Consider the following 144,179-nt stretch of genomic DNA (forward strand, 5'->3'; position numbering starts at 1 on the left):
AGTTCATTATAATCTCATTTCCTGATCCAGAACCACTTACCTTACTCTTATACTAATGCTGATATCATACATGTACTTAATCAGAGCTACACTTCTCTTTTATGGGAAAAGCAAAGGATGAACTGGTATTATAAGCTGCATTTCAAATGTAAGTGCAGTATGTGATTTATTTCTTTTTTGCCCTATTTTTTTCTCAAACCACAAGATTTTCATAACTACCTAAGTGGAATTTTGTGCTTGAAAACTGGTGGCTCATGCTTTTTTTTTCCATACCCTTCCTCCCACATGCATTATTCTGCGTATATCTGAGAGCAGTTTTTAGCAGTTATCTGGCTTGCTAAAAAAATCTCAGCTCCTAAATCCTTGATGAATGCGTCGCTAAATAGATTGAAAAGGAAAAGACATGCTGATGTGGGTTGCAAATTCATATGGAATTCCTCTAGAGAGGATTTCTCCTACATAGTGAACCCCAATAAAAATACTGCAAAAGAATAAGGTTTTAGGAACAATTTTTCAAGTACAGGCACTTAAAAAAAAGCAGTTTGCTGGTTTATAGCTTTCCCAGATATGGGTTGTTTTTTTTTCCTCAGTAACAAACACACCACTTGCAATCACTACTGTGGATAGCTTTGTGTCTGTTTTTCCCTTGACCATATGTCTGAAAAAGATGCCTGGATTCTGATCTGATTTAATCACTAAAAGCAATGGAGTTGCTAATTGTGTCTGGAATTCAACCTTTTTCTTTCAGAACATCCTTTAGTGGGTGATATAAAAGTCCTTATTTCTGGTGGGGTTTTGTTGTTAGTGTTGTTTTTCTTTTAAATATATCATTGATTATTTCCAGTGTAATGAACTAGGTTTGCTATAATTATTTGATATACTGTTGCTCATGGAGTGGCAATATGTAGCTCTGCCTTGAAAATCACGGCAAAGTACTTCACGTTAAACTTCATGCTGCTTGGTCTAAAGTGTTACCCCTACCCAGTGTACACAGTTTAAAGGTTGCTCCGGTAGCTCTTTGCTGTGTTGGAGTCACTACTGTGTAGGAACAACCACTGGCAGGTTTCCTGGGTTTGATCTTTTCATATGTGGGGCTGCTGGAAATGCTAGCATCTTCACAAGACCTCCAGAGCACTCTGTAGGGTATTTCTCAAGCATACTCTCATTTGGTTGTTTACTTGCATGACATAGCTTCAAACCATCTTTGCCTTCTATACCCTACATAGTCTGAAGACCTTTGATAATGCCTTCCTGCTCTGAGTGTGAGAACAGCCAGATTTATCTGTGTGCTCCAAGTTTTTAGCCCCTTACAGCAGCAGCTGCAATATCCTAACAGTTATACTTTTCTTTTCCCTACAACAAAGCAAGGAAATTTTCAGCTACTATTATTAATCCAAGGAGTAATCCCTACAAAGGCAGCTATGAGATCTGAGGCTAATTGCATAGTCATTTTATCTTGTAGTAGAGCAAATATTTGTTTTTAATGACTTTTTCAAAATTAATTAGTTTCTCTTTGCCTTTCCTATGTTAGAAATTAATTCTTGCAAATAAAAATCATGTCAGGTTTTGCAATATTAAAGCTCCACATGTTTGGGGGTTTTTTGTTTTCTCCCTTTTTTATCATCTGCAGTCAACTGTAAGTGTCGAACCGTGTTGTGAAGTACCCACTCTGCATCTGTATGGCTGTGGTGATCGAGGATCTACCTCTGGGGTGAGAACCTTCTTAGGCACATGTTGCATATTCTTTCTCCTATCCCACAAGCTTAAATTCAGAGACAAACTCCCTAGGATCCTTTCCAGTAGGTTAAAACTTACATTAATATGGGCATTATTTAATCTTTGAATATGTGTACATATACTGAGGCTCAGTTGGTAGCACATAAGACCCATAATGGGAAGGTTGTGAGTTCAAGCCTGCAGTGGGCAGTAGTGTCCTCCCTACTCTAGTCGTGAGGTCTGTGGTAAGAGGTTGGACTTGATGATCTTTGAGGTCCCTTCCAACCTTAGGAATACTGAAATGTAATACGCACACCTAAATGTATGACTCAAAACTGTTGTATGACTTGCTTGTCCAAAGAATGCCTTTCTTACGTATATCCTGCTTGAAAGTTCTCTCGGCTGTGCTTAAATTCATTGCATGTTGAAGGTGTGCAGGTTTGGCAAGATGCAGATTCCTGGCTGCATTATTAATTTTGTTGTAGAATGCACCGAGGTGACAAGCTTCCAGCAACGCAGTCCAAGTCAATTATCTGCATCATTTCAGGTGAAGACATCAGGATTTCAAGCCACTTTTGTCATTTCTCTGTTCCAAGTGGAGCCAGAGCAATCTAATAATCAGAATGTCTGCACAACCTCCCATCTCTCTGGCAACCGGTGTGGCAGTTGCTTTGCTGCATCTAGAGCAGTTTACCTTCTTGGTGATTAGGTCTGGGAAAATTAACCAGTCCTTGTAAACCAAAACCTGCTTTAAACATAGACCTGAATAACCTAAGTTTTGATTCAGTCACACATTTGGCATAAGTCCTGGAGCCCCACATCCCTCTCACCTTCACTTAAAGATTAGACTTCTGCAGAGGGAACTACTTCCTCTGGTAGCATCTCTGAGTGTTGGCTGTATTTCCCTTGAAGATGCCTCCAGGAGGCAAAAGTAATCTGAGGAGCAGACTTTCCAGCTCTGAATCAAGTAAATGAGGAATGAAAGGGTGTCTTGTGTGAAGACCACTTTCTTCAAGTCTTTTCCTACCAGGGCTCTGTGCCTTGGGATATTCTGATAAAAGCTGCTGTATGAAAGAGTGGGATCAACTCAAACCAAACTCTAATAGCCACAATTTGTTTTTGCTTGCATTCATTACTTATTCACAAAAACTTCTTTAGGATCCTAAGTCTTTAGCCAGCAATAAGAATGCCAGTTAAAATCTAACTTCCCGTGTGCATAATGGCACATACACAAGATTGTACTGGTACATTTCACACAAAGAAAAATGCTAACAAAGTGGTGCAGATAATCTAAAACATCCTTCTGATTGCTTAAGAGACAAAGTGTAACATTTGTCAAGGCAATGACACAGGTGGTCTACCTGACATAGCTTTATTAAAGTGATAAGTTTTGGCAGTTTGTTATGTGAAAAATATAGCTGATACTTAAAAAAAAGAAATAATTGAAGAAGGAATTCTTTTTAGAAGTGTATTTCTCTAAAAGGTCAGATAGTAATTTCCTTCATCTCTTCCCCACTCTTCCTTTTCATAGGTTCATGGAATGGATTTGGGTTCAAAGGAACCTTGAAGGTCTCAAAGGAGGGGATATCCATGATCCTCCAGGGAGGATGCAACTTGTTCCACTGTCTCACCACCCTCACTATAAAGAATTTCTTCCTAACAACCAGTCTAAATCTACCCTTCTCAAACTCCAATCCATTGCTTCTTGTCCCATCACATCAAGCCCTTGTAAAATGTTCCTTCCTGTCTTTCTCACAGGCCCTGTTCAGGTACTGGAAGGTCTCTATAATATTTCCCTGTAAACATATTTTCTCCAGGCTTAACAGCCCCAACTCACCGCCTGTCCCCACAGGGGCGGTGCTCCAGTCCTCTGATCATCTTCACAGACCTGCTCTGCACTTGCTCCAGCACTTTGATGCCCTTCTTATGCTGGGGACACCAGAACTGGATGTGATATTCCAGGTGGGGTCTCATGAGAGCAGTGGGTGAGAATCACTTCCCCTTGTTCTGCTGGTCACACTTCTTTTGATGCATCCCAGGATCCTTGGTATATACCATTTTTTAATCCACATGCACCCACTATTTCAGTCTCAACCAACCATTTTCAACATACTTTACTGGATTTGCATCTTACCTGTATCTTTGGAAGATATAGACTGTAACAGATATACTGAGAAAAAAAACCAGTAGTTGTAGACAGACAAAAAATGTCTGAAGGATTCAACTGCTTTTGTAGTCAAATCCTCACATTATCTCCACTTTAAAAGGTATAAAGCATCAAGCTTTATTTCCTAACACACTCTTCAGTTTATCAACTAAATAACAGTTTTATTGCTGGCAAGTCTTACTGAAGAATGAAGATTGAGATTCAGGACCCACAGTCAGCCATTCAATAAATCTGATGAGTTGACATGGGACAATTTTTCATCTAATTTGCACTTTTTAAAATTCATAATATTTTCTTGACTTTATTGCTCTTTGTATTTATCATGGAACTCTGTGATGGGAGAAATGCATTAACACTCCTTCTATAAATTGGATATCCGAGGTGACTAGACAAAAATGCAATATTCATCTATGATAATTAGTGGGTTTCATTCAAATATGATTGTAATTTATGGAGTAATATCCTAGCTAGGTGATTAATTGATCAAAGATGTCTTTCTAGAAGGGCAACATAATCAATATACATCAGCACCAAGGTGCTACAGTGAGTACAATACATTGCAAATTAATGCTCCAGGGTCCCATTTGTCCCAAACATTAGTAATAAATAAATATTAGGCCAAAGTTACAATGTTCCTATAGTAAACCAACCTGAATTAGGAGGATAAATTTGAGCATGACTTTCAGCTGTTCGGTCTGCCAAGAATTCTGCTCACAACTAGTATTTGTTACGCCCTAATGCTTATTTTATTAGCATTATTCCTTTGAAAGATACTGAGATTTCAGTGGCCACAACAGCCCAGTAAGCCTGTTGCTGCAGCTGCTCTCATCATACACAGTCACAGCATTTACACACTGGTGCCTTCTGGCAAGTATCTGAGTGCACCTATCAGCATTTCCTAACACACTTATGTTTATGAGACAAAGCACAAATTCAAGAGCCATTATAAAAAGGGCTTCAAAGGAGTACAGGAAGCTTGATTATCACTTTAGGAAATTATGAACCCTTTAGAATATAGAGGTCACGTGAGAAATTCTTGGAGGCTAGAAAATGCTTTTTAAAGTCTCTTCTTACTACATAATGCTAATCAATTGATTCTTAACAAGCACAGTCTAAAATCCAAGTCAGCTCTGGTAGGTGGCAAAGGTGGTAGGAAAAGATCAGTTTTGCTGGGTTTGGTTTTCTGGTTTGTGCTGGGTTTGGGTCCCCCACCCCGTGTATTTTACTGCACTTCCTCTGCAAATAGGCTAAGATAAGGTAATTGTGTATTGTATTATTAGATTAATTAGATTATTAGCTAAGGTAATTATGCATTGTGCTTATGATATCTCACGTTACATTAAACTCTCATGTCTTTATCTCAGCTCTGAGCTTTGCATGTCACTCTTACCCTCACTTTTTTGTCAAGGGAGCAGGTGGTTTCATCCTTGTGCTAAACCATTGCATCAATGCCATAGGATGATTATTAGCAATGAGGAATATGAAATGTTGGGGGTCGTGCCGTTGGGCACTGGGAACAGTAAGAGAAAACACACAATCTGCTTAAAGCATGGCTGAAACAGGAGACATAATCTCAGGTTTGCAATTTTTCAAGCTAAACCCAGATCAGTCATCTGTTAGCAAATTGCTTCAGACATTGAAATCTTTTTGTTTCTGTCGAATTTGTGTATGCATTTGTAAGGTATGACGAAATGTGTGAAAGAGTAAAAACTTTGCTACAGAAGCAAAGGTAGGGAAGGAAGGACTATCCTTCTTGCAGTGTTTGTTCTTTATGGTGCAAGTCTTCACACAGACACCCCCCCACACCCAAAAAAAAAGGCAGTACCTTTTCTGTAACAATGATCTTGTAAGAACTCTTATTATTGAAGGAGAGTAGCTTCCAGTGATTAAACATAATACAGTTACAAACCTGGTAGTTAAGGTAGGAAAAATATTACTCCCATCTTGAAATACAAATGTCTGCCTGAAAGACATATTGAATAGCTGTCTATGGAAATAAAAACTGTTTCCATAAGCCTAGACGGTTCCACAAGTCTAGTCTGTGTACCTGGGAGAGGGGATTGTCTTTCAGTGCTTGCAGTTAAGGAGAGAAAGCAGAAAAGAACTAATAAAGGGTTAATGATAAGATTATATATAGACATTACCAATGTACAAAAGCATACAGCAAAAAAATGAATATATTTATTCAGACATCAGGCAATTTTAGAGCTCAAGTAATCATTCTTTTTAATAGAATCTCCCTTAAACTAATAGAATCTCCCTTAAACTAATAGAATCTCCCATAAACTATTAGAATCTCCCTTAAATTGGAGCAAAGCTCTATTTCCTGATTTTATGGTACCAATATAATGATTGACATCCTAGCTAACCTCTGCTGGAAATGCAGGGGATTTGTGAGGCACACATTTGTATTTGAGAGTAGAAGGGTTTGAATTAAGCACTTAGTCACATAGTTTTTGGTTAGTGTTAATCATCCCTTTTGTTAGCACTTTTTCTCTTATACCAAATGTAAATATGCATAAGAAAGCAATTAGAATTGGCATCCTGAAAGTCAGAATTTCAATACTCAGTAGTAAAACTATATAACTGCAACAAATATACATTCTCAGCTTCCCAATAATGTGCCACAACATAAATATTCTGAGAATATTCTACTGCTCCATTAAATGCACACTGAAAGGAAAAAGATCACACTTTGTCACATCTACACTCCAGTGTAATGAAACTTGCCACTTCAGGCTATTGTCCAGGAGCACCAAGAAATAGAATCACCCCTTTATAGTGATGATCTATGCTCACATGTTTTGTTTTCTCTGCAAAATCTAATCTTTCTAGAAAATAGATGCCACTTCAGCAATTAAATCTTTAAGACAACAAATCTTTTTCCACTCAGGATGGAAATTGTTGTCATTTGTGGAAGCTGCAAGCGTTTGAAAGCAAAGGCTTCTATTAACGAGACTGGATTGGAATTGTGTGACCATTCGTGATTTGTGAACTTGACAATGATGGGTTTGGAACGAGAAAAAACATAGGAGCAGCTTTCTTTTGATTGTCTTGCAATCAGCAGATAGCCCTCTGTAACTGACTAAAGAACTTGCACTGGTAAGGCACCAACTTGGTGCTAGCATACTTACATTTATTTTCTTAGTTACTACTTTCTTTTGCATTAATGGGAAAGTCATTCAGGGCAAAATCTCGATTCCACTGAAATAGACTGCAACCTTCACTGACCTACTGAAGTCCAAACACAATTTAAATTGGTTGCTTGATGTTTATGAGCAAAATAGAAACAGAATATTGCATCTTTTCTCTTGTGTAGTTTAAACTGTAGGAACTTCGCTGTGCCTGGACTGTATTTGCTACAGACTATGCAAGTGTTTTAAATGCAACTTTTACATTCCTTTTTGCACCTTCTTGATTTGCACACTTTTCAGAGAAAAAAGATGAATTATATATATGTATGTGTGTCTGGAATCATAGAATCAATAAGGTTGGAAAAGACCTCAGAGATCATCGAGTCCAACTTATCACCCAGCACCTCATAGCTAACTAAACCATGGCTTCAAGTGCCACGTCCAATCCCCTCTTGAACACCTCCAGGGATGGGGACTCCACCACCTCCCTGGGCAGCACATTCCAAAGGCCAATTACTCTTTCTGGGAAGAAATTTCTCCTCACCTTGAGCCTAAACTTCCCCTGGCACAGCTTGAGACTGTGTCATCTTGTTCTGGTGCTGCTTGCCTGGGAGAAGAGACCAACTCCCACCTGGCTACAACCACCTTTCAGGGAGTTATAGAGAGCATTACGGTCTCCCCTGAGCCTCCTCTTCTCCAGGCTAAGCAACCCCAGCCTGTAGCACTGCATGGGGTTGCTGTGACCAAAGTGCAGCATCCAGCACTTGGACTTGTTAAATGCCATCCTGTTGGACTCTGACCATCTGTCCAGCCTGTCAAGGTCCCCCTGGAGAACCCTCTAACCCTTGGTCAGAAATGAGGCACCTCTGCTTCTCAGAGCAGAGCAGGCCAGGGCCGCAGCATACCCAAACAAATATGGTATACATTTCATTTACAGCTGTATGTCCCTTGTATCAGCTTTGCCTGTGTCAAGTCGTATTTACCTGCCTCTAAATCCTTTTGTGTCCTTCAGCATTGCTATAAGCAGTAATCACTCCTGTTAGCACACTTCAGTGTTCCTGTATTTCAAGAATCTCTCTTTTTTTCCCTTTTATTTTCCTTTTTTTTAAATTACTATTCCACTTACCCTTATTTAATAATAACATGCATGTATTGCATTTTCCCATGGAATGATGAGGAACCTTTTACTGCCAATTCAAAAGGAGAATTAGATCAAAATTTGTGATTTTTCTGGGATGTGCTCACTGCAATTTCACTCTAAATACTTTCCACAGTCTTTACAGTCTAAATACTTAATAATGTATGAAAACATTTTGGTATTTCATTATGTTTGCAGGTTTGAGGAAGTAAAACATGACCACAGAAACCCTCTGTGGTCTTAATGCATGTCATCTATATATAGTGCACTGAAGAGAACACACTCTCTGTGTTTGAATGTGCTTCTCCAATGAGGTGGCTGTGTTGTTGTTCTACATTTTGTAAAATCACAGGAGGTATGTTCACCAAACCCATTAACAAATCAGGTTTGTGCTCAGACTTCCTGCACACTGTTTTGAAAATTGATCCCTAAGGGCCTAATTAGCTATTATGCACTTTTCCTGCTGAAAAGGAAAAAGGAACTTCTATGCTTAAAATAATGCAGCAGCCAAAATATTCTGAAAGATTGAATTGCTATTATTCAATCTCTCACCTCAGAGCTGAAGAAATCCCACAAGGTTCGATCCCACCATCCAATAGAAGGACCACACAGATTCACCCCACCAGATATATTTGTTATCTGCACACAAAGATGCGTTTTAGCATGTCTTAATCCTGCTAGATGCTGTCCTCTGCACTTATATTGAAATTAAAGCTGAAAAAGGAGAAGCTGGATCCTTCAGAAGAATAAACAGGGGGGGGAGAACAGGGAAGGTGATGATGTCAATGAGCATGAGAAATGTGCATAAAAAGGTGGGATATAATTATAATGACTGTAAAGACTTCATGATGTCAGGAATGGGCATCTTAGCTGCTTTCGTCTCTCAAAAATCACAGCATCACAGTATCACTAAGGTTGGAAGAGACCTCAAAGATCATCGACTCCAACCGGTCACCACAGACCTCATGACTAGACCATGGCACCAAGTGCCACGTCCAATCCCCTCTTGAACACCTCCAGGGATGGTGACTCCACCACCTCCCTGGGCAGCACATTCCAATGATAAATGACTCGCTCGGTGAAGAACTCTACTGACTTGTCCCCAGCATCTAGCAAGGATGTGGCCAGCTCCAGATAAAACATATAAGGACTCGGGATGTTGCTCACTGACAGGTTTCTGAGTGTGGGACTTCTTATATAAAGATTATTCCAAATGTTTGGGATGGGATTTTTCACGATCATTAACACCTGCTTGCTCCCATCCACTCCCAGTCTCACACTGTCCCATTGAACCATGAAGTGACAAGAGGACACAGTCTCAAGCTGCACCAGGGGAAGTTTAAGCTGGAGGTGAGGAGAAAGTTCTTCACTGAGAGATTCATTAGCTATTGGAATGTGCTGCCCAGGGAGGTGGTGGAGTCACCATCCCTGGAGGTGTTCAAGAGGGGATTGGACGTGGCACTTGGTGCCCTGGTCTAGTCATGAGGTCTGTGGTGACAGGTTGGACTTGATGATCTTTGAGGTCTCTTCCAACCTTGGTGATACTGTGATAAAACAGAACAAAATCAGTGATAAAGACATGTTTGCCTTTAGTTTCCTGATAATTAATGTTTCTGCTACATATCACCCGAGCTAAATTTATCCCTTGGTATTTCCACTGATTTCAATACAGTTCAGGCATGATGAACTTCAGTATTCTTCTTTTTCTATAAGGAACTTTATTTTAATGCCAGTACTGCATTATATTATTCCTGTGGGAAGTAGCAAGCAAAGCAGACTGCGATAACATGACCACAGTGTGGAATCACGTGTAGTATCAGCACTGAAAGGGCAAAGGGCAATTTGGTTTGCCTGATGGAAATCTGTGTCACATAAAGCACACCAACCAGCATTTTGCTGGATTATGTATATTTCTCAATTTAATTTCAGACTCTAAGTTCCCATTTTACATTCTCCTAGCTAGTAAGGGTTTTAAATAACTTGCACTTATTGTGTGTTTTGCAATTCTAATGAGATTGAGCAATTATACAGAGATATTTTTTTCCCTCCATTTATTTCTAATTTAATACTTTCCCCAAAGTATGAAATCGAAATAAAATCTTATCAATTCTAAAATAAGGGGAAAGGGTGCAAAATAATATTTATAAGTAGGCCAAAATGGTCAGGACATCTTATCAACCTGCTGTCAGCTTATGAAAAGGAGAGTGAGGGGTGGAAATCTATACTGGTATACAACAGTGAAAAGCTGAATTAATGGCAGTAGTACTTAACAAGACAAACAAAAAAAGAGTTTAAAATTACATTATGTATTAGTGAAGAATGGATCTCACATGATATCCCAGACTTTCAGTATTTGGGGGATGAGAAATGAGCCTTGAGAAGAGAAGGCACAGGGGAGACCTCATAACCATGTCTAAGTACCTAAGGGGTGGCTATCATGAGAAGAGAGACTCCCTTTTTACAGAGAGTAGAGAGAAGGGGTAATGGGTACAAGTTGCTACTGGAGAGATTCAGACTGGATGCCAGAAAAATAATACTCACTATTTGAACTATTAGATATTGGAATAAACTCCCAAGGGAGGTGATGGATTGCCTTGCATTAAACAGTTTCAAGGCTCAGCTTGACAGGGTGCTGGGCCACCTCATTCAAACTATATTCTTATGTGGAAAGGTTGGGCTAGATGATCCTTGAGGTCCCTTCCAACCCAGAATTCTATGAATCTATGAATCTGTGAATCTTAATTGTGGGTGATTTCCAGGGTGCTCCAGTCTCTAGAATAACAGGAGCTGCCTCTAGACTTAGGGTCCTTTAGATGTGCAGAAAGTCAGCCTACCACTTTCCACTCGCTTTACTCAACCGAAGCATCTTCCCTTCACTACGTGCTCCTACCGTTTTCCCACAGATGTTGTTGTCATCACAAATTTACCCTCTACAGGAGCTACCATCTCATGCCAAGCTTACACCTCCTCTGCATTTTTACACAAAGTAGCTGCCAAATTCATTTAACTACACCTCTGGCTATCTTCAGATGAGATGAGGACTGCCAACACCAATTTTCACAGAAGAGAGAGGCAGAGGAAGGTGTCAGCAGCTGCAAGTGGCTGTACTGGTGACAGTTACCCTACTCATTCTCTCACTCCTGAAACAAAGAGAATAACTGTTTGACATAACATATTAACAGAATTGAGAGGTCTGACACATCAACCCAGCTTTAAAATAACTTTATAGCTGCAATGGGACAGGTAGTGTATGGGCAGTTAGCAAAGGGCAGGCACAGACTTTGGCATAGAGTTCTCAAAGTTTGAAAGAAGAAAAAGATGTCTCATTCCATATGATGTATGTGAAAATCACCACTGTAAAGGGCTTTGCTTGGAATCAGGTATGTCTGTGTTGGATGCTAGTGGCAAGGTTTTATTGTCAGGAGAACTTCAAGGGTGGCTTCTTGTGAGAAAAGGCCAGGGGCTGTCCTCTGCTGAACATAGCTGGCTCTGCAACAGACCCACTGCAGACACAGCTGAGCAGATCAGCCAAGCTGGTGGCACCTCTGGCAAAGTGTATGTAGGAAAGGGCAAACTATTTTCTGTTGTCTGAGGAGTGGTGGGGGGGGAAGTTTAAAAGTTTGAGAAACAACCCTTTAAGAACCACGGTGAGAAGGAGGGGAAGGACATGCTGCTGAGTGGAGCAGATATCCACACGGCAGCATGCTGAGGGCCCCATAGCGAAGGAGGAGGGTGCTCTCTGAAGGACCTATGCCCCATGAATAGCCCACACTGGAGCAGGGGAAACAAGAGGAGAAAGAAGCAGCAGAGGGTAGCCCTTAGGGACTGGCCACAGCCCCCATTCCCCAGTCATCTTACTGTGAAGTAGCAGGTAGAGGAACTGAGAAGACAAGAGTGAAGTTGAACCTGAGAAATAGGTTTGAGGGGAAATTATTTTATGGGGTTGTGTTGTCTTTGTTTCTTGCCATACAGATCTGCATTAACTATCAGTAAATTACATTTATTTTCCCCAGGGAGATCAGTTTTACTTGTAACTAGCAAATGATCTCCCTGAGTTTAATTCAAGCCACAAACTTTTTCAGCCTATTTTCTCCCCCACCTTCTTCTGAGGAGGAGCAGTGAGAGAGCAGCTGCATGGGCATCTGGCAGTCAGTCAAGGTCAGCCTGCCACTGTGTGGTTAAATTATGAAGAATTAAAGAAAAGGAAGAGGGCAGTAAGAAATCACTGATTGAAATTGCTGCATCTGGAATATAAAAGCTAATAATTGATAAATGTTCATGGGCAGCTATTATGCTTTGCTTTAAGTAGAATTTAATTTTAGAAATGTGTAAGCTTTCACAGAAGCTTGAGCATGAATGTGACAGACAAAGCACACTTTTTTAATGAAGCCTCAGATATCAGGCCAAAATTCTTGGACAGCTAGAACACATTATTTGGGGGGGGGGGGAAAGCTGTACAAACGAATCACAGAACTGCTGGGTTTGATAATGGTTTATAGTTGCTTTGTTTCGCAGTATTTTTGTTTGGCTGGCTTTTGGTCTTGGTTTTGGTCTGTTTGATTGGGGGGGGGGGTGTCTGGTTTGGGTTGGGTTTGGCTTGTGTTTTTTTAATTTAACCAGCTATGGAGTAATTGTAGCTTAAAATATCTTTTGGGACCATATTTGGAGTAGCACGAGTAACTTGGGATAAAAGAGGAGGAGCTGTCTTTCAGTTCTGTCTGCCATGACTAAAGAGTATTTCCTTAGATTTACATGATAACAACATTACTATACTATTATTTACAGTACATCAAAATCCTATACTACCGCCTGGTTAGGCCACATCTGGAATACGGTGTCCAGTTCTGGGCCCCTCAGTTCAGGAAGGAGGTTGACTTGCTGGGGTGTGTCCAGAGAAGGGCAACGAAGTTGGTGAGGGGTTTGGAACACAGCCCTGTGAGGAGAGGATGAGGGAGCTGGGGTTGCTTAGCCTGGAGAAGAGGAGGATCAGGGCAGACCTTCTTGCTCTCTACAACTACCTGAAGGGAGGTTGTAGGCTGGTGGATGTTGGCCTCTTCTCCCAGGCAGCCAGCACCAGAACAAGAGGACACAGTCTCAAGCTGTGCCAGGGGAGGTTTAGGCTGGAGGTTAGGAAGAAGTTCTACACAGAGAGAGTGATTGCCCATTGGAATGGGCTGCCTGGGGAGGTGGTGGAGTCGCCATCATTGGAGGTGTTCAGAAAGAGACTTGATGGGGTGCTTGGTTGCATGGTTTAGTTGTTTAGGTGGGTTGGATTGGTTGATGGGTTGGACATGATGATCTTGAAGGTCTCTTCCAACCTGGTCTGGTCTATTCTATTCTATTCTATTCTATTCTATTCTATTCTATTCTATTCTATTCTATTCTATAGCTTTAGATAGCAACCCCATCTCATCTCTGCAGCAATCTGGATAAATGAATGATTAACCTGCCCCTAATGATTAAATAAAATGAGTTTAGGAATGAAAATGAAGCACTAAGGTAGTTTTCAAAACCAAAATCCATCTGTTTGCAATAGATCGCAGCAGTGCCAAGGATCTAGATGTAAAATATCCAGCAGGCTGCAGCTGAGGTAAGTCTATTCTCTTCTCTAATGTTTCCCACCAGTTGAACTGCCTTTGAAAAATTCTTATAGACAGGACATAAACCAGAAAAGTTGTCTTTTCTTATTTGGGTTTTCAGGATGTACAAAACAGATTTGCAACTTACTTTCCAATCATGTAATTCATTCTGCCTCCAGGAGAAAAGCGCCTCTAAAAAAGGTTGAGTCACTGTTTCTAGCTTTGGGAGAGATATCCATTGATTGGGGCCATTGGTCTAGCCTAGGGGAGTATTGGGGTTCATTGGAGATGGTTAAATTTTGTCATATGTTTAGCTAGAAATGTCACAGTGTTCAGTGTAGATTACACATTGTCTGAAGACCTAGGGTGCTGTGATGTAAGGTGAACTCAGTGGAATGGAATGGAATGGAAATTGGAATGGAATGGAAATTGGAATGGAATGGAATGGAATGGAATTAGGATAGGATAGGATAGGATAGGATAGGATAGGATAGGATAGGATAGGATAGGACAGGATAGGATTAAACAGGTTGGAAAAGACCTTCAAGAGCATCAAGTCCAACCTATCACCTAACACCATCTAATCAACTAAGCCAGGATACTTCATGAATATATATTTCCTTACTCCATGTCTCCTAGTCATGAGGACTCATCATTGCAAATTTTATGTCATCCAGAAGCTAAATTATAGAGGAAAGAATACATTTGAACAAATTCAATTTACATCTAGAAGAAAAAATAAATCTGTATTCAAATGATGCACTTCTACAGACACACAGCATCTCCAAGGACTTGGAAACTGATTCAGGTACTTGTTCAACAATGAGCATAATTGTTAGCTTTCACAGTTTCCCTTTGCATTTTGAAACAAACCACTTGACAAAAAAAAAAAAACACCAAAACCCAAACCAACAAAAACCCCCACCAAAAAAAAAAACCCAAACAACATCTGACCAAACAACCAACCAACAACAAAACCAAACCAAAACAAAACAAAACAAAACACCTGGCCAAGCAAAGCTGTGAACACCTTGGCCTGCTCAGCATTTTTTTGTCCTCCCTAAAGTGAGGTTGCAACATGAGCTCTTGGAAGATGACACCACTTTCTATTATCTTTTTACTGATGCAAGAAATATGCCAAACACTGCATCCCAGCGTTGTGATCCAAAGTGAGACAAGGTCTTTCATACATGACATTTGGCTCCCTGCCTCTTTGCCTACGCTTACTGAATAGCAGATAGACCTCAATGCCAAAAGTATGTCTAAGGCACTAGATCAAGCAACACCCACTTTAAAGTTATGCATTGGTTAGCACATGCCCTCCAAAGATGAAGCTGAAGAAGCCTCCCATGGAGCAGAGGAGGCATATCATTTGTAGTTCTAGACCTGAGCATTAATCACAACAAGGTCAGAGTCACGAGTAAACTCTATACATTCAAATGATTCAAAGCTATCAAACTGAGCTTGTAACACCACATTTTTACTATGGCTGTCCACACTTTCCCTCATATAGTTTGTCACACTTGCAGGCTTGTCATGTCTTTGACTACAAGTCCTTGCTAGCAGTATTAGGTTTTCCCCATGTGATTGTACAGCGTTTTCCACCAGGAATTTTCAATGCTGACTCTGCAGGTGGGTCACCATCTGTAAATTTGGTTTGTATGGCACACTAGGATGCAGGAAATGAGACTAAAAGCAGCAGCCATTCTCACCAAAGGTAATTTGAAAGCTCACAAAAGAATTCCAAGTGAAATTTTCCTCTTAAAAATGAATTTTCAATAGCACTTTTTTTTCCTCACTAAATATTCACTCAATTCAGGTGGAAAGAGAAGATTCTTTTTTTTCCTACAAGGTCCATTAAAATAGCAATCACTGACCAAAACCAAACACAGGAGGAATTGTTTGGCTAGCTGCACTAACCCCCCCTTACGTTTTAACATGCACAAACAGAGAATGTTCCTCATACACCTGAGAATGACACAGAAAGAGAGTGTCAAATGAACAGTGGATGTGGTTTGGTAAGGCAGATAAAGAAAATCTCACAAACAGCACTTTTTCTTGGTTTTTTTTATTGTGAGGAACAACTGCAGGAAATTCAAACATGCAAGAGAAATGGAAGCAGCTCTCCGTGGGCAAGGAGCACAGGGGTGGAAATGGACAGTTCTTGGACTGAGTGCCAGGCTGAGGTGGGCAGGGCAGTTCCCAGGGACAGGGACACCCGAGGGAGAGTGGGGACACCCAGTGGGAGCCCACAGTTCTCCCTGTTGAGGCTGACAGGATATGGGTATGGGCAAGAGCAGCCACAGGTGACATAAAACAATCCCAGGACGTTCAACAAGAGCAAGTGCAGTGTTCTGCACCTGGGCCTGAACAATCCTCACTGTCAATACAGATTGGGGGATGAAGTGATAGAAAGCAGCCCTGTGGGAAAGGATTTGGGGGTGCTGATGGATGAGAAGCTGGACATGAGCAGACAGTGCGTGCTTGCAGCCCAGAAGGCAAATCACATCCTGGGCTGCATCAAAAGATGCATTGCCCGCAGATCCAGAGAGGTGATTCTGCCACTTTGCTCTGGTAAGACTTCACCTGGAGTACTGCATCCAGGTCTGGAGCCCCTTCTGGATTCTGTATGCCATCTCTAAGCTTATGGAGGAAAATAAGGTTATGAAGAGTAGTCAACAATCTTCAAATATATTAGTTATAAAAGGCAAAATATGGAAACTGTGAGCCCACTGCTGAATGAGAAGGCAGCCCTGGTCACTGGAGATGCAGAGAAGGCATAGTTGCTGAATACCTTCTTTGCCTTAGTCTTAACTCCTAAGACCAGTCCCAGGATGAAGGAGAGAAAGCCTGGAGGAGGAAAGATTCTCCACTGGTCAGTGAAGACTTGGTTAAAAATCAGTTACACAAATTGAATATTCACAAGTCCATAGGCCTTGACAAGATGCACCCAAGAGCGTTGAGACAACTGGCTACAGATTGTAGCTCAAAGATAATCAATTTGAAGCATTCTGTGAGCACTAAAACTTAAAAAAAAATATATACTTGCTAGTGTCTTTTTCCTGTACATGTGAAAATAGAAACTTGGGGGGGGATCATTAAATTTCCTATTGATGTCTACTCTTAAAGGGAAATATAACCATCAGGGAGTGGAAGGAGGATGAGTAATCCTGGCACCTCTTCTATATTTCATCTCCCTGCATCCTTCTCTGTTTGCCTACCTGTTGCATAAATGTAAGAATTTACTGTTTTCAAAGGTATATACCAAGAGTGTAGGCATATCTATGTGTGTCTGTATCTCACAGTATATATAAACTGTTGAGTTATGTGAGCAGCATAGTCAAAAGGCCATAGTCTTCTGTGGTGCCCCTGAGTACAACTTAGCATTGCCTCAGAAATCTGAATCCTCAGATGGCCAATCCCAGAAACACCAGGCATTATTGTATTGATTTAGGACAAGATTATTTCATTTTTTCTAAATATTTCCATGAAAAACAGGTGGCCTAGGAATGGTGCCTGCAGGAACTAGATAGAGATCTTAGGATCCCTCCTCTCGTCCTTGTTGGAGGCTGTAGCCTGCACATACACACACACACAAGCTCACATACCCTCCATGGGGCTGTCAGCTCTCACCCATGAAGCGTTCTCCCTTCATAGAGCAACCCACTTGTCTTCCTCCCCAGCACTGAATTCTTGGTGATGTGGAGCCCACCAGACCCAGATGAGAGGAGAAGGATGGTTCTGGGCACAGGGAGGGAAAACAAATGGCAATGTAAAAGATGCTCTTCTGTTTGGGATAGAAGATAAGTGACTGCTAGGAACTAGAAGAAGACGGGGGCAAAGACTACCACATCAGCAACAGCAGTAAGAGGCCCAAACTGCAACTGTGCAGCCAGGCCCTTTTTATCCAAATACCACAAAGTTATGCAGAGCCTTCTCTTTGGTATGTTGTAGGTTTTCCTTTGGAGCCTACTGACCGTTACATCAATTTATGTATTCACAGAATGAGGATGTTATTGCATTTAGCCTTTCCTACTAGTGAAAAAGACAAGTGGTCTGCTGGAAAGGCTGCTCTGCCCTCCTTCCTAGGAAGGGATACAGCTGGTATCTCCAAAAATACTTGTGGGAGACACAGATGACCTATGAGCACCTTTCAAGGAAGAGCTTCTGAGAAAGGAACACAAAATCATACCCCATTGTTCAGGCTCTCTTCTCTGCAGTAGATATCGATTTCAGATGTGATAAAAAGTATAGTGACATAGATAATGAAAAGTTGCTTTCTGGCAAAAAGAAAGAAGGTAGCAATTCGTACCGCACGAGGCTGTGCACTGGCTTTGAATACTAATACGAACTGCTCATAAATGGCCTTCAGATGCCATCATTAAACATTTCAGAGGACAATGCTTGGAAAAGCAAGTAATATTAAAAAGAGAATTAATATGTCTACATATTAGTGGTTATCATTTTCCAGACTTCAGCGGCATGTAAATGTTAATTATCTCAGAATGGTTTTATTTGTGCTTCAGTATTTTGCAGTTTATTTCTTCTGATCTCCTAAAAACACAAACAAACAAACAAACAAAAAAGCTAATGAACTGAAATCAGCACTTGAACCAAAGGAGCAATTCCTTCTCCCTCTGTCCATTGCCAATTTATTGACAACTTACATTTTACTTTTGCTACTTTATTTTATGCTAGATTACTTCCAGTGCATGACACAGCCTTCAAACGTTTCTGCTGCCGCACAGAAATGAAGAAGGGACGTGTATTGCTGTTCAAATGGAAGTGACACATTGACAGCACATGGCACTCCAGCCTTACAATTAAATATTAGCTTGAGAGAACAATATCTGTGTAACATATATTCACTGAGCTTAATTGACATCATCTTCAACCCACCAAAAATATATATATATATATTACTCTAAAAAGAGCTGAGTTAGAATGGCACCAGGATAAGAACTCTTTAGTCTTGAAAGAAGCAATAAGAAACAGCATGACAGATACATTGCTTTAGCTTAAATGCCCCCAGCTTCCTTAATCCATATCAAGAAGATTTCTTTCTGGAGCCTTCAATAGTCAGAATCATGGAGTAAATCATCCAGTTTCTGTAGCCAGCCTTAAGCCTGCACTGTCAAGCTTTATCCACTGAAAAACAAGTTCTTGACTTACAGGGTTTTTTTGTTGGTGGGTTGGTTGGGGTTCCCCACACACACACTTTTTAAGTTGAGAAGCACATATAATGGTTTCACAATAACAAGTCTGCAGTTTAATACACATCAATATCAGTTTTAACAAGGCACACACATATGTCTGCTTGTGAAATTGTGTCCTATAAATCGATTACAGATTCAGAGTGCTTTGTTTTAGGATAATAATCATAACTGCTAAACCTACAAGGACAAGAATTGTTCTATTAAAATAAATGCACTCTGCTCTAAATGCCAGTGTCACAACAGCAAGGTCTGCATAAAGCACAAAACTGCTGACAAGAAGGGTTAAGTAACCAAAACACATCAATGCAAAGCCTCAACATAATTGTTTAAATGTCAGCTGAATTCCATAGGACTACCTTTCTAAATCTTAACACTAAATATGATTAATAGGAAAAAAAAAAAGTTAAATATCAATCTCTAGCCCCAGCATAATATTTTAAAAGGCTGCTTTTAGAGATAATTAACTAAGGATCCATTTGAGAAAGGTTATAAGGCTCAAATAGTGCAGTCAACATTTTGAATGTTATTAATCCTAAGATTTCAAGCCATTTAAACATTTAGATCTTATTTGAATACCTCCTTTTACATGTGATTTGCCATATTAACAAGGTCATTTGACAACAACGTTACAGAATTGATGCAAATTGCATGTTGATGGCAAATAAAATTCTACTTCCAGCTATGTGATTAAGGCAGAAAAAAAACCTAATAGAAAACAAGCCTCTCAAAGCAGAGTAAAAGCCAAAGCCCAATATTCTCAAGTTGTTCCTGAGTCGTGCAACAGTGTCTCAGAATCCTGCACAGGTATTTGCTAATAGCTGAGCCTGTGCACAGGTCTGGATGTGTATGTACCTAGCCATGAGAGGATGTTAAAAGCATCACCAGCTTACCACAGCAATTAGCTGCAAATCACACCTGTGCAATCTCAATTTAGTCCTCATGATACCCTCTTTAACAGTATGGTCACCAGTAATAAAATCTAACTAGTCCTCTACCTTCTGATTCCATGCATGGCTTGGATGGAGGTAGTTCAGGAAAAGCTTTTACATTTCATGCATCTATTTATGTATGATTTTTTTTAATGTGCAGTTCCATGTGTTATTAGTGGCACACTCTTCAAACACTGTTCTAAAAACAGAAACATAATTCACACATTTCCACTCTGTAATGGCTTCCAATTTATTTTCCCAGCCTTTCACCCCTTAAAATGATGGGAATGTATTTGGTATTACAGACATGCTTAAAAGGGGTTACTCAATCACAGGGAGTCTAATGTTAAAAGTATCAATTGATTTTGCATGTCAAGTTTGAGATGTGGCTGGAAACTGATTTTTCAGCATTCCTAGCATTAGATAACAATTTTCATGTTTAAAGTATTGCTTTATTGACTATTATTTCAGCTCTGATTTGTAAACACTTCTGTACAGAAGAACACCAGAGAAATTAAGAACTTTGTAAGCAAGAGAGAAAAGTTAGTTTGGAGTGATTTGATAGCATAAAACAACATTCCATGTCATAGGCAGGAATAAACTCCCATTTCCCAAAGCAAGGTCCAGCTTCATTCATAGTGAATGAATGAATTGCAGTATTTAACTCTCTGCAATCTCATACCTCTTTCAAAACTCTCCAGGGGCAGCGCATAACATGTCCCAGGATGAGTAATGGCTTCCTTGTGCTGATTAACCCACAGAATGATTCCACCCTGGATCCCACCCTGGCTAGGATGGGACCCTGAGAGAAAAGCTGGACGTGATCATTGATTTCTGTCTGCGTTCTCACAAGGCACAAGTAGCAAGTCAAGAATCTGATCTTCCAAAACAACTCAGATGGCTTGCAGCCTTGCCCTTGCCAACTCAGACACAAACACATTTCTTGCTCCTCTCACAAACACTGCAGCCTCTCCCCTTCTCCAGTGTTACAAGTAGAAAATACATCCTAGACCTGAAAAGACTAGCAAGTATTAGAGAGTTCAGATGACTGGACAAGTTGTGCAAAATAAAGTGTTTTTAAAGACATGACACATTTTATTTGTTATGTCTGAGGGAAAGAAACAGCATTCAGAGAAAAAGAAAAAAGAAGAAGAAGAGTGTGTAGAAGAGAATAAAAAGAATGAGGGCATGAGGGCAGGTTTACTGGTACTAGCACTGGAGAATAAAAGGGGAAATGGTTCCACTTATCATACAGTAACATTAGCAAGACTCAAGAAAGCAAATAGAATCATAGAATGGTCTGGGTTGGAAGGGTCCTCCAAAGGTCCCGCAAATAGCTGCCCCTTAAAACAGCTAGAATCTGAAAGTAAAGAAAATCATACCACAGAATCACGGAATGTTAGGGGTTGGAAGGGACCTCAAAATATCATCTAGTCCAACCCCCCTGCCAGAGCAAGGTCACCTATACCAGACCACACACAGCAACTCATCCAGGCAGGCGTGAGTATCTCCAGAGATAGAGACTCCACAACCTGTTCCAGTGTTCTGTCAGCCTCACAGTGAAAAGTTTTTCCCTTGTGTTTACATGGAGCTTCCTGTGCCTCAACTTCCACCCATTGCCCCTCGTCCTGTCATTCGACATCACCAAGAGGAGCCTGACTCCACCCTCTTGGCACTCACCCTTTGCATATTTATAAACATCAATGAGGTCAGCCGGTGGGGTTTGAATCGGAGCTCTGACACCATGCACACAGCCCAGCCAACGGTGATGAATGGTGGTTAAAGAGAAATGAATGTGCATATGTAAGCTCATAGGCAATTTCTTCAAACGAAACAAAAAGCTCTCCTATGATCTTGTATTTTTTCAGATCACAGGAAAAACAAGTGTAGAATTGTTGAACCGTGAACATTTCCTTTCATTAATCAACCAGAGAAACATTCTGTATTCTTACAACTGCTTAGTCAGAGCTTCTAATCAGGCAGTGACTTTACTGCAAACAAACTCTGGAGTCCTCTCTATTTTTTTGGGTGTTTTTGTTTGGTTGGTTTTTTTTTTTAAATTGAATTGCAGGGAGCTAGTGGGGAAAAAAGAGTTCTAAGGCAGAATGAAAATGTTCTCATTTTTAGGTTCAGCTACTTTTCAGGTCAAATCTCTCCAATTCTTTTTCTTCCTTTGGTTGCCTGCCATGCAAGTGTAAAGAAGTATCAAGCTAAGACCAAAAGGTTGGCAGTCACCCAAATGCAAAGCCCATCTGCTTTTCAAGTACATCATCACAACAAGATGTCTGATCCCTGTTCTGTTCACATGCAAAAGGGTGAACCCAAGGCATTCCACAAAGAACTCAGATGCACCGACTCATCTGATAGACAGAAACATAGGTTGCTGTCTTAATTCTTTTTATATATATTCTAGGAGGCAGGGAAACTAAGAGTTGAAAATGAGAAAAGTGTCCAAGAGAAAAGTGGGCAGGAAAGAAAGAAGGATGGTGTATGCAAATATCAGCATCATACTTTTAAATGTCTTTAGGAGCTAGATTTCAACAAAGCCCAAGCTTTTTTTGGAGTATGATGTGGCATTATACTGACTGTTGCTTTCACTTGAGTCTACAAAGTTAAAACTTTGCTTTACTTCTTAGCAGTGGTAGATCTTTTGGAATTGTGTGATAGTTTTGCCTACAAAACAATAGAAATGTCACTCTTTTTTTCCTCCATTTTCACAATTTTTTATTGGTAGAATAGAATAGAATAGAATAGAATAGAATAGAATAGAATAGAATAGAACAGAACAGAACAGAGTAGAGTAGAGTAGAGTAGAGTAGAATAGAATAGAATAGAATAGAATAGAATAGAATAGAATAGAATAGAATAGAATAGAATAGAATAGAATAGAATAGAAAGAATAGAATAGACCAGGTTGCAAAAGACCTTTGAGATCATCAAGTCCAACCACTCACCCAACACCATCTAATCAACTAAACCATGGCACTAAGCGCCTCATCCAGGCTCTTCCTAAACACCTCCAGTGATGGTGACTCCACCACCTCCCTGGGCAGCACTTTCCAATGGGCAATCAGCCTTGAACCTGCAGTGCATTGCATCATCAAGGAGTAACCCTGATGAAATAAAGTATATCTGCTTTCAAGTAACTGGATTCTCTTGCTTTTTTCTTGTGGGAATGCAAAAAGGTAATTGATAATGGAATGTTTAGAAGGCCTTCATATCTGTGAGGCCCTGGAGGTGATAAGAAACATTGGACCTCTGAACCCTGTGAGAAAAGGATGGGAGTGAAAAATAACAGTTTTGCATCTTTGAAATGGATGGGAAGGCAACTGGAGAGAAGGGCACCTGTTAAAATAAAGATAAACCAGTGGGCTTAGCAAGGCAGGCTGTGGGAAAGCGGAGCTGTAACATTCATGTACGCCTCAATAAATAGACACCGGCCCCACAGCTCAGGGCCAGTGGTCACCTCCTCACAACTGGTCTATCAGTTGTTATTTCTGCTCTCTGTGTTGAGACTGGTGGATCTGGGCTCAACATAGCACTTGATGTGCTTACAAAAACCCAAAGGTGGTGCTGTGTGTGTGGTCACAGCCAGTTTTTCCTATGACCTCCTATGAGACAATGGAGGGGTAAAGCAGCCCCTGTGCCACCCTTTCTTCTATCCACTTCTTGAAAGGGAAAGAGCACAGATAAAGATGGTGGAGGCTTCAGGATGGGTGGACAGGCTGCATATGACCAGCAAACATCTAAGTAGCCAGCTGGTGAATTTAAAACTAGCCTGCAGCTTCCCTAACTTTCCAGGGCAAGCTGCTCATCACGTGCAGTAGTTTCAGGGGTGGTTGGTTTTTCTTTTCTCTTCCAAACATAAGATGGGTTCAGGATGCTTTCTGAGGACACAAAGGCACAGCATTAAACACAACTACTATAAAGCTTCCTTAAGTTCTTGGATTTGCCTCTGTGGTGAGAGCATGCAGAGCTCAAGCCTGTGTTTTTCCAGCTTACATGGTAATCCATTTACAGCTTTTCGAGTGATAGCATGGTTGCATGACCGGTTGGCAGGCAAAGTCGCAGCTACAATATGGGGATGACTCCCACCTCCCCACCCTGGGACATGTTGTAGTATCCACTGTTAGAGACTCAGAGAAAAGTTTTCAAGAAAAGCTGTAATGTGTACCTCATGAGGGCAGCTTTGCACATCAGCTACCTGCAGCTGTGTGATCCCAGCAGGTCCAGGATCAACCTGGAGAAGCCTGGAGGAGGCTCAGGGGTGACCTTATTGCTCTCTAAAACTACCAGAAGGGAGGTTGTAGCCAGGTAGGGGTTGGTCTCTTCTCCCAGACAACCAGCACCAGAACAAGAGGACACAGTCTCAAGCTGCACCAGGGGAGGTTTAGGCTGGATGTTAGGAAGAAGTCCTTCCTAGAAAGAGTGATTTGCCATTGGAATGTGCTGCCCAGAGAGGTGGTGGAGTCATCATCCCTGGAGGTGTTCAAGAGGGCATTGGACGTGGCACTTGGTGCCATGGTCTAGTCATGAGGTCTGTGGTGACAGGTTGGACTTGATGATCTTTGAGGTCTTTTCCAACCTTGGTGATGCTGTGATATCACTCAATGCACTCAGGAACCCCCACACTTCCTGTGTAGTACAATGTTTCCAGAAGTCACATTGTGCTGATTTATGTATAAATACCGAGTGGTTAGTCCCCTGACCAAGGGAATATGCAGACTAGAAAACTATACCCAGTACCACCAAAGAGAGATTTTCCAAGACACTCAATTTACATTCCTTGACTCATCAAGGAGCTATGAAGCAAAAAAGGCCTCTGCCTGCACCCACTTTGGGATCTCCATGTCTTACAAGTCTTAACTCCCTTTCTCTGCTGGGAAGCAGAATGGTGCCTGAAAGGCCAAAAGACTCTTTGGTGTCTATGATGTTTTTTCTTCTTCCCCAAATCCCCAATTACTATTTCCCTTTAGGGATACAGCCTTAGTTTCATTCAGCATGTGAGAGAATGACTTAAGAGGGAAATAAATATCTGTTACTACTATTTAAATCTGGAAAAGGGAGAGAGAGAAATCTGCTATCCTACTGCAGGTTCTCTATCTCTGGGCACTTTGCCAATGTGCAGGACTACACTTCTATATGACATAGTCTTGTGTTTCAAACAGATTAGTAGCCAGAATCAAAGCATCTGGTGTTGGCTGTGCAGAACCACTCTTCATAATCAGTTTAATAATTTATACTAGCACATATTTCATGTGTCTTAGCTTGCTAATCCACCATTATAGTCTGTGATGTTACTGATCTGTGTTCTCCATTCATCCATTCACTGACTGAAGGACATCAATTTATTGGTTAGTGTCCACAGCCTTTGCCTGATGTAGATGGAGGAATGCAGACTGTCCCTGTGACATAATAAATCCATAGGGATTAGTGATGATGTATATCATTTCCATGCTTGTGAGAGCACTGACACCGTGGTATTACTCATTGATAATGATCCATCTTTCCAGCATCTGCACTTCATTTGTGTGGAATGTTTATCTGTATCAGCTTTTCTCCTTATCTAAAACAACTGGTTTTTTGTTTTTTGGTTTTTTTTTTTCCAGTTTTCTTCTTTTATTTTCAAAGTTGCAAACATCCTGGAGACTGATGAACAGACCTACCTTTGGCCAGGAGCTTCAGCATATTGACCAACATTCCTTTGGCACCACGTCTGCCTGTAGCACAGCTTTCATTTTACACTTGCTGCGCGATGAGTCTCCCTCTGCATATGTGACCATGTGGAGTTTGATGATAGCACTTTACCAATTATTGCTCACAGCTGCAGATCTTTCCCAATGGCATTTTCTTGATGCACAGCATTTTATGCTCTTTTGCAGGGCATGCCTCACAGTGGTCGTGTTGCAAACCTGTTATTGGAAGAACTACCTGTCATGACACCCCAATTTTGGCTAATATTTCTTCAGATCTTTGCCAGTTGCATGGCTTCTTTTATATGTAGCAATGGGGCTATATCCTAAAGGTCAAGAAGAGGTATGAGAAAGCCAGGAAGTGATCTGTAAGCAATGCTTAGCTGATGAAATGGAATTGCCAGTGCTGCCTGTACAACGAAGCAGCACTGAAAAGGACAGAAGAGACTCAGCTTTTTCAGAGTATACCAGCCTGCTATTTTTGGAGGCTTCTGCAAGGATTCTCCAAAGCCACTAGATGAAGTGTAAGGGGGAATGTCAGGAGCTGGTCATGACCTATTTCTGCCAAAGAATTAAAAATATTTAAGGACCTTGAGAGCAGATCTTCAGAGCTTGTGAAGAGGAAGCAGTCCTTGACCCTTCTCTTAGTCCTTCTTTGATCCTGTTCACTGCAGACAGCTCTTCATCTCACATCTGGACGGCACAGAGATCTTGACTCCCTGCTTCTGAGCAGATTTATGTTAGCTCTTTTCAGGCATTGTGTTGGAGTATAACTGGAGGTTTAACACAAGGGACATATGTTATTCCTGGCTTTATAGCCTACCTGTCAACAGGGAAGTCAAAGCTGTAACCTGATATCTGGTTTTCTAATAGTCAGATATCCTCATATATTTACATCTTCAAACACCACGTTATCTCCCACCAGAGGAACACTAATTCTGTCAAAACCAGTGTGGCAGTTTTAGGCTTTGAGGTCTGTTCCAACCAGATCTATTCTGTGTGATTCTGTGATAAGCAGGGGTCTCAGTCCTGTCTTTCTAACAAATGAGAACATTTTTGTACTGGCTGTATTTTAATAATCACTTAGATAGGTTTTTGCAGCCCATTCAAGGCACATGGCAATTCTCATTCTTCAGTATCTAAGTATATCTGAGAGGCATATTTTATAGTATCAAAGGAGGTAATGAGATTCTATGAGTTCTTCTTGAAGTATATTAGACAGGCTCAAAATACATATAACCTACAGTGGAATCAAAAATTTCTGTCCCATTTTGATTCAATTTTGGTGCTTTTTTGTTTCATTTTGATAGTAATTTTGTTTCAGCTGAAGCTATTGTTTTTGAATCTACTACAGGAGGAGGTACAAAAGCTCTAAGAGATCTGGGGTAGAAAGAAAGTAGCAACATTGGTGCTTCAGCCTCTTGATATTGAATGGCTGAGTAGTCTGTTTAAAGGGCATATTGTAAATCCTGTCTGCTTGCAAGCTCTTTTAACCACCAATCATAAATCTGCTCTGGGTCTGGAGCAATGGAAGGACACACTAAAAATCCAGCAATTTGGGGAAGGATGCATAAGCGAGTGTTTACAAACAGTCATGGCCAATATTTTGTGAAACAGATCACTTCATCTTCCCTTTCCGTAACCCACCTCCACAGATGGAAACAATACTTCTGTAAACAAGCCACCAGCTGAGAAATGAGATACTGCTGGAGGAAGTGCTTCTCCTTTTCTCTGTCTTCTCTGGTGTTTGTAGCTTTGGGATCTCAAAAGCAAGACTGAAAATGGTTGAATATCTGTTTTCTGAAACAAAGACTCTTTGCTAGTAATTTTTTTTAAGATACAGACTAGAAAAGATAAAGGAAGGAACACAGCAGCAGCCTGGTGGTAGGCTGCTTTTTCCTCCTAATATTACAATTCCTGTTAACATCTAAACATCTAAATCTTTAGAGGTTGCAGTCTGCAGCTGTAGCTGCACCAGGGGAGGTTCAGACTGGATAAAAGGGGGGTTGTAGACAGGCAGATGTTGGCCTCTTCTCCCAGGCAGCCAGTACCAGAACAAGAGGACACAGTCTCAGGTTGTGCCAGGGGAGGTTTAGGCTGGAGGTGAGGAAGAAGTTCTATACAGAGAGAGTGATTGTCCATTGGAATGGGCTGCCTGGGGAGGTGGAGGAGTCACCATCACTGGAGGTGTTCAGCAGGAGTCTTGATAGGGTGCTTGGTGCCATGGTTTAGTTGATTAGATGGTGTTGGATGATGAGTTGGATGCAATGATCTTGAAGGTCTCTTCCAACCTGGTCTGGTCTATTCTATTCTATTCCCAACAAAGCACTCTGCTGACAGACTGCCTTTGAGGTTGCTTCTTGCCACAGCATGCTTGACAGTATATCACACTGACTCAATCATTTACTTATCATTGTGAAAACTGGACCTTAAAATCTTAATTGAGAAATCTTAACTGAGTTAAAGAAGAAAAAAAAGAGGCTCACTACTGTATACTTATTTAAGAGGGAAGCAAATATTGACCAATTCCCGTACGCTATCAAGATTATTTTGTTTAACACAGTTACTTACAAATGGCTGTTGGCCCATAAATTGCCAGAATATTAAACCAAATGGATGGAAGGATTCTGAGGACACCATTAAAATAATACATTTAGCATTTAAGGCCTATAAAGAAAGATTCCTTTGTTCCTTTCTGGTTTAGAAAGTATTCTATTCTATGCAATGAATTTCTACTCTTAACCTGTGTGCAACCAATGTATAATGTCTATACAAAAAGAGATTTGTACACTGCACAACTCTGTGTGAAAGGGTTTGTTCTTTCTGAGCTGTGGGAAGGTGACAGTAACGCTCTGGGCTCTGTGTCACTGGGCAATAATTTAAAATGTGAAATAGTGTCACTTTCACTGCAGAGCTTGTAAGAATTCACAGAACACAGGGGTTTTACTTCTGGATTTTTATGCCCATTTAACTAGAAAATTACTGAACCCTTATTAGTGCAGAAAGACAACATTTTAGGGAATCATTCTCAGGCTTGGAGGACAACAATCTTGCAACTGAAAAAAAGTTATTCAAACTTATCTACCAAAATGAAATGATTGCAATGCCCCAGTCTTGTAAACTGGTGGGCATATATTTAATGATAGATTTGCATCAGTTTGCTGGTCTGGATTTGTTCCAGAGAATAGTTCAATCATCCATTATTTGTTACAGGAAATTTACTAGTGTAGAATGAAAGGGTATTAAGCAGTGACATTTATTCCTCTGGAGGTCTGGGAACCATCTTAAAAGACCCTTACTACTGACATTATCAGTGGATTAATTGCTTCTACTGGCTCTTGGAAAATTATGTAAGACTGCCTCCCTGAATCACAGAAAGTAAGGGTTAGAATGGACTTCTGGAGGTCATCTAGTCCAAATTCCCTGCCAGAGCAGGTTCACCTAGATCAGTTTTCACAGGCTATCTCCAGAGAGGGGGATTCCACAAACTCTCTGTTCAGCCTGTTCCAGTGCTCTTAAAGAAGTTTTTCTATCCTGCTCAGATGGAACCTCCTGTGTTCTAGTTTATGCTCAGCTGTCCACCAGGACTCCCAGGTCCTTCTGAAATCTGTAATGAAAGTAGTGCTGAATCTCCACCACTGCAAAATGTATTTCACCAGTTTACCTCAAGTGATAGATTATTCCTCACTGAAGAGGGAGGTTTTTCAGGTGATACATATGCAGGCAAGCATGTATATATTCCAGAGAAGGGCAACAAAGCTGGGGAGGGGTTTGAAGCACAGCCCTGTGAGGAGAGGCTGAGGGAGCTGGGGTTGCTTAACTTGGAGAAGAGGAGGCTCAGGGGAGACCTTCTTGCTGTCTACAACTACCTGAGGGGAGGTCGTAGCCAGGTGGGGGTTGGTCTCTTCTCCCAGGCAGCCAGCACCAGAACAAGGGGACACAGTCTCAAGCTGTGCCAGGGGAGGTTTAGGCTGGATGTTAGGAAGAAGCTCTTCATAGAAAGAGAGATTGGCCATTGGAATGGGCTTCCCAGGGAGGTGGTGGAGTCTCCAGGAGGAGACTGGATGAAGCACTGGGTGACATGATTTAGTTGATGAGATGGTTGTTGGGTGATAGGTTAGACTTGATGATCTCAAAGGTCTTTTCCAACCTGGTCTATTCTATTAAATTCTGGATTCTATGAGATATCATGCATATTTATAAATATTCTGCTGTATTTCAACAGTTACAAAAAGAATCTGAATACTTCTGAAGTGAAATATCTCGTACATAGCTATCGAAATTCAAGGAGATTATTTCTACTAGGAGCACAACAATATATACTTCTAAAAATGTGATAGTTCATTCCATTAACATGCCAGAACTAGGTGAATCATCATGTGGCTGTTGAACAAACCCAGATATTGGTAGGTCACATATACTTCCAAACCTCCATCTTTCAAAATGGGGGCAGGGGGAATAATTGGGATGCAGTGAGATTGAAGTATGTTAGGTACAGAGTAATTTTATTGTGCACATACTCACTTCTGGAAGCAATTGAACAAGGACACGTATTCATCACTGTTCCATCTCAGGCTCCAGAAGCATGGCAATGCTAGCTAACATGCTAATAAAGCAAAACTGTTTTTTAAATGCATGCAAGCAAATCCTTTAGAAATACTTCTAATTTCAAATAGGAATAAAAATGAGCACCGAGGAAAGTAGAGGCAACAAAGTTTGATATCCATAGGCACAGACAAATTGAAGATTGTAAAAAATGGAATGACCAAAGGCACCTTCTAAACCAGAAATCATAAACCTGCAGGCTTGATTCATAAATATCTAGCTTATTTTTAATCATGCAATTTAGCAGTTTAGCTTAAGTTTGGCACTCATTTATGAAAAAACCTGAATCGAGGCCTCTCTAAGGATAATATATAGGAATAGAAAGAAATTTTCATTAGCCAGATAGGTTTTCCTGACAGGAAGCAAAGCAAGGACTGAAATAGCACAGTAAGAAGATTGCAGAAGAAATAACATGGAATTTAGAAATTATGCTAGGAACAAGTTCAGTGGAAAAAAATAAACAGCAGCCTTATGCTAGCTTGGAGTTATCCTCCAATAAAATGTTTGGTTGAATTGCTCTCCTGAAGTGGAAAGCAGTAAAAAAAAAGTGTAAGAGAAAAATCAATAGCAGATAGTACAGGAGCAATAATAAATTGAAAATAGGACTGACTCTTACGTTAAGAAAGCTCTACAGAGCTGTGGAAGAATAAAGAAGCTTTAGTTTTGATAAGGATAAAGCTTTTTAAGAAAAAGTGATGGCTGAGAAAATGCAGGGAAGGTCTCCCCTGCCTCCCCATTCCTCTAAAATCCAAACAAACAAAATAAATCCTGCTGAAGTGTCCTATTTAATGAGCGATGTTTACACAGCAGAAAGGAGAGCATGGCTCATATCTCACATATGGCAGACTCCCCAGCGTGTTCTTCTGCATTGTGTTCTTGTGCAAGCTGCGCCAGGGGAGGTTTAGGCTTGAGGTGAGAAGAAAGTTCTACACAGAGAGAGTTGTTCATCATTGGAATGTGCTGCCCAGGGAGGTGGTGGAGTCACCATCCCTGGAGGTGTTCAAGAAGGGATTGGATGTGGCACTTGGTGCCATGGTCTAGTCATGAGGTCTGTGGTGACAGCTTGGACTTGATGATCTTTGAGGTCTCTTCCAACCTTAGTGATACTGTGATGCTGTGATTTCCTGTTCATCCTCTACATGCAGAAGTCCATTTGGAAACAATTGCACCTGGAAAGTTTTCTGGTTGTAGCATAACTTGGCAAAAATATGAATGGCTTCAGAGACTGCAGATGGCAAAATAAAATAATTGAAAAAAAATCCTCAAATAAGTAAAAAATAGTCTGTGAAGAGGATTCTCCAGTTAAAGCTTTGGGCTCGCCCAGCCACTCACTCACCTTCCCCTCCAGTGGAATGAGGAGGAGAATTGGGAGGGTAAAGGTGAGAAAACTCCTGGGTTGAGATAAAGACAGTTTAATAGGTAAGGCAAAAGCTGCACATGCAAACAAAGCAAAACGAGGAGTTTATTCACCACTTCCCACTGCCAGGCAGGTATGTAGCCACTCACAGGAAAGCAGAGAATCAGAGTAACAATGACTTTGGAAGACAAACTCCATCACTACAAATGCCCCTCCTTTCTTTTCCAATTCCCCCAGCTTTATATGCTAAGCATGACATCATTGAATCAGCCACCAAAAGCAGCCTGTGTAGGGAACAGGGTGACAAGCAGGAACAGGGGAGTGTTTGCCCCCTTATACTCAGTGCTGGTGAGGCCACACCTCAAGTACTGAGTTCAGTTTTGGGGGCCTTGCTACGAGAAAGATACCAGGGTGCTGGAGCAAGCCCAGAGAAGGTCAGTGAAGAACAAATCTTATGAGGGGCAGCTGAGGGAGGGCAAGATGTTTAGACTGGAGAAAAGAAGGCTGAGAACAGATCTTACTGCTTTCTACAACAACTTGAAGGAAAGTTGTAGTGAGGTGGGTACTGGTTTCTTCTGTCTGGTCACAAGTGATAGGACTAGAGGAAATAGTCTCAAGTTGCACCAAGGTAGATTTAGATTGGATATTAGAAGAAAATTCTTCACTGAAAGGGTTATCAAACACTGGAATTGGCTCCCAGGGGAGGTGGTTGTATCACCATCCCTGGAGGTGCTCAAAAGACTCAGAAACGTGGCACTGAGGGCAATGGTTTAGCACCACACTTGGTAGAGTGAGATAATAGCTTGACTTGGTGATCTTGAAGGTCTTTTCTAGCAGAAATTATTTTATGATTGCATGTGGTGTGGAATATTCCTTTGGTCATTTGGGGTCAGTTGTTCCATCTGTGTTTCCTCATAATTTCTTGTGCACCCCTAGCCCACTTGCTAGCTGGGGCAAGGTGAGGAGGAGAGAAGTCCCTGACACTGTGCAAGAGCTGCTCAGCAGTAACTGAAATATACCTGTGTTATCAACACTGTCTTCAGCAAACATATGGAACATAGGACTCTACCACCTACTGTGATGAAACTGGTCTCTACCCAAGTCAAAACCAGTACAAGGATACATTGGAAATGGAAGTCTTCCTTCAAATTCCATTTCTTTAGTTTTCCTGCTGTGTCATAAAACATCTTGGCAAAAACTCTCTGAAGTATTTGATAAGTGGCAAGATATAAATGATGAATCACTGGTGACCAGGAGAATATGAAAGATATCTCCAGTATTACACAAATATTTGTTTTAAATCATTTATTTGAATTATCCCTGTGGAAAAAAACCACACTCTCCTGACTGAAAACCATACCCAGAGACACACAAACCTTCACACCTAAGAGGAACAGGTGGGCTGAATACCTGACTATAGAAGTGACCATCTGAATGTGAACAAATGGGAGTGAAAAATACACTACTACACAAAAAAAAAAAAGAGCCACATGTATTGATAAGGACTAATAAACATATAGTATAGATAGAGATATAGAGAACTGGATGAGGTTACTAGCAATTTTTTTTCACCATGTTGATAAAGCTTATCTATATTTTGAAGGCTGTTCTTAGCTGAATTTTGGGTGTGTGGGTAAAAGAAACAAGAAAACTTGAGAAGAGATAATGAAAATTGGTGTAGCAGAATAAATTAATAGTATGTCACTGCCAAAGAGCTCTCTCCAGAAAGACTCCTGGGAAGAGTCTACAGGTTTTAACAAGAAGCAAGACAGAAGCTCTAAGTACCATTTCAAAGTGAAAGGGCAGCCTTTATGAAGTTCTCCTTTTTATCCTCCTATTTCATGTTACAGAAGACACGTTTTTCCTCTGCTAAACTTTGTGGAACACTGATAGATTAAAACATTGCAGCAGAAAGCTTTGTGCGAAGAACATTGAATTTGTTTCTCTGCACTTAGCTTTTAAGCTTGCCCTTTTGCTTGGCTGAGGAACTGCCCCTGAAAGCTGATCATATCAACACCAGCACTAGTGTTCAGCATAAGCTGCGTGGGCAGCTGCTGAGACATACTCCCTCCCCTGACCGGGAAGGATGGCAATGCTTGCAATTTTAAGACCCTTTGGGTTCGATGCTGACTAAGGGAGGTTGTAGACAGGTGGATGTTGCTCTCTTCTCCCAGGCAGCCAGCACCAGAACAAGAGGACACAGTCTCAGGCTGCACCAGGGGAGGTTTAGGCTGGAGGTTAGGAAGAAGTTCTATACAGAGAGAGTGATTGGCCATTGGAATGTGCTGCCTGGGGAGGTGGTGGAGTCACCATCATTGGAGGTGTTCAGGAGGAGACTTGACGGGGTGCTTGGTGCCATGGTTTAGTTTTTTAGGTGGGTTGGATTGGTTGATGGGTTGGACGCGATGATCTTGAAGGTCTCTTCCAACCTGCTCTATTCTATTCTATTCTATTCTATTCTATTCTATTCTATTCTATTCTATTCTATTCTATTCTATTCTATTCTATTCTATTCTATTCTGCCACATGTGCATTTCAACAGTGGCCACAGGACAGATCCCCAGAATTCTCCTTTCCAACAGGTCAGGGGAATGAGGGAATAAATCATTTGGTTCAGTAACATCCGGATGTAGATAAATCTGTCAAGGAACAGGAAAGAGGACAGTGGCACTAGGTGCACAGAAGCTGCTGAGAACTAGGAAGATAGTCTTCACAAAGAAATAAGACCTGTATGGATCCCCTTGAAAGCCTTACATGCATGGCACCCACTTTTGCTTAACCCACACCCCCTACCCCTCCCCCTTCCCCCAGTGTAACTGCCTGACTCTTTTTAAATCATGGCGTTCTTTATACCCAAGTAGGAGCTGTGACTCTGTCAGAGAATTTGGCCCTACACTGTTTTATATCACCAAAAAAAAATGTCCTAATCTGTGGCAAGTAAACTCTGGCCCACGTGAAATACATGAGCAAAGATTATTCTCCACCTAAGTTTCAATTATATTATGAATTACTATTTAATGTTAGTATGTATCCTGATCATATGTATTTGTTGTAAGAAATGCATTTACAGCCAACTGTCAAATGATTGGATGTTTATATCTATAGGCAAATTTTTAAAAGTTTTTGGGTTGGGTTGGTTTGGTTTATTTTAAAGAACAAAATAATGAGCAGGTTACACTGCCACCAGCCTCATGTCTGTGAGAGGAGAATCTCAACCTGTCTGCAGCAGCAAAAGGGTATATATTTTGAGGAATTATGGAAGGCATGTTGTCATGTCAGCCCTCTTCATGAAGTGAAAGGTCATTGATCACACTGTGGAAGAAAACTGACAATTTCTATTTAAGACTGACTGACAGCACATGCTATGTTGGACATCATGTCTGGCGTGAAAAGACCAGTGGAAAAAGAACCAAACAAAACAAACCACAAACAAACAGATTTAGTACTATGATTTTAGAGCCAAACCCAAAGTCATGGCCAGGTTTTGCATATTAATAACCCTCAACACCTTTGTTATTAATAATACTTAATAATAATACTTTCTCAGACTGTGGACACAGCTGGTTTCTGCTACACAGTTTAACCCTGAAGCTTTTGCTGTCAATGTTGAGAGGCAAGGAGAAAATCTGAGGCTGTTAAAATACTTTACATAGGACAATAGGAATAGAACCACATCATGTTCTTTGTCTCATCTTTCTGTGGGGTTTGGTTGGAGGGATTTGATTTCACCTGTTAAATCTTATAAGAGTTTCTGTCTCAAGCCCAATGGTCCTGATTCTCTTTTGGTGCACAGTAAGTTACATGACAATCAGCCACTGGTGTGAGACAGTTGTAAGAAGAATCCAATCTTTATCCTGCAGCTGTCCATGACACTTAGATAAAATGTAGTCCCTAACTCTCTTTGTACCTGTGGAGCAGTCTCACATGCCCAGTACTTTGTTACCATGCTTGAGAAGTGTTGTGGAGCTCCATCAGGCTTGCTCAAATAGTGCATAAGAGTCCTTAAGAAGAACTCAATTACTATTCAAGTGGAAGAACAGGTAATTGGCAGCACTCATCAGTTTTGGAATAAATGATATTAGGTGCTAGATCTGAAAAGCAAACCTTTAGGTTATAAAACAGAAAGGAGATTAATTTAATGAAAGACACTCACCAAGTTTTCAGTACTCCTTGGTATTCACTAGGTTAGATATAATGAAAGAAAAACTTTTTATTGCATTTCAGCTAGAAGCAAAAGGGGATGTACATGCACAGTTTCCAGTGTTGTTAGCTAGACTGCTTTCAAACTGAAAAAGGAATCATGGTTAGAGGTTTCTCCAGTCATTATTGCACCCAAAAGGTTTCATCCCTATGGAACTCCTGTCAAGCTGTGACTCAGAAGCATCATTAATATGAAGGTTTATGAGTGTGGATGGGGGGAAACTAAAAATACCATTCATCAATAGTTTTTTTTTTCTACATTAAATAAAGACATTGTTACAAGCACACATGAAGGAAATAATTCTTGGGCACTGTCATGAACGTCGTTTTGGTGGCAATTTTTTCATAAGCATAGTTAAAACATTTCAAAGCTCTTTCAACATTTTGCTGTCAGAAGAAGCAATGACAAATAAGGATTCCTAAAGTGTTTGAAAGTGAGAGACAAAGTCATGAGAGAAATCTTGTTTCTATTTCCCTAAATACATGGTCACTAAAACAGAAGGATTATATTGCATGATTATGGTTTCTTGTAAGTGTATTAAAACTGAAACACTCCAAAAAATGGAATGAAATACATGAAGTAACCTGAAGTTCACATCCTGAAATACAGAAATAAAAATACTTCAGGGGAGTAACTCAGCCAAGGTTTATGCACAACAGTGATGATCAGAAGAAAGTCACAGGTAATTTTTGTGCATATAAGCTTCTGAATAAAGACAAGAAGAATGTTGATTCAGTCAATGCACAGCTGCACTGACCCATAATCAGGTGTAGTTGTACCCATACTTTCATTCAGAACAAGAGGACACAGTCTCAAGCTGTGCCAGGGGAGGTTCAGACTGGATGTTAGGAAGAAGTTCTTCATAGAAAGAGAGATTGGCCATTGGAATGGGCTGCCTGGGGAGGTGGTGGAGTCACCATCACTGGAGGTGTTTAGGAGGAGACTTGATGGGGTGCTTGGTGCCATGGGTTAGTTGATTAGGTGGTGTTGGATGATGGGTTGGATTGGTTGATCTTGAAGGTCTCTTCCAACCTGGTCTATTCTATTCTCTTCTATTCTATGCTATGCTATGCTATGCTATGCTATTCTACTCTACTCTATTCTAATGCAGCTGCTGAGGAAATGAACTATTTTTTAATGAGTTCATAGACATAATGTAGCCATGTTGCCCAAACTATACACTGTACTTATATATACAATATAGTCTATGTTTATATAATTTACTGACATACATGGGTGACTATATATTAAAATAATGATGCTGATAGCTAAACAAAATATTAACTTAAGCACATTATGAGCAAATAAGGAGCAGCAACACGTATGGCCAAATGTTCAAAATGTTTTGGGGAAAAAAAACCCACCACAAGCAAAACAAACGACCAAACAAAGCAAACAACAACAAACCAAACAAAACCCCACAAACAAACAAACAAAACCAGCCTACACAATCCCCAACCAGAAACTGTGTGAATTTAAAGGATTTTACTTGGAAATTTGAACTCTTTTTACCCTGTGCTGAAGTTCTTACACTCTGTGTGGTATAGTGAGATGATCATTGCCTGTACTGAGTATTGGATGTGGCCTTGAAGTGTCGCATGCCTAGCATGAGGGAAAGAGAGGTTCCAGCTCCTGCACTGCTGAATGTTCATATTCTATATTCAATAATAATTGTACAAGACATATAAATAGTCTTTGGCATTGAGACTCTTCCCTTGCAGATGAGTATTCTCGTCCTCAGGCAAAAGCCATGCTTGATTTTCTTGTCAGTGTGTGATTTGACCTCATGGTTCCCCTAGATCCTGAGTTTAAGAGGCTACTGCTTTGGCCACTTTTCAGTTAATTTCTCATTTAAATGGGGTATTGTCACAAAGGAACATGTGCATGAATTTACACATACACTTTTCCAATACCCTGTGGATAGTACAGTGCTTTGGGCATTGAAAGGTGTGGATCAAATTACCAGCGATTCCAATAAAGAAAAAGAAGGCACATCTGAGACAATTTATTCCTGTGAGTGAACTGAAGAGCAAATCAGAGTGTTTGCACTCATTATGTACTTCTTGCAGGTAATATTTTTTTCCATGGGAGGCAGTGAATTTGGTGAATTGCAAGAAACATAATCCCCTGGATTAGCACCTGGAGGTAAAACTGAAGTCAAAATTCATCACTCTGATTACAAGCTATTTCTCTGTAAATATCTACAGAGAAACAAGTTAAAACTTCTTGTTTACCTTCTTCAGAATAGAGGCTTCTGAATAGCATGTCAACTTCAGCAGCCAGGGTCAATAACATTGCTGTAATGCTCAATAATGATCTCTCCAATCTTTTTTATGATGTTTTTAGTAATTATTCATCAGTGTCACTCCATATCCATTACATTTGTCACAAAAAGGATTTGCTGACTGTAGAAAGACACACAAAGTATCCTTGTGCACAATTAATCAGTGCAATTCCTAAGAGATTCTGGGAAAAAAGAGTATATTCCCCCTTCATGTTCAGTTTGTTTTCATCTATTTTCAGACCTTCCCTCCTGAACATCCGATGTTAGAGCTGCTGTGTTAGCTGATACCAGATTTGCCTGCTTCTTTTATTTCATTTAATCTGTCCCTAATCTCTGCTCCCAGCTGTAAAGTGTTCCATGGCTATTTGAAAGGAAGAAATCTGAAAGAGAGATGGAGGAGGTTAATTGCAACAGCATACTTAATATTGTTGTCAGGGAAGTAAATGGCGGTTGTGTCATTTCATGTAATAGTGGCAGGATTACACTAATTATAATTTTCTAATCTCCCTATTATAGAAGTAAAACAGAGGCTCCATTAAGACATATTGCTGATAGGAATCATAAAATACAGCTTTAAATCTTCAAAACACGAAACAAGTAAAGTGGTGAAATGGCATGCAAAATCTCTGCTCTTCCAGAGCTATTATAATAATTCTCAATAGATAAAATCACTCTTTTATATATTTTCATCTCATAAAATCACACTATACCTTAAACCTCTTCCTAAAATGTGCTGAGTGTGATGTCCAGATGGATTTCTTTTCCTTTTCTAATGCAAAAATTTTAGCTTAATAAGGGAAGAAGGAGCTCAGTGAAAATTTAGCGCATGAAAACTGCAACTGTGGGGATAAACAGACCACTAGAAAATGTAGGCTTCTAACCCATTACCTTTCATTATACTTTAAAAAACAAAACCAAACAAACAAAGCCCCAAACTAAACAAAACTAAACACAAACAAAAAACACACACAAAAAAAAACCACCCCCCAGAAAACCACAAAACTGTTCCCCGCCATTTTATCCCATGATTACACATAAATAACTACATAAATGTTTGTTTTATCATGGCATTTGAAGAATCCAAAACCTCATTTAGATCAGGTAAGCCTAAAGCTGGGGTCTTCATCAAGGCAATCTTCAGTTCTTTAAATGCCCATGGAGTAGAGATTGCTCCCCTAAGTGCATGTATAAGAGTTTCATGATGAGACCAGTTTGAGATCTGTAGTCTACACCACCTAATCATCCCCAAAAAGCCCCTGAGTTCTTTAGGAGAGATGGACTCAGGATTCTGACAAATGGTCTCTCTCCAGTCCTGTAGCAGTCTTCTTTCTCCCTGTGATAATTCAAACCTTAAGTATATCACATTTGTGCTTTATCTTTGGATATCCTATATCCTGACTCACCCAGAAAGCTCAAGAGACTCACAGTTTGTGAGCACTGGCTCCTTTCTTCTGTTGCAGTAAGGATATCATCCGTGTATTGGACTAAAACCCCTTGGGTATTCTCCAATCTTGTCTTCTACCTCCTTTGCCAGCTGGTTACTGAAAAGGCCAAGGATGTCCAAGTGAGCTGGGTCTTTTGTCCCATGTTACAGTTCTCCCATTCAAAGGCAAATATTGATTGGCTTTCTGGGCTAACAGGTATGCAGGAGACAGCATGCTAATGCTAAGAATCACTTTTGACTGTCGAAAGGATATAAGGGTTTGCTACTACAAGGTGGATATCCTCTGTTACCTTATTTATAGCCCTTAAATAGCACCATTTATAGCCCTTTATAGCACCATTTATAGCCCTTTATAGCACCATTCTATAACTTCCACTAGGTTTTTGAACAGGAAATATTTGGGTATTGAAATGAGATTCACACATATTTAAGGAATTTTTCTATCAGTTCTTTCAATCCTTCCTTAGGTTTAGGCTGGATGTTAGGAAGAAGTTCTATACAGAGAGAGTGATTGCCCATTGGAATGGGCTGCCTGGGGAGGTGGTGGAGTCACCATCATTGGAGGTGTTCAGGAGGAGACTTGATGGGGTGCTTGGTGCCATGGGTTAGTTGTTTAGGTGGGTTGGATTGGTTGATGGGTTGGACATGATGATCTTGAAGGTCTCTTCCAACCTGGTTTATTATTCTATTCTATTCTATTCTATTCTATTCTATTCTATTCTATTCTATTCTATTCTATTCTATTCTATTCTATTCTATCCTATCCTATCCTATCCTATCCTATCCTATCCTATCCTATCCTATCCTATCCTATCCTATCCTATCCTATTATCTGGCCTGGAAATAGGATATTGCTTGAGTCTTACCAGCTTGGCTCCAGGCCTCAGGCTAACTGTTGCTGGATGGACTTTGCTTGATTTTCCTAGGATCTAAGTTGCCCATACTTGAGGGCTTCCTTCTGCCTCCATCTCTGGAGGCATGCCAGTCTGTATTCTCTCCTGTAGCACAAAAAGTCTAGCCTCAGCCAATTTTACTGCAGGTATTTCAAGTGATACTTTCTCTTCTTTAAATGATATTTTTTCATCTAATTTACTGAGCATATCTCACCCCAACAAATTTATTGGGCACTCTGGCACATATGAAAATTGATGTGTTACTCACTGCGTGCCCAGTTGTAGCTTGAGGGGTTCCAGAAAGAATTTGCTTTCCAAGTAGCACCAACAACTTAAGTTTTACTAATTCTCTCCTGCATTTGTGAAATACCAAATATGTAGCCCCTCTATCAATCAAGAAAGGTACATTTTCATTCCTCAGTTTTAATGCAACCAGGCCAAGAGACAATTTGAGCTCTAAATCCACAAATCCTTTCTTTTTTAAAGATTTTATTTTAATGTAGTGAAAAGCAGCAGTGGCTGCAATGGAACCATATGCTAAATTAGACAAGAAAATAAATGCATAGCTTTATGACTGTGCCTGAAATTCACCAAATGCTTTGCATTTACTTTTTAATATGCAAGATGCTAAGCCTATGCCCTACACATCCATGCAGCAATATTTAAAGATGATATTTTCACATATTTTTAGTTACACTTTGGCACAAAGCAGTAAGATAACACTGGCAATGTATTACCCACCCAAGCCAGCAAAAGGTGGTGTTGAACCAGCGCTGGCTTGTTTGGGTGGTTTTTGTTCTTTTCTTTGTGTTTACTTTACAGAATGAATTCAGTTGGAGAATACTGGGTTGTGATGAAACTTTAATGATTAAAGGGGCCCTTGGAAATCAAATGCCAACAATTTGTCCCTGTAAAATTCTGAATCCTACAATAAGTACTCCTGGAAAGCTGCAACTCCTTAGCAACCCTTTAGTCATAGAGAATCATAGAATCAAAAAGGTTGGAAAAGACCTCAAGGATGATCAAGTCCAACCTGGCACCCAAGACCTCATGGCTACTAAACCATGGCTCCAAGAGCCATACAACCCTAATAAATCCCAAAATGTTATCCATGGCAGCTATTATCAGGTCAGTCCTGTGAGTATCACTTCTGAGGTGTTTTAATTTGAACATCTGACAATATTTGTATGTTTAATTCTTAAACACATTAATTGTTTGCCTTTTTTTTCCTCATGAGGTTACCTAAGACCTCATGACTACTAAACCATGGCACCAAGTGCCACGTCCAATCCCCTCTTGAACACCTCCATACTTAATACTCCAAGAATGCAAAATCAAGAGGAATCTTCCTCTGCATTGCCAAAATGTGCAATTCTCAGTACTTAAAATCTAACAAATGTTTTTATTGTTAATTTCACAGAAGAAACAGAGCCTACAAGAACATGGGCAGGAAGAACATCATCAGCACTGCTTTCAGGTCAGTGCCTAGCAGAAGCAGATTGCTGTGTGATAGAGGTTATCTTTCAGAATTAAGAGTTAGGTTTCAGGGAAAGCTGAACATGTAGATAAGAGGGGAAACTGGCAAGGCAGCTGTGTAGGATTGCTGTTACTGGAACCCATCCATTCTTTCAATCCATTCCCTAAAGAAGTTGCTTAACAATAACCTCATAAAATGTAAATTGATGTCTTCCTTTGATTGTTGCCCAACAATCAAAGTAAATATTTCTCCCATAGAGGATTTTACCAAAAACCCTTCCATGCTGACGTCTTATTTATTGTAGACTTCTTCCATGAGATTTTTATCAAAGGACCTGGGACAAGTAAAAGAAAGAACTTGAAAAACAAACAGCATCATATTGTGGTCTCCTGTTTGAGACCAGGAAACAAAGTTACAATTCTTGTGCTAAGTCACAGATAAAAGATCCTGGACAAAGATACTTGATGTCTCTGGTAATATCCACATCATGGCAACCTCAGCTGTTCTTTTTTTACCCCAACACTCCAATGATTTTCCTTAGCTGGAAAAGTGAAGCTGCAATTAATTTGTTTGTTTCTTTGGTTTTGTTTGTTTGGGGTTTTTTTAAGGCAGAGATAAGTTTAATAGAATCTGAGAAGGGCTAATCTCAGGCATGGAGAGCTTCAAGAAACATAAAATCATAGAATCAATAAGGTTGGAACAGACCTCAAAGATCATCAAGTCCAACCTGGCACCCAAGACCTCATGACTACTAAACCATGGCTCCAAGAGCCATACAACCCCAATAAATCTCAAAATATTATCCATGGCAGCTATTAACAGGTCACTCCTGTGAGTATCACTTCTGAGATGCTTTAATTTGAACATCTGATGATATTTGTATCTTTAATTCTTTAACACATTGTTTGCTTTTGGAGTTTTTTTTCTCTTTTAAAGGCTAATGTAAATAGAAAAGTTCCTTTTAATTGTTTCCTGTAATCCCTTCTCTCTACCTGTGATTATGTAGCCAGCTCTCAATCTAAAGTGTATAGGTCTTGAAAGGCAAATGCATAGTTCTTGAAAGGCACATGTATAGGTCTTGCAAGGCAACTACTTTCTCTGTTGTTGATGATATTTGTAACTGGCACATGGAAATTAATATAAAGCATTACTTTCTTCGGATTGTGCACACTGCTACAGTTATAACATTACCTTTGTACCTCTTGGCTGTCCAAATGCAAAATATTTTTGATTTGTACATATTAGAAAAGTTCTGTTCCTTGTATTTGTCTTATCTTAATAGAAGAAGTTAAAGTCCTGCATCCCCACAGCAATGTGCTAATTTCTTCCTTGTATACATTTCATTATGGCTCTAATATTTGTCATGACAGCTTTATTGAGCCAACTGTCCCTAGTTTGTAAACATCTGCAAGCTATTCGGGGATTTGGAAAAGCAGGCCATTTGTGTATGGTCTTTGTAACATTTCATGACACCATTTAGCTACAAGAAGGCTCTCAATGTGAATAAAGAAAATCATGACTGGTCAGAAACCCACAGCCCCAAATGACAGCTCCTGAAAATGTTTACAAGATAAATCAGAATTTGGCGTAAGAAGAGCTCATTGCTTTGGTGAGTCTATAAACATTTCTTTTGGGTTTTATGCCATGTCAGGTTAGACTTTTCCTCTAATTGCAAGAAGTAAACTTTATTTCAATTGAAAAAGAATCCAGACTTGACACACAATGCATTATTTGTAATCACTTTGATTTGAAATAATGATTAGTTTGGCTAAGCTAAAGCAGTACATTGCTCACCTTGCATAAATATTGTAATGGTCACTGTAATCCTTCCCAGACTTCCATGCCCATCTCCAGGCAACCAGTACCAGAACAAGAGGACACAGTCTCAGGCTGTGCCAAGGGAGGTTTAGGCTGGAGATTAGGAGGAAGTTTTACACAGAGAGAGTGATTGCCCATTGGAATGGGCTGCCTGGGGAGGTGGTGGAGTCACCATCACTGGAGATGTTCAGGAGGAGACTTGATGGGGTGCTTGGTGCCATGGCTTAGTTGATTAGGTGGTGTTGGATGATAGGTTGGACGTGATGATCTTGAAGGTCTCTTCCAGCCTGGTCTGGTCTGGTCTGGTCTGGTCTGATCTATTCTATTCTATTCTATTCTATTCTATTCTATTCTATTCTATTCTATTCTATTCTATTCTATTCTATTCTATTCTATTCTAATTTTGGAAATGTTAAATGCATCTCCAAAATCATGAGGGAGATCAACACTGTTTTCTGAAAGATCTGCATCTATCTTTTCAAGGCAAAAGAATTCACAAGCAAGTAAGAGGATCATCAGACTCATAAAAATACAACCCCTACCAAATGTGAGTCATATAGCATCTTAACATTTAAATATGTCATTCAATGCTTTTCTGGAGTACAAGGCCATATTTTCAAATCCATTATTGGAGATGAAAATAAATGCCTTACATAACTTCTCTGACTAACCAAGGAATCTTCTTTCTCTAAGACCCACTTAAAGGAAATACTCCATCTCTGCCAGAAGCCCACAGAATTTTGCATGAATTATGCAATGTGATGAGAAGCTAAATTGTTTCTTAGTTATAACTAGGATTTTTTCACAATATGAATGTTTGTGTAAGGAGGTGCAGAAATGTCTTTCTACCTGATGCTATCCTCTAGAGGTGCAGAAATGTCTTTCTACCTGATGCTATCTTCTAAGTAGCATATAAAGAAAAAAGCAAAACAAAAGAAAGCAAAAACCCCAACCAAACAAAATAAAACCAAAAAAAAGAAGCCAACCTGAACTCCTGAACTCCTTCAGGCTTGCTAATATATGTGCTACAATTAGGGATTTTCCTTCACCATGTTTTCTTTTCAGTGTGTGACACTGAATAATACTTAGCAGTATTTAAGAGCCCAGGCATTGTGGAAACTGTGTGAAGAAGCTAATACACACAGCTAGCGAAAAGGGTAAGGCTGTGATGTTTTAAACTGTCATTAGAGAAGAAAAATTCTTATCTTAGAGGCATGCCTGCCTTACTGCAAATATTTTTTCCAGACTATTTCATCCCTTTTAACTAAGAAATGCTGCAGATCTTGTCACATCTGCATGGCCAGTGGAATCTGCCCCTAATAACAATATTGAACTTGCACTACATAGACCTGGTACCGAGAACAATACAAACATTTATTTTGATACTGCAAACTCAGTAGGATTTGCCATGGACAGTACTGGCTGAAGGATTAATCCATCCCCTTAAGACAGATGGAACCAGCTTAAATCAGTTAATGTCTTCCAGACCAGATGGAGCCCCTCTAGCATTTCCAGTTCCCATAAGAGAATTGCTGGTTTGGGTCATGGTATTCAGGTAGTACTGTGAGAAACCTCCAAGACAGTCACCCTGGCTGGTACAGCATGTATCTTGCTCTTCCTCAGGACCACCAGTTTTACCAGCGCTACAGAATGGAAACCCAAAAGCCCTTGTTTTGCTCTGTTCAAGTTCCAGTGAAAGCCTGATATGAGGATAGAAGATGTTTTTAATTCTATTTTTTTAACTCAGGGTATGACTTCACGTGTCTTCATTGAAGTATGTCAATTCATAATTATGTTATACCTCCCTAAAAGGCTATCTCTACACCCCCATCTTCATCTGTCCTTTGGAATTCTCTTTCATTAGTGATTGAATGATCTCCCAATTAAAAAAGTAAATAAATTGAAACTTATTTGAAATCCCCTATGAAATGCTATATAAACATCAGTGATGATTCAATTCTAGCCTTATGAACAGTGTTCCTTAAAACAAAACAAAGGAACCCCTGAACTTGTGAGGGTGGCTAATATCAGATGTTAACAGCTCTGCCAAGATGTGCAGGCATAGTAGTGACAGAAATTAGAAAGCAGATACCCTCCCTCAAGCCAATTCAGGATTACATGGTTGATGAAAGTACAGCAAGTTCTAATTTCTAGAGGGAATAATTACTTGTAGTTGCAATAATTTAAGGAATAATGTACCCCAACTGTACTTAAGAAGGCTATAATTCCATCAAAGGCTTCCAGGGACATCATAAACCATGAGGGTGAAACTTGAGTGGTTTCCTCATGTCACCAGAAGGCTGAGATGGAATTACAGTCATAATTTATATTCATTTTGAAGGAGCCTTATTTAATATTGCACATTGATCGCGATTAATACCTTTGGAACTGCCAAAAACCATTAGGTGTGTCCATGGCCTTTTGAAGCCACCAAAAGTCAATTATGCCACTGACCAGTGATTCTCAGAAATTCTCTTGTTTTAAGAGCTAGGCCTTGGCCAGCACAAGCTTGTGTAACTGTGCTAAAGCTAACATCCTTTTTGCCTTTCTCCTTCACACTGAGTGAAAACAGAAAATATTTGCTCTAGGTGAGTGCATAGCTCCTTATTTAGAGAAGTTAATTTCAAATTAAGGGGAAAATTAATTGGCAGCATTTGGCTAACTTAATCATTGAACATCACTGAATGAATATGGTTTTAATGAAGGTATTTTGCAGTTAAATGACAATGATTTGTCCACATCACATGTGAGTTGACTGTACAGGGAGAAGCTTTATTAAAAGGAGGGAATTATTTCTTCTTTTTAAAAGAAGGTTTATATGGAACAGAGCAGAAAGCCCATGGACAAAGGAGCTTTGGCATGAGAAAGAGGGGAAATCTAGTTCTTATTTAAGTTGTGGATCAAAGTTGCTAAAGGTAAAAGAATGCTAAAATAATCTTCTGGTTACAAAACAAGTTTTCTTGTCCTTTCTCACACTACAGAGTAGGATTGAGTTATGGATATAAGATCATAATTCATTATTTCACCAGATGGGTGGTCCACCTAACCCAACACTCCCTCCCTTAAAAGGGGGAAAACAAATGAGTATAAAGAACTGTCAGGGGGCCTGGCCAGTTTCCATGGATGTTCAAAGGTACATGCCTCTTTTTTTAACATATAATAATCATTTATGGGCATAGTATTTAATTTTCTAATCACTGTTTGGGCTTCATGCTGTCTGTCTTCACAGACTCCTAGGGCAGGATGTCCCAGTGTGATTGCTTAGGGGACTACCAATGAAAAATGTGTTTTAATGTGATCCACTGGTGGTTTCTGATTGTCCCTACTTAACTAAACTTAAGCATTTGACATTACTAGGGTGATTTATACCACACCACCTAGCCTCAGGCTTTCTCTCCTGAAGGTGCTCCATAAATCCAGGGTGGATGCTTGCCAGCCCCTTTCAATTTCTTAGATATAGGGAACCTGCTACAGTGGGAGATGCCTGTGTTTACATAACAGCATTGAGCCACAACGTTTGTATGTGTTAGAGAACCTGCAGTAAAATGCATTTCCTTGAGGATGACATTGTGTCAATTTCTGAAATTCCTAGTGCTGAGCAGCTGGTTTGATTTATACTTGTGAATAGAAAATGCACTGGCAGTGTAATCTCAACTCTTCTTTATGACAATGTATTCTAAGCACAGGATTTATATTTGTAATCTGTTAAGATCAGATAGAGACAGAAATAAATCACATACAATTTGTAGTGAAAGTCTTTTGGCCACTTTCTAAGATGAAGGTGATACAAATTGGTCTTTAAAGCTAAAAGCATGACAACATAATACTCATTTATATGACACCTTCAAGAAAGAAAATCATAGAGTCTACACTCAAAACTGAGAAAAAAAGTAGCATCAAAATGTAATGAAAAAGAAATGCAGTGTTGTCTGTTTCAAGCATGGCTTTTGGAGGGAGATTTTCTCAAGCCTAGGACCTGATTCAAAAGGCTACCTGTCCTTGCACGAACCAGCAAAAATCCAACTAGACAACAAGTTCCACATAGGTGAGGATATTCCTTGCCATGTACTGCTTTGGATTCTGAGGGCCTATAAACCTTCAAAGGATGCTCAAACAAAAGCAGGAAAAATGCAGTCAGGGTACTTAAAACAGCTCTAGCTGAGAAAGTCCAGGAGTTGTCAGTGTGCTTTTGAGGCTGATTAAATAATTCCCAGGTTTAAGAATATAGGAGGGTTTTGTTCACACAGTCTTCCCCGGGCATTTGATCTTGCACTGTTAAGTGTCAGTATTTATCACATTGGACTAAGGAAGATATCAGCTAAAAGGAAACAGAAAACAAATAATAGGATGTTGTTGCACGTTTTCATTTCTTTCTTAACTTATTTTCTGATGTTGGGTGTCGTAGTTTTTGTCTGCAAAGCTTGATATAATTTGAGTGATGAATCTCAAAATGGAAGCAACTCAAATAACCAAAGAGTTCTGATTTTTTTTTTTTTCCTTAGAACAGTTTTCAAATACTTCCATGCATTCTGCAAGAACACTGTGATGAGGCTCAATACATATTTCTGGTTCATCTGTGAACCAACTGGTAGATGGTAGGCTCAACATGAGCCTGCAGTGTGCCCAGGCAGCCAAGAGGGCCAATGGCATCCTGGCCTGCATCAGGAACAGTGTGGCCAGCAGGAGCAGGGAGGTCATTCTGCCCCTGTACACTGCACTGGTTAGGCTGCACCTCGAGTACTGTGTCCAGTTCTGGGCCCCTCAGTTTAGGAAGGAGGTTGACTTGCTGGAACGAGTCCAGAGAAGAGCAACAAAGTTGGTGAGGGGTTTGGAACACAAGCCCTGTGAGGAAAGACTGAGGGAGCTGGGGCTGCTCAGCCTGGAGAAGAGGAGACTCAGGGGTGACCTTATCACTCTCTACAACTACCTGAAGGGAGGTTGTAGACAGGCAGATGATGGTCTCTTCTCCCAGGCACCCAGTACCAGAACAAGAGGACACAGTCTCAGGCTGCGGCAGGGGAGGTTCAGGTTGGATGTTAGGAAGAAGTTCTATACAGAAAGAGTGATTGCGCTATGGAAAGGGTTGCCCGGGGAGGTGGTGGAGTCGCCGTCATTGAAGGTGTTCAGAAGGAGACTTGACGGGGTGCTTGGTGCCATGGGTTAGCTGTTTGGGTGGGTTGGATTGGTTGATGGGTTGGACACCATGATCTTGAAGGTCTCTTCCAACCTGGTTTGGTTTATTCTAATTCTAATAAAGGTTTATTCTAAGTGATACTGTGATACTGTGATGACTTGATATTTTTAAGCATCATTTATTGTGGATTAACAGACAATATCCTCATGTGAGTATAGGTAACGGTTTCCCCCCTAACTGCAGTGGGAAGTGTGAATGTTTTGATGTTGCCTGAAAGTCAGTAGAAAGAAAACAATGTTTTTAAGTGAGAGCACTTTGGATTTTTTTTTAATTATTATTTTTTTTTCCTACCTTCAACTGAGAACATAAGTCTCATATAATTTGACTCAGATTCAATGTCTGGACAGATCTGTCCGTAAAGAAAGCAAATTTGTACACTTTCCATGTTAAGATTTATAACAGCATCTTATTGACAGCCTCATTGGGTATTAGGAAATAAACTTTATGTATGGTTTTCTTCAGTGACACCCCTTAAAGAAGGAAGTTTGGTTTAGCTCCTGAAGTATGTTTTTCAGTTGGCTTCATGACAGTAATAGTTCTGATACTTGGAGTTTGGTTCAGCACACGCATTGAGTTAGTATCTTTATTGTATTATACAGCCTCAGCTTTTAGGGTACAAGAAAAGCAAAGGTGGACATAGAAGTGACACATATGAAAGAAGAGAAAACCAGAATATGTCTTTTCCTGCACTCTGTTCAGCCCTGCATTAATTCTGCATCCCTCCACTTTATTTGTTGTTCATGTTTTTGTCAGCAAAAACAACTTCTAGCTTCTATCATTGCCCTACAGTGTGGGGTACACAGAAGGAACGCAAGTGCACTGGTGCTAGCCATGAAAGGAAGTAAAAGTGAAAGGCAAGTGACAGATGATCCCTCTGCCAATGTCCAGACTGAGAGGAAATGTAGCATTTCCCAGCAACAGAAAAAAAAATAAACTATTTATATATTTTTTACAAACCTTCCCAACACAGTTTTCAGTAAGCCTGATCTCCCTCTCAGATTCATTGTTAAGAGCACAGAATATTTGCTCAGCTGTGGAAGTCTGGAATAAAAGCTTTGTAGGTTCAGTGAAATGGCATTTTCCAATTAAACTGTGTTTTGCTGGAAGTTCCCCAGGCCCTACCAACCACTGTGGTTAGGCACGCTACACAAACCAGAGATTTGCATCATTTTTGCATGGCATATTTTTGAATACATGAGACTGGGGGGAACAAAGCTTTGCAAGGTGAACATTACAAAATGCCCAGTACTTGTTCTTTCTCCCACAGGTTTTCCTGCAGGCAAGGATAATAGGGACATTAGTTATTAACTTGGCACTGGCGCTCTCTCTATTTATTGCTTTTAAACAGGTTAATCATAACACATTCATTTGCTAGCGAAATAGAAGCTAACGAGTTAACTTCAACACCTACACTTCAATAAATCCTCTTGAACTTACAAATGTCCTTTAAATCACTTTCAGTAACTGCCTCTTGGAAATAGAAATGCAAAGCAAGTAAATAATGTTTTTAATGATGTTTTTTAGGTGGGATTTCATTTTCTGTGTTATGATTGTAAATAAGATTAAACATAGAAATTGTTTCATTAAGTTATTCATGCAGTATGAAAAGAAAAGAAAATATACTCCTGGGATTAAGAATAGAATTATCAGAACTGTTTTTCATACACTTTATAGGCTGACACATGCAAAAACATCAGTATTGGACAGCTCAATCTACTTTTAGCCTAAGTAAAGGCCAAAAGTAAAGAAAGCAAGCATTGCATTTTCATTGCCTCTCACTTTCTTTTGGGACAGATGTTCACACAATTACAAAGATATCTTATGGACACAGTTCTATCAATGGCACATAGTGGTGGTAGGCAAGAACCTTTTTAGCCAGAAATACAGAAAACATTGTCACAGCTGTGCTGCTCAAGACTCAGATTCAAAATGTTAGGCCTCATCTATATGGCCAAACCTCCTTTGTGCACGGCCTTAAGCAGCAGCAAAACAAAGCATTGCGTGGCTCAGTCTTTCACAGTTTCATGCTTGTAGATGTTTTAATGTGAAGATGTAACTCCTTTGACAGGAAAAAGCATGCTCTTATATTCAGTATAATATTTAGTTCTACGTATTTGGTTTCATGTATTTTCAAAGATTTTTCTTTTCCCTTTAATCTGGCAAACTCCATGAAATTGTCATTCATACACCATAAATACTCTGTTTCTGTGAAACTAATACCCTGTACTGGATTATTCGATTGTATTAAAAAGAAATACCCTGACATGGAACATTCTTGCACCAGAACAAGAGGACACAGTCCCAAGCTGCTCCAGGGGAAGTTTAGGCTGGAGGTGAGGAGAAAGTTCTTCCCAGATAGAGAGATTGGCCATTGGAATGTGCTGCCTAGGGATGTGGTGGAGTCACCATCCCTGGAGGTGTTCAAAAAGGAATTGGATGTGGCACTTGAAGCCATGGTTTAGTAGTCCTGAGGTGTTGGGTGACAGGTTGGGCTTGATGATCCCTGAGGTATTTTCCAACCTTATTGATTCTACAATTCTATGATAAAACAGCTTGCATCGTATGTTACCATTGATTTTCAGACATACTTCTTCACTGATTTTAGTGGGAAGTTCTCATTAAGCATCTCTGGCATGAAATGGCCACTCAGGTAAGATATTTTAAGGGGAAAAAAAAATAACCACAGTTAGTAAAAATGGTCAAAATATCGTTAAGAACTTTGATCAAGATTAATTGCAATAACAGTTATCTATCCTGCACCAGACAAACATCTTGGCATGAAAAAAAAAATACAACAAAGCAACTCTTCAGGAGCTAAAAGTAGAGAGAGTAAACCATATGAACTGGCATTACTTTCTGCAGAACCACAAAATAAAAGCTTCAGAGCATGGTGTTTCTCACTGTGGAAGCTGTCATGGATGCAGCTAAATCTACTGACAAGAATTCAATATCATGCTGCCATCATGCCAGCTTCAAAATATAATTGCTGGCTGGAGCAAAGTATCATAGGGCTTGAAGTTCAGACTGTAACATGAGAGGCTCCCTGCTCTGGTTGCTGCTCCCAGTTTTGCATTTTAGGGTATTAGTCTTTTCCGCTGGGCTGGTTGAGGGCTTGGGGGCTGCAGGGGTCATTTTATGTCTGGCTTCTGTTGCTGCTTCTGCTTTTGCTTCTGCTTTTGCTTCTGCTTTTGCTTCTGCTTTTTAGGCTCAGAGGAGACCTTATTGCTGTCTGCAATCACCTGAAGGGAGGTTTAGGCTGGATATTAGGAAGAAGTTCTTCACAGAAAGAGAGATTGGCTATTGGGATGTGCTGCCCAGGGAGGTGGTGGAGTCACCATCACTGGAGGTGTTTAGGAAGAGAATTGATGGGGTGCTTGGAGCCATGGTTTAGTTGATTAGATGGTGTTGGGTGATAGGTTGGACTCAATGATCTCAAACGTTTTTTCCAACCTGGTTAATGCTATGCTATGCTATGCTATGCTATGCTATGCTATGCTATGCTATGCTATGCTATGCTATGCTGTGCTATGCTATGCTATTCTATCTGCTGTGCTTTTTCTGTGAAATAGATTAATGAAAATTTTTGTGTGTGTGGAGGGAAATTATTTTCCCTATGGTAGCATAAAAAGCAAATCTGAATTCTTGAATTTGAAACATATTCAGAGGGTGTAAAATGCACACAGCCCTAAGTATATCTGCATTTCACAGCTTTTAAGAGAAAAAGAAATACAGACAGATGACTCAAGATAATATTGGAGGACTTTTTAATACCCATTATTGGATGCTCATTCCCTAAAGATTTATGTGCATAATGCTATATATGCTGAAGGGAGGCTTTTGAATTCTGAGGTCAAGAAACACACTGCTCTTTTAGGAAGAAAACCATGATATCCAGCCTTCAGAGTCTGGATGTGAATGCCCCTTATCTTGTAGTACCAAGCACTATTTTCACTGTCATATTTTCTGAGCAGTCTATAATACTTAAGGAACATATTTACTCCAATACAGTAAGTTATTGTCCGTCCCCATTAACAAGGAAGACTGACTTAGGTCATACAAGAAATTTGTGAAAGAGGCTGGAGTCGAATTTGCAAAGTTTTCCCACTTCTCCTGCCATGGGTGGAAACACTGAGCTGTGGGGTTTTTTCTTCCCATTAATAATTACAATATTTATATATTCCTTGATCAGGCTGGCAGTTCTGGCTGTAGGGTTTTATGAGCTCCTTCACTCTCTCAGAAGAGCTTGCAAATGCTTCTTTTCTTACTCAGTCAAGCAAAATTGGTAGAGAAATCATGTCAGCTCTGGCTGCCTATGCTCCAGCCTGCATTTGATACTAAAATCTTTTCTCTTGATCCCTCACTTTTGCTACTAAGTGCTTTGCTTTTGCAGCAAGCTTGTTCTAGCCCTGCTATCCATTTGTCATGTTGAGATCTGAGGTTGGTATTCAGCCTTCATATGCTGGAATCCACTCCTGCGAAAAAGCTGGCTTCATTGTTTCTCTTCTGTCCTGCTGAGTTCATTTCTTTAATGATCCGGCCATTGTTCGCCTTCATTTCTACCGCTGCAAACTGAACTGGAGTCACACTGCTGGCTGAGGAGAGAAAGTTGGGCCTGCTGCTTCTCAATGGAATTGGCTAAGGATGGCAACTCTGTTAGGCAAACAGGTTTCTCTGCCTGAAAGATTATTCTTTAGTCCTTGCTTTTATATTGTCTTCACTTTTATCCTGAGTGCATTCATCCCAGCTTTCCCACCTCACAGAGACACCATTTTCATGGGAATTGTTAACAAAATCATGAAACATTGCTCTTCCAGCTAATCTGCTGGCTTTGATGCTGTCTTTAAAACTGCCTTTTTAGAACACTCAAAAACCTGTCTGAAATCCCAAGATTTTATTTTATTTCCAGTATTTTTAATAGACTTTAAAATGCAATAAAGAGCATCAAGTCTTAATACCCACCTGACCTCCTATGGGACAATGATACACATCACAAAGGAATAGCAACTACCTCGTTCTTCAAGATTAGCAGCAAGAGCAGAACCACTGGAAAGATTTAGAAAGATGTGAAGAAATACAAAAGATGACCTGGGTAATGTCCCAGGAAACCAAGTTTGGGATTTTTTCAAAGCTTTTTTGGCAAGTGTTTTGTGCTTGTTTCAGCTTCTACTTTCTTTTTTCTGTCATGCCATCAAAGCAAGTGAGCTCCACAATATCTTCTTTCCTCCCTTGGTCTGTCTCTGATGTTCTCCTTGTAGGGTCAGCTTAAAGAACTCAGAGCTTCCCCCAAAGACAAAGTTTTATCAATTCTTCTAGGCTTGCTGACCCAGAAAAATTCTAGAAGAGTAAGCAACATGAACAAAGCAGGCATTTAGAGCACAGAAAGTAGTATAGATCCCAAGACAGAAAGGCAATCAAGCACCAAGGTATTACTAAGTAATAAGGAACTGTTTGAAAAATAAAAGGAAAAAAAAATGTCCCAAAGCAGTTAAGGCCTTCAGATAAATCAAGGAGTGTAGTCTGGGAAGTCTTTGGAAAGATTTCTTCCCGGCATTCCCCACCCCACGCTATTCTTTAATGCAGCAAATTAAATGCATCAATAAAATACACATGCATCTTTCATGAAAATATCTGTCCTTCAGTAAGGTTTATCTTCTTGAGCTGCAGCTACAGTATTAAAAATCTCTTTCTAAAACCCCTAATTTCTGCTTCAGTGATTAAAAATCATACTGGGATCTTCAATTTTCCTTTTAGCATATACAGATAGTTTCTGTCCATTTGACTTCAAGTTACCTTTGATTTTGTTTAAACATGCCACAGAACCCAGTCATTTCCTGCAGATTCAGTTACAGAACATACAATAATTCATCATCTTAAGCAGGCTACTCGTTCTAGTGTTAGAGAATGCTTTTGATATGTCAGTGTTTGTGCAACCACAGTAGACCTGGCTTAACACTCATTTAAATGAAAGACTGCTATTGAATCCATGAATTTTAGGGCATAAACCAGTCAGCCTTCACTGACTCACTGAAGTGCTGCAGTCAGATATATGATTCATATTTCCGTTCAATACTTTGGACTTGAATGTGGTTATTCAAGGAGTTAGTAATCACAGGGACAGTATTTTGTAATCTCTGAATGTTATAAGAGTGCAGATATATCAACCCAGTGCTGTTCTTTATGAACAAAATGATGTTTTAGCAGTGAATTTCAGCTGCAAAACAGAAATGCAAGAAGAAATAACCAAAGAAATAACCAAACAGATAACACAAAAGCTGTGTTAACATCTCAGCTCAAAAGTGGAAGCTGCAAGTATAAGTATTTACAGTCACTGATATTAGGAAAACAAGGCAGACAGAGAAGGTGTTTGCAATCTGACACCATAAAAAGTTAATGTGACTTACATAGAGGAGAAATCTACAGCTTAGGGGCTTTATGATATTGATATCATTGACATTACCATTAGGCTGCACTGGAATCACTAGTTAAGATTTGTATAAAGCAGCAGCAGATTTGGTAAATGTGGGTGTAGATTATCTGGAATAATGTATAAAAATAGAGTTAAGTAGGGCAAAAAAACCCCACACAAAACACCAGGCTGAGAATCTCAGTTGCCTAAAAACCTCACTAATTTCAAGAAAGAACAACTGGGTAGCTTATCTAGCTGTCAGGGAAGAAAAACAGGACCCTACATGCTAATCCAACCCTGACTGATTCTGTGATTCTATTAGGATCTCAGGTAGTGATAGGACTGGGGAGAATGGAATGAAGCTGGAGGTGGGGAGATTCAGGCTGGATGTGAGGAGGAAGTTCTTCCCCATGAGAGTGGTGAAGCCCTGGAATGGGTTGTCCAGGGAGGTGGTTGGGGCCCCATCCCTGGAGGTGTTTAAGCCCAGGCTGGACAAGGCTCTGGCCAGGCTGATCTAGTGTGGGGTGTCCCTGCCCATGGCAGGGGGGCTGGAACTAGATGATCCTTGTGGTCCCTTCCAACCCTGACTGATTCTACGATTCTAATTACTGATTTTTTTTCCCCCCATTAATCTTATTTCATGCATTCATTCAATAAATTTTGCAAACAGTGAAACTTCCAATGTAAAAATAACTATTTTCTGCATTTAATTAAGGGCAACATATTTTAGCATGTGGTTCCTTTCTTTCAGCATGAATCAGTGCTTATCAAGCACTATCAACAACCATGATAGTCACAAAGTAGTTACTTTAAAAGATGTCTTTCAAGAGTTTTTTGTTGTTAAACTGTATTCTACTGCTGGAGCAGTGGAGTCACAAGAAGCATGTGATAACAACTGCCTTGGGAATTGCCCGTGAAGGTCCTTCCGCTTCTGCCTGCCTTTATAGAATTTCAGTGGAGACCCCTTGGCTTTGTAGTGAGAGAAGAAAGCTGTTACAGCAGCAGATAAGAAGGCCTTCCAAGTTTCCAGACCAGATTTCATTCCTTCCTCAGCAGACAGCTAATGTGAAGAATGATTGCCATCTATAAAGCCTTTAATCTGCCCCACCAAGGTGGGGATCAATGAAAATGTTCTGGGTACCCTTCACACTGTATCATCCGTGGTCAAACCACCTGTTTTCACCAGATAAAACCACACTTCAGTGTATTCCTGAAAGACTGTGACAGAAACACCTTGTACATCCAGGATGCTAGGAACTGCTATTTTAGGCTTATATAAAGTGAAACTTTAACCTGATATTGTTTTTCTCAGAGGAAGGAAATGATGAACTAAGAAATCTAGGCCTGCCACACGTCAAAAGATGATCCCAAAGGAGAGAAATATTTGTAGAAGACGACTCAGTTTCTTAGATGCATACAAGTAGCCTTGCTAGAGGATAATTTCATACCTCTGGGAAAAACACTGAGCAGCAAATTCCTGTCACAATTAGCAGTAGATTTTCTGTGAATTGCCAGGTATCCCCAGACAAAACTATGATTGCTTGAGTTGCAACAAAGGGAACTACACTTGAGTGCACCATTGTTCCTTTGAGAAGGAAAAGCACTCTTTCATTCTAAGGCACTTGGAAATGTTGCTGACAATTTTTCAACCCCACCTTGACCTTTCTGGGCTGTGTGACAGGGCATTTCCACATAAACCTTGCTTCAAGGCTACTAAGGGCTGACTTGGACTCTTGTGTCACTGACACACAGTTTTAAAGAGAACATTACCAAAGACCAAACCTATGCCTAGTGAGATGTGAGTGAGTCTCTAAGCCCCGTGTTCCTAATCACCCAGACAGCTTCTGTTGGAAACATGTCCTCAAGATCCTTACAGACTTTGTGCCCAAACTCCCATCTACAGTAGGAACAGGAAGGAGAATGAAGGGTTGGTGTGTTCCCAGATCTCGATTCAAGAAGGACTCAGGGAATAATTAGGGTGTGGGTAGTTTATTGTCCAGAGAAGGGCAACAAGGTTGGTGAGAGGCCTTGAGCACAAGCTCTATGAGGAGAGGCTGAGGGAGCTGGGATTGTTTAGCCTGGAGAAGAGGAGGCTCAGGGGGGACCTCATTGCCCTCTACAACTACCTCAAAGGTGGTTGTAGCCAGGAAGGGGTTGGTCTCTTCTCTCAGGCAACCAGCACCAGAACAAGAGGACACAGTCTCAAGCTGCGCCAGGGGAAGTTTAGGCTTGAGGTGAGGAGAAAGTTCTTCACTGAGAGAGCCATTAGTCATTGGGATGTGCTGCCCAGGGAGGTGGTGGAGTCCCCATCCCTGGAGGTGTTCAAGAGGGGATTGGATGTGGCACTTGGTACCGTGGTCTAGTCATGAGGTCTGTGGTGACAGGTTGGACTCGATGATCCTCAAGGTCTCTTCCAACCTTAGTGATACTGTGAGACTGTGATACTGTGATCTGGACCTGAAGGCTTAGAAACGTAAGAGTGGTCTGTTTAGGTATAGTCCCACAGTCTGGAGATTAGTGACCCAAGCTTAGTAGATTATTTACTTGATTTTTAAAAATAGGACAAAATTATGATGGTTTTATTGTCTAATATTTTAATGGACTTGTCCAAGTTTCAGCTAGGTTAGGGTTATGATTTTTGTTTCCTTCACAAGAAGGTGTGAGGGAACATAGCCAGGAGGGCCAGCCAAACCAGTACTGATGGCATGCCCACTATATTAGGGAGGAACCTGCCAAGGCAAATAGGAGGGAGTGGAGCTTTGAGTTCAGGCTGTGACATGGAGATGATTCCTCATTTTGTTTTGCTCTCTTCTTCCACTTCTGGGCACTCTCTCACTCTCCTTTACTTTTTCCATCAGGACAGTGGGGACAGGCATGCCACAGAACCTCTTTGTGTTGTTCTGTTAAATTATCTTTGCCTCAACCCATGGAGTTTTGTTTTTCCTTTTGCTGCCGTTCTCCTGAGGGGGCAGTGGTGAGAGCAGCTGAGTGGAGCTCTGCTGCCCTCTGAATCTAATTCGCAGCAGGACTGTAAATGGCCTGTCTGTAAATTCTACATGCTCACTCTAACCTTTTTTCTTTAGATTTATTTATTCCATGGAGAATTTGTGAAATCTGTTATCACTACTAAGATACTATAACTGAAATATTCCAGTTACCTTCTTTGGCTGCACATTTTCCTGCAAAAAATATGCTGTTTGACTAAAATAAGATAGAAAAATATAGACATATATTATATATACATTACACATATCAAAGGTTGTAATTTCTTGTTGTTGTTGTTCGGGAATTGAAGAGCACAGAGAGGTGATAACTAACCACAGTTACCAACACATAAAAGTCAAAAGATTAGCCTCCCTAGGCCTGAGAGTCTGGTAGTACCCTGTTAATTCTCCCTAAAATATTCAGATACATGGCACTGTCCCAGATTAATTGCAACTTCATGTATTCCACAGGATCTCCCTGCCAGACGCTGTGCCCCTCCACTACAAGTCAGGATGCACAGTGCTTAAAGAGGCCAGCTAGGTGAAAGAATTTTGGTAGCTCTCTGATGAGGTCTGCACTTGACTTCCTGAAACTCAGGTCAACATGGAGTGCTTTCACCAGCAGCTCCTAACTGCAAGTGCAGGAAAAATTCAAAGGGAGAACTTCCTTAACAGTAGCTCCTAACCCTTGAACTTGGTGCACTGATGACCTGCCGTAGCCCTAAAGGCCAGCAGAGTTGTCTCTGCCATGCTCGGACAGCAAGAGTCTGAAGCTCCTAATCATCACAGGGAGCCACACACCCTTGTACTGAAGAGAGGGATCAGAGGAACTTTGTGTCAAGGAGACAGTGACAAGCAGACAGCTTTCTCATGTCATTCAGTGATGTTTTGTTACTTTCAAGTAAGGAGAAGTTCTATGAGGTAAAAGTAATCTCGGACTAAAATGGCTGAAAAGCTTTGACATGAGTAGCTATCCAGTAGTTTGGCTTTGTGGAGAGTGAGAGAAGAGGACAGAAATAATATTGATAGGGAAATTAATAATGTCATGAGTTTTACAGAAGGTCTTGGTCTGTAATGATAACATGCACTGTGGCATGCACTACCTGCTGCAAGTCATGGTTAAGAGGAGGTACTGTTTAGCATTTATATAGTATTATAGCTTCAAAGAACTATGTAAAGATAAATTAACTAATGCTCAGTATTTAAGATCTCTATTTAGACAAGCAGATTCCTCTTAGGAAGTGCTGTGTAACAGATGATTACATCTACTTACCAAACAGGACAAGCAACAGCAGCACCACCGGCTTTGTGAATTAAGCACCATTATCCCTCTTCTGCTGAAATGTCACTGTCAGAAAGTTTCTGTGGGGCATGTCCACGACAGAGCTGAAAATAAATGTCGGGATTGGCCTATCTTTTGAGTCACATTTTCTGTGTTCTAAGTAAACCTAAGGGACAATAGGGTTTACTGACGTGGGAGAGACAAACGCCTTTAAGTTAAAAAGTTCCCAGCCATGATATTTCTGTTCTTACAACATTTCTATCACAATAGTGTACTTCAGTGGTATCTGAAACTTATGCCATAAGTAATTTTGGGATACTGGAGAAGATATGTGAAAAGCATTCATCACCATTTGGTCATATTCTGACCGCTGTCAAAGAACAGATCAGTTTCACACCGGCTATTAATTCATACATTTGGTGCTTGGTAAAAGCTCTTTCCATATTGTGGTAAAAGCTCTTTCCTTATTGTCCACCTTCTCAGCTTTTCAAATACAACTAACACATGTGGCTGCAATGAAGTCTGACATGATGCAGAGATGTCCATCAGAGTCTGCAGAGATTCTGTAACAACATTGATCCCACTTAGGAGTTAATTCAGAGGCCTGATGATCATTTGAAATGTCAACATCATTAAATATTTCATTTCTCAAATAGGAATGAAGAGGCTGAGTCACACATTTGCATAATTTACATAACAGCTATCTAATTTTGGTGATTGAATTGATGGCACCTGGGATGTCTAAGCTTTGGAGTTTTTTCTCTCTAGTCTACAAAGAGACAGGCTCAGAGAACTTTTCAGATCCTTTCAGTGTATTGAAGCTCCACTACAGGTGTTCAAACCCAAAAGTCTGAGGGAACGTTAGCACGTTGGTGTGGTTATTCACACCATTTGCTTTAAGTACGATGGAAGCTGATGCAGACAGAGCACAGAAAGCTTTTTCTCACGTTATTGTTCTCACCTGACTCCTGCTAGGAAGATAAATGGCAATGTTGTCAGTCAAGAATGTTTTAAGATTTTCTCTCTCAGGTGGGACTAAATGATATTACAACATTGCATCAATTATTTTATTACGACCTAGCTTTTAAGAAGAGCAAATTGGATTTCAAAACCGAGTCTGATTCCACAGAAGCAAACTGTTATTAACAGTGCAGATTGGTGGCTTCCTGTTTTGCTTTATTGAATCAGTAATTTGCAGGAAATTGTCCCATTTCTATACCAGAAATAGTCAAGGAATAAAGCAAAGATGACTCTGCACGGCGTAGTAACTTAGTTAACTCCACTTTGCCAGGTCCTTTAAAATGCTAAGTCTTACAAGATTGCATGATCAATGTGTTTCTGGTGTTGGTAGTTGGGGGTGGGGGGGCTTTTTCTTTAGGAAGCAGTTGTTGCATTTTATTTGTGTGTGAGGATTATGATATATATAGTTGTGCTATCAGGCAGTAAATTGCTTTTCTATAATAGCTGTAAAAAAATTAAAGCTAAATGGCCTAGGATAAAATCTCCCCTCATGGGAAATTCAGCTGCCATGGGACTAGATGGGAGGTCTTCTCATGAATTAATAGATGGCTTAAATAGTAGGATTAAGTGATCAGCTTCAACAAAATAGAGGTTTAACAGTGGAGTCCCTCAGGGAGCCTCACTGGAGTATCTACTGCTCAGCATAAATGATCTAGAAAAGGAAGTGAATAATGAGGTGACTAAGTGTTCTGACGATACAAAAGTCTTCAAAATAATGATGAAAACTAATTGCTAAGAGTTGCAGCAGATTTCAGTGTAACAATCCATTGAAAGACAAGGGGCAAATTAACATTACTGTTGAGAAATATACATAGGGGATAAAGAAACAGAAATACACAATAATGGTCACTAAACAAGCTGCTATAATTAACAAGAGATATTTGTCACTGTCTGTAGTCCTGGTAAACCATTGCATATTCACTACACCCAATACTCAGGGACAGTCAAAGGCTAACTAGAATGATTTTAATAAAACCCAAACCAAACCAAACAACCCAAACCCAACCAACTAAACAACAACAAAGCAAACATAAAAACCACAGCTAAGGAAAAGAGAGGAAAGGAGCCAAGGATCATGGCATCATGTATAGTCATGTCACAGTCACATCCGGAATCATCAATTCATGCTAGTCTCTGCAACTGAAAGACTGCTAAAAATGCAGGATAAAAGACAAACAAAGGTGTGTGGGGTTTTCCCCCAAGCTAACCAGCCCCTGACACACTGGGTACTTAAAGTGAACTCTTAGATAATTGAATTTGTTAGTAGAAAACAAAGAAGCATTATTTATGGGTCTGGTTTGAGGGGGGAAGCAAATTTCCAAGGTTATTTCCCCTTATTTTTTTTTTCATAACAAACTTAAGAACCATGACCTTAGCAGATGCAAGGCTTAAAGCAAAAGTACATACTTTTGCAGCACAACATAATCTTTCAGAGTTTGTGTTGTAGAGTTCACTGCCATGCAAGACTTTGGAGCTGGAATGGGTTTGAAGGAAGATTAGCCTGTGTCATGGAAAAGAGACCTTTATGGGCTGCTCTTACATTGCTATCATTACAGCCTCTAACTCACATGCAGGGTAGGAACCTGGAGAGGTGCCACTCTGTCCCATCTCACGTGTCAGAAGCAGAAAGCTTGGCTAGATGAAAGTTTCAGTCAAAGTGGTTTTATGCTCTTGGGAGGCTTATTTCTTGTTATTGCACTCCTGCTTCTCATCTGTGAAATGGGGCTAAAAATGCATATGACCCTTACTTTGGAAGCATGCTAGGATTTGAGATTTTCTCTAATGTCCTCCAAAATGCTTAAGGTACACAGGTTGCAGTCTCTAGTTTTGATTGCAAAAATACTCTGACATTTGCTTATGATTAAATTATTTAAAATGTCTTCTTAATAGTGTGGAGACAGTTTCATCTCGTTATTTACCTAGTGCTATCCAGTTCTAGTGACTTCTAAGGAGAAATGACACTGAGTGGAAATTGTATGGGCATATCCATTCTTCAATCAATCATTTGTATTTATTGAAGGGAGGGGGCTGCTGTTAGTGCTCTCTTTGGGGCCAGCCTCTGCCTCCATATACAGAAATCTATAAAATCACAATTCACCCTCATTTTAATATAAATAAATGGCCAGCTTCCTGCTGTTATGAGGATAATTTAACTCAAGTGTTTTTCAGAGTCCTCTTTCCTTGTCCTTTGCAGGGATGTAATGGTCCTGATCACAGTCTCAAAGACAATCCTTGCTGCTGGAGCAACTGTAGCATTTTCCACTGCCTCTTTGTGCAGCGATTGCTCAACGACTTAGTCTGTCTTGAGTGCTCTTTTCTGACTTGCCTGCTAATGAAGGAGGTGGAGAAAGATGCCATAGTGTCTATTACTTTGCATGCAAGAACCACTTTCAAGTGAGTGGTGCCTTGACCTGTGAAAGTAAGATGTCCATACACCCTGTAGAAGGTGATTGCTGCAATCTTGCTCATATGTATTCATCTCTGTTAAACATTCTGCTTATTCTGGAATTTACTCTCTAGGTAGCTTGAAGGCCATTGCACAAGGAGTTTCCCTAATGTATCATAATTACACAAACACCTGTGCTGAGAATCCCTGTTCTGAGCCGCTCAGAAAAAAAATCAGGGGTTCAACAATGGTCAGAACCCCTCAGATGCAACCAAGCTCCCTATCAAGTCTCCTCCTGAACACTCCCAGTGATGGTGATTCCACCACCTCTCTGGGCAGCCCATTCCAATGGCCAATCTCCCTTTCTGTGAAGATCTTCTTCCTAACATCTGGTCTAAACCTCCCCTGGTGTAGCTTGAGACTGTGTCCTCTAGATGTCCTTTTAGATGGGCAGCACCTCTCTTCCTACCATCTTTCTAAATCTTATGAAGATTTTCAACAGCTTTACAAACAAGTGCATTCCCAGTTTTTCTCACATCAATATTGTCTGGTATCAGCATCAGAGATAATTCAAACACTTTTAAAGTCATTAATCCAGAAGATCATTTTCTCTTTACCCCAGTTTGCAGCATCTTTTTTTTGGTTTGTTTCCCCAATGTGGTTCAAACTGCCTGAAAATCTAAGTCTACTGAAGAGTTTATACACAGTGATTATTTAAATCTTTCAATTCAGCATCAATGCCTTATTTTTTTCAGAGCATTGCTAGTTCTAACAGTCAGAATCTTCAAAATTCTGAAGATCTTAAAGCAATTCAAGTCCAGTGTATAGAGATATAGCTACCGACCTCAACTTTCCTATAAATGTCACCAAACATAAGCTATATTTCTCCATTCAATCATGTGGGAAGGTATGTATAACTACAGGATAAGTATTAGGAATGGTCAAAGAAGTCAGATCATCCTGCCCTGATTTTCTTCCCCCCAGCTGTGGCCACAAGTGGATTCTTCCACAATAAAAGGCCAAAAACTGAGTGATATTTTTCCATGATGCTGTTACAACTCTCAACACCTAAAAGGATTCCTAATGCTGAGGTGGTCCCTCAGTACTTAGCAATGTCAGCTTTTTTTTTCTCCCCCATATTTGTCCAGTATTGTGGTGGGTTGAAAATTACCTCCCAACTAATTTGGAAAAAAATGCCCCCAAAATAAAATTGCCAGACCAGCTCAGTGGGGAAGCAAATGAAGCTATATGTACAGGCACACTACAATCTAGAAGTATGACATACAATCAATGTGTACAAAATCTACAATATTTACATGTAATTATAACTTATAAACAGCACAAGAACTCCCCTGGACAAAACCAGGGGGGTAACAACAGCTTTCTGCCCTTCTGGGACCCTCAGTTTAGGAAGGAGGGTGACTTGCTGGAGCGTGTCCAAGCAACGAAGTTGGTGAGGGGTTTGGAACACAAGCCCTATGAGGAGGGGCTGAGGGAGCTGGGGCTGCTCAGCCTGGAGAAGAGAAGACTCAGGGGTGACCTTATTGCTCTCTACAACTACCTGAAGGGAGGTTGTAGACAGGTGGATGTTGGTCTCTTCTCCCAGGCAGCCAGCACCAGAACAAGAGGACACAGTCTCAGGCTGCGCCAGGGGAGGTTTAGGTTGGATGTTAGGAAGAAGTTCTATACAGAGAGAGTGATTGCCCATTGGAATGGGCTGCCCGGGGAGGTGGTGGAGTTACCATCATTGAAGGTGTTCAGTAGGAAACTTGAAGGGGTGCTTGGTGCCATGGGTTAGTTGTTTAGGTGGGTTGGATTGGTTGATGGGTTGGATGCAATGATCTTGAAGGTCTCTTCCAACCTGGTCTGGTCTGGTCTGGTCTATTCTATTCTATTCTATTCTATTCTATTCTATTCTATTCTATTCTATTCTATTCTATTCTATTCTATTCTATTCCCCCCCCCCCAGATGAGAGAAAAGGAAAGAGGGAAAAAAAACAGAGAGTCTCTTGTTGGTACTTAGCCAAAACAAGAATGCAGCCAAGGTCAGCAACAGCCAAGCAAAAGCACCAGCTAGTATCTGCTAGAGCAAAGGAGCCAAAAGGGGACTTAGTTTATACAACTAACTTTATGTTAGTAGTCAGACCAAAGGGATTATTTAGACCTTATCATTATTCTCCCTTTTACATCCATCAGTAATTTCATTACATTCCATCACTTTCTACTCAATCTGTGAACAGTTTTCCTAGGCATCAGCCTCAAACTGCCACAAGCCTTTGGAAAATGGTGTGCAGTTACACAAACTAGAGGTCTGGTTCACTTTGCTCTGGCTTAGTTTTTAAAATGTTTAGTAAACAATCAGCCTGCCATGAGACATGGGGATAGAGAATTACAAAACCCCAAGCTGTTAAAACATGAGCCTGACAAGGGATTAGCTCCTTAAAAGATTGCCTAAGGGTTGCAGAGGATTTTAACGGTTGGGAATTATAAGAATGATGGAGTGGTTGCAGCTCAGCTACAATCTACTTTGCCCCAGGATGTGACTTGCACAGAACAGTAGTCAGGGAATCACAGAATGATAGGGTTTGGAAGGGACTTCTGGAGATCACCTAGTCCAACCGCCCCACCAAAGCAGGTTCACCCAGAGCAGGTTGCACAGGACAGCATCCAGGCAGTCTTCCAGGTTCTAGAGGAAGAGACTCCACCACATCTCTGGGCAGCCTGTTCCAGTGCTCCTCAATGAATTTCTGTTCCTCATCTTTAGACAGAATTTTCTGTGTTCCAATTTGTGTCCATTAACTCTTGTCCTGATACTGGGCACCACTGAAAATAGGACTGGTGCCATCCTCCTGACGTTCTCAAAACCACGTCTTGCAAACTCAGAATGTTATCATCAGAGCTACTTCAAAGATGTATGCTGACATTTTTTGAGTAAAAACATTGATAAAGGGTGTCTAAGGTATTAAATTTATCCTCAGCACCTCATATTTCCCACTTCTTCTGGTTTTATTTGCACATATAACTCATATCTCATTTCTGCCTCTGTGCATATACAGAAAGTCTGAGATAACATCAATCACAGTGGTATCCAACAAGAAGTCTAAGCAATACTCAAGGCTGGAATTTGGTTTACATTTATTTTTGAATAAGCAAATGTGCAACCCAAAGGGGCTATACTTTCAAACGTGGATTTACAAAGCACAAAATTACTATGCACTAAAAATGCTATGGCATTGACCTACAAATTGCATCCTTTAAACATCAGTACAGCAGTTACTAAATTGATCTGACACACAACATGTTTGAAATGTGGGGGTTTAGCAGTTTTAGATTCTTGTTAGCTAGTTAGTAGTATTTATGTCTTATCTCTGATGCAAAATAAGATATTCTAGATGATCACTGTGAAGTTTCCTCTTGGTTGTGCATTCTCAGAGCACCCTGTGAGATTAAATTTTGAAACACACAGACAATACTCTACGTTCATGACTGCACACATATGTATTGACAGTCGTGAATGCACACATATGCATTCACATTCATGAATGCACACATTTGCATTCACGTTCATGAATGCACACATATGCATTCACATGGGTGCTTGGAATTGTTGATTCGTTTGAGATAAAATCAGGTTTTGCAATTATTCCTGTATTCATGTTTCACTAAATGTTGACTTGCTGGAGTGTGTCCAGAGAAGGGCAACAAAGTTGGGGAGGGGTTTGGAACACAAGCCCTATGAGGAGAGGCTGAGGGAGCTGGGGCTGCTTAGCCTGCAGAAGAGGAGACTCAGGGGTGACCTTATTGCTCTCTACAACTACCTGAAGGGAGGTTGTAGACAGATGGATGTTGGTCTCTTCTCCCAGGCAGCCAGCACCAGAACAAGAGGACACAGTCTCAGGCTGCACCAGGGGAGTTTTAGGCTGGAGGTTAGGAAGAAGTTCTATACAGAGAGAGTGATTGCCCATTGGAATGGGCTGCCCAGGGAGGTGGTGGAGTCCCCATCATTGGAGGTGTTCAGGAGGAGACTTGATGGGGTGCTTGGTGCCATAGTTTAGTTGTTTAGGTGGGTTGGATTGGTTGATGGGTTGGACACGATGATCTTGAAGGTCTCTTCCAACCTGGTCTGGTCTATTCTATTCTATTCTATTCTAGAATGCACACATATGCATTGAGGTTCATGAATGCACACATATGCATTGAGGTTCATGAATGCACACATATGCATTGAGGTTCATGAATGCACACATATGCATTGAGGTTCATGAATGCACACATATGCATTGAGGTTCATGAATGCACACATATGCATTGAGGTTCATGAATGCACACATATGCATTCACATGGGTGCTTGGAACTGTTGATTCGCTTGAGATAAAACCAGGTTTTGGAATTATTCCTATATTCATGTCTCACTAAATGTTCAAATAAGTTTTCCTTCATTACTATATAGTCCATGTTATTATTTTTTTAAAGGCAATTAAAAAAATGAATTCAGTTGCTTAAAGAGGTTAGAATCCTCCTTTATTTAATTTCTCGGTTCATGTATTGTTGTAGCTACTATGTTGGTAAAAGGGTTGGGATTAAATACAACTCCATGGACAGCTTGCTACACATAGCTCTCTCTTGATTTTATTTTCTGCTGTTATCCTCTTCCTGAAAGGCTTATACTTTAAATAGTTTAAATACTTGTGAAGCTTACTTACCAAGATGTTAATTTCCAATACTCTCAGATCTCTGAGCAGTCCATCACAACACCAAACTGGCCACCTCTCTCAGCCATAGTACATAGCCTTCCTTGGCTATCTTACACCAGCATGCAATCTAAAGTGTTTGAATAAAATCTTAAACTGATTACAGCTGGCAGAAATCAATGGGAAATTCAGAGTGCCTCATCTTCGCTGTGCATGTAACTCAGGATATTTTATTCTTCTTGGGCACCAATATACTAGGAAAAGTTTCCAAGAAGCATTTAAATTAATGGATATAATTTGATTCCTTATTCAAATTTGTGTTCAATTTAAATTTCCATCACGGGGAAAATACAGTTTTCTTCTGAGAGAATTCTAACTCAGATGCTCCAGTTCCAGTTTCACATTACTTTGTAATAAGATATCTACATCTGGGAACTGCCATTTGCATTAGTATGTCTTTTTTTTTCCTGTATGTTCCAAAACTCTTTGAACATAATTCTCCTTACAGATTTGTTCTTCCTCTCAGGTTGCTGCTACATGGCTCTCAAAGCAGGTAACTGTTAAAGGCTGAAGAATTGGTTGAAAGACTTTATGAAAAGTAATTAAAACAGAATCATCTGTAGCATCCAGGAGTGGAAATATGCTTCAGTTTGGTAACTCTTGAAGTGAGATACTTTCAATAGCATTAAGTAACTTTCTCTGTTTATTTGACCTGCACTATGGCATGATGTTATGTCAATACCAAGAGTATACGCTCACAAGAGGAGATATTTCCTTACAATAGCAAAACTGGGTTTGCTTTTTGGGGTTTGGGGGAGTATTATTATTACTTTGGGATTGTTTGGTTTTGGTTTAAACAGTGGCATGGCATCAATCTGAAATAAAAAAGACCTGCTGAATTTTTAACAGCTTACTTGTTATGGGTTTAAATGGAATGCAATTGTTGAGACAGACTTCTCCTGTCATTGGGATTGTCCACAAGCTAATTCTCATGTGATCTGTAATTAGATTATGAAGGATCCTGGTTTTTCGTGTGCTCACATCAGGATTTTCTGACTAAGAATCCTTCACTTTTTCCCTGATATCTCTCTAGGTTTCTAGGGACAGCCAGTCAGTTTAAGAAGGACATTGAGACACTTGAACGTGCCCAGAGAAGGGCAGTGAGGCTGGAGAGGGATTTGGAGGCCAAGCCCTATGAGGAGAGGCTGAGGAGCTGGGATTGTTTAAGCCTGGAGAAGAGAAGGCTCAGGGGAGAGCTTATTGCTGTCTACAACTACCTGAAGGGAGGTTGTAGCCAGAAGGGAGCTGCTCTCTTCTCTCAAGCAACCAGCACCAGAACAAGAGGACACAGTCTCAAGTTGTGCCAGGGGAAATTTAGGCTCGAGGTGAGGAGAAAGTTCTTCACAGAGAGAGTTGTTGGCCATTGGGATGTGCTGCCCAGGGAGGTGGTGGAGTCACCATCCCTGGAGGTGTTCAGGAAGGGATTGGACGTGCCACTTGGTGCCATGGTTTAGTCATGAGGTCTGTGGTGACAGGTTGGACTTGATGATCTTCCAACCTTGGTGGTTCTGTGATACTCAGAATTAAATAATTGGATCTTATAAAAAACATTATGCCACAATAATAAGACATAACCACCTCATATCTCAAAAGGCCTTCATGTCTTCTTTCATGGTCTGATCTGAAACTAGAGTAAGTTGAGCAGTTTAAATTTGATATAAACATCCTTGCTGAACCACTGTTAAAACATTACTAACTCTCATTCGAGGTTTCCAAGCATACTCTGATTTTAAAACATGTTCTCTGCCTCGCTATTTCAGGTTGCAAAACTCTTACTCCATTTCTCTGAGCAATATTTAGGCAAGTAGAATGAAAGCTGGAAGTAGTCACTCTCTCATAAGATGCGTTTGAGGTGGTTGAAGGACTGGGACTGATCACATGTATGACTAGCTACAAACAAAACAAAACAAAGCAAAACCAAACCCACAAAATAACCCAGAACCCAAATACAATCAAACCATTTAGTCTAACCAATATTTTAGCTAACTAATCACTTTTAGCACTTTAACATAAGTCAGACTTTCTGCTGAGTCGTTGCAGTTTAAACCAGCAGTATTAAACAGTACTCTAACAACCTGGAAAATGGAGGCTGCCTTTTCAATGACTTTTGATTGTTCAACATTTATGACCTATGTAAACAGAAAAAAAACAACCAAAAAATTTAGAGGATTTTTATATTTATGAAACAGCTACATCCATTTTGTAAATTAAGTTGGTTTTAGCAGTTAAAGCATTGGCTTTGTTGCTTTTCCACATCTTTGCGTTGGAGTGAAAAATTGTTAGACTCAATTATATAAAGCAACTCGACTCATCCTTCCTTGTGACTGTAAGCACAATAAACAGCCATGATCCCCCTCCATTAACACATTAATATTACTTGCTGTTTCTATATATCACTACACCAAAAAAAAAATGGGTTCTTTTATGTTGTTTTGCTAGTGTAATGTTTATTCCTTATTTCTTGAGTTATAGTCTACGTGTAGTCTGGCAGTATATTGTATTTCACCTAGGCAGTAAAGGCACTTTATTAAAAGCATATATAAACTTTATTTCTTTTGTTGGTTATGGCTTTGGAAGCAGTTTCAATAAAACTTAGAATGTGAATTTGAGCTGTGTATGCACAGTCCTTCCATTACTGGCATTTCTATTTCAACCGTGTCACTCATACATCTTAGTGCAGGAAACAAATAGGGTGAGACAATGCTAAGGTTAAAAAACAAAACTAAACCAAACAAAAACCACAACCAAAAGTCAAAACTTAAGAAAACTGAAGTCAATTAAAACAAGTGTATTTTCTATTAAGCAGCCTCAAATGGACATGGTTTCTTTCAGATATTTTTGTTTGTTTGTTTATTTTAGCAATAATTGGAATGGAATGGAATGGAATGGAATGGAATGGAATAGAATAGAATAGAATAGAATAGAATAGAATAGAATAGAATAGAATAGAATAGAATAGAATAGAATAGAATAGAAGTAGGATAGGATAGGATAGGATAGGATAGGATAGGATAGGATAGGATAGGATAGGATAGGATAGGATAGGATAGGATAGGATAGGATAGGATAGGATAGGATAGGATACAATAGAATAGAATACAATAGAATAGAATACAATAGAATAGAATACAATAGACCAGACCAGACCAGACCAGACCAGGTTGGAAGAGACCTTCAAGATCGTCACATCCAACCCATCAACCAATCCAACCCACCTAAACAACTAAACCATGGCAAACAGCAACTATTGAACAATAGGAAGCTAACACACAGAAAGTATTTAGGTGTAGTTTAATGAAGACTTAAACTATTGAAACTGCCAAAGAAAACTCTCAAAACTGTTTATAGTCAATGCTTCTAAAATCCTTCTGCTGAAGTTCATAAGGAATCACAAAATTAAGAGGTAAACTGTCAGATGCATCAAAGATGCTCCAAGCAGTGCTGTAATGTCAGATTGCATTTTCAAACTAAGTCTGTTTAGCACTTCAAATTTCGATCTGTTAGAGCTACATAATTTCATAGAAGTAAAATCCAGGAGAAATTTTCAGTTGGCAATTTGATTCACACCACAGTATTCACTTGCAGTGAAAAATATTGACCCATCTACCCCTCGATTTAAGAAGGATATTGAGACATTTGAACATGTCCAGAGAAGGGCAACAAAGCTGGTGAGGGGTTTGGAGCACAAGCCCTATGAGGAGAGGCTGAGGGAGCTGGGGTTGCTTACCCTGGAGAAGAGGAGGCTCAGGGGAGACCTTATTGCTCTCCTCACCAGGGGAGGTTTAGGCTGGAGGTGAGGAGACAGTTCTTCACCGAAAGAGTGATTGGCCATTGGAATGTGCTGCCCAGAGAGGTGGTGGAGTCACTGTCCCTAGAGGTGTTCAAACAAGCATTGAATGTGGCACTTGAAGCCATGGTCTACTTAGTCATGAGATATTTGGTAATAGGTTGGACTTAACCTTTGAGGCCTTTTCCAACCTTATTGATTCTATGATTTTAGCTCCTTTAATGCTTTTGCTGATTCAGGGATCAGCTTCACACAATCAGTCACGATTAAGATTTTCCAAGATGCTGAGGGAATTCAGTCACATTTAGTTCCCTTTCACTGAGAAGGTGGATATCTGAAGTCCCTTCTATAACATTCTTTTCTTCTTTTATACAAAAGTGTATATATATTTGTATATTCACCTTCATCTTCTATACAGAATCAAAGAACACATCCTGTTGGAAGAGAACTCAAAGATCATCCAGTCCAAACTCTGACCCAGAACTGAAGGGTCAACACTAAACCCTGTCCCTAAGCTCCAGATCCACACACTGCTTAAACACCTGGAGGGATGGTGACTCCACCACTGCCCTGGGCAGACCATTCCCATGTTTGATAACCCTTTCTCTGAAGAAATATTTCCTAATACCCAGCCTGAACCTCCCTTGGTGCAGCTTGTTACTCTTTCCTCTAGTCCTGTCACATGGCACCAAGGACAAGAGGCTAGCCCCCTCCTCAATCCAACCTCCCTTCAAGTAGCTGTACAGAGCAATAGATCGCCCCTCAGCCTCCTCTTTTCCAGATTGAACCAGATGTTCAGACCATGTGCTCCAGGCCCTTCACAAGCCTCATTAGCCATCTCTGGAGATACTCCAGCACTTCAATGTCCTTTTTGTAATGTGGGGCCCAGAACAGAGCACAATACTCAAGGTGTGGCCTCGTCAGTGCTGAGGGCATAATCACCTGCTATGTTTCTAATACAATTTTTTTGGTTGTTTTGGTTTGGTTTGGTTTTTGTTTTGCTTTGTTTTGTTATTTTAAGATGTAAAGGATTACTTACTATGTACTAAAATATTCCTGAAATAAAACATTCCTGAATAGTTGGGCTATTTTTCAATGAAATGTTTCAATAGTATGCACAGAGAGCAACCAGAAATGGTTATTGTATTAGTGAAGCAAGGTTCAGCTTCTGGCTATTGAAGCGAAACAAAATGGAACTCTTTCTAATAAAGACACAAACAGGAGTTTTAGTGCTAGGTGTGGAGCTAGGAGGCCTCAGGTGCTGCAACATTACAATTGCACTTTTAAATTACCGCTTTGCAAACGACTTTGAAGAGATGATCATCATAATAAAGTGGAGTCTGACTACCATGTGGATAAGGGGTAACAAATTCAATAAGAACACAGTGAGGTTTAGTTTACACGATTATTTTATTTGCAGTACTATCAGCAATTGCTCAAACACTGCAGTTTCCAAAAGGGCTGCTAACAGTAAGGACAGTTAGCTATGCTGTGGTGAGCAAAGATTGCATTTGACTCTTCAACTCAAAAAGCAATTCCTCTAATGAATTAGCCTAAATGCAGAACAATGAAACTGGATGAAATTAAGAGAATAAATAGGGAATTAATGAGACTTGCAATCTGTGGTGGCAAAATAACAAATTGCTTATAAAAATAACCACTTTTACATGTAAATGGCATATACTCCGTGTACACGTGATATGCACAACACATTTCTGTGCAGTTATAATGTTGCAATGTGATATAAACTGGGCTAAAAGTATTTTGATTATTCTTGTTCATCATTAGGATAAAATAAGGCAGTTTTGTAAAGAAAATTTGCAGAGAATCCTATCCTAGATTAACTTCAAATGTAGGATATGCATCAAAAATGTAGGCAATATGAGTGTCTCCAGTTCTCATTTTCCATGTTTTTATTACTGAGTCACAAGTGGGCGTGTTAGTCAGGATATTAAGCTACTTTGCAGGCACAGTTTTGAAATACCTGGAAATACAATCACTGCTGATATGTAGACACTTGGAGAACTGTACCAGCTCATTTCTTGAGACTACCTATGCAGTTCAGTTTCAGTTTCCAAGTCTTACTGCTTGTATAATAATTACTGCTTGTAATAATCAGTTCAAAGCCTCCTACGACCAACTTGTGTTAGGTTCCTGGCTTAAGCCTCTGACATACATTGTAACTTCCCTGTACATAGTTAAACTACAGCGTCTTGTCGAGTCGCCATCTGGTGGACAAGCATCAGAATTGCATCTTTGGGTTCACATTGTGCATATGAGACCCGTCATGGGATAATTTCACAATTGTGCACTAGAATCTGTACATATAATAGTGATTAATCAATTATTAACGTTTTTAATATTAATAAAAAGCGTTTTCATAATTCATTAATTAATAACCTATTCATCACAGGGGGCTGTGGGATTTTTGCAGGGTTTTGTTGTTTGTTTGTAAAGATTACCATTAACAAATTTGTAGGGGAAATTTATTTGACCTGGAATAAATGTGAAGAGATAGCACTTCTGTGAACAAATCTTTTAGCTGACTCAAAACCATATCTTATTATTTGCCTTCAAATATATATGTTCAGTTAAACAGAAAATAGAAAGTGTGTGATAATGTGTCCTTTGGTATCATTCGAAAACACTATACTGGACTGTGGTAGATTAAGATAATAAAAGGCAAACAAACAAAAAGAAAAGAAGCATAACAGTGTTTTACATAATTGTGATCTTATTTCCTCTCTGGGACAATTGTCCTTCTCCTTATCTCTGTCCTTCCCAAAAAGGCATACTGTGAAAAAGATCATGCTACTATAATTTTATTCCAAGTATACTTTTTCTGTAAGCACTTTTATGTGATTAGCCTAAGGGATGTTTTCACATACGCCACGAAAGGCAAATCCTACAAGGACAGTAACAAAAACACTGCTAATTTTTGAGGATTTTATTTCTTTTATCTTGAAAGTCGAATCTCTTGCCTAAATACCGGTCACATATCCAGGACTTCGATTCATGCAGATCCTTATACCATTCTGCAAAGCACCACAACATTCATTTGAAAAAAACCCAGCAATGCTGTCATGCTAAGTGATAGCAGTGCATCATGTCATTTGCATCACCCAGTTACTTATAAGGACTAGAAAGAAAATAGAATATTATCAGAAGTCTGGGGAGGTCTGCACACTCAACATGCAGGTACATATTTCATTACCTCATGCTACAGCAACCATGATTTCACCTATGTAACTCTGTTTCTCAGTTTTTTCTTCCTTAGACAAAAATATATTTCTTCTACTGTTTTGTTTTGTTTTGTTTGGGTGTTTTGGTTCTGGTTTTGGTTTTGTTGTTGTTGGTTTGTTTGGGGTGATTTTTTGTTGCTTTGGGTTTTTTAAGTTGCTATTACAGACAGGTCCAAGCAGGTTCAAACAAGACAAGTCTTAAGCAAGGCAAGGCTTAAGCAAGACAAGGTGACTAGGAATCAGCCTGTATATAAATCTTGCCCAAGATTCAATTGGGCCAATAGGGCAACTGAAGCCAGCACATAGTTACCCAAGGAGAAGGGGTTCTGCCAGGCTGTGGCCATAAAAGGCAGAGGCATAGGCCTGGGCAGGCAGGAGCTCTGGCTGGTGCACTTGCCCTTACCCCAGATACAGGGTTGTGTACCAGACATGTATGGTCCTGTCCCCTTTGCTCCTTTTCCCTTGTTACCCTGAGTTTCTGCAGGAAGGAGGGGAGAGAGAGGGAATATGTCTAGACATATCAGGGTCTGTCTGGGTTTTGTGTTGGGGCTGGCTTGGCCCTACCATGACAATCTCCTGCCTGCTTGGCTCATTAAGATGCCATTAGCACATTGGAATACCAGAAATAGACCATCCTGGGTTAACACAGTCTACTCCCACAACTCCCCTTCACACAAAAACAGGAGGGAAAGTGACACCAAAAAAACCCCTCTGGGCTGAGATAAAGAGCTTAATGAGATGACACAATGTATAATTACTTTAGCTTATTTAGCAGAAAAGCACAGCAAAACATGCAGCAGCAGCAGAAGCCAGTGATGAAATGATCCCACATCCCCCAACCCACAACCAACCCAGAGCAGAACCCCAAACCAGGAAACCAAAAGCAGCAACCAGAAGCCTCCGGTGTCATAATCTGAACTTCAAGCCCCATGACACTTTGCTCCGGCTAACACTTTCATTTTGATGCTGGCATGATGCCAGCATGGTAATGAACAAATTCAATTCAACCTGTGTCAGTGGGAAGGGAAATTACAGCAGCCACACTGGCAGATTTTTGTTTGTTGGGCTGTCTGCATGAAATCTCTAAAACTCCTAACCTACTGAAGCCATTCCCTATCTCTTGCCATGCACTCCAAGTGAGCAAAGTTGCCTTCTAAAATTCTGCTATCATAGCCATACCCTGAACTTGGAAATTGTATGAATAAAACATTCATTAAAAAATGAGCTTCCTATATGCAACATTCAATTTTACAGCAGTCTCGCTGTAAGATTGGAGCTGACACATTTTCCTGACTCAGATTCCCAGCCTTGTTAATGCTCTACCTCTTGTAAACAATTATAGAAACAATGCTATGAACAGAGAGAGTATTGATAAGGTAGACTTAATGTTCACATTGCACTTTCATTAGCAACTGTCTTCAGAAGGTATCCCTTTTTATTAAAACTAGCATAAAAAACAGCACAAAACGTGAAGACCATTTTTTAAGTCAAGCTATCAAACTACTGATAGTTCCTATAATGAATTCTCATCTAAATCCATGCTGACATTTTTAAATAAAATCCCACAATTTTGCATTAAAAAATACAATAAATCCCCCACTGTGTTATTGATTAATATAAGTATCAACAAGCAATAGCTTTAGGGGTGAAAAAAAAGCCACAACCGTTTCAGTCGAGCTCCTGTCAGTATTTGACTTATCAGTAATTCTTGTGGTAGAGGGAGGGAAAAAAATTGATAGACATTCTGGCTAACCATGAAACAATTTGATCTAATGTAGAAGTGCTTGGGTACAACTGAAGAACAATTCCATTCATCCTGCTAATAGAAACCGACTAGATTTTCATCCATATCTGTGGTAAGGGCATGAAATAGATGAAAAAGTCTTAGAGAAGGTCATAGTCATGAACAAAGAACGAAGCAGCACCACTCTTTTCCGAGGACAGAGGATTCCTGTAATAATGAAAAACTGGCAGCTGGACTTGTGCTACGAGAGACAAAAGGTTCTGTATGGGTAGGAAATAAAAGTGGAGACTAAAGGCCTGAAGTAAAAAGACGTTTGCTGCATACTGATTTACCAGACATAGATCACTTCCATTGTTAACTCGAGGCTGTCACCTACCTGCAAAACACACAATACTTACCTAAGTGAGAATGTTTATTAGAGAATCCATTAATTCAGAAGCACTAGACAAATAGGGAACCAGTCTGCAGCTGCTGAGGTATGCCAGAGAAGTATTTATACCTTTCTCATATGAAATAAAATGCTGTCTAGATAGTTTCTGCTGCTGTCTGGATAATTTATTTCAACCATTTCAAAAAAACTTTGACTGCAATTTTGTAGTGGCTGATTCCTCTGGAGAAAAAGTGAGGTATCCTACTGGTCAGTAAGAAAAAATAGTGACAGAACAGAATCTAAACTAACACCCAAAACATCCAGAGTGAGCTTTGATTACAGGGGTCAGTGGAAAAGGAAGAGATAACAGCAAAGTGGAATAATACAGAATTGCTCAATAGAAAAGATTTGTTAATAGAATATACTTATTTTGTTGAACTGAAGCTAATGAGGGTTTATCTGCAAGAAGCAAACAAGAAGCAGGAAAAGTGGATAAAGAGAATACAGAAGCCTGGATGAAGAAAAAAAACAACAAAAGTTGTGAAAAGAAAGAAATATCTTGGCCTTTTCTCCTTATTTCTTGACAATAGTTTTATAGTATCAGTTTTCTTCTTTTGTTGCATATTTTCCCCTCAAATACAAACCCCTTTACTAAAGGAGTATAATATTTCAACACTAAGATAATTAATAACCACGGTGAAGGGTGAGAGAGGGTCAGTGCTCTAGGCTTGGGCTATATTTTTCTTGAGAGATAATAAAAAGAACCTAAAAAAAAACAAACCAATCCTTGATTCAGCAAAGCCTACAGGCAGGTATTTATTAAATTCCACTGAAAGACAAGAAAATTCTTCCATATTTATTTCTAATTGGTGCATAATTTGTGTCTCCTAACCCACGCTCCAGGAAGTTCAGGATGGAGTCTGAGCTCTTAGGAGATGTAGACACTTCAAAAGTACCTCTGATGGGCTTGAGATTTCTAGTTTCATAATGATGTCTGTAAAAAAATTAGAGAAAACTTAGAAGTGCAGTTATCAGGAAAAGAAGGGAGTTTCATCTGACCTGTACAGCCTGAGCACAAATACCAACTTGGCCTCTGTTTATAATGTATAACCATCCATTATTTAAATCATGACATTTTAATACCGTGCTTCCAAAGCACACGTCAGAGCAGATCTCCAGGGGTCCCTTACAAATCCTACTGTTCTATGAATACTCTTGAGTCTTTGTTACCTTCAGCATCTCCTGGAGCAGTGTTACACTCTTTGACCTTTATCTGATAGATGGAAAAAAAAAAGGTATATGGAGGATAACAAAATAAGGGAAGGAAAAGAAAAGGTACATCTGGCTGGATGCCAGGTGCCTACTAAAGCCATGTTGTCACTCCCTTCCTCAACTGGACAGGGAACAGAACAAATAACTAAAGGCTCACGAGCCAAGGTAAGGACAGGGAGATCACTCAGCAATCACCATCACAGGCAAAACAGATTCGGCTTGGGAAAATGAGTTTGGCTTATTACCAAGCAAATCAGAGTAGCATAATGAGAAACAAACCAAACCATAAAACATCATCCCCTCTCATCCCTCTCTTCCAGGCTCAGCTTTACTCACCATTTTCTCTCTCTTCTGCCACCATCCCAAACAATGACTCTGCAACCCTTTCCTCCTGATGAGGAACTCCTCACACTCTTCTTCCACTCTAGCATGGTGTTCCTCCCACAGGACTTAACCCTCCATTAACTTCTCCAACTCAAGTCCTGCCCACAGGTTCTCTCTTCACAAACTGTTCCAGAGTGCGTCCCTTCCACAGGGTATAGCCTTTCAGGAACAGACAGCTTCAGTGTGGATCCTCCACAGGGTCACAAATCCTTCCAGCAAACCTGGAAGGAGCAGTGTGGGCTCCTCTTCACAAGCCCACATGTCCTGTCAGGAGCCTGCTCATTTCCCACAGTGCCACAGCCTCCTTAAGGTGTCCACCTGCTCCAGCATGGAGTCTTACACACTTTGATGGTGAATATCTACTAGGCCATTAGCCTCCACAGGTTACAGATGGACAGACTGCCTTACTGTCATCTTCAACATAAGCTGCAGGGGAATCTCTGCTATGGTCCATGAAGCACCTTCTTCCCCCTCCACTTCATTGACTTTGAGGTCTGCAGAGTTGTTGCTCTCTTGTATTCTCACTCCCCTCTCTGGCTACAATTACTCTTGCACAGCAACTTTTCCACCCTTCTTAAGTATTTTATTCACAGAGGCACTACTGTCATCACCCATGTGCTCAGCCTTGGCCATCAGCAAGTCCACCTTGAAGCAGCGGATCGTGACTCAAGTTCCTAGCAGCTTTCCACAAAAGCTAGCCCTGCAGCCCCACCCACTACTAAAAGCTTGCCATTCCAACTCATCTGCCTGCTAAAGGACAGGGGACAATAGCTAATGAGAATATATTCATTTAAGTTGTGTTGTATTTAATGCTCAGCAACACTTTACAGCTTAAACTACATAGAATCATAGTGTCAGTCAGGGTTGGAAGAGACCACAAGGATCTAGTTCCAACCCCCCTGCCATGGACAGGGACACCTCACACTATGTGGTGTGTGTACATATATATATATATATACACACACACACACTTGTGTGTTAATTTATATGGGACCTGAGCACAACATAAATGATAGAGAATAAGAGGCAGATATTGCACTGGGTCTGGCTGAAATGGAGTCAATTTTCCTCACAGCAGCCTTCATACTGCTGTACTTTGTCTTGATGGCTGGGAAGGTGGAATTTACAGTCTCAAGCTGCACAGGGGAGGTTTAGGCTGGATGTTAGGAAGAAGTTCTTCATAGAAAGAGAGATTGGCCACTGGAATGTGCTGCCCGGGAGGTGGTGGAGTCACCATCCCTGGAAGTGTTTAAGAAGAGTCTGGATGGGGCGCTTGGTGCCATGGTGCCACAGTACAGTGAGCATACTGCAAGCTCAGTCATTTGACAAAAATGACCCTATTAAGTACTTGGAATAAATCACTTCAGAAGAAAATCCACACCTACACACTGCAAGTGTTCTTAAAAATGATGACAGTATCCAACAACTGGTAGAGAAGATTGATGGCAATTTTAAATTACCAATCGAATTCTCTATTCTAAGTACGCATAGAATATGATGTCTCACACAAGCTGCCTGATAACTGTTAGGGAATGATAATTTGATTACCTTTTAATAGTGCTAATATTGATTCTTACCATTTTGTTTCACTTGGAATGAGTCTGATCTGCAATAATAAAATCTATTTCTCATAGAGATTGAACTGAAGACAATGCTCTTTTGAATAGCCATGTAGAGCACCTATGGCTGTGCCAAGGGAGGTTTAGGCTGGATGGTAGGAAGAAGCTCTTCACAGAAAGGGAGATTGGCCATTGGAATGTGCTGCCCAGGAAGGTGGTGGAGTCACCATCACTGGAGGAGTTTAGGAAGAGACTGGATGGGGAGCTTGGTGCATTGGTTTAGTTGATTAAATAGTGTTGGATGATAGATTGGACTCAAAGATCTCAAAGGTCTTTTCCAATCTGGTATTGTATTCTATTCTATTCTATTCTGCCTATAAACTGATATAGGCAACCTAATGGGGGGACTCAAATGCATGTCAAAAGTAGCAATCAGGAGAACAAGTACCAGCTGCTGTCAGGAAACCACTAATCCTCAACTAGTCTCTATTAAACATGCCAGGTCAAGGTTTAGATCTGGCAATTGGAAAAAATGGCATTCAATATTAACAAAGTTTTCAATAAGTAAAAGACTTACAGAGTTTAGTAACATATGAAAGTTCATGAAAATTAGTATTGGGACATAGCTGACAGATTGAATTTCATTTACAGAACATATGTCATACCCTTACCAATGAATATAATCTCCAAATGTGGAAAATGGGGGCATGAATATCATGCATAAATAGTGATGATCCCCCACCCCCCACCCCCCTTCCAATTTATAAATACATAAATAGTTCTGCTTCAAAAGAAACTGCATGGAAAGAGTCAGGTGAGCTGAGAGAACAAAAAAGTATTAAACATTAAGGAAACATCTGTGGTACATATATAAAAACCAGAAAATGTGCAGTTAAATAATGAACTCAGAAACAAACCCAAGCTCAATATTATTTGACAAGTTATCTGTCCAAGAACACTAGGAATGAGTTTGACACAGACATGGGAAAAGCAACTGGCAACCCAAAATCTTGTCCAGAACTGGAGCAAGCAAACCTCTCTGACATTATGATGTGCATTAATTTGCTATACTAAAGCATCTGTAACATGGGACTTTCCTTATACTCATAAAATTTGGGATAAATCCATTAAATGTCATAAGCTAAAATGCATAACTTCAGCACAGTAAATCCCTGGGTGGAAGCTTTAACAAGGAAATAACTTCTTTCATGATGTGAGAGTTTGCTCACTGGTCTTTACTTTTCCACACATTTCAGACTGTACTCCTTGTTGAAAAGGGAGTAAAAAGAAACAATCTCTCTGAGAGTATAAACTCATTTTTAAGGCAGACAGACTAGTCTAAGTCTTTCACTTAACAAAGAAAACATCAATTATCAATAGCAATGTTTGTAACTAGATTTTGTGAAGTATGACATGACTGGCTCATATCATGCACCTGATGTTTTCATTACCAGTTATAACTCTCCCTATGTTTAATAGTGTCAGGCATTAACAAGGATACTAGCTCTAAACAAGTGATATCCCTGCCCAAAGAACATATTTAATGTCTTAGCTAAATACTATCATTTAAGACAAAAAGGATAAATGAACATTTTAGCCAAGTGTCTCAGTCTAGAAAGAGAGAGAGAGGGAGACTCAGTTATGTTTAAAACATTCCCCTGTTGTAAAATTGAAGGCACAAATGAGGTCAAATATCAAGTGAGGTTATTTATTAGCAGAATAAAGTGGATGGAACAGAAGAAGGGACAGAGAGAGAGAGGAAAAATAGAGAAAGGGAGAAAGAGGAAGAAAGGATTATTTGGATGGAGGAGGTCTGAGGAAGCATGTGGCCCCTTTGGCTTGTCATCCTTGTTGGTTTTCTCCTGTCCTTCCTGGAGGAGGGGAGGGAGTGATCCCAAAGTTTAAGTCCAAGTCCTTCTCTGAGCAGCCTCCAACATGTGGTGTCTTCAGTAAACAAGTCCTTTCTCTTCTCCATGAATTCATCTTTTCTTCTTACAGCAGGCGAAACTTAGGGCACAGAGAAAGGGTGCCATGTGTTAGTTGTTTAGGTGGGTTGGATTGGTTGATGGGCTGGACGCGATGATCTTGAAGGTCTCTTCCAACCTGCTTTGGTTTATTCTAAAAATAGCCTAATAAAAGGAAATGACAACTTTTTTCCTGGTCTGCTGGTTCCAGGCTGCATGGCAATGTCTTTTTCTCTCTGTCTTTTTCTCTCTCTCTGTTTCTATCTGTCTGAGCTGCTAGGGCTCAGTGTCGTATTCAGTCAATTGCAGATCCCTCTGGCCCACACTCCAGTCACATTAATGTATATGCAACTGCCAGGAGTGGTGTCAGTAGACAGAGCAGACACATCAGGCAGGTCGTTCACAGCAATCTGATCTTTTTGTTGGACATTCCACAGGGTCTTTTGACCATCACCTCCCTGGGCAGCTGCCATCTGGGCGAGGAGCAAAGGTGGTTTTATCTTTGTTGATTCACATCAAGAGAGACAAGAGTTAGTCACTTACACCAAATTCTTCCATAAGTTTAACAAATTCAACATAGACCAAGAAAAAAAACTCCAAGTTCCTCAAATGCTAAATGCCAGTGGGAAAAAATTCTTATGTGAGAGAATTACTTCATAGCCTGGCAGTACATTAAGGATGAACCCAGAATAAAGTATGTTTGCCTTGATTCATGAGTGCATAAACAAAGTAACCAAAGTAAACATAGTAATCACTAAGCTGTAAGCTAGTCCTGTAACTATATATATATATTCTTACTTTGTTTATTACCACACCATGTATCAACTAGGCCTAGTACCCTGTATTTTTAAGCAGAGAAAATGTTCTCTCTTGTGATCCATACAAGTTTTACAATGCTAGTATCCCCTCAAATTAATTCTTAAAATTTGAAGGCAATGCAACAAAGAAAATGAAAATATTATTACTGAGCCTCTCTGCAATATAAAATGTTTCCAAAGGTGCTTTTAAACTTTAATCTATGATATGTGTCTCAGTGTTTCAACAAATAGAGAAACTGTGAAAGCAAAATTGCCACATTCATGAATTCATTTGACATTGCTATCAAGTAATGGTCTTGAAACTCTTGTCTTAAACTCTTTGGTTAAAAAAATCTGTGATCTGAAAGTTTTGTCCCTGTAAGTCAACAAACTATGATTTAGGGGGATACAATGAATTAAATAACCCCCTCCCTGTTTTCCTTTTTTAAGAGCAATTAATGTAGACTCAAGCCTTCACATTGTTTCACTCTTTGCAAACATCAGTGTGTTTATGCTGAGTCTGCAGGTGTGTTTCAAACTGAAATATCACAGATAAAAATAGAGAGCATTAGGCAGCTTTTAGCATTAGAGCCTCTTCTCTGCTGAATACATGTTATTCTCTGCACTTACATTCTTTCAGAGTTTTATAGAACTTCACACATTTTCCAAACGCTTTGGTAGATTCCCTTGGGGGGGGGGGATCACAATACTTACTTTCATGTGAAAAAAGAGATCAAGAGGGAGAAAAACTCCATTTTTCACACTGTATTTCTGAATGATGCTTATTAAACACTTGAAAAAATAAAGGGAAGAAAAGACAAAAGAAATTGAAAGTAAAATCCAGTGAAGCTCTAATGTTTAAAGGCTGCAAATCAGCTCCAGAAATCCATTGATTCTATGCAGAACCCATCATGTGCCTTTCCACATCCCCTGGACTGACTTAAGAGTTAGCCAACAGCTCAATATTTCCTCCTACCAGTTCAGATTCTTAAGCTGTAAAAATTTTCAGCTTCCTTGAAGTCATTAGATTAGTCACATTTAACACCCATGTATTAGTCTTCCATTAAAACAGTTGCAATAGCTGACATATAGAAGCTGTCACTCGGGCTGTAAGGGAAAATGGGCCATAGGTCACTAATTCCTCTGAGTTTGTCCAGTGTTAATACATTGAACAAACTTGTACTAACTAATAAACAAAACATATACTGTATGAGCATAGGTCATCTCTTTTACTTTGAGCATTAGAACTTCTTCAGCTTGAGTCTCAAGGCAATGAAGACAAGAGCAAGTAGAGTCTGAGAAGTTGCAGTTCTTGCACCATGTTGTGTGTTTTTCAACCATTTTTAAAGGCACTACTTGTTTCCACAGTTCACTCTGTACTCCAAATATCTCACCTCTTCCACTGCTCTGCTGTTTCTAGGTATATGTTGCTGATTAAGAGATCAGCACTGCTGGACCTCAGGGAAGACATCTACCTCCTCAGTTCCAGTTTCACCACAAGTCGAATAAGAAATTACAGGGAGCCTGTGACAATCCTTAGCTTTTCAAAACCATTATTTTTCAAGTTCCTTATGGACTCATCAGTGTAAAATAGAAGACTAACAATCTGAAGTCAAAATTTTGCTACAGTATGTTAATTAGAATAGTTGGGCTACCAAGGACAGCCTATAGTTACCAACCTATGAGTGTCATGGTGTTAAGTCCCTGATTAAGGGAAGCAAGCATTCTAACATTACTAACACATACAGCTGTTAGAAATTGGAAAGTAGGTAGATGTAGCAAATTGTCATCACTGTTCTGTAACGTTCTGGGCATGTCCAAGATGTACAGTAACATTAGAACAGGATAGAATTCACCAGTTTGGAAGAGACTTTTGAGATCATTGAGTCCAACCAATCATCCAACACTATCTAATCAACTAAACCATGGCACTGAGCACCCCCTCCAGTCTCTAAATTAAAGTAGGTTTGTTTTGCTTTGTTTTCTTCTTGCAAATCTGTGAAAAATGACAGTAGCTCCTAAAAACTTTAATTACAAGACAAATATCTTCCATAATAAATAACCATATGTTGTCCCAGAGATACACAAACTAGATTTAAAACCTACTTGTATAAAAGGTGAATTTCACAGATGAAGAAGTATTTTGATTATGGCAATGTAACATGTAAACTAATTGTGCTCAGAATTCAAAGCCAGAGCTTCATTTCAGAGTTACAGTAAAAAAAAGCCCACAACTATAAACTTGGATGTAAAACTTGAGTGTCAGAGATGGCCTTTGTGTGTCCATTATCCTTTCCTGACAATACAAACAAAATCACAATACATTTGTGTTGATTTTTGTCTACCCTGCTTCTGGAGAGTAAATGTACAGTTAAGAAAAGAAGAAGAGTTCAGTGGAAGCACTGCTGAAGGGAATCAAGCTGAAGAGAGGACTAACTACCTTTCTTAAAAAGGGTTCTGGTTTTGCATTTTAAAGCTGCATTCCAAAGGGCCTAACTTCATTCCTTCTGGAGTGGTATTGACAGAGCTTACTGAAAATGGTATCTTCTATTTAAAAGCTGACCTATAACACTGAAGATGAGCAATATTTCCTTAAAGGAGCTAGAATAATGTTGAAAACCAAAGATATGAGCAGTCTTTGGTTTAGGTTCCTTACCTCAAAGTGCATTTTATTTATTACAAGAAATAGGTTTTGGTCAATCACATTTTAGGAGATGAAGAAAGCAATTTGCTGGTGACACAGCATTCTGCTGATTTCTTCCCTGATAGTTTGTATGTAAAGTATCTCAACTGCTGTTGCTCATGTGACAAGTTAGATCAAATGCTAGGCAGAATTTAGGCTAATTGTGTTATGGCTGACATAGAACTGAACTGGTTGTCTTCCTTTGAGGGGGTGGGAGTGTGTCATGATTTACTGCAAGATATCCCCAGGCATTGCTCATGTATACCCATTAAAAATAAAGCTTCTGCTCACATTCATGCTTTATTGTCAAACTACAGTGAAGCACTGAAGTCCCCATGCAGAAGAGACTAGAGAAATGCAAATGTGCAAATCTATCTGCATTTATACATTCATATGAAGGATGATTAGATGTATATTCTTCAAACACAACACACTTTGCTGTTCATTAAAACATTTTCACTTCCCAAAAATATGTATTCTGAAAAGCCTTTGGTATATTTATTTTTCTATTGTTAGACCTTTCATCATCAAAAAAACCCAAATCCCCACAGCCTCAAAGCATAGGGGTAGATTTATTGTACTAATCAGTGTTTCAAAATGGACACAGGCTTAATTAGCAAATACCTTTCCTTTTAAGTCCTTGTTCCTGTATAGATACAGCCTCTGGGTCTTCCAGTGGAAATGCTGAGTACCTCACCTCCTTGTCAGTGCATTTTGTACTGCACTGCAGTATAACAACATTCACACCACCAGGAGGCACAGCATTCTAAGGCACTACAATTTTTCTTTGTTTTAGAACCTTTCTCCTAAATGTTTTACACATGGTAGTATTTGTGAAGGATGTTGGTCTGCAGGATGAGATCCATTTCATTTACTGAACTAGAAGTTCTCAATTATGGCAGCACTGTCCCCTTCAACTCACTACTGTACCTCAGGCCAGGTGTATGACAGGAATGGGTTATTTTGTGCTTGATCAGAAGCACCCACTTGCCTGATAGGAGAAGGTGAAGCAACGAAAAACAAGCACCTGCAAGTTCTTTGTTTTATAAACTAAGAAGTGCTAGGAACATGTTGATTAGTTCACCAACTGCAAGTACTCTCTAAACAGCTCAAATGCCCTCCAACTGCCTTGTAGAGGACAAATGGACCTGAAGAAAGATGAAGAGGATAAAGGCAGCTGCTGGGCAGGGGGTGCCACGACTCCTGAGTGGGGCGCACACACAAGCAATAGGGCATGTAGGTTATGTAACATGATTGTTTACTGTGGAGGAACTTTCACCCCAAAGCCCAGCCTCCTGGGACATCTTGGCCTTACATCACACGATGCTGACCCCAGTTAAGCCAGATACTGCCAATAGCAGTGAGCACCACTTCTCCAGTCCTACCAACAAGACCTGGTCTTGCACAGACATCTGCCTGGCTGGGAGACAGCTCCACCACTTAGCTATCTCTGGTACTGCTGTGTTCCTCATTGCATGGCTAGGGTGAGTTAGTTTGACTTTACTCTCTGCTTGTGCCTTACATGGTTTTATCTAGCCTCTTTAAAATGAAACAAAGCCATGCCTGATGGCACCTGTGGTATGTGCATTGATTCCTGATCCAAAGAACCCACTAAAACAAGGTGGCCTGAAGAATCACTTTTATTTCCAATATCCACTCAGCTATTTTTCACAATGTTGACATTTCCAGTCCTGTTCCTAAGTCCTTTGTGCTGTTGAAAAAAAGAGATACATCAATATTGCCTAGAACTAAGTCTACTCCATTGTGAATGATAAGCTTATGATTTCTCAGAGGTCGCAGTTGCTATTTTTCAATTAGTCATACCTGAAACAACCTCAGTATGGACAACATACAACACAGTGTATGGACACTGCACATGCACAATGGTGAAAGATCACTTGTCTTAAAGACTTTCCACAAAGCAGACAAGCAACATGAAGACACACACATCATGAACGCGGGCTTGAAATAAAAGCCAGTGAAGATATCACTGAGCCACCACAGTGCAAAACACTCATGCCATGGCACTTCACTTCTTACAAATACTAACACTGTGGCTACAACACAAGCAGCACCCAAGGACTGTCTACATGCATCAGGTAAACATGCCAAAGGTCACAAAATGGAATTACACAGCATGTACTAGGAGAGCCAATACCTAAACTCAACTCCAGGTTTAGTTCATTAGTGGAATATATTTATTGTCAATCTTCTCTTTAGAAACAGCAGTTTTATTATCACATTCCCCTGCTATTTTAGCCAGCAGAGACACTGGCATGTCTGTGAGACAGCTCAGCATTCCAGGATTACATGAGTTCATCTGTCATTAGTTTCACCAAACTCAACCATCTGGACTGAATTTGCTTATGTTAGTGTCAACTTCAGGCTGTGGAGTTTTAGAAGATTAAAAACAGTGTGGCAGTTTTTCAGAAAAGAAATCAAGACCTCTCCCTTGTGCTAAATAATTCACTGTCTTGCTCATTTCCCTGTAAAGTTGGGGAAAGTTAAAGCATTTCCATACTGGAGAGACAGATCCTATATGCATACTATTGCACAGTGTGAAGCAAGAGGAAGGAAGACTGTATTGGAGTGAGTCCATCCACTTAAGCATTTTACCAGAGCAAGTGAGTATTTGATACATATCACCCACATACTGTGTCTGTGAAGAGGTCTAGAAGTAAACTCAATTCCTTTCAGACAAAAACAAATAGGAAGATGTGCTCCACAAGTATGCTCCAAATGTTAATAGACATTCAGTCTATGATCCTGATTAGTGTTGGTTTGAAACAAAACTCTTGAAATCTATACTATAGTCATCAAGTGCAAGTCCCCAACAGATGTGCCATCAGTCCAAGTGATGCTTGCAATCAAGAGTGTCATGGGACTTGAAGTTCAGATTGTAACAAGAGGGACAGCCAAGTGGAAGTGGCACAATTCACCACCAGTCTCTGGGCTCTGCCCTCCAGCTGACCCAGCTCAGAGTGCTGCTGTCCAAGCCCTGGGCTGACAGCTCGGTCAGGAGTTCATTACGAGGGAGTGTCAAAGACCAGGTAGACTACATCCACAGCCTGCCCCACACCCACCAGGCAGGTTACCTAGTCATAAAAAGATCAGGTTGGTCAGGCAGGACCTGTCCCTCCTAAAACCATGTTGGCTATGTCTGATTCCTTGACCATCCTGCAGGTGCTGTGTTGATTGCACTCAAGATGATCTGCTCCATAATCTTGCCTGGCACTGAGGTCTGACAGGCCTGGAGTTTCCAGGTTCCTCCATCTGGCCCTGTGGATGGGTATCATATTGGCCAGCTTCCAGTCACCAGTGAGCCAGGACTGGTGGTAAGTGATGAATCAGCTTGATCTCTATGGAAGGAATCAAGAAATGGATGGATAAATAAAAACCTCTCAATGGGGAAAAACACACATCTGTCAGAAAAATTGACAAGAGTTTTGGCACATTCATTCTTTATGAGTAGAAAACTGCTTTTACCACCCAAAAATGTGAAGAGGAGGAGGAAAACCCCTTACAAGCCTGATTCTTAGGAAGTGGTTTTCAAAAGTATGCAGTGACAAGACTTCAAAAAGTGAGATAATTATTTAGCAACAAAAATAGATCAGTTTAAGAAAAAATTAGCATAAAATTTGAAATTCAGAAAAATTGAAAGTGTTGTTTATTAGTTGAACAGAAAAGGAAGAAAAAAAATAGAATCTAATTGCTAATTCTTCCCAGAAACCTTGCTACAATCACACAAATAGTATTACAGATAAAACTGCACTCCCTCTGCTCAGAAGGAAAAGATCATCTTTTTCATCATGTGATTTATTATGTACTAGTAAGGCAGAGTCATCCAAATTAATGATTGGATAACTGTTCTGAACACCTACCAATTTCAAATCAAGAATCATTCAAGCTCTTCACATTTCAAAGGCCTGCACATCTAAAAGAACAGCTGCAAGTTATCATCTCTGAGTTTGTTAGGAATTGAAGCTCTGGATTAACCTGAATGATTTGCAGGCAGGTGTGAAAACAGTTAACCTCAAAGACAAAGGGGACCTCCTAATCCTACAGAATATCACATCTCAGCTTCCTCCCTTATCCTTGCCTTTTCATTTATTCCTCTTATGTTTACCACAGACTGATAACTCATTTTTGCATCTGAGAGGAGGAGAATTGTCTATATGACATTTCAGTACACATTTGTATACATGCATATATTTTGCATGCATTACAGAAAGTATCTAATATATGGTATCCTGTATTACATATATGTATAATACATATATACATATCAGGTATTTTAATATATTAAAACTGTTGGTTTGGGGGAAACCAGAAGTAAACATGCTGTTATAATTTGTTAAGACATTCACAGGGGAGATTTTATCACTCTTTTGGTCAAAATTTGAGAGTGCATCATAGTTCACAGGGTCATGTAAATTCTCTTAAAAGACCAATTACTATATTTAGTAAATATAATAAACAAGTAAATTGCATCCTGGAGTGCAAAGAAGCACAGCCAGCAGGTTGAGAGAGGTGATTCTGCCACTCTGCTCTAGTGAGACCTCACTTTGACTGCACCCAGCTCTGGAGCTTCCAGCATAAGACATGGACCTGCTGGAGGAGAGCCACAAAGACAGTTAGAGGGCTGGAGCACCTCTTTTGAAGACAGGCTGAAAGAATTGAGACTGTTCAGTCAAGAGAAGACTTTGGGGAGAGTTTGTAGCTACATTCCAAAGGGGACATACCACTATTTTTCCCTTTTAATAATGCCCCTAATACACCTGCTCTACTCAGTTAATTTCCCTTCTACTTTTGATTTCTTGGTCTGCCTGTACTGTACTTGTAGAAATAGAGCTACAACCTCAAGCAAAGTTTTGATTGAAAGACTTCCAAATAAACTGAGATGACTTTAACCACACAGGAAGAAACCATCAATATTATTCACCATTTGAGATTATTTGTCAGTTGCCACTGGAGTCCCATATACAGAATACTAGAAGTAAAATTATTTCTTCATTGTATGATAGTAAGTTCCTGAAAGATATTACTCCTGCTGCTGCTGCTAATGGGGTGAAGAGGAAAGGAAATGAGAAATAGCTGCTGCTGTAGGCATTGCAGTTGTAGGCACTATTGCTTTCTCCTCCATACGGCATCTGTAGCTTATATTCCAAATCATCCTTCTCAGAACAGCTGCTGTTTTTGTCCTGGGTTTTGATCTATTTAACAACATTTGTCTAAGTTTTGTCATTTTTACTATGCTCCTATTGCACCTAATTCCAGTTGGCCTACTTCTCCTTCCACTTAGAAGTCAGATAGGCTTATTCTTTCCTTTGTAATGTTTCCTTTGAGAAACTTAATGAATTGTGTCCCTTTCAAATCTTTTCAGATGTCTTGGACATTTCTCTTGCAACATTTGACCTTGAATATTTTTCTAACAGACAAAACCAGACTTTTGCATGTTACAAAGATGAGTATAACAAGCTCACATTTGATTGCCTGGTTTAACCATTCTTTGAAAGAGTCAACAAAAAAGAGAAGATGGTCTTCTCACATAGCCTAAACTGTTAAAGAAAAGCAATGTGTCAAAGCCACAGTGAAAGAGACCAGAGAAGGCAGATGATGTCTGATCAAAACCAAAGCTAAGCACAGCACAGGCCTCCAGTAAATTCTTTCATCAGTAAAAGAAGTTGAGTAAATCACACATTTAAATGGCTACCCCTAACTGTCTTAGCAAACATGTTAAGCTTTTTGTATACAGCATGGTAAAGGAGACTTCTGTGCATTTTCCTGATTGTTGCTCTTCCCCTGATTCAGGCTGCCACTGGGTGACAATGAAGGCACTAACCCACTGCTGCATAGCAATGAGATTCCAGCAATCAGACCAGGGAATCTCAAATCTTCTCTGCAGTCCTTTATTGATGCATTGTAGAATCCCCAGCCCTACAGAGTCTGAGTCCCACTTGCAGAAGTAGTCCCAGAAGCCCTTAACAGATGAAGCAGCTAACAGAAGTCCCAAGCATATCCCTCACGGCATCCCTGCACCGAAGCCCTTGCCAGAAGAGGCTGGTTAACACAAACAGAAGTCACTAGCAACCCTAACTGAAGATCCCTAACCAAAAGTGACTCTTCCTCAGAGTGGCTGTTTTTATCATACTCTGTTATCAGTCTCTTAACCAGTAAAATCCAGCCATTTATATAAGCTAAAATCTTTTCCCAATAAGAGGTGCCAGCACGTCAAGGAGGTGGCTTTTGCAGCATGTTCCCATCTAAGGGTGCCAACGTGAGGATGTTGCTCTTGACACATGGAATGCTGTTGATTTGCTGTATGCACAGTGCTAAAGAATTGGTCACCTAAGGAATCATGCACCCTGCAGCATGTATCCAGCAACTGCCCTCAGAACAGTGCTGCAACAGCTGATGTTTATGAAGACATTCTGTCACACTTGAGAGACATCTTCAGGAATACCATGAACTTACTTGTTTGGAGGCTTGGCAGGAAAGCCATGAAAACTCATATCATTCAGCTGCTGGAGGACAAAAGGTATTTTTGCAGAACTGAGAAACAAGTTCATAGGAAGACAAGAATCAATCTTGAAGGTAGAATCAAAACACAGTATCTGACATGTTAAATAGCAGGAGGTAATGGAAAGATGTGAAGGTTCTTGCAACTAACACAATCAAAATGACAAGGCAGGAACATGATTCTTACCACAGAAGGAAGGTGAACAGAGAGAGTACTCTTCACACCATCAAGAATGATTGCTAAACACAGATCATTTACACATATACTTCTATCGTGCAAGCAGTAGTTGTTAGCTGAAAGTTAATTTTTCTAAGAGTGCATGTAAACTGGCAGTTTGAAGCCAATGGCAAAAAACACCACCACCAGAAAATAAATCCTAGCTTCTGTGCTTGGCTTCATTCCACTTGCATAACAGACACAGCCCTCTGCCTGTCACCGCACACGCCTCCGCACACTCAGGCTTTAATACAAGTACATTAAATTCTCAGAGCTGATGCGCTGTAAAGTTATCTTTTGTTACTCACAGATCTACCCACTCCAAGTTTCTGCCTTCTTAGGTGGCATGGAAAAATAAGTCCTTCTTTCAGCAATTAGGATCATGAAGTCCTCAGTTTTTATTGGCTGCTATTTTCCCCTCCTGCTCTAAAAAAAGGATTAGTTTTTTTATCCTGAGTTTGGTTTAGGTTTATGCATGAGTTTGCACATAGCCACATACACTGAGCTAAAAAAGTTAATTCTCTAGTTGTCATTTCCTAATTGAAGTATAGCAAGCCTCTCTAGAATTTTAACATCAGGGGAAATATCAGATCTTAAATATGTGTATATAAAGAGACAAAAATAGAGGCCAAGAGCTCTCTCATTCTATTACCTTACTCAGGACTTCTTTCATTGGGGTTTTGGGTTTCTTTTTGCCCCCCCTTATAACAAATCTTAAAATTTCTAACATCCATTAAAAATTTTTGATGAGACTGAGAGGTCTGTTGCACACTCAGATTGCCAAGAAGTATAAAGTGTTTATTGGTAAGGTGGATAACCCTTCTTCAATCCCGACTCACTGGGAGCAATGCTTAACCTACATGAAATACTAGCACTGAAGAAACATCTGTATGTATGTGTGTATAGAGATCTACCTACTTTGACCTGGACAGCAAGTTCTCCATGGAACAGCAATGTGCCCTTGGGGCCAAGGGAGCCAACTGTATCCTGGGGTGCATCAAGAAAAATATGTCCAGCAGGTCTAGGGAGGTTCTACTACCTCTCTACTCTGCCCTGGTGAGACCACACCAGGAATACTGCATCCAGCTTTGGACCCCCCAGTTTAAGAGACAGGGACATGCTGGAGAGAATCCACTGGAGAGCCATGAGGATGATTAGGGCACTTGAGCATCTCCCCTGTGAAGAGAGACTGATCTTTTCAGTGGTGCAAAATTAAGAAGAGAAACAATAGGTTCAAGCTTGAACATAGAAGATTTCACCTCAACATGAGGTGAAACTTCTTTACAGTGACAAAGCACTGGAACAGGCTGCACAGAGAGGAGTGCCCACAACAACACAATGCTGGTTCAACCAAGGGAAAGCATTCCTTCCTCCAGGCTCTGTTATCTCCCAAGTCAGGGACTCCTGAGGGGTGGCATGAGCAGTAAAGACTGAAGAATTTTTTTCCCTCCCTTTCCTCTGTCATTTTATTGCTTAAATCTTTACGTTTTCTCTGAAGTGAGGCATCTACAAAGCAAGGCTTGTCAGTCATCTGCTGATTAGCACACTCTACAGCAAGAGATTTTAAGTGGGCAACCTTATGGGAAAAGAATGGAACAACATCCAGGCATCCTACTGGTACTAAGGATGACAGAAGTGTTGGAAATAAATATCACATACCTTTCTAGCCATGTTTTTCAACAAACATGACAGCTGCCACGCTGGTCTGTGAGAGCTGTGCCTTTGTCATGGTATGTTTTGCATGCTCTGAGTACACCTACAGGATTCAATCCCTCAGAGGAATCTCATGCAGGAAATGCAATATTGTTCATTCTCACGATGCCTGAGTGTGAGACAGCAGTCTGTTCCAGCTGGGCATTTGATTCCCCAGGCTCAGATATATCTGAGATAGTATCTTCATGTCTCATGGGGGAAAAACAAAACACAGTAGGAGCTTGTGCCACCTTACAAGTTAAACCCTAGAACACTTACCTTTGACTTCCAAGTATATCAATCCAGGGCAGAAAAGTGCACTGGTAAGTTAAATGAAGAAAGTAAGCATACAAATGAATGCAGTTAATGGCTGTGTGACAGAAGGTAAGTGACAGCTTGCTTGGAAGGCAAAAAGAACTGTCAAGCTGCATAGGGAATGTTTGTTGGAAGCACTGCTCTGTGCTGACACCTCCAGGACAACACCGAAGAGGTTGGGGATGGCAGAAGCAAGTCAGGGGACTGTAATCTTCTCTGGGAGTGCATAGGAAGGTATGGCTGCATCATCGGGGAGGTCGAGAAGAAATCAAGCAGCACATAAAGGAGACTTATGTTTTACTTGTCTTCATTTGATCCCCTTTGCTTCCTGTTTCATGGTAGCCTAACTGTGCAGTGCCACCTTCCTATCATGGCTGTTATTGTGCAGTAACATTTCCTGATGGAGAAGTGTTATCTCCAGGTCTTTTTGAGACTCCAGAGATTCCAGTTTTAGTGATATAACACAAAGTTATTTACAGTCTCTTCTTCACCCAGCTTATACGTGCCCTGTAAACAGAAACCAGACTGCTTGTGCAGCTTTGGAAATTGGAACAAAAGGCTCTTCCTCCTAACTCATGACTTCTTTTCATCTTGTCTTTTAAAATACAACTATTTCAAGAAAAAATATGACTCAGACTCAGCTTTTCCCCAGAGCTTAACAATCCACATGAAGAGATAGAAATAGAGGGTTTACGATTTGACTAAATAAAATAGATGCTGGAGCAGAGAGCAGGTCAGAGTTAAAACCTCGGGGTTTATTGTGAGTGCTACACTAAGAATGCATCGTTAGGATCTAGGACACCATGAAACTTTAGAAAGCTTATTCTAGAGTCAAGCATTAATTTTAAAAAAGGTAAAAAAAACCATTCCCTTGCCAATGGCCAATTCACTGCAGGGGTTTCTAAACAATAACACCCCCATCTGCTCCTGCACATTCCTGCCCTAGGCATTCATATACATATATTGCCACTTCCACTGAAGATGAAAAGAAATCATTCCCTAGGCTGTACATTGTTCTGTTTCCTCATTGGTCAGCTGGAAGGTGGTTTAGCAGCTCCCAGATCACCAGCATGAACCTTTTGCCCATTTTGCTTGTACTGAGCATAGGGAGTTTGAATCTCTCAGTTGGTAACACAAAATCACAGCTCAACAAGGTAGTATTCCTAGAAAACCTTGCTTTCTGTATGTCATATTTGCAGGAAGTGTTACTACCTAAGTTAATGTGATGCAAGAGAATAGTGAAGCTTTCATGGGGTTGGGCATTGTGTACAGACTAGATGGGTTCTTTGAAGAACAGGTATTACAAACTGCAATGTAATCATAGTTTTCAATCAAAATACACACTCAGAGAAACTTATCATTTGGCTGGGAATATTTCAAGCGGAGGAAACAAAGTCCCACAGTTGTCTATTCACAAACAGTATTTCACACCAGAGAGTGAATGCCTTTTGCTAAAGTTGACCTGAATAATGATATTCCAAATGCTTGGGGTTTTTTCCTTAAGCTTCAGCCACAGGGGCCAAATAAGTAGGAAATAACAAGTCATTATTTCTCTGTAAATCATGCATTTTTAACACATTAGTTCAATAGCCTTCTTCATTATGCATGAAGTGAAATATCACTTCATATATTTTGGTACTCTCACATTATGGTTTATTGCTGACACATTTGTACTGTACCACAATGAAAATTAATAAATGCAACAATAAAATCATGCATCATCACCTGTGTGCTCACAATTTTTACAGTAGATTTACTGCCTAGATCTCACATGGAGGAGTTTCTCCAAAATATTCAGCCCTTACATAGATGTACTACTATTATTGGTGTTAATATTATTGGCATATATATTAGACATTAATCACATACTATGCATTATACACTATACTATCCATTAATTATGTAGAATCATAGAAATGTTTCATTTGGTAAAGACCTTTGAGCTCACTGAATCCAGGGACCTTGTTGACCAGTCTCCAGGCTAAACCACAGCTTTCCCCTGGATGTCTCAGGTAGAAGTTCTGCTGCCTCCCCTCTTTGCTTCTCCAGCAACTGAGAGCTCTAATTTCATGATCACTGTGTCCAAGATGTCCCCCAGTCATTGCATCACCTTCTCTGTTCACCAACACCAGTCCATCAAGGCACAGTCCCTTGTTGGTTCTGTCATCAGCTGTGTCAGGAGGTTATCTTCCACACACCCTAGGAACCTGTGGGACTGATCCTTCTCTACTGTGTTATCCTTCCATCAGACATGAGGGAATTTGAAGACCTCCACCAGAACAAGGGCCAGCAATCATGATACTTCTCTCAGATGCCTAAAGAATATTTTACCTGTTGTTCCATCCTGACTGGGAAGTCTACCACAGAGTCCCACCACAATACCTGCCTTGTTCTTACGATTCTTACCCATAGACACTGAACCTTCTCATCGCCATCATTAACCTCAATACCATCAAATCACTTCCTGACATGAAGGGCACCCTCTCACTTCTTCCTTGCCTATCCTTGCTGAAGAGTTTCTAACCACTGATTGCAGCACTCCAGTTGTGAGACATCCCACCATCTTTCTATAATGGCCACTCCATCACAGTTTTCCTGATGCACAATGGCTTTGTGTCCCATGCTATGTGCATTAAGTTCACATCAGCTGCTCTGATGGTTCTATCACATTTTTGCAGGGAGAAATTATAATTTCTACCTGACTGTTCTCAGGTGTTCCCATGGTTACTAACCCATCAATAAGCCTTGTGTATTTGCTGCTGCATAGGTCTCCATTCCACAGCTCCACTGACATGCCAGACTGAAAGACCTCACTAGCACACCATCCTTCAAACATTGCTGTGCTGCCTGAAGGCTTGTTTCTAGCAAGCCTGGTTTTGTGTCCTACCCCCTTCAAACAAAGCTTAAAGATCTTTCAATGAGACCTGCTAGCTCCTGGGCTAGGATCCTTTTCCCTGTTTGAGGAAACTGTTGCCAGCAGGCCTGGCATCCTACAAATCAACACATGATTAAAGAACTCAAAGTCCTGTTGGTAACACCAGGCTCAGAGATAGACATTGATCTGCTGGCTCTCATTTATTCATCACTTCCCACTACTTCAGGGATAGAGGAGAACATTACTTGTGCTCCTGATCTCTTAATCAGTTGTTCCAAGGCCCTGCAGTCTCTCTTCACCACCCTTGGACTTCTCATTAATACTTCATTGCTGGCTCCCTGAAGGATCAGCAGTGGATAGTAATCTGAGGTCCGTATTAGCAGAGGAAGCCTTCTCCTCACATCACTAACACAGGTCCCCATGAGGCAGCAGACTTCCTTTGGTATCAGGGCTTCCACTCCCTTCAGAAATGAGTCACTATGACAATGACCCCTCTTATTCTTTACTGAAGACATTTTGGTGGACATAGACTGACTAAACCTTGGCAATGCCTCCAAGCTGGGGGAAGCGCCATCCTTACCATTCACCTCCCCTTGCAGAGCATCATAGCTGCTTTGCACTGGCAGGTAGGGAGGTGGGGTAGTGACTGGGAAGACTGGCCTGCAGTGCTACTGTGCCAGGCAGGAGCTTGCCATTGCCTGCTCTCCTCTAAGTCACCACATTCAGCCATGCAAAGAGAGGAGAAGGAGTTCTCTATATCACAAATTCCATTTGGCTGTTGGCTTTCTTTCAGGGAGGGCAGGGTGTGACTCCAAGATTCCCTGATGGTCCTCAACCTACTCACCGCCTCTCAGAGCTCCATCATTAAGCAGATTACATTATCCATTGCATATAATAGGTATATGCTTCTCTGCTCTTTATATAGAGACAGAAATGTCTTCTCTTTTAATATGGTAATTAAAACCACTTTAATGACTGTGGGAGGAGATGGATACAAAATGCATACATTAACAGGGAAAAGTATATTTTTGGCAGTTTAACTTTGTCTTACAATGCTAACTTAGCAGATTCAGCTTAGTATACCTCTTAGAAAAGTCTTAACTGCAGTGCATTTACACAATGCATGTCATCTACTTGGAGACTAATAAAGTCAGAAGTTGGAGTTGTCTTTACACTGGAATGCCATGAGATTTCTCCTTTCCATATCCTGTCATTCATATGCATTGTTTTAATTCAGAGACATTAACATTTACACCTTCTGTCATCCAAAAGGGTAATTCTCTATATTATTTTCAAAATGGCTTTGTTAAATGCCTGCTCTGCTTTTATTGTGTTTGAACTGTCCTGGGACATAAACCATAAAAAAATAGCCATGTTATGTGCTCATTATGTTTGGATAGAATGGAAATGCACATCTCAATTGAAACAGTGCTGGTGTTGTAAAGGTCCTCCTTCTTACATGAGATCTGCCCTGTTGTCCAGTGAATTAGTGTCTCCAAATGAAGAAAGGGAAGTCATGAGCTCTCATATCCCCTTTTAGCTAGGCTTCAAAGATTTTATGCCTAGTATACTACATAGAAGCAGCCACCATTGAAGTGTAAGCAGTATTTCTTACAACTACAATGGCATATTTTGGTGTTAACTGGAGAAACTACATGGCACATATTTAACTTTTGCCTAATTAAACAGAAATTCAATTCCTAGGATATCAGAAAAACATCAAAACTTACTGGATAGGATAAATATAAAGACTATAACCTCTTTAGCAGCATAATCTAGTATAGTAGATGCATTACCAATACACATCACAGAATCACCTCAAAGACCATCAAGTCCAACCTGTCACCACAGACCTCATGATTAAACCATGGCAGCAACTGCTATGTCCCATCCCCTCTTGAGCACTTCCAGGGATGGTGACTCCAGCACCTCCCTGGGCAGCACATTCCAATGACAAATGATTCTCAGTGAAGAACTTTCTCCTCACCTCCAGCCTAAACTTCCCCTGGTGCAGCTTGACTGAGCTGATAAAATTAGATTGGTTGTAAACTTAATATCCTTAGATTCATGATCAATGATTTTGATCACCTAAAATATTTTCTCTTACCTCTAAAGTTTACCCAGGAATCATTTTAACTACCACCATGAATAAGCCTTATTCAGAATTTAAACATCAAGCTATTACAAATTTATTCACATTCCTATCAAGTTTTTAAGTGATTGCAATCAATTCTGTATCTAAGATGGCTACTGAGGAGGAGAATACACCCTCATCTTCTAGAAGGGTTATTTCATTAGCTACAAACATTAAGCTAGTTCTAGCAGCTTTTGTGGCATACTTTCTTTCAACCTGGGAAGTTTCCATCATTATAAATGGAAATAAATTCCCCTTGGGTACTACAGTGTATTTGCTTCTGTGTGAATGTGTTCACAAAGGAAAGACATTTGCTAGCCTCAATTTCTCTGTAATGTTATATAATGTTTTGCATGCCATGTTTTGAAATACACACCTAAGTGACTGATCACAGCAGTTATTAATATTTGAAAAGCAATTTTAGGTTGAAATAATGAATAGTATAAGCACCACTAAAAGCCTTGTAGCAAAAGCAAGGGGAAAAGGGAGATTATCTTTTGCAAAACTATAATTTCCCCACCACCACCACCACTTATTCAGTAATTCTATTTCAAGTAAGAATATTCCTGAAAATTCAGTCAAGTTTTGCTAGAGATACTTCAGAGAAAAACAGTATTTGGGCAATATATTGTGGTGGTTTAAGGCTATGCCTTTAAAATTTACTTACAGATTTAGAGCAGAAAAGTAGAAAAATATAACCAAGTAACTACTGGGTGTGGAAAGGAAAACAAGAGTTTATTCTAAAATTCAACAGATAAATATCTAGAATTAGAGGAGCTGTACCATAGCAATTATCTCTTCTGATCCTGGCTGTTTGCTTCACTTGGGAGAGAGTCTTCTTGTTGGCTGGCCTTGGCTAAGTCTAACCCACTAGTTTTTTTTCCTCTCCACTCCTCTTCTCTCTTGACCAGAGGGGTGGGGGCAGTGGAACAGCTTCCCTGCTCTCTGACCAGGGGGCATTTTGTGTTGCTTGCTAATTGTAAATATCTACAATATTGCAAATCCTGTTTATTTTGTACATATTCATTGCATTCCATTGTAGGGCATAGATTGTGCTTGTAAATACAGTTCCATTTGCTTCTGAGTTGGTCTGGCAGACTTAATGCTTGGGGGGAAACGTCAACACAACACATATGTTTACCAAGAGGAATAGACTTAAAAGACACAGGTGTGGTGCTAACAGGCATGATTTAGCCCCAGATTTGGTAGAGTTAGATGACAGCTGGACTTGATCATAAAGGCCTTTTCCAACCAAAATGATTCTATTGCAGAATCAGGGGGTTTCACCATATGTCTCAAATAAAATAACAATTATATTACAGAGAATATCTTACATTGAGAATATCTGATGTTGAAGGCAAAGCATCCTTCTATTCAACACTAAAGTAATCTTTTATATTTGAAAGATCTTTCGATATTGCAAATTCATGTTTTCTCTTAATGGTGAAAAAAATTATGAGCATCCAGAGATTGCATAAACCTTTCAAGATGTACACTTTGAGACACTTTCTGTCAACTTACAGACTAGTAATAAGATCTTAGTATTAGTACTATGCAAACATTAAAACATTTTATATTCAGATATTTAGGATGGTAGCCACATTACAATTGGTTCTGAGTATGATGAAACCATTTGAGTATGAAGTGTTTATCTTAATTATGGAGTTAATTAGATATTTAGAAACATGTAATTAGTTCAGTGCCAAAGCAGAAAGAAGACAATGAGCTAAAAATTGTTAAGGGGGGTGGGGGGGAAAAGAAAACAAAAAAGTGAACAGAAAAGAAAAAGGCTTCCTGAAAGGCTATGTAAAGTTTCCTACTTCCTTGACAAATTAAGTTTAAAAAGACAGCTTTCAGGTAAGGTAAACTTTTCAAGTTTATAAGTCTTTGGATTCCAACACAAATTAAGGGGTTGCCTCAGTAACTGTGCTTAACAAGGTAATAAATCAAACTGTAAATATTAAAGATAGTTTTTACAGTTGCATCCCCAAAAGGAAAGGAAATGCTAATGGTTTGCCATTCACAAGCTAAGTATGCTTGTAATACCATTTCACAGAGGTACTGAGCCTTTGAAAGCAGTACAGCTGCTCATATGTGACCACTATTCAGGAGCACTGATTGTTTACACCATATTACAAACAAGATAACATGTTTTGGAGGGTAAAACAGCTCACGACATTATCAGTGCCACTGAGGAGGGGCAAAAGGGTGTTTAGGTGCTCTCAGACAACAACTTCACTAGGTTAATGTTTTCACTGACTCAATTTTGCTGTTGTTTTTTTGTTTGTTTGTTTTCTTTGCACATCTCCTGCTCCACCACCACCATTCCTGCACCAGTCCCAGAGCCAAGACCTAGACCCTCAACCAGCCAAGATACCACACAGAGGAACTCAGCATCAGGAAGGAGGCCCAGCCAGCACCCAGGGATGATGTTGGAGCAGGCATCAACCCTATTCCTAACAACCGGGGGGCCACCAGGCCCCCCGGCCTTTGTCACCACCACCATCACCCAGTGCACACCAGGGGTACTCACCAGCAATGAGAGGAGGATCCTCAGCCCAGATGGGCTCACCTTAGGGCTTCTGCCCTTCCTGGTGGGGATTAAATAGGGGAGAGGGTGGGGAGGGCCAAGTGGCCACACATGGGGTGGGAGGAGATTCCAACAGAGCCCAGGTGCTCTGGGTTTGAGGGGAAAAAAGGGGAAAATGAGGTGGGTGGGGTGGAAAAGGGGCAGACTGTGAAAGCAGTGTGGGTGAGAATGAATGGGTATGAAAATAATATTCCAATATGAATTATTGACCTGATGTAGTTGAAGATGTCCCTGCTCACTGCTGGGGCATTGGACTGGATGCCCTTTAAAGGTCTCTTCCAACCCAAACCATTCTATGATTCTATGATCTTTCACTAGAACAGGCTGTTCTGTCCAGTTTGACCCTAAGTATTTCCAGGGAGGGGGCATCTCCCACCCCCTTGGGCAACCTGGGCCAGTCTTTGGTACTCTCATTGTAAAATTTCTCCTTAAATCCAGTGTAAATCTTCCTTTAGTTTGAAACCATCACACCTTTTCCTGTTGATACAGGCCTTGCTAAAAAGAGTGTCCACATCTTTCCTGTAGGCCCCCATAAGTACTCTCCAGGGCTTTACTGGGGCAGAAGGACCCCAACAGACAGTGAGGACCAGTGGGGTTTCTTGGCACCAGGACTGCTGTTGACAGATGGAATTCATCTGTCCCATAAGGGATATGTGCAAGATTCCTTGCACATGAGCTGGCTGGGCTCATGGCTCATTGGCAAGGGGGACAGGGATGCAGCTGGCCTTGCCATAGAGGACTCCGGGTGTAGTAGCCCAGTGCTTGTGGAGCAGTGTGTTGGCATCTTAGATAACCAGAAGGTCAACCCCACCTCAAGGTTGAAAACTATGTACCAACTCCCTCCTTGAAGTGTTTATACACCAATGCATGCAGCATGGGCAGTAAACAGGAGGAGCTGGAGGCCATTGTGCTCCGGGGAAACTATGATACAGCAGACATTACAGAAACCTGGTGGGATGACTCCCACAACTGGAGTGCTGCAATTGATGGGTACCAACTTTTCAGAAGGGATAGGCAAGGAAGAAGAGGTGGTGGAGTGACCCTCTATGCTAGGGAAAATATGAAACTATGCAAATTAATGAAGGTGATGATAGGGTTGAGTCCTTATGGGTAAGAATCAGGAGTAAGGCCAGCAAGAATGATACTGTGTTGGGAATCTGTCATAGACCACCCAATATGAAATGCTGTTATGATTAAGAATCTAAGTCAATAGTTGGGTCTTAAAATAGAGTCAAATTACAGAGCTTTACATTCTGCTGGCAAAAAAAGACATCAGTTAATCTCAGTAAACAAAAAGAAATAGTTGAAATTAATTGTATTTTAAGGTGATTTTTTAGTCAATAATTGCTTCTTGCCAAGCATGCACATTTAATGACTTCTGCTAATTAACTGGTCTAAATACTTCATTTGGTTGTAGGGGACTTGCTCACCAGCCCACCTATACACTGTGTTGTTCATTATAAACTCAAGAGAATACTCCAACCATCAATGTTCTTTTGCCCATGAATAATTAGCACTAAATTGTCTAAGGCATAAGAAGACAAGATACATTATTTTGGATAATAATATTCATTCCATTTAATTTATTTACAAAGCAGACACTTGACCCAACATATTACTGCCCTTAAAGATGATGCATCCGTGTTGATAAAGAACCATGTAGCTAAGCGGAGAAACCAGCATTTATTCCTTGTGTTCCCTATTGCTCTCCTTTTTACTTTTGTTGGGAGTAATTGCAGCTGTTTTGCTTGTCTTCAGTTAGATTGTTCCCTAATAAAATCAAATACAGAGTGCTATCCTTTGTGTGACTAAAGGGCACTACTGTTAAAATTCTGCCCTTCTGGTTCTTTAGGACCGTGGATGTTGGCAATGGTAGAGCAAATCCTTTAATAGAAACCTCTCTGTATTGGATTTGACAAAATATCCATTACCTCTTTGCACCATATTATTCAGTGCTCTTGTATTCTGCAGCACACAACATGAATACTGCAATATATAGTTCTGATTTCAAAAAGGGATCCTTCAAACAAGTTCAGTGAATTTCATGTAACTTGCAGGAGGTCGTACTGCTACAGGAGGAAGCTAATGTGTTGGCAACTGCTTTCGACAGCATATAGGGAAGAGTTTTATGCTAATCTTTTTTTCCTATGTGTTCCAATTTCCACATTATCTTCATCTTCAATTTCCACAAAGGTCAGAATTTACTCACTCTCCTGCAGAGTATGCATAACCAAAACAATTATATAGGAACTATCAGAATTTTCCCAGCAAAATGCACCAACATGCCTGAGATTCTGCCATATAATCACCTAAAGAACTCCCCTGCAGAATGTGTAAGAAAATTAATGCTTGGCTTGCATTAACAGAATCACAGAATGTATCTGGTTGGAAGAGGGCTTGAAGATAATCCAGTCCAACCTTTGACCCAGAACTGAAGGGTCAACACTAAACCATGTGCCTAAGCTCCAGGTCCACACACAGCTTGGACACTTTCAGGGATGGGAACTCCACCACTGCCCCGGGCAGCCCATTCCAATGTTTGTTAACCCTTTCAGTGAAGAAATATTTCTTAATATCTACCCTAAACCTGCCCTGGAACAGCTTGTAACCATTTCCTGTTTCTTGTCACCAAGGACAAGAGGCTGGCCCTTTCCTCATTCCAACCTCCCTTCAGGTAGTTTGAGAGACTAATAAGGTCTCCCCTCAGCCTCCTCTTCTTCATACTGAACAATCCCTGCTCCCTCAAATGCTCCTCACAGTTCATGCTCCAGCACCTCAATATCTTTCCTATAGTGAGGGTCCCAGAACTGAACACGATACTCCAGGTGTGACCTCACTGGTGCTGAATACAAGAGCTTTGCAGTTTGCATTTATGTTTACATAAGGGAAAGCATTTTGCTTGATTTTATAGTTTTGTTTAGGTGATTCCCCTGTGTCAAACACCTCATTCACTTTGACATGGTCAGATAGACAATTAGTGATCCAGATCAAGGATACAGTTTGCTACCCAATTTATCAGCCAGCTGCCACTGAAAGAAAATGTGTTATCCAAAAACCCACAGAAAGACATTTTGCAAAGAAGTCATGAATCATTTTCTCCTGCTTTACTATCTTGACAGCAGACTCTTGGGCCTGATGCTGATGGAGCACAGGAAGGGGAACAATTGCTTGACCAGAGGTGAGGAGTTAAGAACAGGAGCACTCCTTCTGTCAGCTGCTTGCCACTAGCTTAGCTCTGACATCAAACAGCACCATAATTTATTCCAAATAATGAAGTATTTTGCCTTTCAGATTGATTTTCTCTCAACACCATCTGGAAAAATAGTTTATTTTATGCAAAACAGGTATTAAATGCTACCAAATTTAAGCATACTTGTACTGTTACAATCACCATGAAATGGAATAAGCCCCTATACAGGATGGAAGGGAGTGGGGATTTAAATTCCTGAATGTATGTGAACAGAAAATATCTTGCATTCAAACATCTGAAGCTCTTTCAAATGTGCCAAAGTTAAATCTTTTTTTTTCACTCAGTTGATAAATTCTTTTAAAATAAAGAGTGGGGATTTGTTTGTTTGTTGGTTTGTTTGTTTAAATGCAGGCAGTTCTGAAGTATTTACTGCAACACAAGTCTTTCTGCTATCAGCTGACTCTTGATATTGACTACTGTTTCAGCACTGCCTTGCTGCAATTATGGATAACAGCTGTGTAAGGATTGTTTAGACTGCAGGCACTGGACTAGACAAGTCCATTGGTTTGATATGTTACCCAAGAAGAGAAAGACAAAAGAATTCCTTACCAAAATTACCCACTATTGCACAAAACATCTCTTTAACATTGCAACCTCATTTGTTGCCTTTGATTGCAGACTCATTTGCCTCCTATTTCCTCCTCCAGTTATAGTCTGTATCAGAGAAATGAAATAAAAGTCAGGAAAAAGAGTTGAAAATGTAAATGATAGGAAGGAATAGCTAGAATTTTGTGTTAAACTACTAGAGGCTCAGAAAAATGTATATGCTTTTGAAATTGTTGATATTTCCTGGTGAAATTATCATTTGGCTTCCTCTGGATTTTTCCTTATTCATTGAGCTGACAACTGACTGCTCATGCAGTCCAACTCATACACTTTGTGTAACATTCACATCCAAAGGACTTCAGGTTCATCTTCCTTTGATACCAAAACTGAGTTAGGAGATACTGTTGAGCTTTGGAGACTCCAATATGTTTTTCTAAATAGTTTAATCACAGAACTTGCATCTTTTACATACCTCCAGGGATGATGACTTTACCACTTCCCTGGGCAGCATGTTCTAGTGCTTTATAAGCCATTCTGTGAAGAAATTTTCCCTAATATCCACCCTGAATCTCCCCTGGTACAACCCGAGCCTGGCTCCTCTCTTCACTCAACACATGTGAAAAGAGACTGACTCCCACCTTGTTTCAACCTCCTTTGAGGTAGTTGTAGGGGGTGATGAGGTTTCCCCTTGGACCCCTCTTCTGAAGGCAATCCCAGTTCCCTCAGCCATTTCCCACAAGACTTGTGTTCAAGGCCCTTCACCAGCTTAGCTGCTCTTCTTCGGGCATGCTCCAGCAATTCAATGGAATTCTGGCAGCGAGGAGCCCCGAACTGAACACGGTATGGCCCCACCAGTGCGTGCCAAGTAGAGGGGAATGGTCACATCCCTAGACCTGTTGGCCACACTATTCCTTAAGCTAGCCAGGATGCCATTGGCTTTCTTGGCCACCTTAGCACATTGCTGGCTCATGTTCAGCTGGCTATCAATCAACACCTCCAGGTGCTTCTCCACCAGGCAGCTTTCCAGCCACGCTTCCTCAAGCCTGTAATGTCACACTGGGTGGTTGTGGCCCAAGCGCAGCACTTGATGTTTACCTTGTTGAATCTCAGTACTGCTAGCATCAGCCCATCTATCCAGTCTGTCTTGATTTCTCTGCAGACCCTCCTTGTCCTCCAGCAGACAGACACACCCACCCACTTAGGTGTTGTCTGCAAACTTACTGAAGGTGCACTCATTCCACGCATCCAAATCACTGATAAAGAACAGGCAAATTTCTTTGAACATTCTCTGTTATGTCCTTGTTAAATTTATTTCCTTTATTTGCATGTGTTTGTACACTAAGGTAGGACAAATATTCTGTATTCACAACTATTCACACTACAATAGAAATCTAAAAGGAAATAGTGCAGAAATCATTGAAGAATGATGCTTTCTAATTTTCATCAGAAGTCTGTGTCTCATTCCATTGCAAACAAAGTATTGTACAGGCAACATAACTGAACAACACTGTTTAAAAAAAGACAAAGACATTATCCAGTGCAACAATCTGAATTGCAAATATGTTTAAAGAAATCCACAATTTTGATTACCTGTAATTTGCAAATTAGACGAAACGTGGAAGTTGCAAACCAGAAAACCTCTCTAAATTGCTGGCTCTGACTGTAATTTGACATCCAAAACAGATTAAAAATGGATGGCTTTGCAATGAAATATCGTAATACCATATTGTGTTTACTTCACAGTCTCTTTTTCTGCTATTTTTGTCCTTCTATACACATGCAGTGGGCCATAGAGTGTAGCATCATCATCAGGATGACAGATAAGGTGATTAAGAGGAACCTGTGCATTTAGTAACACAAAGCATGGAAATGTCAGGAATTGCACACATAAATTGTTAACTCTAATTAGACATACATAGAGAAAACTGCTGCATACAAGCACAAAGTTCAGACTGTAAGAGATGCTTGTTAGCAGTATGTGAGAATTATTAGCAAATCCTGTATTAGCCTTTTTCTGTCACCATTTTGCAGGAATGGAACTGTTCTTACTGTGATGCACCCACTTGCACAATCATAACCACCAATGCTGTGCAGTCAGTCCAACCTCATTTAAATCAAACATGATATAGTAGGGTTTGCAAAACAGAACTCTCGTGTCTAACAAATGTATTTCAAGGACACATTTAGTTCTTGCTTTTAGAAAGGCCCCATGCAACATCATGCTATTTTTAGGATATTTTCAAACACTAGTACCAAGTTTGTTGATTTTCATGTTCCATGTAGCAGATAATAAAGGATGTATCTCAAAAGAGACTTGCCTCTCTAGTACTTGAGCTGTTATCTGTCATAACAAGGTTGAAATACAAGTCTGGGGAAGATGTAGATGACACACTTTTCTCCTTCAGTATTGCATAAAAGACACTCAAGGTTCATACACACCCATCTGTGGTTGATTCCAGACCAGATGCCATGATTCTTCTTGAGTATACTGGTGTACATTGTCTTACATGCAATTACTCTGTTCATTACATGAAGTGAATGGAAGCAGCAGTAGTGACTAGATCAAATTTCAGTACAACCACAGAAATCCACAATGCATTTGCACTTCCATTATATACTCTAGAGACATAGCCACATCTGAGAATGGAATTAAACTGGAAAGAAAAAGAAAAGAAGTGGCCTTAAGCCTCAGTTATGTTTTTATAATAACTGTTAGGGGAAATTATTTTCCATCATGTCCATTGGAGAAGTGCATGAAAGAGCAATAGACATTTCTAAAATCTTACAGATTATAGCTTTCTATGGCTATTATTTTGGACTGGCATCCTGGCCTGCATCGGCAACAGTGTGGCCAGCAGGAGCAGGAAGGTCCTTGTGCCCTGTACTCAGCACTGTTTCGGCCACACCTTGAGTCCTGTGTCCAGTTCTGGGCCCCTCAGTTTAGGAAAGATGTTGAGTTGCTGGAAGGTGTCCAGAGAAGGGCTGAAGGGAGGTTGTAGCCAGGTGGGGGTTGGTCTTTTCTCCCAGGCCTACAGGAAAGATGGGGACACACTTTTTAGCAAGGCCTGTATCAACAGGACAAGGTGTGATGGTTTTAAACTAAAGGAAGATTTACACTGGATTTAAGGAGAAATTTTTACAATGAGAGTACCAAAGACTGTCCCAGGTTGCCCAAGGAGGTGGGAGATGTCCCCTCCCTGGAAATACTTAGGGTCAAATTGGACAGAACAGCCTGTTCTAGTGAATGATCATAGAATCATAGAATGGTTTGGATTGGAAAAGACCTTTAAAGGTCATCCAGTCCAACCCCCCAGCAGTGAGCAGGGGCATCTTCAACTACATCAGGTCAATACTTCACATTGGAATATTATTTTCATACCCATTCATTCTCACCCACACTGCTTTCACAGTCTGCCCCTTTTCCACCCCACTCACCTCATTTTCCCCTTTTTTCCCCTCAAACCCAGAGCACCTGGGCTCTGTTGGAATCTCCTCCCACCCCATGTGCGGCCACTTGGCCCTCCCCACCCACTCCCCTATTTAATCCCCGCCAGGAAGGGCAGAAGCCCTAAGGTGAGCCCATCTGGGCTGAGGATCCTCCTCTCATTGCTGGTGAGTGCCCCTGGTGCGCACTGGGTGATGGTGGTGGTGACAACAAAGGCCGGGGGGCCTGGTGGCCCCCCGGTTGTTAGGAATAGGGTTGATGCCTGCTCCAACATCATCCCTGGGTGCTGGTTGGGCCTCCTTCCTGAGGCTGAGTTCCTCAGTGTGGTATCTTTGCTGGTTGAGGGTCTAGGTCTTGGCTCTGGGTCAGGTGCAGGAATGGTGGTGGTGGAGCAGGAGCTGCAAGAAAAGAAGAACAAAAGGAATTGGGAGTTGGTCTTTTCTCCCAGGCCTGCAGGAAAGAGACCATGTGTTATTTTTTTTCATAGCTTTAAAAAAAAATAAATAAGGGAGACCATATTTAGTGTGGGATGCTCCATGCTGCAGACTTTGCAAATGAGTTGAATTTTAAAAGAGCAAAGTAGTTCAATCCAGTTCTACAATTTAACAAATTACAACAAAAATGTTTCATTAAAAAAGTTAAGGGAAAAAACCAATGTGCAAACTGTCAATGCATAGGCATTGGAATGGTGAGTAGAATTAATCCAGCAATTTTATCTTGATAAATAATGGTAGTAAAGTTTGCAATGAAAGATTATATTCTGTTGTGCCTGCCCAGATTGCAGAATGGGGCACTGAAAACATTGGATGCATGTCACACTAATGACAAGTGTGGGGGGGAAAAAAAAACTTCTAATATATATAAGGAGTTTCTCTCATACATTTATGCAATGTCAATATAGATTGGGGATGGGCCATAAATACCTCCTGAGGGGAAAAATTATAGATAACAATAAGATCTTTTTGCTCTGGTAAAATCATTTCAAGAAGCTGTGGTTGGACAGATTTAGGCTTATTTAAATGAGGATTTAGGCACATACAATTGATGATGCAGTTATGCATCAGAGCAAACTACTAGACAAAATTATGGAGTTTTGCTGTCAGGAAGATTTCCACTGAAGTCTAAAAGCCCTTCTGGAAAGCATGGCTTTGCTGTGTACAAGTTATTTAACCTAATATTGGGGTAATTACATAAAAACAGATGGCTCCATAATGGAGAGTGTCACATTAAATCATATAATATATCTGTATATGCTTCATTCTATGACTTGAAAACCAAGAGGAAAAGGACTAAATAATGCTGTGTCAGGCAATACTGTCATTAACACCAAGAAAGCAGTGCAATCCAGTTATATTATTCATATAACTTACTTGGGTAACTGCCAGATAATGTCTTAGTTGCAAAGTAACAGCAGCCATGAAAACAAAGAGCATGGAGGTGGTACTTGAATTGCTCATGTGATTCTTTTTTGTTTGTTTTGCTTTGGGCTTCTTGTTTTGTTTTTCTTCTGCAGTCAGATTTCATAAAGGAATAGATATTCCTACTTTCTATCTACAGTTATCACCAGTGGCCATTAGTAAGACTGCCAACATCCACTGCAACAAGGACAAAAATATTTGAGAAGAGCAGAAAATGGGACTGAGAGAGGGTTTACGCTAGGCAGATTGAAGTATGATTTAATACATATATAGATAGCAGAACAAAGAAAAGAGAATTTATACATTGTAAAACAACTGTTCTTGTGAACACACCTGCTTTCTACATCTATTTATCTTTTCTTTTTAGCACTGTAACACTTTCTAAAGAATTGGAGATTGCCCTTTTAATAAAGGGGATATAACAGATAACGAAAGTATAGTTCACTCCTCCATTGAAATGACGACTGTTAAGATCTCCTCTGACAAGCATGTATCATAACTCTGTTAAAACCCAGCATAATCTACCTTGAGTTTCTTACATTAAACTTGCCATTGGATTAATTTCTAATACTGTATCTTTTGCCAGTCATCTCAACTTAAATTGATCAGTTAGATCTCTTTTTATGGGGACAGGCCTAGACTGCTGGCAATTTACTTTTCCATGACAAGACATAACTCTTCCCATCAGTGGTTGTAGTTTGCATCACAGTTGCACTGTTTTATTATCGATGTGCAAAGCAGGAAGCTGTGTGAGATGTCAAATTCACACTTTCCCCCCTTCTGTGAAGCATACTTACTGTTTTACTCAGCTTTGTAATAATGTACTATTTTTTTTGCTCCCATTTACCACTTTCAAAGCAAGATTTCTACCTACTGATTTCTCTTCCCACTTTCCTGGCATATCTATTGCCTAAAAACATCAGGTAAAAAACATTCCTCATAGGAAAAAAAATTGAAAAGCAGTTTGCACTTTTCCTTCTTACCTATAATCTGCAAAATCAGTGCTAGACTCTGTGCTGTTGTGCTATAAAATTGTTCATGGCAGAGCAGTGCAAAATGTTTCACAAAACAAGTGAGTGGTATTACGCAGTTTTTATGTCTCCAAGTGTTTCCTTCCATCTGACTAATCCAAATCAAGTTGCTTAAACCTTCTGTCTTCTCAGGAAGACACAAAGATTTCTGATGTTTTACTTTCCTTCCATCAAATGTCTGCAATGCCATTCTGCTGTTTATACAGCAAGATCTAGCCCTATCAGGTAAGTTTATAACCATAGCATGAGCTAGTAATACCCAGTGTAAAACATCCCATGATTACCAGAGACCTCTGGTTTTTCCAGTGTCTCAACTGCAGGGGGAAATGAACAACAGGTCCTACACTATCTCCTGCTTTTTTTAATGAAGGTGCAGTGGCATGTTGCATATGATAAATTAATATTAATTGTTCACAGGCAGTCTCTACCCTCTGACAGTAATTAGATATGATTTACACACACGCACAGCCTCTGTATTGCAGTGCTGCAATGCGAGGCCTCCTTTGCCTCACAGTCCTTTATACATATTTATAGCCTTAGCAAGAATGTTATTTTTTTTCCAGATATTGTTAAGAAGGTTTAGAAAGGGTTTATTATATGTAGGATTTGAGGAGCTAACAAAATAATATACAGTAATGTGAAAAAAAAACAACAACCCACAAATCACTTAAACGTTCGAAAGGTAAATGCCTCAGGTACCACTTCAACCGTGTTTAGACAATCAGTTTATTCCAAAGCAGAGGAATACCCAGGAGTAATGGTGATTACAGCCTTAATGGAATATTTTGATTGCTTATTTGAGAACTCCCTGGTTTATATTAAATTCTCCCAAACTATTTAAATATTGATTGAAATATCTCAAATGGATGCGTAGTAATCCAATTCTTCAACGTGTTCATTGGTTTCTAATGACAATTTGTTTACCAAATCAAGAAGACCAGGGCTGGCTTTATTTATTCTACACATCTTTCTGCTAAATATGCACCCTTAGCTTGACTCATTTTTGTGGCTGTCTTGTGTTGCAAGTCAGTGCTTTAAGAACTGGGCTTTAAAATGAAAAAATATCCCACTGAAATTTCATTGCCTCAGAACATATGTTCAGACATTTCTAACAGCATCCAAACCAAAGAAGAAAATGTCCTGAAAGGAGGCACATCTCTTTAAAATGATCATCCTGGAGCTACAGCTTGCCTCTGTCTCAGAGCAGGATGTTTATTTCACAAGCTTGTGGTCTCTGCTACCCATTGTGACCTCTGAAATGGCAATATACGAATCATTTACTATTGTATTTTTAGCTGTTACTACACCCACAAGACTTTTTATTATCAGCAGGAGTGGAGGTATTAAAGAGATTTGTGGGCCTCAGAAGGCTCAAAGCACAGTAGGGATGGAATTACAAAATTATATTGTTATAAAATGTATTTCTAAAACTGTGTACAAAGTCCCAGTCTTAATGAACGTAATTGATAGCAAGTTCTGATTTCTTTTTACACCACTAACAAAGCATTTTTCTGAGTAATAATGAGCCTCTTTTTAGTAATAATAGGAAAAAAATTAGTCTCATGAATCATTTATGTGGCCTCATTCATTGCTATTATTACTTCTGCCATCAAATATTTTGGGAATTCAGCCCCTTTTTCTCTCAGCCTTTACATCCCATGTAATGGTCTTTCTTCTGCTTTTCAGAAGGAAAATTGAACTTTCTTCTTTGTTAATGTACAGAAAAGTACCAGATCTTCCATTCTGATTCTGAATAAATGTTCCTGTTGCTGAGGCTTTTAGCTGGAGGAAGCCATAAAAAAATGAATAATTGCTAAAGCAGACACAAGATAGGGGAAGTTAAAACTCAATGTGCAGAAGGAATCCATTTTCAAAAGGTCAACACCTTCAGCACAAGATTTGCCTAAATTGGCTGATTCCATAATATTTTAGCTGTCAGTAATTCCACTGTGCTGAAAAGACTAAGAAAGTTCACTTAGTGTCACACTCTTGTTGTCTGTTTAATTACAAGTAGTAGTGCATAATATTTGGAGCAGGATAGTGTGACTTTTGACAGTGCCAAAAGGCCTTGGGGTTTTTGGGCTTTGTCTAAACTCATAGAGACAAGTACTTTAACCTTTGCTATTCAAAAGTAATCGTCCAAGCTTTTGTCACCACTCGCTAGATTCAGATGCTCTGCTTTTGGCTGCATGTAGAGACTATTCACAAACTGTCCCCAGCAGAAGTCACACATCTTCTTTCACTGACTTTAAGAAATGAGGATTTGTCTGTGGAATGACCTTTTTTACTCTAATTCTTTCAACGATGCCCCTTGTCCTCACCATTTTCCAAGTCAGTGTGGGACTGCTGTTCTCACATTCAGGTTTTACTTCTGATTGGTATCTTCTAATGCCATACTTAGAGTTGAATACACAAAATTAAGCTTTAAGTTATTTGTGATCTCATGATCTAGAGTTGTTGGAGGTGATTTTCTTTTTTTAGTCACCAGACATGGTTTAATCTATAAGGTGGCTTTTGTTTTCAAATGAGGCATGCTGACCTTAGTCTACTACCCCTGACTCCAAGGGTATAATTCACATTACAATTTGGGTACTCAGGGATTTTTTTTCCCTAAAATTATGATATATGAAGAGGGTTTAGGTTTGGTGAGATTATATTATGACAGGTTTATCTTTTTACACTTTTTATAGTATCAAATGTGAGGAAAATGAATATTCGTTGAAAAATACTTAGGACAAGTTGAGCATAGGGAGGCAATACTATATGAAACTTGAAAAATCATTTCAATATCCTTCTTATAGTCTTGAGATTCATAGGTTAGAGGCATGATCTTGAAGGTCTCTTCCAACCTGGTTTGGTTTATTCTAGATAAAGGTTTATTCTATATTACCATCAAGGTGTATTCTGAAAGTTTTTAGCATAAAAAATTTGGCTGCAAAACCAAGATTCTGGTTCTGTCCAGGAAAAATATATCTTTTTTTTTTGACTCCACCACCTCCCTGGGCAGCACACTCCACTGGCCAATAACTCTTTCTGTGAAGAGCTTTAGAATAGAATTAACCAGGTTGGAAGAGACCCTTGAGATCATCAATCCAACCTCTCACCCAACACCATCTAATCAACTAAACTATGGCACCAAGCACCCCATCCAGGCTCTTCCTAAATATCTCCAGTGATTGTTACTCCACCTCCCTGGGCAGCACATTCCAATGGCCAATCTCTCTTTCTGTGAAGAAAATTCTTCCGAACATCCAGCCTGAACCTCCCCTGGCACAGCTTGAGACTGTGTCTCCTTGTTCTGGTGCTGGTTGCCTGGGAGAAAAGACCAGCCCCTACCTGGCTACAACCTCCCTTCAGGTAGTTGTAGACAGCAAGGTCTCCCCTGAGCCTCCTCTTCTTCAGGCTAAGCAACCCCAGCTCCCTCAGCCTCTCCTCACAGGGCTGTGCTCCAAACCCTTCCCCAGGTTGCCCTTCTCTGGACACATTCCAGCAACTCAATATCTTTCCTGAACAGAGGGGTCCAGAACTGGATACCCTACTTGATACACTCCATGTGAGTTTCCTGCCATTCTCATCAATATGTTCACATTAATTACTTTAAACATTAAAAATCAGTGCTTTATTTTTTCTAATATAAGATTGATAGCAACAAGAACCTTTATTCTTGTGTGTGAAATGTGGCAACAAATTCAGAGCATTATCTACTCTAAGCAGAGACATATAGTAAGCTGCTTTAATGTTGATGCAGAAAGACATAAAACATCTAAAGAACTCTTGTTTAATCAGATTAGTTGTTCAGCTGTGTTGATTGAACATCACTGAGAACAGTTTCATGAGTGTAAGGCCACACTGCCTTTATGAGCTGGGTTCTCACCCTTTCCTTTCTGTCAGTTTGCCACTTGAGGCACTATCACTGCTGGTCATAAAGATGTAATCTAGATTTAACTACTCCAGATACAAAACTTTCACTGAAATATTTTCAGGTGGATCAATACCATGAGGTGGTTTTTGGATGCAGTTGTAGAATTGTTGGGTGTTGGCACAAGAATGTACATGGGAGGACATTGCTGGAGACGTGGTGAATAGGGGACAGAATTGCCCCTCTGTGCCACTGGCACAGATTCCTTCAAACAGATTGTGAGACAACACCTTTAGCAGGCAAGGAAGGAGACAGGTTGCTGGAGGATCCTTCCTGCCTATGTGGTAATGATGCAGAAGGAGAAAAGTGATCTATATATGGGGAAGGAGCAGAACCTCAGGGTTAAAAGACATTTTCTGTTCAGATCCTGAGATCACATTTGCAGCTCCTGCTGTGTTTTACCTTTGCCTGTTTCAGAGCTCGTTTCTTCTGTTACAGATGTGTTAAGCACAAGGTTAATAATTGAAAACATGAAGTGGAAGCTGGTTTTGGATGGAGCAGTGAACTCTTTAGCTTGGAGTGTTCTACTTATGATTTTTCATAGAATCTATAATAAAATAGGCACTTTCAATCTAGCATCTATGATTTCTTAGTGCACTTAGGTGAAGGAATTAACATCTTTATTACATTACACTTATTTTTTCCCCATCACCTATGCTATGTGATAAGTTGCATTTTTCTTACCAGTAGCATAGCTTAAACTAAGTGATAAAAATTATTTTGGATTAATGAATGAAAATTGTGTAAATCTACACAACTACAGAATTGATGTAATTGCCATTTCATTCCTTCCTGAACGATCTTCTAAACAGAAGGGCCCAATCTGTTCTTTTAATGTACAATTCCAATAGCTATATTCAGCCCAGAAAACTTAAAATATAGTTCACACATCTATAATCTTTATGTTTAAAAAAATCCAGGCTGAAAAGCCCAATCTGTCAGCTCTGCATTGTGCCTAGTCTGCGCCTTTTCTAGTCCTCTCCCTCTTTCCTCCTTTTTCTTTCTCAGTCAGCTGTTGCAGACTGGAGACAAGGTGTTTAGTTACAGGATTTTCATACGCTGGGAAGCTGCCTTACATGTCTATTCTAAAGTATGGTTCCTGTCTCCGAGCAAGAAACAGAGCAAGAGATGACCTTTGCAGCTGCCATTTTGAAAACAAGGCAAAACAAAATCTTCCAAGCTTTTTAAGGAAAAAAGCAGAAGCTTTGGATGGTGAAACAAAAGAAAATGAAAACCTTTTGTGTGACAAGAGATGGTGCCAACATATCCTCTACTGTGTTTGCATGAGCTTTTTGAGCACAAGAGTAGAGACAGAAGGTCCTGCTGAGCTTGCTTGTGATGCTGGATGATTCACTGGGGAGCAGAATGATTTTAAGGCAACAGATTCCAGTATCTTAATCTTCCAACTGGTCTCCCAAAGACTCCTGTTGTCTTCAGAACCATGTGGAGCTCTGGGGCTCCAATTCCCTTGTCCAAAACAGTTTCTTCCCACAACTCAGCAGTCAGAAGCTTAGAATTTAGAGGATGAGCTGTAAGTTGCCTGGGAGAGACTTGCCACAAGAAACATGAAATGACTGCAGCTGTCAGAGACAGAATGTGCTTGGACAGATAGAATACCCTTGAAAGACTGCAGCACCCAACACATAACCTCAGTTCTATATTCTTGGACAAGGCAACAGCCCCAGGGCTGGGTTAAAAAAACAGGACTCAGGGAAAAGATAAGACTTCTATAGTTAGATATTCTCAGACTACCATCTGAGGGAATCCTCTCTTGAACAGGTAAATCACCTGGTGATGTGATGGTTGCAGTAAGAAGCCTCTCAACAAAGATCATCCTGAACAACCCACCTGATGAGTCAGTTCTGCCCACCAAACAGAAAATGCCCAGGGGATGTGGTGGACAGTGGATGTCAAAGAGGGGAGGAGGCTGCTCAGTGCCAACGCCTGCAAGCACACAGGAAAGACCCCCTGGAATGTGACAACGGTGAGAGCCAGGTGGAACTATGATGAATGAACCAGGAACACAGTGAAAGCCCTAGGCTGTGCCAGCTTACTGGGACATCTCTCCCTCCTCACTGCCCAAAGAAGGACCATGAGGTGGTAACTCTCTCCTGCTCTCTCTATCCTCTCTCCCTCCCTTTCTGCTTTTTCTTTGTTTGCTCCAATTTCTCTCTATTTAATAGTCTCATGGTGATATATGACCTTGTTCATGTCTTAATTTCACCCACAGGAGTGCTCAAAAATGCCTTTCCCAACCTTCAGATAGAGACACCAACACTTAAAATAGAAATCCTGGAAACCTAAGCAAGGATGATCACATTTTATTAAGGCCAGATAGGGGGAAAAAAAAACCATGTGTTATAAGTGATAAAAGACAAATAGTGTGAACAGCATTGGAAAGAAAATAGAACAGCTAGTATCCAAGCTATGTGGACTTTCAGCACAGAGTGCTAGCAGTTAACTGTAGGTTCAGTATTTATCTTGGTGGAAGTGTTTCTTCAGTTCAACAAATGAACAAACAAAAAACCCCAACCAAATGGAAGCCCACACAACTCTAGAGCTCTTACAGCTTGCTTACAATGCATAGCCAGGTGATCTTGTGGTGCCTACTATTCTCTGTCGGTTTGGAACTGCTGCCTCAGATATGAAGTGCTTAAAGTGAGACCCTGCAACAGCTTTCCTTTCACTTGTGAAGACCCAGAAGAATTAATTCTGGTTGCATTGGCCACTCTACTCAGGGATACTTGGAGCTATTGTTATTCAAAATATATATTCTATGCTGTTGAGTCACCAACTATAAATTTGCATGTCATTGATACCAGAATTTGTTGTGTGTGGCTCTGAGATAGCTGGTGTTCTCTCTCAGGGGATAGAGGGCTCCAGGACAGCAGAAAGCACGCCCCCAGAGGATTTCCAGTAGAATAACACACTTCTCTTTGATGTACACAGAGCTGATCCAGACAAGTAAAGCAAACAAACCAAACCACCACTAGGGAGTAGAAATATCTAAAGATTCAAACTACCATTGCTTTGCTCATGAATGGTAATATACAAAGTAGTGAAACAAACAACAACACATTCACACACCCCAAAAGATAAGGACTCTCCAGGTGCCTGTTAACTGCTGAGACATCCAAGCACCTGCTTGTATGAGTGTGTTTTGTTGTCCCAGCAATGGTTTGCACCTCTGTCCAGCACCTCATTTGAATGTGCCTCCACAAAATACTTCTGGTTTCAAAGAAAGATTATTATTTCCCATTGGTGAAAGATATGGAGGCTTAGAGTTAAAAGAGACATCTGTTCACTATGCAATAATACAATTCTCTTCATGGAGTACTCCTGCAGTCTTTAAATAGAGCTCAGCAATGCAGAGATAAGACTGCAAGTATATTGAAGAGTTTGAATAGTGAAATTCAAAGGTGGTGTTCAGCCATGAGTTTCTAGTAAATCTAGGAACTGCAATGAGTTCTCTAATGCTTGCAAATCAGTTCCACAGCTTTATTCTTGGCATTCCCTAAGAGCATCTAAGCTTATTTCAAGTTACAGTATGATTCTCTTTTGAATCTGGGAAACCAGTAGCATCCACAAAATAAGCCCCAGATCTGAAGTCACAGGAACTAGTAAGTCCATGAGAGGACTCTTATCCTGGACACTCCTGGGAGTTGCAGCACCTTGGTCCTGCACCCAGCATCTTCTAGCTCTGCCACCTCACACTACAGGAGGATGCAGCATAGGGCACTCTGCAAGCAGGTCCATTGGAAATGAACCTTGGCTGAAATTGACATTCCATGTTACAGTGAAGGAAGGGAGGTTAAAGTCAAATGGTGCAATTGCAAGGGTGACTAAGCAAGCAGGTTTATACTGAAGAAAGACCTCAGGGAAAGAAAAAGAGAGGACTGGGGCTTAGCAAGAATTAAGGAACAGCTGAGTGGTCCAAACCCACAGTATTAGCGATCTTTAGTAGCAGCAGCGGTATTCATGTGCCAGAAACTCAGCTTCCTGTTACAGGACCCAGTTGCTATAGAAACTTACAACTGGGAGCTAAATAAAGTAATTTCTATGCTAGTGTTGGTGTCTGTAGCTTCAGCACCTGATGCTGACCAAATTGTGCTCAATAAACAAAAATGTAAACTCTAAAAGCCTGCAATGAGTTTACAATGCTTTCCATACAACTGATGAATCCCAACTGAGCTTGGCTTAGAGCACAAGGAATCACAGAAACAAAGAGTTACTCCAGACAAATGATTCCATCTGAACTATTTTATTCTTAGATTCCTGGCTGATCTCTCTGATCCTCTTTTGACAAATTAATTCTGCATTAAGCACAGGTAAGTCTGGTAAACCTGGACAGCAGGGAATCTGGGGTTAGAAACCTCCTTTCTTTAGAAAGGAGGGATAGCTATTGTTATTAATGTGGTATATTGTTATTACTGTACCCTTTTCCTGTACTGAGTAGGAAACAGGAGATCATCCCAACTAGGATGACCTCCAGAGGTCCTTTCCAACCCAGTGCATTCTGTGATTCTATGATTACAAAATGCCAGTTCTGTTTTTTGCTGGACAATAAACACATGTCCATCTTATTAGAAGTAGTCAAGTAGGACAGATTTAAAGCTCTAAAATTACTTTGTCACTTCTGCAACAACTGTCATCCCTTTGGCAGCTTGGTGTCAATATTCCTTCCTTCATGCATAGAATCATTCAGGGTTGGAAAGGACCACAAGGATCATCTAGTTCAAACCCCCCTGCCATGGGCAGGGACACCCCACACTAGATCAGGCTGGCCAGAGCCTGAAGAGTATGAGGTACCCAAAGCAGTCCATAAGTAATCCATGTGAAGGAATGGGTTAAACACCCCGGGGGACCCGGCACTTCTAGGTAGTGGGTGAAAAGAAACACAGCAGTGGGTGAAGGGGTAGGTTTTCTTCATTTCAATCCAAACTGAGCAGCAACAGGCATTGCTTTATCCCTAAAAGAGGAGCCAAGGAGAACTGCACATAGACTTCTGAGGATCATTCCACTGTAACCCGCAGGCAGGGTGAAAACAAAACAGAGAAAGATGAGTAGGAACAGCTCAGCAGCTTGTGCAGGCCAAGGCACACGTAGCAGAACTCCTTGTGGGAGACTAGGGCTGCCACACCAGAGTGTCAAGCAGTTGCTGGCTTTCACTGGGAGTAGAGCAGCAGCAACTGCTGGTACAGCTTTACTTGAGGCCTCATGAGCAAGCTGAAGCAAGAGCAGGGCTTCAGCAATCTTCAGCCTCTGGGAAGCTAGATCTTACAGCACCTCTCCAATGTGTAGTGGCTCGCTAGGTTTGGGCAAAGAGTGGCAGACGGGATTCCTGCGCCAGGTGGCTGGTGGCATGCAGCTCGCTCCCAGGCTTTGGCATGAGGCACAGGCAGCTGCCAAGCATGAGTTGCCTGATGGCTTTCAGGCTGCAGAAGGCAGGTGGCCAGGCTGCTAGCCAAGTCTGAGGATAGTGGGCTCCTGGCTGTAACAAGAGGGTCAAAGTCTAGGTGGTAGATTTACTGGAAAGACCACAAGAACTCCTTGCTTAAGAAGATCTGGTCAGTAAAGTAGCAGAAGTGTATGTTTTATCAGTGTTCGTTTAAACCAAGGCAATAGGCATGAAGCCAAAGTTGTTGGAACAAACCTAGTGAATTTAGTCTAGATTATGAAATGCTTTTGTCAGTATTCTCATCTAAGGCAGTCTGATGATATCTTAATATAAAATTACCTGTGCCTTTATAAGAACTACACTGTAGCTTGTCAGAAGCGATGCATGTGGGATCCATACAGCAGGAAAGTTATGATGCAGTTGCCATCACAGAAATGTGGTGGGATGACTCACATGACTGGAGTGCGGTGACTGATGGCTACAGGCTCTTCAGAAGAGACAGGTGAGGGAGAAGGGCTGGAGAAGTAGCCCTGTACCTTAGGGAGGTTCTAGGACATGGAACTATAGGATTAAGGATGATCAAGTTGATCATATGGGTGAGAATTAGAGGGAAGACCAACAAGGCAGCTGTCCTGGTTGGACTCTCTTACAGACCGTCCAACAAGGATGATGAGGTTGGTGAATTATTCTATAGGCAGCTAGAGGCTGTCTCAAGGTCACCAGACCTTGTTCTTATGGGCAATTTTAACCTGCCTGATAGCTGCTGGGAACTTAACACAGCAGAGAGATGGCAGCCTAGAAGGTTCCCAGAGTGTATGGAGGATAGCTTCTTATCCCTGGCAGCCTGACCTCAGTGACCCTGAAGTCTCTTTTGATAAGTATAGAATGGACCTATCATTGGCTATTGCTGGAGAGCCCAGGTGCTTTAGCCCCATACACTGGTCTTGCAAAAATAGAGAATATGACTCCATCCTCTTCCTCAGTGAAAGGGAGGCAGCTTTCATTACCTCTAAAGTGTAGGTAAATAAGCTGAAAATGGAGAATACTTTGGGGGAAGGTGGGGAAGTGGGGGGTGTGTTTTTCTTTTTAGACTATAAGTAAGACATACTTAAGTCCTCAAGAAGGCTTTGAGAATCTTGCTTCTACTGAACCATAACTTTGAAAAGTATTTTCATTTCAAGAACTGACATTCAGTTCTGATGTCTTTTAGTCTTTATAATGTTTAGGCTGTTTGCATAAGTTTGTAAGATACTCATAGATATTTCAGTAGAGTGGTAGTGTTGCAAAGTTATATGCAATTGTTTTCATAGAAGTCTTATTTTTTACCTTGCTATTTCAAGAGCAAGTCCTTGTACAATCTATGTACTGAGTCACAGCTGAACTTCCACACTGTTCTATTATCTTTTCTATATGTTTTGCAAATAAGAGTACAAAAGCCAAAAGGGGCACACTTCAGTGCCTTGCAAAACTGAAGTATTGCTTCTTGCATTGCTTTTCTTCCCTTCCCTTTTGTTCTTCATTGTCCCACTCTGTATTTCCAGTCTCCATGATGTACTTTAGTGAATGGGGAACAATAGTGTTTATTTGCCCTTTCTTCTGGGAAATTTTGCTTGTTTGTTTGGTTTTTTCTCCTTTGTTACATTTCTTTGTAACACTATTCCACGTTACCTAAGAGCTGCTGTAAAGAATATACGTTCTAATTGGCATCCCTGATGCATAAATTCTGCCACTTACTGTTGATGTTACAGAGCATCAGATATTTCCCTATGATGGCTTTTCCTTCTGCCAGATCTGGGCTTCCAAAAACTCACAAACCCAGAAAGCTACAAGCTGGCCTCTTCCCTGCCATATATCTCAGAATCCATGCCAAGCCTTCAGGTCTTCACTCCAAATCTGAAGTCTCTCTCTGGTGAAGTTTCAAGAAAAGACAGGAGCATTTTATTTCTGATGGTCCTGCCCAGGCTGCAAGTGAGTGACAACTCTTAGACAAGGAGATCCCTCTGTTTGCAAACACTGGCAAAATTTGGTGGGTTTGTGCTGAAGTACAAGGGTCTTGTGCCTGGAGAATTCTTTTGGTGAATAGCTGGCCAGGAGCACTTAGGATGCATTAAGAAATGCATCACTTCATCCATGATGACCATTGGTTTTTGAAATTAACAAAAATCATTAAAGATAATAGTAATAATAATATTTTCCCATAAATTGTAGGAAGAGGGAGATCAAAACTGATTATCACACTTTCCTCTTCTCTCTCGTTTCTCTAAATGTCACAAAGTTCTTGGTCAGTAATCTGAACTAAGTGAAAAAACAAATCACATGATGAAATAAACTATGACCTAGAGCGTGCTGGGATGCACATGCCCTCTTCATTATATATGCACTAAGGGTTGTTGCAAGGATTTGTTTTTTCCAGCATCTTTAATTTAGCATGGGGATCAGTGGATAATAGGAAATCTTTAAATGCATAAGAAACTTAATCAATGATCAAGGTTTAAAACCCCAGTTCTGAAACGTGGGAATTCCAAATGCAAATCAAGCAGTTTGCAGGTTGCTAACAATATTTACTCTCTGAATTCCAACAGAAAAGTCCAGCGAACCAAACTCATTGTGTGGGCTTGTTTGGGGCTACTTTTCACAGCAACTTGGTGTAGCTGTGCATGTCTTACTTCAGAGAATTGATTGACTCCTGCAAGGAGGAAATGGTATTTTGAGGACATAAAAAATTAATTACAAAACATGTTTATATTCTTCAGTGGAGAGATGGTAGGAAATTGTTAGACATTTGTGGGACAAATTAGTCTGCTTCTCATGTTAAATATTTGGTTGGGGGTGGGTGGGCAGGAGGGTGTCTCAGCTTCCCTTTAAAAACACAGACAAAAACCGAACCAGGCAAAACAAAGACACAGAGGAACAGTATCAACTTTCTGTCTTTTCATGAAAGAAACACCAATACTTTGCTCATTTCTTTGCATTAAGTTCCATCAAGTTTGATATTTCTTCTTCTAAACTCCTGCATGTCATTTAATTTGGAAGAAGACTTTAACATTTTCTGGAAAACAATAGAGGGGAAATAATTGCTTACAGAGGACTTTATGAAACCTTTTTGTCTCTATGGGGCAAACTCAGCTCATGATGAGACAAATGGCAACAGCTGTGGAAGTGGGAAAGGGTATAGCATTCTGCTTCCCTTCGAGAAGCTGGGTTTCATCTTGTGCTTGGGATGCAGAGGAGTCCCATAGCTCTGGCTATTCAGAGTGAGATGGCAGCTGGCTGGGTTAGGAAGTCTCAAAGAAAGAGGAGATGAGGTTCTCTGGGTATATTTTCTTGAGCTATGCTGTTTCTGAGTTATCATTTTTGTTTGTTTTCCCCTAGTAATTATCTCTGCAGAAGTGTAGTTGTAACCTATAACTTTGATTTTTAAAGTGGTTCATGAATACATTCCAGATGGAGAGAGTGATTTATTTTTTCTTGATGTATTCATGAATGTGATTTTTTTTTTGTAGATGTGTGTGTGGTTTTGTTTTGTTTTTTAATTTAAGAGTAAGTTGTGGTCAACTTTTCCCTTTTTGACTTCTGTTTTAACAGACTTCTAAATCTCTCCCCACATACCATTTCCTTTCCATTTGTATTTTGATGATATATGGAGTTTAGAGGTATGGGAGAAGTGGGAAACCAAAACAAAGAGGTGACAGAGGTTACTTTCACAGTGGAAATGCCTTAATTCTAGAAAATAATGGTGTATGCTTTAAAACATCTAATTCTTTCAGCACAGAAAAGCAATAACAGTCTCATAAAGAAATAAACAGGTAAAATGACATTTCCAGGGCTTTGGACAGGTAACTCTTGGAACCTGCATTTGAATTCATGAGCACTGAACAAGAAACTATTCCAGTTCTATCTACCTCTAAAAATGAGGTTTACCTAGCTGAAAGTCAGTGTCCCCTTCCTCCATTAAGAAAGACTACAGCATTGCAGTGATTTAATGCAACTGCATATCAGTCTAGGAAATTCAGAGCTCTCTGTCACCCAGTGCAGGTCTCCTGGGTCTATATTTAGATGCAGAACCATGGTGTCTGTGGTATGGATGTAGCCTGCTTTCTCCAAAGCAAGTGTCCAGGGTATAAATGCATATGGGGGATTAAATATGTATGTATTAATACTTTTTAACTGAATGTGAATGAATTTAATAAACGCAGGTAACAGTAGCAAGATTAACTTTTTGAAAGGGCTTTAGATAAACCTAGTGACCTGAAGGCGGGGGCAAATAATGAAATCAAGAAATGATAACAGTAGTGGCAAAGATGTAGAAGTAAATTTACAAAGGAAGTTTACCTGAGGCATCTGAATGAACAACTGAGAGAAAGGTGAGAATAGAATAGAATAATTGTCCTAGCATTTGATATGAGGTCAGAAATACCTATGAGAAGGAGTGGTTGGATTGCTTGAAGGACTTAGAAGGCAGCTATCTATAAGACTGCACAGGAGCCAAAGACCTCAGTGGGCCAACAAGGACAGAACTGGAAGATAATAATTTATGATGCTGTAAGATAATTATGATGTAGACAATATTTCATGTGGTTGATGCAATGAACTACGATACATGGAACTTTAATTGCTTAAATCTAGGTTTGTTTTGTATGGAAGGTTGGTAGAGAGGGACATATGTTAAGAGCAAAAGTGAAGACTTAATACAATTCAAAAGTCTCATCCAGAAACTGGAGAACATTCATGCTCCCTGAGGGAGTTCAATGAGATAAAAATGGCAATATGGGGGGCAACTTAAATAGTAAAGGCAGGACTTCAGCTAGATCTGAGACTGATGAGCAATGTCATGCTCGTGTCTAGTTGATGTGAATGAATCAGGGCTGAGCATACCTGGTATGGGAACATCTGAATGCTTAAAGTTCTTAGTGAGTGATTGTATCACAGGTCTGTGAAGGATAACAATTACTCACCAACCTTATTAATACAGTGAATTAAGCAAAAGGAGGGGTTATAATTTTAGTAATCTTTGAAAATTCCTTAAATCCTTGTGTAAAATGGGAAGTGGAGACCTGTATTTAGTCAGGTACAGTCATTTCCTGAAGGCCTGACTGATCATTGAAGGACTGGATTTTACACAGCATAGTAACTTTCACATATGCCCACCTATCTTTCATTCAAAAGAGGTACCTGGCATTGAAAAGCAGTCTGCTCTTAGAAAATCCCTACAGGCACCCTCACTGAGACGTTAGTTTTCCTTTTGAGAGCCCAAGGCTTCTCATTAACATTAGGAAAGTACTTCAGGCAGGTTGCTGAGATGATCACAGAATGTTAGGGGTTGGAAGGAACCTCTTCTAGATCTTCTAGTCCAACCCCCCTGCCAGAGCTGGACCATACAATATAGCATAGGTCACACAGGAACGCATCCAGATGGGTCTTGAAAGTCTCCAGAGGAGACTCCACAACCTCTCTGGGCAGCCTGTTCCAGTGCTCTGTGACCCTTACAGTGAAGAAGTTCTTTATGTTGAGGTGGAACTTTCTGTGCTGTAGTTTATATCCATTGCCCCTTGTCCTGTCACAGGGCACAAGTGAGATTCCTGTAGTTTCCTGGAACTTTTCTTGCCTTTTTTGATGGTTAGAGTGACATTGGCTTTCCTCAAGCACCTTTCCTGTTTGCCATGATTAAAATACAGAGATGCAGAACAACAGGATTTTGTGTGCATGTGTTACCACTACTCATAAGGCTTATTACAAAGCAACAAAAAAGTGTCAGAATAGAATATACACTGCAATTAAAAAGTGTGCTTAAAGACTATGAAGCTACCATTCATATTGCAGTTAGATGGTGTTGGGTGATGGGTTGGACTTGATGATCTCGAAGGCCTTTTCCAACCTGGTTAATTCTATTCTATTCAGTTCTTCCAGCTGGGACCTTGAGCATGAAAAAGAAATGTGAAGCATGTTAAAGTCTCACAAACATACTAAGGAAAGATGCCCAATTCCCATGCATTGCAGAGGCTGACAGGCAGCACAGACTCAAAGCTTAGATTCAGTCAGTTTCTCCTAGATGGATGTTACTTGATTTTTGACAGAGCTGGCAATGTTCTCTCTCCTTTTACACACTTATAAGCCCAGTATGGCTTGTCAAGCCAATAAAGTCTCATTGAACTGAAACTGCTTTCTAATTATAGTATAGGACAATACCTGTGGAAACTCATTGCCTTCAATAAAACTGCAGGGGTAGAACTGATTGGGAGTTAGTGAGGGACCTGGTAAATAATACTCAAGAAAGAGCGAGGATACTGAATCCTATTCTTGGTTCACCTGTTTGCACAAAGCTAATGAGAACAAAATCTAGTAAAACACTGTGTGATGTGAATGATGATGCAATCCTGCTGAATGCAAAGATGCCATCACCACACAGACTGCTTTCAGCAGAGAATTACATATTTATACAATCAGAATGGCATCAATGCTTCTCTAAGGATTCTTGGCCTTTTTCTAACCTCTTTCAAACCTAGCTTTTAATTCTGTCATGCTGCTCCAATAGCATGACAGATGAGGTTTCAATCCATGTAAGATGAAAGTCATTGCTGCTTGCATCTTCAGAGTTTTCATTTGCCTTCTTATGTGCTGTCTTTCTTTTCTTCTCCTCAAGCTTATATTGTTAGTGTCTGATGAATGCAATACATGTTTGTTCCTAAAAGGTGCAGCATGTTTGATGGCAGAGTTTCTGTCAAGAGCAACATGTCAAGATATACTGCAGAATGATGCAGCACAGCAACAGATTTATCAGGTTGATCTGAATGCATATTTAAAAATGCCAAATGTGCTTTCAACTTAGTTGTAAGTGTTTTGAATCCCACTATAGTGCAACCTTGAGGGAGTTTGGAGATCTGAAACAGAAGTAATTAGCTCTTTCTTTAAAGGAATTTGCCCTTGCTGACAAAATACAAGCCAAGATCATTACTATTCCTGCAGTGTTTAGGACATAAAAACTACTACAATTCTAAGAGTGGGTCTCCCTTCAGGTGCATTTGAAAAGAATCCAAATAGAAATCAATTGAGGATCTGCTCCTGATGTGATGACATAACCCTGACATCACAGTGAAGAATAAAGTTTCCTCAATAAAAATAAAACTGCAGCTGGACTCAGTCTTAAGAATTTTGATTGGTTGGGTGTGTACTGTAAGAATCACAGTGTAGGGTCAGAAGTGTCATAGGTCAGAGAACACATGACAGTGAGGGATGGAAAGCAGCAGTGTTTCCAGCTCTTTCTCTTGCTAGTCTTTTGTCAGTGCAAAATTAATATAATAAACTATTCTATTTGTTGTTCAATATTCTTATCAGGTTTATTTACTTGTCAGGAGGAAGTTGGGTTTTGCTGTCTGCTATAGACAACTCTGTCTTTCTTGAGATTCCCCTGTAAATAGATGCTGAATTGGGATCAGGGAGTAGTGTGAGGTATTCTGGGTGCTTCCTTCTAAACAGCCACTGCTGAGCAGAAACAAGCCATCTGAAAAGAAGAAAATAAAAGGATAGAAAAGAAAATGTGTTCCCCAGGCCTGCCACATCTGATGGCTCAAGCTGTAGCTTCCCACTGAAACTGTACATTTTGAGCCCAGCAGGAGTAAGTAGGGTGTCACACAGTAGGTGTTAACTGAAGCACACTGAATCCATGCTGTTGTAACTGAGGAGGGTTTGGATCAATTGGTACATTTTCCTTTCTTTTTCCCTCCTTGCATGCGCTAAAAGAAAACTTTGGGGGCTGTTAAAATGCTTTAATATCCTTCTTTGATATTCTCTCCCTCTTTGCTTCAATAGATGCACTGGTAATATTTTCAGTCCTTAAATAGTGATGTTTGATCTAACTTGGTGGTGTTTTGGTTTTTTTCCCCCAGATCTCTTTGAAGTGAGGCAGTCTGCATGATATGTTAGATGCTCCACGTGGACTGAAAGCCAAGAAAGTAACATTTGATTAGGTGGCAAAATTAAGCTAATTTTGGATCAACCCAAAATACACATTCAGAGATTGGTTTCTTTTTTGCACCTCACTGCAGTCTGATATTTTGCTATGATTGAATTATATTTCAATGTTAAATGATAATACCTTGATTATTTTTTTCTGAAGGGGCTTACAGTGGCCTTGTTCCAAAGGCTCCATTCGTATGTGTGTGTGCCCATACTTTACATCAGGGAGGTCCCTGTTGACTGGTGATTGGCAGATGGGATGCCTATCTGCAAGAAGGCCTGGAACAAGGATCCAGGGAACTGCAGACTGGAGAAGGTCACAGAGCAGATCATCTTGAGTACCATTGTGCATGGCTACCAGGTGATCAGGCTCAGTCAGCTTGGGTTCATGACAGATACGACCTGCTTCACAAACATGGTCTCCTTCTACAAGGTGATCTTAGTGGATGAGGGAAAGGCTGTGATGTTGTTCACCTGGACATTTGACACTGTCTTCCACAGTATCCTCCTGGAGAAACTGCCTGCTCATGGCTTGGATGGGTGGCCCCTTTGCTGAATAAAAAAAATTCTGGATGTCTGGGCCCAAAGAGTGGTGGTGAAAGGAGTTAAACCCAGTTGGTGGCTGGTCACAAGTGGTGTTACCCAGTGGTGAGTCTTATTTAACAACTTTATCAGTGATCTGGATGAAGGGATTGAGTGCACCCTCAGTGAGTTTGCAGATGACATCAAACTGGGAGGTAGTATTGATCTGCTTGAAGGTAGGAAGGCTCTGCAGAGTGACTTGGACAGGCTGGATTGATGGGCGAGGTCAGTTGTATAATGTATAACACGTGACAGGTCCTGCATTTGGGGCACAACAACTCCATGCAATGCTACAGGCTTAGGGAAGAGACCATGACCTTGCATGCCATAATAGATTCTCAGACTGATTTTATGTTTGGGAGGCTGGTTTGTCTGCTGGGAATATCCTTTACTGGGTCTGCCAGAGTCTTGCTATTTAAATTTTTGGAGATGAGATTGGGAATGAAGATCTTAGTCCCCAGTCAGTAGTAGATACTGGTTTGCATCAAAGGGTGGGATTCTCTTTAGATCCTGTACTCTCGCTTCTTGCTTCCTAAATTAATTGTAGGGAACTCTAACCTGTGATTCCTGACTACTGCTCTGTGTGCATATTGACTGCACTGGCACCTGGCCTCCCATTTTCCCTGAAGCCTTCATCTGCATTGAATCTTAAGAAGTGTCTTGTGCTTTGTCTTTGTATTTCCCCTGTTGTCATAGCTTTAATGTGCCATTGTATACACTAGATATTAATGCATTAGACTACTATGATATGTCTCAGATACTAAAATAACAGCTAAAACCTGACTTATTTTGGCTTCTTAGTGTAGTGGTTCTGTCTGCTAAGTCTTGCTCTGGAGTACAAGACTCAATCCACTGAAGCAGCCATTTAGACCATCTAACATGATATGCTGTTTGTCTTGCTTTTAATGAACCTTTGACCATTTTACATTCAGTTTGCAATTTCATTTGTGTTTTACTGTCCACAGGAAAAGAAAGTAGTGCAAGCTTAATTTAAAAGTTAAAAATAGTAAGCAAATTCAAAGGGGTCAATGTACTTCTGAGTGTAAGACAATGTCAGATTGTCAAGGATTGATCCTAATTCTCATTATCATCTAAAGGCGTCAGACTACCCTGATGCTAACAAAGCCAGACTTGTGAGACCAGGCTTTGCTGGTTTAGAATCCTTTCTCCAGCAGGGCATTTCAACATGCCACAGAACATAAATAGCTTTTACAGAGCAATATTACACAGTTGCATTGCTTTCTGTACACAGCAGACCCAATTAGAAGTGACAAGCCTGTTTGTTGGATCTGGTTTGGCAAGATGTGGACTTTAGGATAGGTGTTGGTTTGGTCTCTCCTTCTCCACATCTGTACTCTTTGGTACACATTTACTCTCTGTGTGAGCAGCATGTCTTTGATATCAGAAAACAACTCTGTGTACCATGGAGTAAAGAAGTTTGCTTTTTAGCTGCAATTTTGGGGCCCAATTGAACAGGTCCATTGTAAGCAATGACAAATTACACTTAAAAAGAATTTGGCCTTGGGTAATAGGAGTAGGGAGTTTGGCTTGAAAAACAATTTCCTCAGAGTAAAAGCTCCAAGATCCATGCTGTCAGTTAACTCTGTAATCACAAGCATTGTTGAAAGGTTTTTGGCCAACAAACAAACCCCATGATGATTTCAAGGCAGAGTCAATTATAATAAATTGTTTTGCTTTCTAGGGAAGCTTTTGTGTTAGAAATGAAACAAATTATGATCTACTTCAAAACATAAATAAACACACACTACCAACAGTTCTCATTTGGGAGCAAGTAAAATGGCATAGAAATGCAGGGTTTGTGTGCAGTTCTTGCATTATTACTGCTCTGCAACTAGTGGTAGCAGTCCCATTAGCTTAATTACTCTTGAATTCAGAGAATCTGCTCATTTGTAGAAGTCTCCATTAGTGGAAAGTGGGCCTGCAGCAATGAACATGGATTAAGAGCCATGAAAAAGAAAATAGTAATTGGCTTTTAAACATTTTGTAATGTCTACTTCACAGCCTAATCTGCTATACCAGTGACAAATTTTAGTCTGTTGTCCTTTTTTGTTATGTAACCACGTGGTGTATGTTGGAACATTCTGCTTTCCTGTCTCAATGGACCAGAAGGAAAAGAAAGAGCTTCCCCTGCAATTAGACTAGGCTAGATTAGGCCAGTTTGGAAGAGACCTTCAAGATCATCATGTCCAACCTATCATCCAACACCATCCAATCAACTAAACCATGGCACAAAGTACTCCAAGTCGCCAACTCCTCCAGTGATGCCGACTGCACCACCTCCCTGGGCAGCCCGTTCCAATGGGCAATCACTCTCTCTATGAATTTCTTCCTAACATCCTGTTTAAATCACCCCTGGTGCAGCTTGAGACTGTGTCCTCTTGTTCTGGTGCTGGTTGTCTGGGAGAAGAGACCCTGCCTGGCTACGACCTCCCTTCAGGTAGTTGTAGAGAGCAAGAAGGTCTCCCCTGAGCCTCCTCTTCTCCAGGCTAAGCAACCTCAGCTCCCTCAGCCTCTCCTCATAGGGCTTGTGCTCCAAACCCCTCACCAACTTTGTTGCCCTTCTCTGGACACATTCCAGCAAGTCAATGTCAAGTCTAAAGCCATGACTTTCTTTGACTTTCACTCTGCAAATTTGTGGCCCTTAACATGACCTAATCTAAGGACTATAAGAGCTTACATGAAATTGATAGCCCCAGAAGCAAGCAGTTTTGCAGCTGGGGTAGAGAACACTTGCACATATAGGTATTGTCTTCACCTCAGTCTTTAGAAACATCAGATATACCAAGTTGTTTGAGAAATTAGGCTTAGACAGCAGCCTAGCTTGCAAAATTTTACTTTTTCTTTCGGAGACTAGGATGAAGATTGAGTGCATCATGAGGGATTGTCACACATTTACAACACACTGACATAATTCTTTCACTTCTTGAAGGGCGAAGTGTGTCTGATATTGGTTTGTGCATTGAGGACTGACAGTCATCTGGAGAAGAATGAAGAGACCTTTTGAGATCGTCAAGTCCAACCTATCATCTAACATCATCTTGTCAACTAAACCATGGCATCAAGTGCCTCATCCAGGCTCTTCCTGAACACCTCCAGGGATGGTGACTCCACCACCTCCCTGGGCAGCACATTCCAATGGCCACAACTCTCTTTGTGAAGAACTTTCTCCTCACCCCTAGCCTAAACATTCTAATGGCCAATCTCTTTCTGTGAAGAACTTCCTAACATCCAGCCTAAACCTCCCCTGGTGCAGCTTAAGACTATGTCCTCTTGTTCTGTTGGTGGTTGCCTGGGAAGAGGAGACCAGCCTCCAGCTGGCTACAACCTCTCTTCAGGTAGTTGTAGACAGCAACAAGGTCTCCTCTGAGCCTCCTCAAGGCTAAGCAACCCCAAAGTAGTACTCCTTGGCTTGTAATAGCGCCTTTGCTGGCAAGAGAATAATGTGTTCAGCTGACTGCATATTTGCTCTTACTGCCAATTGTCAAGTGTGGCATAAACTGGTAATCTTTGGAGGAAAGTGAAAAAGGAAGGACAGACTTGCTCTGATAAGAATGGATGTGTACTGCATTAAAAAAAATTCTTCTTTTTGCAGTATCTGCTGCTACTTTGAGCTTCCAGGATGATGGCAGCAGCATAGTCTCTGCCAGTTTTACAGCTGGCTTTAGAGAGGTTCTATAACTATAAAATAAAATCACATCATAAAAGAAAATTGAGGATGTCAATGCTAAAGGGGAAAATAAACATTTAGATTCGTATGTAATTTGGAGGAAGAGAAAATCTATATATAACATATTTACTGGAAACTGGTGATTTTTTTTGCAAGGTAAGTCTCATAAAGATAGAAACATTTTATGGTGCTTTGAAGAGCCTCAGCGCACAGGTCTTTGTAATCGTCCACCTTGTACATCAATTGAACAGAGACCAAATGATCCAAAGGCAAGGGAAACTTTGAGGCAAAATAAGACACTTTATACTGATGAGTCCATGCAAAACTAATTAGGTGGCACCCAGCAAATATTTAAAGACTGTGCTTCACTTGCTACTTTTCTCCATTAAATGAGGAGGTCGCTTAAGGATTTGGCATTCTTCCTAACATCCAGCCTAAACCTCCCCTGGCACAGCCTGAGACTGTGTCCTCTTGTTCTGGTACTGGCTGCCTGGGAGAAGAGACCAGCATCATCTGTGAACAGGGATGTTATCTTGGTGGCACTCAAAACCACAAAGAAGTTAGTTGGGATGCTGTGACCTCTAGATGCACCTAGAGCCGAAGAGGGAATTTGTAGCGTTACAGTTTCATCCAAGGAGAAAAATGAGTGGTGTCACTTAATTGTGAGTTATCTTACCAAGAAAGCTTAACACTTCACCTAAGAGAATATCAGGAAACAAAAGCCTCTTAAATCCATATTTAGGAGGTTTCTCATGGGGTTTGTTGTGGCTGGTTGGTTTGGTTTGTTTTTTAAACCAGACTAACGGATTTCTTTCCATTTGGGTGCACTGGCTCAGTCAGCAGAGCCACTATAGCCAAGTGTGGGGGGGTTTGGCTCTTTCTCTTTTTTGTAGGGTGACTGCTATGGAGCAGTATGCCATTTCTACACTTTCTTAATGCCAGAGCAATTCCAAGCACGGCTTTTCAGTGTATGGTGTCCCTAGAGCCACTGGGGTACAAGGAGGTTTCAGATTGGCAGCGGGCAGATGTGTGGGTCTCTACTTCTTTTGCCTTTGCTATCCTAACAGTATGAGGAGTGACTGTACTACCTCTTCCCGTTACTCCCTCTCATTCTGATCCCAATTTGCTTCCTGCTCCTTTCCAGCTGCCATCACTCTTCTGTTCTCTCTCATGTCTGTTCTCGCTGCCTTTGGCATATTCACGTTTTTCTCTTGTCCCAGCAAAATAATTCTTTATTGCCCAACTTTACTGTCTGCTGAAGTTTCCTTTTGTCAATCAGTGCTTTAAGACTACTCACAAAATCACCCAACCCACAAGACATTTGTTGCCCATAAGAGATACACACATATAACTAGCCAATCTAAGTCCATACTTTGGAATCCTAATTAATGTTATCATCTGAATAAACACAATGAGCCTTCTCTTCCAGCCCAGTTTTTGCTGTTGCAATTCAGCATGATGCTGATTTTGAAACTGTTGATGCCCCACACAAACAAAGTAGTACTGGATATTGCAGTGCTGGGTACCTTACCATCTCTTACAAACAAGGTCAGCTGTAAGCCAGGTTTTGAAATGTATTTGCAGCTGTTCTGTACAAGATTATAGAGGTAGGCTAACAACTATAATGTCTGTCTTGAAGCCCTCAACACAGCCATGGCAGTATATGTATGTACACAACTGGGCAAAATGTGGAGCATAAAATAACAGGCCACTTGTAAATGTATGCATACAGGTGATGTAATAGAAAGTTTCCCTATATGCTGTAGTCTTAACAGGAGTGAAAACTCTGAGGCCATTCTGTAATAGGTGTTTTTAACAGCACAAGATACAAACACCGTCAGACTGAGCAGTTTCCATTCTAGTTCACAGATCAGTTTGGTAACCAGCTGACCTGATTGTAACAGACATACACAACACTACCTCAACAACAACACCATACTGTCCAAGAACCTGGCTGGTTTGGTTTGGTTTTGTAGGCCCTTTGTATACGCTATATAGTTTTCACATGAGTGCCTCTCTCAAAATAGTCTTTGAGCTGAAAGCTGTATGCCACAAAGTACTGTACAAAGCAGCTGCAGTTTCTGTCACTTTCTGCTACTTTATGCAATTAACAGAACATTCAGTATCTCATTGCAGTGTTTGAAGCAAAACTTTGGGTAGTTAAGCAGCAAAGGAGGAAAAGCCTGTGGATGCCTTTTCAGGAAGTATATTGTCTCAATTATGCAAGTCTTCTGTCAGGAATTTATATATCAATCTAATATAATTTCAGGGCATAAATACATGGTGTGCTTTCTCTGAGACCTTGTCAGAACCTGCACTAGCTGTAGGAATCTTCAAAAGTTTAAATTAAGATATCAGCAGTTGAAATAATTTCTGGTTGCTTTGATGTCAGAAAATCAAGGCAGCAGTGGCATTGACTCTCTGTCCTACATTTGAAAGAGTGAAGGATTCATAAAGAGGATTAGGGCAATAGACTCTTCCTGCAAAGTATCATAGTATCAGTCAGGGTTGGAAGGGACCACAAGGATCATCCAGTTCCAACCCCCCTGCCATGGGCAGGGACACCCCACACTAGATCAGGCTGCCCAGAGCCTCATCCAGCCTGGGCTTAAACACTTCCAGGGACAGGGCCTCAACCATCTCCCTGGACAACCTATTCCAGGGCTTCACCACTCTCATGGGGAAGAACTTCCTCCTCCCCTCCAGCCTGAATCTCCCCACCTCCAGCTTCATTCCATTCCCCCTAGTCCTATCACTCCCTGAGATCCTGAGCAGTCCTTCCCCAGCCTTCCTGTAGCCCCCTTCAGATCCTGGAAGGCCACAATTAGGTGGCCTCAAGTGTTGTGATGCAGAAGATCAGTGATTTGATCTGTGATGTCTCTTATGGAGACTGAGTTTACAGAAGGTGCATGTTGCTATTGTGATTAATGATTTTACTCCAAATGAAGGACAGGATATAAATAAGCATAGATTATCCATTGTCTGGATCCTGAAAGGGAAATTTTAAAAATGTAATTTAAATTGACTTTACTAATTACATCAAATTCTCAAATGTGTTCTGGAGTTCTTGATGAGCTTTTTTTCTGTTATTGCTAAAAGCCCTTAAAGGTCTTCCTACTCAGTTGCAAGTTTAGGTTGTTTCTGGAAACATTTCTTAGATCTTTCAGCAAGTGGAAGAGCATTAGCACTTAGTGTTAAGGAGTTGTAGTCTTCCTTTTCCCCCACTGATGTGGAGTAACAGAAGGGAGGCAGAGTTTTAGTTGAGATATAGAATGTGTTGTTCCTCTGTTGCAGCAATATCAGGTTGCACCAAAAGAGACAGGGGAAAAATGAAAGACAACCAACTAACCAAACTCAAACAGGTACTCATCTCAAGCCCCTGCACTAAAACTGAAACCACAAAGAAGCTTCCCAGCAGCCCACCCTGGAACAAGGAACTTTGCAAACTACATATCATCCCTCGAGCCTCACAAATCCCAGCAAGGCCCACTTCTGTCATGCAGCAAGTGTTGCTCAGAATGGTGTAAGAAAATGTATGATTTGGCTCAAACCAATACATGAGTGTGCAAATACAAAAACGAGTTCCTGATCTGGTCCCCATGAGTTTTAAGTTAAGTGAAAGAGAACTAATGAAGAGGCAGGGTCAATAGGAGCCAATGACCAAAGAGCTTCAGCTCCTGACACTAGTTTTCAGTTGGTGGTTCTTGTGCTTTTTCTACAGGTTTGTGCGTTTCATCGACAGGTGAAGGCACCCCTGTGTTAGAAGAGAATGCTAACGCAAAAGATAGAATAAATATGACTGAAGTAAAGATTTTCATAAAGAAAAAATAAAATGGGGTGTTTATCTTGTCCCCTGGTGTTCATTTATGCAAAGCCCCAAACCACCATTTATCCCTGATGGATTTTGTTCAAACTTCCAGTCTCAGTCCAGTATAGTAGTTAGCCTTCTCTCTAATTCCCTGATGGCTATAATCATTGCTTCTTGCTCAGTCTTGCTCTGCAGCATCTGCTGAAACTGGTATAGGTTCCAGTTCACCAGATATACTATCAGAGTGCAAAGAGGTTGAAGATCCATAGGGATAAAAATGAACTCTTTCACAGAGAACAAAACTCTTTAATGTGCTGTTCTGCTGCCAGCAGAAGCAGTAGACTTTGGGACAGTTTGAGCATCTCTCACGTCAAATTTGGAACATGAGAACCAGAACTTCAGACTACACATTGCAGACAGTTCTCAAAGGACTATTTTGCTTAGCAGACAGTAGATTGCCCACCTACTCCCCATTTCCTTGCCTTCTGCCTCTAAAAGGCAGAACATTTGCATTTTAAAGCTACAATTCCTCTAGCTCAAGACTCCACTGCATCAACCAATGTTGTTGCAACTAGGCAAAAGACTACAGGCAGACCTTCCCCTTAGGTGCCCAATATCCATCTCACAAGTGCTGAGATACTGCAGTTCAGCAGCATTATTCTAGTGGCTTCCTAATAGGTGCTCCCAGGATTTGGGTGCCTGCATAATCTGGGAAGAGGATGTTTGAATTGGACACAGGGAGTACGTAGTCTATTTTTGAGCCCTAAAACAGAAAGCTTTGTAAAGGCCCCTCAATGAAGAAATGTAATGGTTGTAAAATACCATTGCAAATACATTAGCATATGCCAGCTCCTGCCTCATGTGTGCCTGCAAAACAATATTTACTCCTTTTTTTTATGAACAAGAATCATAGAGGTTATAATTCACTAACTGAGGAACAGGCTGCAATTAACTAGTGAATATTTTACTTGCTATCTGAAGCCTTCTCTGTGCAATGTGGCCATTTCATTTCATGGGCACTAAATGTGCATTTTTATTTGCAAAAAAGAAAAGAAAAGGTAATTATTTGTCTAGCACAACTTTACTCAATGTACACTCTTTTACAGTGCTGTGCTGGAAGATCAGCTTAAGTTCTCAATTTGGAAAACATGGCCTGGAATTTATTGTAAGGTTCTGAGTAGTGTTTTAAAAAAGATTCATAATGAAGAACAGTTTAAGAAATCCAAACTTCTGTCTCAGAAATATCAAATTATGTAGATGTCCATCTGGAATTCAGGGGTTTGTGCATGACACACCAGAAGATACTGAAATACAAGGATGACTCAAAGTTCAGTAGACTCCTGGAATAATTTACTGATAGGAAAGATTATTGCACCTCAGAGCATTGCTCTTCCTCATGAAGTGCACACAGAGCATTGCTCTTCCTCATGAAGTACACACAGAGCATTGCTCTTCCTCATGAAGTGCACACAGAGCATTGCTCTTCCTCATGAAGTACACACAGAGCATTGCTCTTCCTCATGAAGTACACACAGAGCATTGTTCTTCCTCATGAAGTACATACAGAACATTGCTCTTCCTCATGAAGTACACACAGAGCATTGCTCTTCCTCATGAAGTACACACAGAGCATTGCTCTTCCTCATGAAGTACACACAGAGCATTGTTCTTCCTCATGAAGTACACACAGAGCATTGTTCTTCCTCATGAAGTACACACAGAGCATTGCTCTTGCTCATGAAGTACACACAGAGCATTGTTCTTCCTCATGAAGTACACACAGAGCATTGCTCTTCCTCATGAAGTACACACAGAGCATTGCTCTTCCTCATGAAGTACACACAGAGCATTGTTCTTCCTCATGAAGTACACACAGAGCATTGTTCTTCCTCATGAAGTACACACAGAGCATTGTTCTTCCTCATGAAGTACACACAGAGCATTGCTCTTCCTCATGAAGTACACACAGAGCATTGCTCTTCCTCATGAAGTACACACAGAGCATTGCCCTTCCTCATGAAGTGCACACAGAGCATTGCTCTTGCTCATGAAGTGCACACAGAGCATTGCTCTTGCTCATGAAGTACACACAGAGCATTGTTCTTCCTCATGAAGTACACACAGAGCATTGTTCTTCCTCATGAAGTGCACACAGAGCATTGCTCTTCCTCATGAAGTACACACAGAGCATTGTTCTTCCTCATGAAGTACACACAGAGCATTGTTCTTCCTCATGAAGTGCACACAGAGCATTGCTCTTCCTCATGAAGTACACACAGAGCATTGTTCTTCCTCATGAAGTACACACAGAGCATTGCCCTTCCTCATGAAGTACACACAGAGCATTGCTCTTCCTCATGAAGTACACACAGAGCATTGTTCTTTCTCATGAAGTACACACAGAGCATTGCTCTTCCTCATGAAGTACACACAGAGCATTGTTCTTCCTCATGAAGTACACACAGAGCATTGCTCTTCCTCATGAAGTGCACACACATCCTGCTGGTTTGCAAGGTATTCATTTAGTATTCATTATACTTATCTGGGAGGGCAGCATTCATTACTGACTTTTAAATGTATTAGCAGGGTGGATATGCGACACAGATTTATGTCTGAATCTGACCCAAGCTGGCAAATTGACTCAAGAAATGAAGTGGTGTTTGGAAGCTGCAGGCAAACAAACATTTATGTGGGAGTAAAGGATGTATTGGGTCAACAATCACACAGAATTAAACCCATTCTTTGGAGCTAGTCAGGATTTCTTTTTCCCAATTTGCCTCTATCTTTCATAGATATGTATATGTATAGATATATTTACAGGCAGGAATATGATGATAACATAAAAATTGGGTCTACATCAGGTGAATTTACTCTTTCTTCCTCTTTGTGAAGTCTTATACAAACCACTTGATCTTTTTTTTTCCTTTTTCTTTTTCATCTGAAAGCAGCATTATTACTCAGACCACTGCAAGTTCTTTCTGGCTATAATGGCAGCCATATAGGCATAAATGACTTAGCAGGTATTTTTAGCTATATGAAATAGGGAATTGCTTCCAGCTTGAGTTCTGGTAGTTACTTCACAATCTCAGTAACACTGCAGAAACCTTGGGCTTTCCCAACAGAAATCCAAATGCAAGCAAAGCTGCTATCACAAAACACTTTCTTCTTCATCCTCATGTTTGATGTGTGAGACACAAGAGTGTGTCTTGAGAATCATACTTTTGGGAAGGAGAAAAGTATGATTTTTAGCAACCATTGCAACAGGTATTTTCAAAAACACTGTAAGGCAAAGAACACCTAGAAAGAGCTGCCAATATTGTGATCATTTCAGTAAAGCTATCATCTTTCTGAGAGGAATCAGACTGGACAAGTATCAAATGCCCTGTAGAAAAACTCAGCCATTAATGATAATGTATTCAGAGGTACTTCAGTTATTGTAAATGATTTGCTGATAATGCAGCTTTCAGCTTTAAAAGCCTTTTGTGTGTGTAATGCTCTTCTTAAATCTACCTGCCCCTGCTGACATTGTCTGACCACTGCTCACTCACCTCCTGGTGTTTCTCGGCAGTGCCAATAATGAAGCAGCTTAGCGGTGTTGTGTCTTAGTACAGACGTACACATTTCCCAAGCTTGAAACCTCTTGTGCTTTCAAATTCTGAATTTTTACCAAGGCAAACACCTTCCTTTTTGTCTATTACTAGCTCATTTCCCTTTGCCTTTTCTAAAATCTTTGGATTTTTCCCTGAAGAAAGAGATGCTCTCTTCTATGCATTAGGGTACCTTAGGTAAGATCTGTGAATCTTAGCAGCTTTCACTCTCATTATACTATAGAGAAAAAGCCTGGGAAATCATAAATCCCTTTGTGAAGCAGACTGGAAGATTTTAATCTCATCTTGAGATGTGTCAGAGTGCCTTATATCGGCAAACAGCTGTGCTGTCAGATCCTTTTGGTACATCTTGGTCCCCGGAACTGAAAGGTAGCCACTCAGTAGTGAGGATTATCTGCCTAGGAATGACAGGCTGGGTACATCAGGCAGCAGGGGTAAAGTTACATTAAAATGGTAAAACCAGCTTCTGAACTTTTGGTAGCCTTAGAATATTGATTTGTTTTGGTTTTCTGAACACTTATTTTAAATGATATTTTTGTAATCAGGAACATTAATTGTGCTCTGTTGCATGATAAGAGTTCTTATTGCTCCTTTACCAGATGTTTGCTAACCAGTCTCATTCATGCTATTTGTGCTTTTGAGATGAAGTACTGTGTAATGCGTGGAGCACACAGTCAACTACAGATGCAAAAATAAGAGCAAATGAGGGTTCAAAATAGGAAGTATTCTTGAGAAACAACACACCAATTAGCAGAGTGCAGTAGCTGGGGCCTGCAAATGTGGGGTTTTCTGCAGTTCCTAGGGCCCAGTGTTTTCAGACATAGTCTCAGCTTGCAAGTGCTTAACAGCTAAAAATAGATCCTTGGATTTTCTTGTAATATCATTTTATTTCTCAGAATTGAAACTTCCCCTGGTTTCTGCTTCACTTACAGAAACTGGATAATCTGATTCAAATCTCCAAGTACAAAACGAACACAAACCCCCCTCCAAAACTCAAACCACACAAACCCAACAAACAAGCAAATCCCACAAAACTCCCTATCCCTCAGTAAGTTCTTATAAAGATTATGTTGTGCCACAAGGTTCTGTAGTATGGGCTGTGGAAAGGTTTCTATAAAGGAGAGAGTATTATGAAGGAAAATAGCATACTGTTGCAGGGAAAATTGTGCAAAACAATTTGCTTTATTTGCAATTCTTTCCCATTTATTTGTGTTCTTAAATAATCTGCCACCTGCAGCTAAACACTGTTGTAGCTTAAGTTGGTTTTTTCCCACTGAACCCAAAAGCCCAAAATGGAACAGATTTAGGTTGCCTCCCCTTTCCCCTTTTCCCAGTAGGCAAAGCAAATTAGGCAGGAGGAGAAGAGAGAGGTAAAATTACAAATGAATGGCCCTGAATGAATTAGGAAGGAAGAAGGTAAGTTTGACAAAATATAAGACACTGGAGTAAAAGGAAGGTTCCAAAGGTATAAGGAAAAAGGGTAAATAAAAATATACACAAAACCAGATGCAGCTGGCAAGGGATTCTCTGGATGTAAGGTGGATTCTCTTTAGATGCAGCTCCTTAGGAGTCTGGAACAGCATGGAACATGCCCAGCCAAGTGGTTAAACAAATAACAGCAGCAGGATGCTGGCAAAGTGAAGGCAGGAGATGAGAGTGAGGGGAGGTTTAGGCTGGATGTTAGGAAGTTCTACACAGAAAGAGTGACTGCCCATTGGAATAGGCTGCTCAGGGAGGTGGTGGAGTCACCATCACTGGAGGTATTCAGAAGGAGTCTTGATGGGGTGCTTGGTGCCATGGGTTAGCTGCTTGGGTGGGTTGGATTGGTTGATGGGTTGGACACAATGATCTTGAAGGTCTCTTCCAACCTGGTCTGGTCTGGTCTGGTCTGGTCTGGTCTGGTCTATTCTATTCTATTCTATTCTATTCTATTCTATTCTATTCTATTCTATTCTGTTCTATTCGCCCCAACTCCTTCAGTCTGTCCTCATAGGAGAGGTGCTCCAGCCCTCTGCTCATCCTCATGGCCCTTCTCTGAACATGCTCCAGCACATCCATATCCCTCTTGTAATAGGGGCTCCAGAAGCTGTCTGAACATTTCATCTTTCATCCACTGTAGCCTCAAAACGAGTCTTCAAAAGCAAACTTGCACAACTGCACCACTTTTTGTTCTCTGGAAGTTAGCACAGGCTTTGGTGATGAGAGGAAGGTGCGGAGCTGAGAAAAGCAACCGGCTACCTTTATGTTTGAAGATGGGGAGGAGGCTTTGCCCATAAATGTAGTGTGCTCCTCATCTCAGCTCGAGCTCTTTGACAAGTTGGGATGGAGTGTGACAGAATCTCCTCTGAACCTTGTCTTTACCAAAGAGACCTCATCCAGAAAAAGGTCATAGAATCATAGAATCAATAAGGTTGGAAAAGACCTCAGAGATCATCAAGTCCAACCTGTCACCCAACACCTCATGACTAAGCCATGGCTTCAAGTGCCACATTCACTCCCCTCTTGAAACAGAAAGGGACCTGGGGGTACTGATTGACAGCTGGCTGAACAAGAGCCAGCAGTGTGCCCAGGTGGCCAAGAAGGCCAATGACATCCTGGTTTGCATCAGAAATAGTGTGGCCAGCAGGGAAGCCATGATTCAGCTTTTCTTTTTGAGTAATTAACCAAACAAATGCCCACCAACTTTCAAAGTGATTTGCTTCAGTGAGGAGGGCAGTAGTGTGTCATTCAGGATTTATTGACATTTTATGAAATATTTAAGAATCCTTCAGAAAAATAAATAAATATTATGCACACATAATATTGGTTATGCATAAGAGTGCTTGATTCGACAATGAACAAATAAGAAGGGCAATTTTATCCTTTATTGCCCTTTTTTCCTTCCCATTTTCACTTTGTTGTGTGGAATAAAATAAATAATACCATTCCTAGCATGTCTAGAAAATTAATAACGCTGCTGTTTCAGAGCAGCTATTGAAATAATACATCAAGCTTCCAAGGCACAAGTGTGAGTTTAAAAATACATAAACATTAATGAGCTTCATTTTTCTCAGCTCTGCCTTTTTGTTTCTCACTTTGATAGCATATCAAACCATTCTTAATAAATCAGATATGCAAGCTAAATTGTATACTGCATGTAGAACAGTTTATGCCACGCAGACACATAAATGGGTTTGGCAACTGCTTTGAAACACAACGAGATTCATAAATGAAATATTCACCCCCCCAAAAATCTACAGTTCAAAACGTACCCAATTAGAATTCAGAAAGCAGATGAGTTTTTAAATGCAATTTTAAACTTGGAAGGAGAATCTATCAGGAGATAATTGATTCCACCAAACAGAAACAATCATTGAAAATGTTCTGCCACCGGAGGATCCTAGGGGCTATAGAAACGGTAATAACTCTATACTTTTCCTTATGATATTTCTGACAGATTTCTACAAGCCATTGTCCTACCTCACTGAGCAGGCATCCCCTCTTTGTCACGCCAGATTGCTCTGCTTTTGTCCTATTTCTCTCCTGGATGATGAAGGCAGCCCTGTTCTCACCTCCCTTTCTCCTCCAGTGGAGCCTGGGGCAAGTAGTGCATCTAGGGAGCTGTGAGGGCTATCCCTCTGCCTCAGCTAAGGCAAAAGTGTCCAGGACCACGTCACCTGGGGCTTCTAGTACCACTGGCATTCACAGACACACACACACACACCCCAAAAAAAA

The 144,179-nt window shown here is 40.4% G+C and overlaps 1 long non-coding RNA gene across 1 annotated transcript; it reads left to right on the forward strand.

Annotated features, from left to right (window-relative positions):
- Window positions 1–1,652: 1,652 nt before the first annotated feature.
- LOC137444110 (uncharacterized) lies at window positions 1,653–91,708 on the forward strand. Its single transcript, XR_010988085.1, has 3 exons — window positions 1,653–1,711; window positions 88,661–88,812; window positions 91,289–91,708. It is a non-coding gene; the product is annotated as an uncharacterized lncRNA (long non-coding RNA).
- Window positions 91,709–144,179: the final 52,471 nt, after the last annotated feature.

The sequence above is a fragment of the Melanerpes formicivorus genome, unplaced genomic scaffold, assembly GCF_026170545.1.
Source record: "Melanerpes formicivorus ecotype bairdi unplaced genomic scaffold, bMelFor1.0.p_v2 SCAF_11, whole genome shotgun sequence".
Lineage (NCBI taxonomy): Eukaryota > Metazoa > Chordata > Aves > Piciformes > Picidae > Melanerpes > Melanerpes formicivorus.